Source organism: Desmodus rotundus, chromosome 1 (assembly GCF_022682495.2).
Source record: "Desmodus rotundus isolate HL8 chromosome 1, HLdesRot8A.1, whole genome shotgun sequence".
Classification (NCBI taxonomy): domain Eukaryota; kingdom Metazoa; phylum Chordata; class Mammalia; order Chiroptera; family Phyllostomidae; genus Desmodus; species Desmodus rotundus.
In genome coordinates this window covers 118,937,625-119,069,992 of record NC_071387.1, presented here as the reverse complement: position 1 = coordinate 119,069,992, position 132,368 = coordinate 118,937,625, and the positions used below count along the sequence as shown (strand labels likewise).

Here is a 132,368-nt window from a genome sequence, read left to right as displayed (position 1 = left end):
CAGTATGCGGTCTTCTGTGATTGGTGTAAGGTTCATCCATGTCATAGCATTTACCTTTTTTTTTATGTAGAAGAACATTCCACTATAAGGATGTGCCACTATCATTCATAGGCAGGTGACGTCTCTCCACTTTTTGGCTACTGTGAATAATGCTGCTACGAACAACGGTTACAAGTTTTTGTGTGAATACATGTTTTCATTCGCTTGCTAATATACCTGAGGGAAGGAACTATGCTTAACACTTTGCGGAACTTGCAAATATTTCCACACCGCCTACCCCATTTTACATTCCTACCAGCAACACACGAGGGTTTCCGTGTCCTTAAGTTCCACTGACACTTCCTGTGGTTTCGATGTTCATTTCCCTGATTGCTAATGATGCTTAACACCTTTTTGTGTGTTTCTTGGTCATTTCTATATCTCCTCTGGAGAAATGTGTAAGTCCTTTGCCCATTTTTAATTGGGTTATTTATATTATTATTGAGTTGTAAGAGTTCTTTAAATATTCTGGATGCAAATCCTTTATCATATGTATGATTTGTGAACATTTTCCCCCACTTGGTGGACTATCTTCTCACTTCTTCGATGGTGCCCTTTGAGGCGCAAAAGTTTTACATTTTGATGAAATGGACTGATCGTTTAAAAGACACAAACAACCAAGACTCACCAAGGAAAAAATAGAAAATGTGACTAATAATTTATTTGCTGAATGAGTGCATTTGTAGTTTAAAATCCTCAGAAAAAGAATTTGACAAATTCAAAGAAGGAAAAATACCGACTCTATAACAACCTCTTTCAGAAAATAGAAGAGAAGGGAACACTTCTGAACTCATTTTGAAGTAAGGATTCCCCTGCTACTGAAAGCAGATACAGACTGGAAGAAAGAATTTACAAATTGTATGTACAACCAAGGGCTTTATACAGAACATAAATAACTATCAAAACTCAACAAAGCAAAGTGACCCAATTTTTTAAACATAGGCAAAAGATTTTAACAACCGCTCCACCTAGAGAGGTGCACAGATGCCAAATCAGCACATGAAGAGATGCTTCACGTCATTAGGCCTTAGGGACGTGCAGATTACAACCAGTATGACGTTCACCTCACTGCCCTGTTAGGGTAATAACATTTTAAACTGGCAACACCAAGTGTCCGCAAGTACTGAAGCCGCTGGAGCCTTCATATGTCGGTATCGGGAATGCCGAGTGACACAGTCACTCAGTAATTCCTATGAAGTTAAGTGCACTTACCATGTAATGAACCATATAGCCCTGCAGTCCCACTCCGAGGTATTTTCCCTAGAGAAATTAAAACTTATGTTTACACACACACTCACACAGCCAAAAAAATTTGAAACCCTGTAAGTACATGGATGTTCCTAAAAGCTCTATTCATAATTGCCAACACTGGAAACAATTCAGATGTCCTTCAACAAGTGAATAAATAAACGTAAATCCAAACAATGGAAACTAGTAAATAATGAGTGAGTCATACATGCAATAATGTGGGAAGTCTCAAAAGCACTATGCTGACTGAGAGAAGTCAGTGTCGAAACGTTACATGCGTTACGATTCTCTTTATGTGGCGTTCTAGAAACGGCAAGACTCCAGGGGTGGAGGACAGATCACTGGAGGCCAGGAACTCAGGGTGGAGGAAGGATTTGACGATGGTGGGGCAGCATGAGGGGGTTTTTTGAGGGTGATAGAACTGTTCTGTATCCTCATCGTGGTGATGATTAAGTGAATCCACTAATGTGCTAAAATGCGTTGAACTATAAGCAGAAAAGTCCATTTTACTCTATGTAAATGTTTTAAGTAATAATTTTTTAAAATCTAACCAAAATAGATAACAAGCCAAGAGAAAAATTTGCAAACAACAGAGAGTTCTATAATATATAAAGTATTTCTACCAAAAAGAAAAAGTGATCATATTGGATTAAAATATATATATGCTGCCCTGGCTGATGTGGCTCAGTGGATTGAGTGCCAGGCTGTGAACCAAAGGGTCGTCAGTTCAATTCCCAGTCAGGGCACACGCCTGGGTTGCAGGCCAGGTCCCCAGTAGGGGGTGCGCAAGAAGCAACCACACATGGATGTTTCCCTCTCTTTCTCCTTCCCATCCCCTCTCTCTAAAAATAAATAAAATCTTATAAAAATAGATTTAAATATATATATACATATATATGCACTGTTTACAAGAAACCAACCAGAAATATAATGATATATGAGTAGGTAAGTTAAAAGTAAAAGGGGAAAATATGTACCACACAAACACTATTTTAAAAAAGAAAGTAAATCTGGAATGGCCTGGCTGGGGAGCTCAGTTAAGATTGTCATCCCAATATATCGAGGTTGTGGGTTCGATCCCCAGTCAGGGCACATACAAGATGCAACCAATGAATGCATAAATAAGCGGGACAGCAAATTGATTTCTTGCACGCATGTACTCTCAAATCAATAAATTTCAAAAAACTAAAAAAATTTTAAAGCTGGACTGGCTATATTTAGATTAATTAGATTGATATCAAACAAACCTGATAGCTCTGATGGACTTTTGAGCTGGGAAAATTATTAGGAATGAAGAGGGAATTACATAATGATAAGAGAGTCAACTAACCAAGTAGACATAACTATCTGAAATGTGTATGCACCTCAAAACATTGAGCCCTGACCAGAGTGGCTCAGTTGGTTGGGCATCGTCCCGGAAACCAAGAGGTCAGTGGTTCAATTCCCGGACGGGACACATGCCTGGGTTGCAGGCCAGGACCCAGGTTGGGGGCGAGCAAGAGGCAACCAATCGATGTTTCTCTGGCACATTGATGTTTCTTTCCCTCTTTTCCCCTCCCTACCTCTCTCTCTAAAAATAAATAAATAAAATCTTTAAAAAATACAAAAACAAAGTCTTCAAAAACATTGTTTTTGAAATACAAAAACTGCTAGAACTGAAAGAAAAACAGACATCATATAAGCACCAACTTTACAGCCATATAAAGTAGTACCTTTGAAGTGGGCCCCTCAGAGTTCAGCTGACAGCTGCCCCAGCCAGTGTGAGGGACCCTTGGCCAGAACTAGCCAGGATAAGCCACTCCCAAATTCCAGCCTCTCAGAAACTGTGAGACGGGGGTGTGTTGTTCTTTTAAGCCACTAAATTCTAGTATAAGTTGTTACACAGTAATAGTTCATACAGCCACCATAAAAGCTCTCTGGTTCTTTGACCACGACCTGACCCGAGAATCTAAAGCCTCAAGCTAACCCTTTTCTTGCTGGAACTCTGCAGTGCAGTCAGAAACAGCCTAACTCCCACCCTTACCATTTTCCTCATCCACCTGTTTTCATGTGGCATTATATACAATAGGCACTTCATCTCCACCAGACATGAGTGGTGACTAGAATGTCTAGTGCTATTGGAAATGTCTCTTTATGTCAGAGGATACCAGAATCCCAGCTACACTGGCAAGGTGCTCAGTCCTCAGTTCAAGGTCAAAGACGTAACCAATTAAACTTCACAATCCCATCTATGAAGTCCTATTTATCTTACCAGCTGTCTTCCTTCTGACAACAGGAAGCACTAAAGGAACCTCAGAAGATGGACAAAGGGGAAAAGGAACTTCCTTCTGTTTTTCCAGGTATTGTCTGTATTTCTCAAGCAGCAGCAAATATTTGGTCGCTGCCCCCAGCTCCTTGCAGCACACACAGCCCAGGCTGCTTGCAGCTCTCTCTTCAGAGGTCTGAGCAGCCGCCACAGCACCCCTCCCCTTGCTTCCTTGGGTCATCTGAGCACGATCCCAGGGCACCCTGTCCTTAGGGTTCTGAACATCAGCTGCATGGAGATACAACTTAGAGCTCTTAGGTCCTGGCAAACTATAAATTGTGGTTTCTGCTATCCCGACTGGTCCCTGATTGATAATAGTGCTTGGTACCAGGAGAGAGGTTGAAGTATTTGCTGGGTAAATTGATGAATAAAATAATGTATAATTGACCTCACAAGATCTAGGATGCCCAGCTGCTATCTTACTGTCCAAATTACTCATTCAATAATTAAATCATTCAACGTTTGGTGTTCTGCTTCTGCTTCTTAGACCTGTTAATTTATCTGTTAGCCCTACAAATTTAAATGAGACTGAGTCTCTACAACCCTCTGTTTGAACAAGAAATCCAATAAATGTTGACTTGTATTAAATTTTTGTAGGTAGGAAAAGAAAAAGGTGCCAATGATCCTTTTCCTGGCTTAAAAAATGAACTTTAATTATTTGTACCTTTCAGAGAGTATATACATCAGGTTAAACATCATCACAAGGGCAACAAATTATTAAATAAGACAACAGAGGCAGAGTTCTCGGGATTATTGGTTACAGTTTTCAGAGTATAGTAAAGACCCTGAAGTCTGGATGGCAGAAGACTCGTTTGAACAAACGCCTCTTCTTGGGGAAGATTATAGGTTTGCACACTCTCACATCAGACAGGGTATCTTTGTGAATCCTCTCAATGTACCACTTCGTCAGAAATAGCTCTCTGATACTCGGTGATGTCTGCATTCCTGCCGCTGTAGGACAAGTATATGAATTTTATACTTCTCTTCCTAAGCCTTTTATTAGCATTTTTAAGGATCCTCCCTTAATTCCATCAGTTAGCATTGAAAAACAGGAGAGACCTAGTGAGGCTGAAACATCAAGTATGGAAATTGAACCACCAAAGTAATGTTTAGATAAAATCTACACAAGTGAAGTGCATAAATCTTAAGTGCACGATTTGAAGAGTTGTAGTGATTGTATACGCCCACAAAACACCACACCGACAGCGGTGTCCAACCTTTTGGCATCTCTGGGCCACACTGGAAGAAGAGTTGTCTTGGGCCACACGTTAAATACACAAACACTAATGAAAATTGATGAGCCAAAAAAAAAAAGGTTTTAAGTAAATTAACGATGTTGTATTGGGCTGCATTCATAGACACCCTGGGCCACGTGCAGCTCGTGGGCCGCAGGTTGGACATCCCTGTAGACCAGCCCACAGCCGGGTACTTAGTAAGATGTAGATTTCTTTATCCTCAGGAAGTTTCCTCGGTGCTCTTCCCATGAATGCGCACCACCACCAGCTCACATGCAACCGTTGGTATGGTTTCTATCATGCTCACTGTTTCCAGTTCTTAAACTTCAGATAAATGGAACCACACAACATGGACTCTTTTACGTCTGTTCAACCTAATTCTTTCCAAGTGTGTCCACGCTGTTGAGTGAAGTTGCGTTTTACTGTTTTCATTGCTCATTGTACTCCATTATATGAATGCACTGTGCTACAATTTATACATTCTTCTGGTAATGAACATTGTAGTGTTCCCGTGTTTGGGCTAGTACACATCCAAATGCAAGTCATTGTTAGGACGTATGTTTTCATTTCTACTGAACAAATACTCAGGAGTGGAATTGCGAGGTCATACGGTAAGTGTATGTCCTTAACTTTATAAGAAACTGCCAAAGTGGGTGTACCGCTGTTCGCGTCCACCGGCAGGCTCTGAGAGTTCTAGTTGCTCCACGTGCTCAACAGCAGTAGGTGTGGTCGGTCTTTTTAAGTTTAGCCGTCGGCATCTCGTTCTGAACTTAATATGCATTTCTCTAGTGACCGATCTAAGGACCTTCTCATTTGCTTATTTGCCACCCAGATATTTTATTCGGTAAAGTATCTGTTCAAAATCTTTGCCATATCTTACTGGTTTTGTTCTCCATATTATTGAGTTGTAACAGTTTTTTTTTTAATTTTTATTTATTTATTTTAGAGAAAGGGGGAGGGAGGGAGGAAGAGAGGGAGAGAAACATTGGTGTGTGGTTGCCTCTCACACACCTCCAACTGGGGACCCAGCCCGCAACCCAGGCATGTGCCCTGACTGGGAATCGAACCAGCGACTCTCTGGTTCACAGGCTGGTGCTCAAACCACTGAACCTCACCAGTCAGGGCTGTAAGAGTTCTTTATATATTTTAGGTTCAAGTCCTTTATCAGATGTGTTTTACAAATATTTTTTTCCAGTTTGTGAGTTTTTTCATTTTTTTGAGCTGTACCTTTTGAAGACCAGAAGCTCTTAATTTTGATGAAGTCCAATTTATCAGTGTTTTTCTTTTACAATTGTGCTTTTTGTGCCCTAAGAAATATTTGTTTTATCTTAAGGTCAAGAAAGGTTTTTGCTGTGTTTTCTTCTAGGACAGTTATAGTTCGACCTTTTATGTTTAGGCCTATGATCCATTTTGACTTAGTTTTTTATTAGGTTGTAAGTTTAAAGACCAGATTCATTTTTTGGCATTTGTATAGCTAACTATTGCAGCACCACTTGGCTTTTTAAAGAGATTTGACTGTATTAGGTTTAGGTGTACAACATAATGATTTGATATATGTATATGAGGGTCTGTCCAGAAAGTTTCCAGACATGTAGTATGAAGAATAGAGATATTTATTGAAGAAGATACAAAATACAAGAAACATTGTACCCAGGACAATGACACCTCAGTCCTCCTCAAAGTAGGCACCTTGGGACCTCATATAGTTCTCCCAATCACCATCAGCTGCCCTGTTGTATATTCCTGAATCTCACTGATGGTCTGAAATCTCTTCCCTTTTAAGGGTGATTTTAGTTTTGGGACAAATCAGAGATCAGAGGGCACCAAATCTGGGCTGTAGTGGGGCTGAGTCACCGGAATGATTTATTGTTTTGCTAAAAAACTGCACGAGACATGATGCCTGAGTGAGTATGTGCTTGTAATGAAGCTGCCAATCACCAGTTGCCCATAGCTACGGCCTTCTGAATCATCCAAATAGTTTCTGTGGAGGAATGTTCAAGTTTGATGCAAAATCTGACACAATTTGTTGCTCTACTCGCTCAGTCATTTTGAATGCTACAGCCACACAATACACATGCTCACTCAATGGTGTCTACTGCCCCCACTCACTAGTACAGTGAAGTCGTCATTGTTCATGCATGCGCATTCCAGTCCACTCTCCTTGGCTGCCAGGTTACATTGATGTCATTCAAACTGTTCTTATATTAAAAATGGCTGGGCCTTTTCCAGACAGCCCTCATATACTGTGAAATAACTAGTACCATAAGTGACACTATTTGTTAAAAAAAACTATCCCTTTCCCTGTTTCTTGTACTGTGCAGCTCTATTGTGAGGGGCCTACACATTTAAGATTGCTCTCTTCTTGATGGCCTGACCCTTGTATCACCACGAAATGTTTTGCTTCACCTCTGATAAATGTAGCCGTTCCTCTTTTATTATGGGCAGTGGTTGCATCATATGTCTTTTTATATCCTTTTCCTTTCAAGTCATCTGTGTCTTTATATTTAAATTCTCTCTCTCAAAAACTGCATATTTGGTCCTGTTTTGTTCTTCATTCTTTCAAACTCTGCCTTGAATAATGTTTTGTCCACTTACAGTTAATATATAATTACTAATGTTGCAATTATTGCTCTTATCTTTCTAACCATCCATTCTCTTTGTTCTTGTGTTTTCCTCTTCTGCCTTGTTTGAATCAAGTTCATTGTTTCTTAGAATTCCATCTTATCTCCATCTTTGGCTTTTTAGTTATAACTCCTTGTATGTTTTATTGATTGCTCTAGATATTACAAAACTAGCCCTTAACCCAATTTACCTTGAATTAATGTTTACCACTTCATACATAAGACTGTTGCAAAAATGTAATTTCATTTACCTCTTCCCATGTTTGTGCATTATTATAATATATTTTACTTCTAGATAGTCTATAAACCTCACACTGTGTTGTACTTTTCACTGTAAATGACCGATTTTCTTAAATAAATTAATAGAAAATAGTCTATTTTTACCTACATAGTTGCAATTTGTGGTGTTCTTCATTGTTTCCTTTAGATACGAGTTTCCATCTGGCATCATTTCCCCTCCCACTGACAAACATCCTATTGCATGTAATCTCACAGTTCATGTCTACTAAAGACAAATTATCTCTACTTTTGTTTATCGAAAAAGTCTTTATTTTACCTTCAGTTTGAAGGCCATTTTCACTGGCTATAGAATTCTAGGCTGACAGGTTGTATTTTCAACCTTTACACATGTCTTTCTACTGTCCTCTAGCTTCCAGTGCTTCTGATTAGGTGTTAGCCATCATTCTTATTGTTCCCTTGTGTGTTGCATCTTTTTCCTCTGTCTCTTTTTATGATTTTCTCTTTACCTTTGGTGTCAACAGCTTTGCTCTGGTTTGCGTTGCTGTGATTTTCTTTGTATTTACCCAGTTTGGGCTTCTTGAAGTGGGTTTTTTTTTTTCTTAAGATTCTATTTATTTATTTTTAGAAAGAGAGGAAGCGAGGGAAAAAGAGAGAAGGAGAGAAAATCAATGTGCAAAAAACAACATCGATCAGTTACCTCTCACACCCCCAACTGGGGACCTGATTCAACCCAGGCATGTGCTTGAACCAGGAATCGAACCAGCAACCTCCCAGTTTGTAAGATGCTACCCAGCCCACTGAGCCACACTGGTCGCAGATCCTAAAGTTTTTTGAATGTATTGGTTAATGTTTTTCACCAAAGGTAGAAAGTCTGGTTTCACCTCTATTATGGCCAAGTAAGCACCTAACAAAACCTGATGTCCTAGAGATAACAACTAAATTCTAGACAGTATCTTCAAGTGGCATGAAGGCACTGGGGGGTGAACAGAGCAGGCAGATTCTGAAGGGGGGTTGAAAATTGGAAGACGGGACTGGCACAGTGTGCGTGTCCCACTTTTACAGCTTTTAGCCTGAAGTCAAGACAAAGACAGTGTCATTTAGTTAGTGTTCTGTCCAAACTAAATTTAATATATCTGGCTTGGAGAACCAGAGGACAGTATTTGGGACAAGCACAGCCAATGGAAAGTAAAGAGGTGTTGTGGAAAGAAGAGAGCCAGGGAGTCCCAGATGCTGGCACAAGTCCGCCCAAGGCTCTGGCTGACTCCTACACCGTGTCTGCAAGGGCAGATGGAAGGCCGTTTAAAAGGACTGAACTGAGATTTGAGCTGCTGCCCGAAAGACAGAGTTTGAATTTGAGTCCACCAAATTAATTTTCTGTTTCAAGAAAATCAATGCAGTTATATAAAAGAATCTAACATCTCCCCAATGTAGCATTCACAAGGTCCAGGATAAAATCCAAAAACCTCAACATATGACCAAGAAAATACAACCAACCTCAAGAGAAAAGAAAATCATCCAAGGCCCATCTTAAAATGACCCAAATGTTGACATTAACATTGTAGTATTTTATTATAAAATATCAATTATAATTATGCCAATGGAGCAAAGGAAACATTTCCACAATGAATTAAAAGATAGGAAATCTTAGCAGAGAATTAGAAACTGAAAAACAAATCGGAATTCTAGAATTCTGTCCTAGAAAAGTCTGTTCTAAAAATTTTGGTTTTTTTCTCATTAGTATAGCTCACATTTGCCTACTTCTTTAAGTGTGTTTCTCATAGTTTTTTATGTTTCGGATATTATGTATGAAAGAAGAGCGGAGACTCTTGTAATATTTTTGCTTTGTTCATGTTTTTCTCAGAGGATGCAATCCTTTTCCTCCACCAGGTTAGGGTAGAGGAAGGATCATTGCAATTCCCCCCAAAAGGCAACCGATCCGGGGGTGGTCTGCAGCTTTAATCCGATGGTGCTCACCTCTGGGTTCAGGCGGGGTTACGGAGCTCTCTCTGCCCTAAGCCCAAACCCTAACTCTCAATGCCGTCACAGAGCGGCTGAGCTTCGATCTTGTCGGGACTTGAACTCAGGAGTTGCAGTTTGGCCTTGATTAGCTTTGCTTCCCCTTTGTATTTAATTCTAGTAGTGCCATAGGGTCGGAGTGAAGCAGGGTGCAGCCAAGAGGAGGGCCCCAAGAAGGGATTTGCAATGGGGTCCAGGACTCGGGGTGTCCAGGAAATATTAGAAAAATGTATATAGGATGCCCTCACCCCTACAGGCCTGAGCCAGGGGGGATGGGACACATGGAACAGGGCCATTCAGAGCTGTTTTGGGTAGCAAGAGCTTTGTAGCTAACCCCTGGCAGTCATTTAACATATCTATAACCTTTAACTGGTTTCATGGATATGTTAAATAGCTGTGGCCCTGCTTTGAGCCAGGGAGATGGGAGTGGCTTCCACCCAAGATGGGACTGGGAAGCAACTCCCCCTGGTTACAGGGCCTGCGTGAGAGCTTGGAGATGATTGGCTTCATGCCATGGGGCCACACGTGCCCAGACTTACTATGGCAGCCCAGTGAAGCTGGAAGAATACGGGGATGCTGGCAGGTGTAGCTGACTGTAGGAGGAGTCGGAAATGGGCTGCAAAGGAAGATGGGAACTGGGATTTAAACCTAGGCCCGGCAGCCATAGGGAAGAGAGACCATGTGGCTCTGAAGGGAAGAGAGACCATGTGGCTCTGAAGTAAAGTAGAGACCATGCGGCTCTGAAGTAAAGTAGAGACCATGCGGCTCTGAAGTAAAAGAGAGACCACGCAGCTTCAAAGAGTAGGGAGGACCACAAGGTTATGGGGGAGAAAGAAGAGACCATGCAGCTCTGAAGGAAGGAGTGAACCACGAGGCTCTGAAGCAAGTAGATAGATAGAGGTCCATGTGGTTCTGAAGTGGGGAAAAGGACCACGCGGTTCTGAAGGAGAGTAAAGAGGACCACGAGGTTTTGGAGTGCTTCTTCTTGACACGCGGCTTAGGCAGCAGGAGAGACTTTGCAGCCATAGAGAAAGGGGAGAAAGGACTCTTGCTGCTGGGCCATGAGAAGGTGCCACATGGCTTCGGATTAACTGGAGATTGCAGCAGCCACACAGCTGATGGTGCTGGGAGCCTGAATCACGGACTTCTACTTCTTTTCCTGAGACACGGTACCCCGGACTGGGCACAGGGAGAGGGAAGGACTGTGCATCTGTGGGTATTCTAGAGGACTTTAGTATCTTACTGAAGACATTAGGCCATTACTCTAAGTCTGTGTAACTTTTAAATAAACAATTCCTTTCCTTTTCACCAGTCTCTGGCATTGAGAGACGTCCTTCCTCTGGCGGCGGGCATTGCGAACCTAGCAGGTGGAGGCGTGGGGGAAGGAACCTCCAGAGACAGAAAGGCGGAATCCTTTCTGTAATAATTTATCGTGAAGGAACCACCCCCACCCTCTTGCTCTGTAACAGGAGCACCGTGAAACTGTCAACTCTCTGCTTCGTAGACTCAACTCCTTGCCACACACTCTGCAACATTCCCAGAGGCAGTGGGGCCTGTAGGATTGTCAGGTTGCTCAAACCGCTTGTTTTTAAGAAAATATAATCATTAGAACATAACTTTTTCTACAACAAATTTACCTTACACATACTGTACAAGCCAACTTTTTATCCAATATAGATACTCACACATCTTTTCTTTAGTTGAAATGGTATTTGGGTAGTAAAACCAATCTCCTCTTTAAAAAAAAAAAATCAAATACTTAATGTATTTGAGCTTCATTAACAAATGAACTAACAAGCCTTAAGTTAAATAATATTTTATACATGTATTTTTGTGCAAATATAATTCACATGCCATGAAATTCCTCCTTTTACAGACAATCCAGTGGTTTTCATTACATTTACAAGGTTATGCAACCCTCACCACTATCCAGTGAGAGAACATTTTCATTGCCCCTCAAAGAATCCCACACACACTAGGAGACACTCCTCAGTCACCCCTCTCCACAGCCTCTGAGCTTTACTACATCTGGCTTCTGTCTCTAAGGAGCCTATTCTGGACATTCCATATAAATGGAATCATACAATATGTGGCCTTTCGTGTCTGGCTTCTTTCACTGAGCATGATGTTTTCAAGGTTCATCCATGTTGAATCGAGTATCAGGACTTCACTCCTTTTGATCTTTGAGTAATTTCTCACTGTACATAGATGTATAGATGGAGATATCTATGTGTGCATCATATTTCCTTTATCCATTCATGAATGAATGGGCACTTGGACTGTGCCCACCTTTTGGATATTATGAATAATGGTGCTATGAACACTTGTTACCAGTGTTTGTTTGAACATGTTTTCAACTGTCTTGGGTAGATACCTTTAGAGTGGAATTACTAGGTCATATGAGAGCTCTGTTGAACTTTTTTAAAAGATTCTATTTATTCATTTCTAGAGAGGGGGAAAGGGAAGGAGGAAGAAAGGGAGAGAGCCATCAATGTACAAAAGAAACATCTCAATCAGTTGCCTCTCACACGCCCCCAGCCAGGAACCTGGCCCACAACCCAGGCACGTTCCCTGACTGGGAATCAAACCAGCGACCTTTCAGTTTGCAGGCCAGTGCCCAGTCCACTGAGCCACACCAGCCAGGGCTCTATGTTTAACTTTCTGATAAACTGCCAAACTGTTTTCCAAACTAAGTGAGCCACTTTAAATTCCCAGCAGCAATGTATAAGGGATTTAATCTGTCAGTATCTTCACAAACACTTGTTATTGTTCATCTATTTTATTATAGACATTCTAGTGGATAGGAAGTGCTATGTCATGGTTTAATTTGCATTTCCATCATCTATAATGATGTTGGACACCTTTTCATGTGTTTGTTGACCATCTGCATATCTTCTCTGGAAAAACATACATTCGGAAGCTTTGCCCATTTTTAAATTGGACTATTAAGCTTTTTATTGATGAGTTGTAAGTTATTTACATATTCTGTATATTATATCCTCATCAGATACATAATTTGCGAATACTTTCTTCCATTCTGTAGGTTGCCTTTTTACTTTCTTGAAGCACAAGTTTTTAATTCTGATGAAGTTCAATTTGTCTATTTTTTTCCCTTTGATGCTTATGCTTCAGGTGGCATCGAAGAAGTTGTTGCCTCATCCAAGGTCAAAAGATCTACACCAATACTTTTTTCAAAGAGTTTTTTTCTTTTTGTTTATTATTCATTTACTTTTTCAAAGAATTTTATAGTTTCTCTTACATTTAGGTCCATGATTCATTTTGAGTTGATTTTTGTATAGCATATGAGGTAGAAACCCGCTTCATTTTTTTTCGCATGTAGACATCCAGTTGTCCCAGCACCATTTATTGAAGAAACTTTTTTTCTTCATTGAATGATTTTTCGTACAGTTGTCAAAAAAAATTGACCATAAATGCATGGGTTTATTTCTGAACTTTTCATTCTATTCTATTGATTAATATGTTCATCTTTATGCCCATACCAACATTCTTGATTACTGTAGCTTTGAGGTAACCTTTGAAATGGGAAAGTGTGAGCCCTTCAACTTTGTGATTCTTTTTCAAGCCTGTTTTGACTATTTGGGGTCCCTTGAATTTCCATGAATTTTAGAAACAGCTTGTCCATTTCTGGGTGGGGAGCCAGGTAGGGTTTTTATTTATTATTTATTTATTTATTTCATATCCTCACTTGAGGACATGCTCATTGCTTTTAGAGAGAGGGGAAGGAAGGAGGAGAGAGGGGGGAAAACATTGATGCGACAGAGAAACACCGATCGGGTGTCTCTCATACTCACCCCGACCAGGACCGAACCAGTAACCTAGGCATTGGGCCCTGACCGGGAATCAAACCCATGACCTTTTGGTTTATTGGATGATGCTTCAACCAACTGAGCTACACCTGCCAGGGTCAGCTGGGGACTTTAATAGAAACCGTAGATCAGTTAAGAGTATTGGAATATTGACATCTTAACAATTTTAAGTTTTCCAATCCGTGATCATGTCTTTTCATTTACTTGTCTTCTTTAACCTCTTCCAATGATATTTTATAGCTCTCAGTGTATAACTCTTGTACTTCTTTTGTTAAATGTATTCCTGAGTATTTTATTCTTTTAATGAAATTGTTTTTGCCCTGGCTGGTGAGGCTCAGTGGAGTGTCAGCCTGTGAACCGAAAGGTGGCTCGTTTGATTCCCAGTCAGAGCACTCTCTTTCTCCCTCCCTCCTCTCTCTATAAAAATAAATAAATAAAGCCTTTTGAAAAGAAAGAAATGGTTTTTTCTTAATTTCTTCTCAGATTGTTTGTTGTTAATACAAATATAATTGATTTTTATATATTAATTTTGTTTCTTGGCTGATCTCTTATTGTCTTGTGGATTTCTTAGGGTTTTCTATATGCAAGATTAAGTCATCTGCAAATAGAGTTTTACTTTTCCTGTTTCAGTCTGGGTACCTTATTTGCTTTTCTTCCCTAACTGAACCTCCAGCACAATGTTGAATACAAGTGGAGATTGGGGTGGCGAACACACAGTACAGTGTACAGGTGATGGGGTGTAGGCTGTGTACCTAAAACCTGTATCATTTTGTCAACCAGTGTCACCCAATCAATTCAGTAAGAAGGGAAAAAAGTAGTGAGAGCAGACATCCTTGTTTTATTCCTGGGCTTAGGTGGCTTTCACTGTGATGTTTCCTTCCGGGTTTTTTAGATGCCCTCCATCAAATGCAGGAAGTTTCCTTTTACCCCTCCTTGGTTGAGTGCTCTTATCATGAAAGGGTTTTGAATTTTGTCAAATGTTTTTCTGCATCTATTGAGATAATCGTGGGTTTTGTAGGCAATATTTTAATTAGAAAAAACTAATTTTCAAATAGTTTAGCATACTATTTTTGTGGTTTATGTACATATATTAACTTTCTCTTTTATAGGATACTTGACAAGTTGGTCATTTACATTAAGCACTATAAAATAAAGGCAAAAGCTAATTGCCTTTTGGCAAACTAATCCGGTCGCAACAACTGCCAGTATCAGAAAAACTATTTAGTTGTTGTAATTACGTGCCCTGAAATAGGTACATACTGCGCCGCTTTTCAGGTGGCACCTGGCCTTCGACAATTGGAAATAAGGTTTTCCCGTGGATAAAAAGCACCGCACTGCATTTAGTGGTTAATGTAAGTCCATTGCTCTAGTAATAGGAATATTATTAGAAGCATTAAGTACCTGAGATTTATGCTGGAGCTGATTTATAAGTCAAATAAAGCACAATTTCCTTTTAGAAAGAATGTGTTGTGGTCACAATCACTTCCAAATGTAATTACATTCCAATAGACTGACATATCATGCTTTAGCAATTACAGAAGTGTGACTTCTGACACATGGCAATTTCATAAGTTAGGCAAGTGGAAATGCTAAAAGATGTGAACAACTGTTCCTCCGTTTCAGCTTAGAGGGCCGCAAAATATAGGTAATAATTTTCAGTTATCGTAATCAGACTATCATACAGCATTCTAAATCACAAGGACTTGAAATACAAATCTAAAGAAGGTTGTTCCTTTGCCAAATGACAAACTTTTGGCCAATCAACGCAGTACCTTGTAAGAAAATAAAACTATGTTGGGTTTGTTGGAATCATACATCACTTTAATGATAATTTCCACTGCAGAAATACCATTGAAGTACAAATTCAAATTACTAGGTCTTTTTGCCAGAGCTTATAGCAGAGCCAGTTGTTTTATATGAATTAATATGGCTTTTAAAATTATATAGTTTCCATCTTTCAGAGTGTGTTCCTTCTCGCAAGCTGAGGAGTTGACACAGCAGGGCAACCGTGTATACAAAACGTGCTCTCTCCTCCTGCCATCGGTCCCAGCCCACTCGTGAAAAGCTTGAAAGTTCTGCTTTAAGAAGCCCAAACATGTCGATAACAAATTAATTTTTCAAATATTGGTGAGTTTCTATAAATAGGGAAACCTTCAATAAGAGGCAATCACATACATATAATAGCTCTTTTTTGTGAACCAAAATGACCCGTTCCAATTCGAATACCTTCAGTTTCTTGTTTGGCTGTAGTGGCTCGTACCCCAATATACAATGTTGAACAGAAGTAGAGATAGTGGGCAAACCTTTTCCTAATTTTAAAAGGGTGCTTTCAATATTTCTCTTTTGAAAATTATATTTATTACAGGTTTTTGGTAAATACTCTATCAGATTTTAAAAGACCCCTTCTATTCATTATTTACCAGGAGTTCATAGCATGAATAGATTTTGAAAAGTATGGAATATTTCCTTTTCATCTGTTGGGCTTCTCATATAGTTTTTCTTTTTAAAACTAATAATGTGATGAATTACATTGATTTTTTTTATGTTAATAATCTTACATTCTTGGAGCAAACCCAATTTTGCTACAATGTATTCACTTTTATATATATTGTTGGATTCTATTGGCTAAGATTCCTTTTTAATTTTTCAAAATATATTTATTGATTTCAGAGACAGAAAGAGACATTGATTGGTTGCCTCCCATACGTGCCCCAACCAGAGATCAAACCCACAACTTAGGCATGTACCCTGACTGGAAATGGAGCCCGCAACCTTTTGGCGTATGGGACGATGTTCCAACCAACTGAGCCACACAGGCTGGGGCTCAACTAAAATTTTTTTTATGATACTTACACCTGTAATTCAGAGGAGGATTGCCCTGTAATTTTTCCATTCTCCTATTGTCCTTGGTTATTTTTGGCATAAGCCTATATTAACCTCAAAGAATTTGTGGGTCCTGTTCCTTTTTTTAAATTATTTTCCTATTCTCTGAGAGTAGGTATTACACTCTTGTGCAATTACTTTTTAAAGATTTATTTATTTTTAGAGAGGGGAAGGGAGGGAGAGAAACAGCAATCAGTTGGCTATCACACACTCCCAACTGGGGACCTGGCCCACAACCCAGGCATGTACTCTGACTAGGGGTTGAACCGGCGACCTTTCAGTTCGCAGGCCATCGCTCAATCCACTGAGCCACACCAGCCAGGGTCAATTTCTTGAATGTTTAGCAGAAGTCAACTGTAAAGTTGTGAATGTTGTCATTATAGGGAGATTTAAAATACCACTCAACTTCTTTGATGATTTCCTATGTCATCTTAAGTCAGTTTTGATCATTTGCATTTTTCTAGGAAACTCACCATTTGGTGTAAGATTTATTTTTAAGCCTGGCTTCCTAGGCCTCACCCCTGAGTCAGCATAGCTTAATGGCCAGCCAAAGGTTGGTAAGAAGTTTCCCTTAAACACCTTGAGCCAGGGGCTTCCACCGTTGCCAAGAGGATCTCTGTCTGTGCTGGGGCACATGAAGTGCAGGCAGGTGACAAGTCTGCCCTTTACTTTCTGCTTCACGAGGCCTCGTGATCAGCCAGGGACCTGGAGTTGGCATCCTCTCCTGTATGCGTAAGCAGCCCTTAGTGTGTGCATTCTTTGAGATCTCCAAGAATATGTTGGAACTTTCTCGAAGATCCCTACAGCTATCTTGTGCCCTACATCTTTTTTAATAGTTGGACTGGTCTCTCATTTGTCCCAGGCAGCACTGTAGTCTCAGGTGACTGTGACATCGGCCTTTCCCAACTGTTTGCCACCCATTGATATTATTTTTGGCGTCATCCCTCACCATGCTTTTTGCAGCGCTCCAAGTCAGGTCAGCCCCAGCAGCGAGGCTGCCAGCTTTCATGGCTTCCATGGCATTTGGAGGGGAGGAGGGGGATGTGAGAGCAATTTAGAGATAAAATACCACAGATACCACTGTTATTCCCAAATTTCAGGAGTTTTTCTTGAATACATGCCTTTCAATTTGGTGTATGCCTTTAGTTAACTTCCAGAGTACTGAAATGGTTGCATTTGATAATTTTGCCAGTTTCACCGTTGCTTTTTTTGAGGTGAGGTCTTCCCTCTGTCGCTTCCCCTCTTCATTCCTCACTGCTTCTTACAGTGCTCTATGCAAAAGTTTTTCTTCATCGAGTAAATCCATTAGCAATTGTTTCAGAAAGGATCTGTGAGAGATAAATCTTTTTAAAATATCTTTTTCTTATGAGCCGGTTAAAATTATGTTTAGGATTCATAGTGTTTCTTCATCTTTGAGAATTATGACTCAGGTATTCTAGAAAATTCTTAGCCATTATATCTTCAAATACTATTTCTACCTCATTCTTTCCACCTGGAGACTCTATTAAACATATGTTGAATATTCTGATTCTATTGTCTCTGTCTCCTTTATTTCATAATTATTTTTATCATTTCATTTCTCTGGACCTCAAATCTCTCTTCCAGTTCACTAATCCTTCCTTTGACTGTGTTCAATCTGCTGTTAAATCCACCCATTGCAGGATTTATTGTGATCTTTGTTTCAGTTACTACATTTTTAACTTTTAGAAACTCTATTTAGTGCTTTATCAAGTCCTAGTAGTTTTATAGTGTTTATTTTCTTAGGGTTTAGATTTCTTATTTTATGTCTTTAATAATTTTCAACGTAGTGAATTTTTAAAAAGATTTTATTTATGTATTTTTAGAGAGAAGGGGGGAGAGGGAAAGAAACATTGATGGGAGAGAGAAACATGGATTGGTTGCCTCTTGTATGTGCCCTGACCGAGGACTGAACCCACAACCCCCGCATGTGCCCTGATCAGGAATCAAACCTGTGACCTTTCGCTTGTAGGACAACATCCAACCAACTCAGCCCCACTGGCAAGGGCAGCATAGTGAATTTTTACATTCTCTTTCAAGTTGTTTTTGTATAATCTCAACATCTAGGGGCTCTGATCGTCTTAACTGTTGTACTTTGAGTCTCACGTGTGGAAAATTATTCTCTCAAGGGCTTCAGCATTTCTGAACTGCAAATTCATCATTTATTTTTGGTTTTCATTTTATTTTGAGAATCCCTTGCAGGCTGGGGGGCACACCTTCAGGGCTCCCCAGGCCTTCATCCTCACTTTTTCTTTTTCTTCCTCGGGAGTATCTTTATTTCTGTTCATGTCTTGGCTTTCAATTTACTGAATCATTTCTAAGAAGTGATCTGGAATCCCACAGCCATGTGAAGCCAGGTCAGGGCTTTGAATGCTCAGGCTGAGGCGGGCAAGCTCATCACTTCCCTGGGAGACACATTATCTCTAGTCTATCCTTTCACTGAGAGTGTGGATTTTCAAGGATCAAGTTTTACAGGGTTCTTGGATACAATTTCCATTTTAGGTGGGCCTAGGTTGACATATATATAAAATATCCATCTCTGTATTTTATATATACACACACACGGGAGTCCTGTATTATCCTGTTATTTTTAAGTATATTTTATTGATTATGCTGTTACAATTGTCCCAATTTTTCCACATTTGCCCCCTCCACCCAGTACCTACCTTCACTCAAGCAATTCTCCCCTCAGTTCATGTCCATGGGTCATGTGTGTAAGTTCTTTGGCTTCTCCCTTTTCTATACTATTCTTTACATCCCCCTGTTTATTTTGCTCCTGCCAATTATGCTTCTTAATCCCTACACCACTCTCCCCTTTCTCCCCTTTCCCCGTCCCAGCTGATAACCCTCCAGATGATCCCCACAACTGTGATTCTGTTCCTGCTCTAGTTGTTTGCTTGATTGTTTTTGGTTTTGTTTTTGATATTCAGTTGTTGATAGTTATGAGTTTGTTGTCATGTTAATGTTCATAGTTTTGATGTTATTCTTTTTCTAAAATAAGTCCCTTTAACATTTCATGTAATAGTGGCTTAGTGATGATGAATTCCTTTAGCTTTTCCTTGCCTGGGAAGTACTTTATCTGCCCTTCTATTCTAAATGCTAGCTTTGCTGGATAGAATAATCTATCCAGCAAAGGTCCTTGCTTCTCGTCACTTTGAATACTTCTCGCCAGTTCCTTCTTGCCTGCAAAGTTTCTTTTGGGAAATCAACTGATACTTATGGGAACTCCTTTTTAGGTAATTCTCTGCTTTTCTCTTGGTGCTTTCAAGATTCTCTCTTTATCTTTAACCTTTGGCATTTTAATTATGATGTGTCTTGGTGTGGTCCTCTTTGGGTCCAACTTGTTTGGGACTCTCTGTGCTTCCTGGACTTGTATGTCTGTTTTCTTCACCAAATTAGGGAAGTTTTCTTTCATTATTTTTTCAAATAAGTTTTCAATTTCTTGCTCTTCCTCTTCTCCTTCTGGCACCCCTATGATTCAGACATTGGTATGATTCAGACATAGTTGTCCCATGGCTTCCTAAGCCTTTTGTTTTTTTGAATTCTTGTTTCTTCTTTCTGTTCTGGAAAGAATGTTTGAATGTTTACTTCTTCCTGTTGTTCCTAATTGTTGATTTGAACCCTGGCTTCCTCCCCTTCACTGTTGGTTCCCTGTAGATCTTTCTTTATTTCACTTTGTGTAAACTTCATTTCTTCTTTTATTTTGTGGCTGTACTGAATGATTTCTCTGAGCATCCTGGTCACCAGTGGCCTGAACTCTATATCTAGCAGGTTGGCTATCTCCATTTCATTTAGTTCTTTTTCTGGGGTTTTGTCTGTTCTTTCATTTGGGCCATATTTCTTTGTCTCCTTAATTTGGCAGCCTGCCTGTGTGTTTTTTCTGTGTATTAGGTGGAGCTGCTTTTACTCCCTGTCTTAGTAGCATGGCCTATGATGAAAAGGCACCTGTAAATTGTGTGGGGCAGAGCCTTAGGTAATCACCAGGGTGGGGCAACCCACTTTACTGCTTTGTGGCTCTGGGTGAGGGAAGGGGGCTCAGAGAGGGAACAACACCACTGCCTGGCTTCTGGAGGTTTATCCGGCACTCTCCCTGTTTGTAATCACTTCACCCACTTCCCATATCCAACTGGCACCTTTCTAGCTGCTGCCCTGGGGTGTGCATAGTTCTAAGACCAAGTGGGCCCTTTAAGTGGTGAAAATCCAGCAGTTCTTCCACCACCCCAACCCCCACTGGTTTTTAAAGCCAGATGTAATGGGGGTTGACCTTCCCTGTGCTGGAACCGTGGTCTGTATTGTCTGGCCTGGGGCTGGGATGGCTCGCTCCCAGGGTATCCCTCCTGATTTTTATTTACCACATGTGAATGTCAGACTGTCCATGCCACCACCACCTCTCTACCCTGTCTCCGCAACTCCACCCATCTTACCTGTCTGGATGAAAGTGGCTTCTTTAAATCCTTGGTTGTCAGACTTCCATACAGCTCAATTTTCTGATGGTTCTGGGTGTTTTTGGTTTTTGAGATCTGGTTGTAATTTTTTCTATGGTTGTGCGAGGAGGCAAAGTGTGTCTATCTATGCCTCCATCTTGACTGGAAATGCTGTATTATGCTGTTTTGTTTTCTTCTTGGCAACCAAAGTGCAGGACCTCATCTCCTGTCACTCCTGGTTACTGACTCTCCTTGACACCTAAGGGAAGACACATTATCAACTCACTGGCTGTCATCTGCAATGTTTTATCCCCTATTTCTTACTGGACTCCTGAGATTTCCCTTTCTTTCATGCAAGCTCAGCTGTGCATTTAAAATAAAATTTTTAAATTTTATCACACATTTCAAGGAGTTTTTAATAGGGGAATTTTTTGGTTATCTAGCCTGCAAAATCAGAAACATATGGGGAGGTTTTTCAGAGTATGTTTCAAAGCCCCTCTACCTCTGCCAAAATTCTGATACAGCCCCCTAAGGAGTACGCAAAGTTTGGGTGGAGTTGGGCCAGTAATTGGATGGAGGTGGGGATCATTCCTGCACAATTTGAAAAACAACACATAACTCACTTCCCTAGTGTTCTGATTCAATTCCTGGTGTTTTAGACTTTTGTGTTCCCTAATAGTGCCTAGTACAGTTTCATGACCTATAAAAGATACTGGGTAAATGTATACTGAATAGATGAATGAATGACTAATTATCAGCACATGCTTTGTGATCTGTGTAAAATAACAAGAATGCCTATTGTGCATGTCCTATATACAATCAAACTAGACAGTACCTGACACAACACAACACATAGTAACTGCTAAACAAAGGTCCATTTTTCCTTACCCTAAAACAGGGAAGAGGAGCTCACCACCACTCCAAGGGTTTGGCAGGCTCAGGTCAGACTAATTCCAGGGTGTGGACAACCTGCATTCCAGCCTCGGTCCAGGTCTCTGACAACCCTGATGGAGGTCAAGTGGGAAGCATGGGGGTTGGCCTAGTTTCCATTCTTGGATTTGGACCACAGGTGCTTGATGAATGGGCCAGTCAGCCTGGAGGACAGGCCCTAGGGGGTGTGTCAGGAATCTGTATTAGGCTCCACCTATCCATCTGTTTAAAGCTTGGCACAGAGTTATAAAGATTCAGGGACACATTCAGTTAGCACCCAGGATGGTATCTTTTGCCCCATAAAGTCTTAGCTTTCCTTCTCCATTCCCTACCCTCTCCTCCATTCTGTCCTCAGCCCTTTCCTGCCTCTGACTCTCCCCAGAGAGCTCCTCCTCCAGCACAGCTGCCTACCCAAGAGGCTCCAGCACATCCACTCGCCAGGTGTGCAGTCTGTTGCAGGAGGGCCCAGAGGCTCTTCAAAGGCCATACACCCAGACAGAGACTCTCATTTCCCCCTACTCCGTCCTCCACGATTCCATCTCCAGAGTGTCACCCTGGACTCCACCCTCCCCTTTTCTGCTGAGTCACCATATCCCCGGGGTGGAGTCCACCTCTGGGCATCTCTGCAGTCAGGCCTCTGACAGCCATCCTCTTCACCATCACCTGATGTCAGCCAGCAGCACTGCCATCTGGATTATCACACTAGCAGTGGTGGCCCCTGAGCCTAACCAGGGCCTCGGATCTACTTTGTTTGCCTCAAACAGTTGTTTGCTTTGCTTTTGTTTTTAAATGGGCCAAGACTACAACTAGAAGATTTCACATTAAAAAAAAAAAAAAGAATTCTGTCTGCCTTTGAGAAGTTTGCTGGGCCCACATACAGTTCACCCCCTTGGAGGTAACGTCAGCTGTCCCCAAGTGGCAGCTGTTCCTTTCAGAGAGGACAGACTCCTGATTAGCACAGACCCTAACCAGTCTGCCTTGCCCCTAAAGGCCATAGAGATTGAGGCTCCTGTCTCTCCAGTTCATCATCACCCTCACTGCTCCCAATGAGAGTTGACCCTGCCATTCAGCACTTGTCTAAGTCCCATAGAAGAAATCAGCCTCTTTAACCTGGCATTCAAGGCCCTTCCCCATTCTGGTACTGGCAAGAGGACCCGGCCCTAAGCAGGTCTGCCTAGAGCCGGCTCGTAGTGTGTGGGTTCTCGACTTCATGCAGGAAAGATTTCACAACACAAGTCCAGGTGATTTTTAGAGGACATGTATTAAAGCCTGGGACAGTCAAACAAGGAAGGGTCTAGGATAGAAGCAGCAGCAGGAGAGGAACTAGGTGGGGAAATGAGCCTAGGCTGGGCTGCTTCAGCTCACTAAGAAGTCAGAGAAAAGGGGGCCTTGGGGACAGGGTCAGGGGGTTAGCCCAGGATGATCTGCCACTGCAAGTCTCATGGGGTCCCTTAAGGTTTAGGAGGTGTGTGCCCCTGGGGGCAGAAGAGGAGGAGAGGGAAGGGAAAGGTTCAGGTGTGCTGCTGGGAAGGAGAGTGTGTGCCAGAACCTGTGTTTTGAGGGGTTTTAAAGGCTGGGAGTTTAGGAGAGGATCTCAAAAGAATGCTTAACAGTTTTATGCTGATGTGGCAGAATGAGACTTATCCCCTTAATTTCATCTGTCCTTGGGTGTGGTTGACACCCAATGGCCTTAACTGGATTTCTGCTATCTCCCTGAGTAGGGTGATTTAAGCTATGTACCCTCTGGTTGGGGGGAAGTGCAAACCATTTACTCTTACTGTTCTCCGTTTAGGGAAGATAGGACTTACTAGACAATGGCAAACACTTGGCCTTTCTACTTACTAGATGGCTGCAAACTGTTTGTTTAACTATCTCAGGTTCCCTATTCTGCTTGTGCTGGCTTAATCCTTCCCATGCCCTGTCTCTAGCCTCACCCCAGTCCTTTCGCTCCCCTGGAGCACCACAGCCTACTGCCTTGCAGGTCTTCTCACCTCTCCCAAATGTATCTCGTTTTCCCAAACCTTTCTTGCATGTAAGTTGGGCCTTTGATCCTCCTTAGTTTACGTAAGAAGCAATATTGTACAGAGCAATATACACAAAGTGTGTACACTCATGTCCATGTAAGAAATGTCCAAACCGGTAGAGAATTTTTATGGGTTTATTTGAGCCAAACAACATATGCCAGGGAGCAAGATTTTAAATGCTCCAGAGAATAACAGTATTGCAGTTTCTTTTATGCATTTGAAATGAAGGAGAGAAGTAAGGAAGGTTACATAAAAGTGGGAGAAAACAAGGTGGAGGATGGATTACAGGAAGTTAACAAGATTATGTGCTCTCTTGGGGGCGGTCACTCTTGAGAAGGAGGGGTGTTTCAAAGGTGTGTTAACCCAGGACACAGAAACAATGGACAGGGCTGGGTCAAGGCAACACAGCCTTTTGCAAAGAAGTGATGTGCCTGGGGCGTGACCGCCCACCATGACCTGCCCAGTTAGGAACTTAGATCAGATCAGATCACCCTGTGAGGTCGCTTTCCGTAGACCCTCTTTTTCATCCACATGAAGTATAGAGCACTATCCAATGGGCTGTCTCGGAGGAGAGATTTCCCCCAAACCTAAAGTTTGGGGAAAACTCATAGGTTAATGAGTCCCTATGCCCACCATCTACATTCAACAATAGTTTAGTTACCGTTTGCCTATGCGGGTATAGGGTTGGTTAGTTGGTTGGTTGTTTTTGCCGAACCATTTAAAATTAATTCATAAACATTGTAACATTTCACTTCCGGAGTACAGTGAATATTTTAGCATCTCCTAAAAGCACATTCCCTTCAAAACACAATACCATGATCAGAGTCAAGACAATTAACAATTAACAGTAATTCCCAGTGTATTATCTAGTCCATAGTTTCCCCAATTGTCTCAGAAAGCATTTTATAGCTGTTTCGTTGGTCACATCAAGACCCAGGCAAGGCTGGAGGGCTCCCCTGCCTGTTGTGTCATTGTGTAACCGGGCAGGATGGGGTCTGGCTGCTTGTTACCATGTATATGCATAACATGAAGATTTGTGGGGAAAGAAATAGGTTTTTGTTAATAGAGTCCCCAACCTGAGGGGGCTGGGAGCATTCCTGTTCTGAGCCCTTCTCTTCCGCAAGAAACAGAACCTCCCTTGCTCCCCAAAAGATTGCAATCCAAAGCCATGCCCAGAAGTTCCCCATTATTGTTCATCTGTCCTTTTGGAGCTTAAGCTGGCCATGCAAATAGGTCTCCATCCTCTCTGGGGTGTGCACTTGTGGGCTTCAGAGTCACCATCATCTAACAGCAGTGCTCGAGAGCTCTCTCTCTCTTTCTCTCTCTCCCCCTCCCTCCCTCCTTCTCTCTCTCTCTTTCTCTGGGTCTCGGGTGCACTGCCAGATCACTCCAGATAGTCGTGCAAGGGAAACTCCATCTGCAAAGAACTTCCCAGCTCACATCTCCATGTGCTGCTCTCTGGGCAAAACAGTGGAAGCAGTCTGGGACCTGTGTGCCATGCTGCCCTGGGTCATAGCGTCGCAAGGGCTGCTGCCCAGTGAGGCATACATCCCAGGGTGTGACCCTGCCTCCAGGAGCTGACTTCCAACCCTGTGAGGCCCAAGCCCTGAGCAACCCTGGTGTCTGCCACTCCTGCCCCTGCAGAGCCAAACAAGAGCACACGAAGCCAAAAGGCCAAGGAGCCAAGAGCTAAGAAAGTGAGCTTCTGCCCACCTCCTGTTTAAAAGTCCTCTCGCAGAATCCCATGCGCTCCAGAAGCCAATGGCAGTATCCAGCTTTTCAACCTCTGAGGGCTAACATGGGCCACTTTGCCTTGGCCCATCTTCTAGCCTCCGTGTTGCTTAGGCAGGCAGTCTCCAGTCAGGCAAGTTCTGTACAGGCTGCCTTCTGCAGAGTCACGAGCTGCTGCCCGGCTGCCTCAGGCAGTCTCCCTGCTCCTCGGCCCCTCCCTTCACGGGAAGGGCAAGCTGCTCTGGATCTTCAACTCTGCCTGGGGGTTCTCCTGCCCTCTGCCTTCTCCAGCGATTTGGCCTCACCAGTCTGTTACAGTTGCCTCCACCAATCCTTTGTCCCTTACTTAAAAAAAAAAAAAAAAAAAAAAGCAACCAGGCCAATTGTCTCATATAAAGTCCCACCTTCTTGACTTGTCACATTTCCTTGAGTTGTCATTTAACGCCTTCCTCCATCCCCTGTATTTCCTGTATCTGGGAAGAGAAGTTAATGTAAAGGCTTGACTGGGATTGTAACAGGGTGCAGCCAAGAGGAGGGCCCCCCAAATAGGGATTTGTAATGGGGTCCAGAACTCTGGTGTCCAGGAAATACTAGAAAAAATATATATAGGATGGCTTCACCCCCACAAGTCTGAGCTGGGGGAAGGGACACATGGAGCAGGGCCATTCAGAGCTGTTTTGTACAGCAACAGCTGTGCAACTAACCTCTGGCAGGTCATTTAACATGTCTATAACCTTTAACTGGTTTCATAGATACGTTAGACAGCTGTGGCCATGCTTTGAGCCAGGGACATGCGAGTGACTTCCACCCAAGATGTAACTGGGAAGCAACTCCCCCTGGTTACAGCGCCTGCGTGAGAGCTTGGAGAAGATTGGCTCCATGCCATGGGGCCACACCTGCCCGGACTTACTATGGCAGCCCAGTGAAGCTGGAAGAATAGGGAATGCTGGCAGGTGTAACTGATTGTAGGAGGAGCTGGAAATGGGGCTGCAGAGGAAGACTGGTGCTGGGATTTAAAACCAGGTGCCAGCAGCCTAACCCGGGAGAGGACCACGCGGTTTTGAGGGGGAAGGGAGAGAGGACCACGTGGCTTTGGCTGAGTAGGGACCCTGTGGCAGTGATACAGCTGATGGTGCCGGGAGCCTGAATCATGGACTTCTACTTCTTTTCCTGAGATATGGTACCCCAGACTGGGCAGAGGGAGAGGGAAGGACTGTGTGCATCTGTGGGTATTCTAAAGGACTTTAGTATTTTAATGAAGACATTAAGTCATTACTCTCTGTATAACTTTTAAATAAATAATCCCTTTCCTTTTCACCAGTCTCTGGCATTGAAAGACATCTTTCCTCTGGCGGCAGGCAAGGTGAACCTAGTAGGTGGGGGGGATCCCCCAGAGAGAAAGGGGTGGTCCTTTCCATAATAGTATATTGTTCAGCCCCCCCCCCGCCCCCCCGCCCCGTCTCTGTTCTGTAACAGGATCAGGTTAGACGATTTGACAAGAGCATCTCTGGGGTGGTGCCCTGTACATAGGGGAAAGGAATTCGATTTAGTCTCTGAGTTCAGACTGACTATCTGGACCTAACTGGTGGGCATGACAGGGGAAAAGAAAAAGCTGCGTATAGAGATCAGTGCCGCTGCATGTGGCTTGGGCTGCCTTGTGAGACTGAGCGCTCCTGGTCACTGGGGGTGTTCGGACAGCAAGCACACTCATCAGGAGTCTCTTGCGTTGGGAAGAGCGTCCGCCTCCCCTCACCCACTCCAGCGGGTACCTGGTTGTCCCAGTGACTGCACATGTTCACAGACAGCACACACTTAGGCCCTGGGCCAGTCCCAGAAAAAGAATTGAGAACTTCCGGGTGAGAAGCTCATTTAGAAAATGGCTTTCAACCTTCCTTCAGCAATGAAAATGGTTTTCTAACAATAGTTTTGCAGACCCAGAACACATAATAAGAGTCACAGTGCTTAAAGCCAGGGTGGCTTCCACCATGGCTCCGCTCCAGAACACTAAGGCACCAAAGAACATGTGTGAAAACCATCGAGTTTGGTGGCCTGAGATCCAGACACTTGTAAAAGTCTCTGCCTCTATCGCAGGCGCGGGACGTCCATTGCAGTCCTCACAGCCGCCATCACTCGGGCTCCATGTATCTGCAGCAAACGCCGACCCCTCAGGCTCTGGTGAGAGACAGCAGTGCCCACCTGCTCTTACAGAGCGCAGGAAGCGTGGCCCCGCCAGTGCCTGGCTTATGGCAGGGGCTCCATGTTGGTTAAAGCCAAATCCAAATTTCTTTTTTTTAAGATTTTATTTATTTATTTTTAGAGAGAGAGGACGGGAGGAAGGAAGAGAGGAGAGAAGCATTAATGTGTGGGAGATACATCGATTGGTTGCCTCTTGCACCCTGACCGAGGACCTGGCCTGCAACCCAGGCATGTGCCCCGACTGGGAATCAAATGGGGCGGGGGGGGGGGGGGGGGGCGCTTTTCGGTTCGCAGGCCGGCGCTCAATCCACTGAGCCACACCAGCCAGGACCCAAATTTCATTTATTCGCCTGAATTAGAAATACATCACATGGCAGAAAATTCAAAAGGTGCAAAGATTGCACTGCAGCTGTGCCCGGCAGATGCAGTGCACCCTTCCCCAGCTCCCAGCACACACTTGTCTGTAACAGGCACACACACTCTGTTCCTCTGATCCACCTTGTCATCTCAGAGGTCCCTCCATTCCAGTACATGGAAGGTTCCTCGTTCCTTTCTTTGTAACCTTTGTAAAGTGTACTACAGACACGTTAGCATGCACATGAAGGAAACGGTCGATGAATTCCCACAAAGTGAACGCACCGCACCCATGTGAACAGCACCCAGATGAAGACACAGGAGAATCCAGCCCCCCAATGCCAGCATTGAGCTACCCCAAAAGTAACCACGACTCTGACTTCTAACGCTGGAGTTTAGTTTTGCCTGCTTTTGCATTTTTTTAAATATAGACTCAGAGTATGTTCTGTTTGGCTTCTTTTACTCAACATTGCGTCTGAAATCCATGCACGTTGCGTATAGTTGTAGCTGACTCATTCTCACTTCTGTGAGTTACTCCAGTGAAGGAATGCATGACAATTTATCCATTCTACTGTCCACGGGTGTCTGGACAGGGTCTAAGGTTTAATTATAACTAATAGTACTTCTATGAACATTCTAGTCCATGTCTTTTAGTGAATGAAATTCTGTTTGTTATTTCTGATAAACAGGTACCTGTAAGTAGATGCCTCATTTGTTTTTAGGGCTGCACAGTAAACTGCTCTGTGGATGAGCCATAATTTATAGGCATTTAAATTACTTCCAACTTTCTTACTGAAATAATCTTGTATGTATGTCATTTCCCATGCGTGTGAATATAGTGAAAGTAGAATTGTTGTGTTTTAGGATTCTGTATAAAATTTGTTCCATTACTAAAATAGAACTTAAAACTACTCTTTAAATTAACCCTTTCTCCCCAGTGTTTCTAAATACAGGCATTCTTATCATTTTAGGCAACCTTTACTGTGTGACTTGATCCAAAGAATTGGATTCATTAAACATCCATTGCATTCCCTAGTAATGGAGAAATTTTTTTTAAAAGTCTCCACACATTTCCCATTGCGAAGAGCAATACTTTCCCTGGTGGGGATTATTGCTGCAACCAACACCAGAATTGCCTCACCAGAGCTCCCGAGTCACATCACACACCTGTTGGAACAGCTCCAGTGACGGAGCTCTCTCTGACTCACAAGGCAGCCCCTCCAGTTTCAGGCAGCTTTGATCACTGCTTGGCCCTTCTTACCTTTCAGCTATTATCCAAGTTCCCTTCGCTCAACATGTGGATGGTAAATCTAACCGTCTTGAGCTTCGGCTTTCTTTTTTAAGAATCCCCAGGTCATCCTCTTTTTACATATAGGACATGGTTTCCAAACCTTTCAACATACCGAGGAGGAGTATCATTTTATTTATCTAACTCTAAATTGTAGTGCTCAGAGCTGATATGCCCCCCTCGCCAGTCCAGGAGCATTCACTTTACTTGATTTGGCCTGTACTAGTTGAACTCTTACGGTCTCTCTTGATAGAAACCAACTCAAACTGGCTTAAGAAAAGCAAAACAAAACCAAAATCAAAGCCAGCAATTTGCGTAGCAGTCCCAGTTTAGCAACCCAGCAAGCGGAGTCTGTCTCCCTGCAAAGGTGCATCCATCCAGGGAAGGCTACTGATTGACCTGTTGGGTCATGTGCGCACTCCTTGGACCAATCATTGTCCCCAGGAAGATGGGTACTAGGGTTGCCGGAGCCTGGATCCTGTGTCCTGGCGTGGTGGATGCGTGAATGTGATAAACAGCGATGCTGACAAGATGAAAACCAGTCGATGTCTATCTATCACCTTAAAGATGGATGGCATCTGGTTTCTGAAAAGCAGAGCTCGTTGAATCTCAGAATGAGAGATGACTGTAAGGGTGACTACAAACTCCACATCAACACAGTTTAAAGCCAGGTCTCGCTTTTCCTGAAATAATGCTACAGGCTTTTTCAAGACTCCACTTATTTGGCAAACATGTTGCACACCCAGCTGCCGGGATGAGGGGATAAAAACGAGCACCATGTTGCCCTGGGACTGCACGGCCCACAGTGCAGTGGTGAGGCAGACGTGCTAATAGACGGTGTCGTGCCAATGCTGCGAGGAGCTCCCGGAGGAGGTGGCACTTGCAATAAGCATACAGAAGGAGCAGGTGTTTGCCTGGTGGACACGTGGGAGCAGTGAGGACAGGCAGGGAGAGGGACAGGGACATTCTGGGAGCAGTGTGTGCAAAGGCACAGATGTGAACAAGGACTTGGAGTGTCTCAGAACCACTAGGAGTCCAGCACTGTAGGAGGATGCACTGTGGCGGAGAGGCTGGGGATGGGGCTGCTAGTTAGCAGGACCAGACGGTGACTTCCAACCAAGCGTGATGATTCCTGCAGCCTGAGTCATCAAGTTCCCGTGAACGTGGGTCTCCTTGACACCTTGCAAAGGAGGCGCATTTCCACTGGTATTGCAGAGGAGGTAGGAACAGCCCAGCCTGAAACATTTGCACTGTCGACAATGTAAGAAATGTCTAAACCTGTAGGGAGTTTTTATGAACTGGAGTCATACTGAGACACATGCCTCAGTTTGAGCACATGCAAGATCTCAAATGCTCCCTTACTGGTGGTCTAAACAAGAGGCTTCCTCTGGCATTTCAGAGGTATGTTAACCTCCATGCACGAGAACAACAGACAGCTTAAAAACCTCTTACTAAAGAAGGTACAGGCCTGGGGCAGTGACTACCACCATGACCTGCCCGGCTGAGAATTTATGATCAGATCACCCTGTGAGGTTACTTTCGGTTAGAATTGTCACAGCATCCCTTTTTTGTCCACAGCGCTGATGTGTCCAATTGTCCATGACTGTATCAGGAGCCATGACTAATATTTACGCGTAAGATCCTGCCCAGGAACAAATCCCAGCTCCCATCCTTGATGCCCTCGGAAAGCTGGCAGGTGAGTTTCTTAGTAACACTGTCATCCATTCCTCTGTCAGGGGTTCAAAGTTTGAGTTTAGGGTGAGACCCCTCATTACAGCTCAGTTACATTCCCTCCTACTGTCCCAGACCCCTGTCCTCAGATGGCTGCAGTTTCGGTTTGCCCAATCATCAAACCCTTCCTTGGTGCTCTGCAGCCTGTAGAGAAAGAACAAGATCATCCCTGCCCCCCAGGCACTGTCTGGTAGGTTAAAAGAAATCCACACGGCCCTTAAGGATGCTCCACGGCAGCTGCCCTCGGGAAGAATTGGGTGGCTGGAAACCCAGGGCAGTGGGGAAGACAAACGTTTCACCATATACTCATGGACGAATTTTGAATCTTGCACATTGTGCATATAAAGCTTCCTGCAAAATAATATATGTGTGTGTGTGTGTATGTACACAATATATACATACGGATTACAATAGAATATGTGTTAGCAAGTTTTGAGAGCACAGAAGTTAGGCTTTCTAGGGGAGGTAACATTGGAGATTGGTTTTGAAAGAGAATTCAAATGTACCCATCAGGCCCTGGCTGGTGTGGCTCAGTGGATTGAGCGCCTGCCTTCGAACCAAAGGGTCACCACTTCGATTCCCAGTCAGAGCACATGACTGGGTTTCGGGCCAGGTCCCCAGTAGGGGGTACGTGAGAGGCAAACACACATTAATGTTTCTTTCCCTCTTTCGCCCTCCCTTCCCCTCTATCTAAACATAAATTAAAAAAAAAAAATTTAAAGTGTACCCATCGGGAAAGTGGGTAGGGTAACAGAAGCCTTGCTAGGAAGGGGTACAGCATGGGCAAGGTCTACAGGCTGGGAAAGCAGGATGTGTTTAAGGACTCATGAGATGTGTAAGGCTGAAAATGAGGTACCTGAGGTATACTAGGGGGCTGTATCTACTTGCAGGGGGCACCCCTGCTGGAGGGGCTCTCCAGGAAGAGTCTGAGGACAGAACAGAGGAAAAGGTAAAAAGCCAAGGTTTAAAGGGCAAATTAAGGAAAATTACAACTAAACTAGGACCATCACTCAGAACCATTAGAAATCAAGTTGAATGGAAGTCCCACAACTATGGAATTAAAGAAACCACATCCATCCACTGGGTAGGAAGGGTGGAGACATGGAATGGGCTGGTCCCACACCCATGTGCAGTGGATAAAAATTTGGAAGGGATATCTCAGGAGTGAGGAGTCCCAACCTCACACCAGACCTCCCAGCCCAGGATTTCAGTACCAGGAAGATAAGTCCCCATAACTTCTGACTGAAAAACCGGCAGGGACTGAGTCAATGGAAGAAACTTCTGGAGCCCCAAGCAGTTCCTCTTAAAGAAACTGTACATGGACTTACTCAGACCCACTCCCTCTGGGCTCCAGCACTGGGATAGCAGTTTGAAATGCACCAGTGGCAGACAGGGAGGAATGCAGGTGTCTGGTGAGAGCTGGGGAACAGCTTTCTCCCATACAACAAGGTAGCAAAGGCCACTGTTCCTTTTATTTATTTTTATTTTATTGATTATGCTCTTACAGTTGTCCCATTTTTTCTCCCCGTTTTTCCCCTCCACCTTGTACCCCACCTCCCATCAGCATCCCCCACCCCACCCCTTAGTTCATGTCCATGGATCGTACATATAAGTTCTTTGGCATCTCCATTTCCTATACTATTCTTAACCTCTCCCTGTCTATTTTGTACCTACCATTTATGCTTCTTATTCCCTGTACCTTTCCCCCCACTCTCCCCTTGCCCCCTCTCTGCTGATAACCCTCCATGTGATCTCCATTTTTCTGATTCTGTTCCTGTTCTAATTGTTTGCTTAGTTTGTTTTTGTTGTTCTTAGATTCAGTTGTTGATAATTGTGAGTTTGTTGTCATTTTACTGTTCATAGTTTTGATCTTCTTTTACTTAGATAAGTCTCTTTAATATTCCTATAGTAAGGGCTGGGTAATGATGAACTCCTTTAACTTGACCTTATCTGGGAAGCACTTTAAATGCCCTCCCATTCTAAATGATGGCTTTGCTGGATAGAGTAACCTTCGATGGAGGTCCTTGCCTTTCATGACTTTGAATACATCTTTCCAGCCCCTTCTTGCCTGCAAGGTTTCTTGTGAGAAATCAGCTGATAGTCTTATGGGAACTCCTTTGTAGGTAACTGTCTTCTTTTCTCTAGCTGCTTTTAAGATTCTCTCATCTTTAACCTTGGGTAATGTAATTGTGATATGCCTTGGTGTGTGCTTCCTTGGGTCCAACTTCTTTGGGACTCTTTGAGCTTCCTGGACTTCCTAGAAGTCTATTTCCTTTGCCAGATTAGGGAAGTTCTCCTTCATTATTTTTTCAAATAAGTTTTCAATCTCTTGCTCTTCCTCTTCTCCTTCTGGCATCCCTATAATTCAGATGTCGGAATGTTTAAAGTTGTCCCAGAGGTTCCTACAACTCTCCTCATTTTTTTGAATTCTTGTTTCTTCTTTCTGTTCTGGTTGAATGTTTATTTTTCCTTCTGCTCCAAATCATTGATTTGAGTCCTGGTTTTCTTCCCTTCACTGTTGGTTTCCTGTATATTTTTCCTTATTTCACTTACATGGCCTTCATTTCTTCCTCTATTTTGCAACCATACTCAACCATTTCTGTGAGCATCCTGATTACCAGTGTTTTGAACTCTGCATCTGATAGGTTGGCTCTCTTCATTGCTTTGTTCTATTTTTAGAGCTTTGATCTGTTCTTTCATTTGGGACATATTTTTTTTTGTCTCTGCAAGCCTATTACATTCTAAGTGGTGGAACCTTAGGTATTTCCCAGGGTGGGGCAATCCTCTTTGCTGTGTTGTGGTGCTGTATGTGGGGCAGGAGTTCAAGAGGGAACAATGCCATTTGCTCGGCTCTCAGCCAGCGTTCAGTCACTTCCTCCGCTATCAACATGCAAATTGGGCCCTTCTGGTGCTGATTCCTGGGTGGGTGGGCTTGTGTATGTTCTAGGACCCTGTGGGTCTCTCCAACAAACTCTCCTGTGAAGCTGGGAGTTTCTCCTGCCGCTGCAACCCCCACAGAGATTTTGAGGCTTTATTTCCCTGTGCTGGAACCCTGGGTTACGCAGTCTGTCTTATTCCCAAGTTGTTGCTCCCAGTTTATCTGCACACAAATGTGGGACCACCTGGTCCTCCAGCTGCTGCTTTGCCACACTTCCTCTCCACCCTGGCTGCCCATATCCACTCCTCCTACCAGTCTGAATGAATGTTTGTTCTTTAACTCCTTGGTTGTTGGACTTCCATACAGTTTGTTTTCTGGCAGTTGTGGTTATTTTTGTTTTTAAATTTGTCGTTGTCTTTCTTTTGTTTGTGCGAGGAGACAAAGTATATTTACCCACACCTCCATCTTGGCCAGAAGACCTCCCCATTGTTCCTTTTCTGAACCCTCCCCCAACACAGCCACACAGCCATCGAGGAGAGTGACACTCTGTCAACCTGGCTAACACTGTTTGCCCTGCCCTAGAGATCCCCAGAGGCTCTGCACCACCTTAACTTATGTGTCCACCAAAGTTGTTAACAGTAGCTTTTCCATATGAATGGCTGGTCTTGGCTCAGGCTTCACAACCTCCTAAATCCTCTCAAACAAGCAACAGCCAACCTCAGGGAGCCCCCCAGAACCCGTTCCTCTTGCTAACTGGCCCCAAGCCTGGCACTAGCAGCTGCCAGCCTAGTTTCACAGCTTGGCTTCAACTAGGAACCTCCAAGCCCAGCGCAAGTAGCAGCCATCTCAGATTGCTTTGTAGCTCATGCAGGGTGGCCCCGGGCAGAACACAGGTGGGGGCTGGACTTGGCCTGCACCACCCAGGGAACCCCAGTGCCTGTGCACCCAGTGGGCAGCTGCAGATCACGTAGGAGCACCACCACCCTGCCCCTGCACAGCTGATCCTCCACGGAGGGTGGAGGGTGGTGGTCAGTGGTCAGAGCCAATAATCCTTGCAACTGACTGGCCTGGGTAAATCCCTCCCATTGACCTGCAATATCAATCAAGGCTCAACTACATGAGGAGGGTGTATTCAGCCAACACGGAGGGCACACCTCAAGTACCCAGCTTGGGTGATAGGGAAGGCTGTGCCCTGTCAGGACCCTACAGGACACCTGCTACATTAGGCCACACTACCAAGACACAGAGTCACAGCAGCTCTGCCTAAAACACAGAAACAAACATGGGGAAGCTGCCAAAATGAGGAGACAAAGACATGAAAGAACATCAAAACTCCAGAAAAAGAACTACAAAATGGAGACGAGCAATCTCTCAGATGCAGAGTTCAAAACACTAGTTAGAAGGATGCTCAAGGAACTTAGTGAGGATCTCAACAGCATAAAAAAGATCCAGTCAAAAATGAAGGATACACTAATTAAAATAAAGAACAATTTACAAGGAAACAACAATAGAGTGGATGAAGCCGAGAATCAAATCAATGATTTGGAATATAAAGAAGCAAAAAACAACCAATCAGAACAAGAAGAAAAAGAATCCAAAAAAATAAAGATAGTGTAAAACAGCTTCCAGGACAACTTCAAACATTCCCATATTCACATCATAGGGGTACCAGAAGGAGAAGAGGAGCAAGAAATTGGAAATCTATTTGAAAAAATAATGAAAGAAAACTTCCCTTCTAATTTGAAGGAAATAGAAAAGCAAGTCCAGGAAGCACAGAGAGTCCCAAACAAGATGGATGCAAAGAGGCCCACTCCAAGACACATCATAATTAAAATGCCAAAGGTTAAAGATAAAGAGAGAACTTAAAAGCAGCAAGAGAAAAGCAGTTAGTTACCTACAGGGAGTTTCCCATCAGACTGTCAGCTGTTTTCTCCAAAGAAACGTTGCAGGCTAGAAGTGACTGGCAAGCGATATTCAAAGTCATGAAAAGCAGAGACCTACAGCCAAGATTGCTCTACCCAGCAAAGCTGTCATTTAGAATCAAAAGGCAGATAAAGAGCTTCCCAGACAAGGAAAAACTACAGGAGTTCATCACCACCAAACTATTATATGAAATGTTAAAGGGACTTATTTAAGAAAAAGATCAAGGGGGGAGTGGGGAGGGGACAGTGAGGAGAGGGGATTACAGGAACTACTATAAAGGACACATGGACAAAATTACGGGGGAGGGAGGGGGTTCGGCTGGGGTGGGGAGGAGGGCTGGGGAGAAAAGGCATACAACTGTAACTGAATAACAATAAAAATTTTTTAAAAAAAGATCAAAACTATGAATAAAATGGCAATAAATATGTATCTGTCAACAACTAAATCTAAAAAACAAACTAAGCAAACAAGAACAGAGACAGAATCATGGATGCAGAAAGTGTCCAGAGAGTTTTGATGGTTGCCAGATGGGAGGAGGTTTTGGGGAAATGGGTGAAGAGGTGAGGGGATTAAGAAGTACAAATTGGTAGTTGCAGAACAGACGTGGGGATAAAGTATAATATAGGAAATGGAGTAGCCAAAGAACTTATACGCATGACCCATGGACATGAACAAAGGGGTGAGGACTGCCTGAGGGAGCGGGGGGTGCTGGGTAGAGGGGGGCGAAGGGGGAAAAAGACTGGGACAACTGTAATAGCATAATCAATAAAATATAATTTTAAAAAATAAAGGGCAAAATAGGCCATCAGAGTCCCGACTCCTCATGACCACTCGAGTCCCTGGTCCTTCACAAGTCTGTGCCATGCCTCAAGCAGCCAGAGGTGAGGCCTAACACTATCCCTGACATACTCCCCTACGGCCTGTCCTCCAGGCTGACTGACCAAATTCATCAAGCACTGGTGGGTCCAAATCCACAGAATGGAATCTAGGCCAACCTATATACTTCCCACTTGACCTCCACCAAGGGCGTCAGAGACCTGGACCGACCAAGGTTGGAATGTAGGTTGTCCACGCCCTGGAATTAGTCTGACCTGAGACTGCCAAGCCTCCTTCTTCTCTAAGGCTTCACTGTCTTATATGGGAGCCACTAACCATGGATGGCTATTTAAATTTCAATGTCAATTAATTAAAGTGAAATAAAATTTAAAAATCAGTTCCTGAGCCACATTTCAAGTATGAAATAACTCAGGTATTTCTGACTTTGCAAATTAAGTAACCTAAATATTTTCTCATCACATACTCTTTAAAATGACCAATGAAACAAAACAGAATTTATTTAAAGTGCACAGCTCAGTTCCCACGAAAGGAAGAGAAACAAGTGGGACTGACCCTGGCAGATGACAGCTAACGAGCTCACCCTGGGTCTGCCTTGGGCTGAGGGTGGAGTGAGCAGCAGGGACTTATGCTTAAAGACCATGTGGGGCAGGACACAGCCTTGGGATACACCTAAGGTCAGAGTGGACTTGAGATCTCTGCATAAAGCTGGACCCTTGTAAAGCCACACTCTCAGGGAAAGGGCAAACTCGAGAAAACGTGCCCATCTACAAGGAGGTGACAAGCAAGCTTGTCTGTTTCGGGGTGAGAACCCAAAACTCCCAACCCAGCATGATATGGTTTGGGATGTCAATTTACTTCCAGCCGATACACTGCGCCCAGTCCAGTGATACCTGGGGGGCATGAGCAAAAGGGGAAAAGCCCTGAAGCCATGCCCCCAGGATCTAAGGTTGCAACAGATTGTATCCAAGGTTAAAAAAGAATTAAGACCCAGCCACCCTAAGGATGAGCTCACAATCCTCTAGGATTGAAACTCAGGAGACACAACAAACAGGTGATCTCCAGACTACACAACAATCTGCAAGAGAACACATAATGTCTTCAAAGTGACTGTAGAGTGTTTGCCTTCGGAAGGAGGAGTGACTGGGAGGCATTAGAGAGGCTTTTGGGGGCAGGGGACTGGAATGTTCTCTGTCCTGACCCAGGTGCTGGTTACAAGGGTTTGTTTAGTCCTTGAAAACTGAGTGAGGTATACACCTATAATTTGTATGCTTTTCAGGATGTATATTGTAAATCAATAATATGATTTAATAAATGATCAAAGAAAAAATATTAGGATCAGAATTGTACAGAATAAGACTTTATATGGGGCAGGTTTATAGAAGAGCCAGATAAAACTTTTAAAAATGAAAAGTGCACTCAATGAAACAAAGTTTTAAAAAGGAAATGTTACTTATCAGGTAAAATGTATCTGAAATGAAAATGAGTGAACTGGGAGACGTATTCGAGGAACACACTATCTGTGCCCAGAACGCACAAAGAGCTAAAAAGAGGAAAAACACAGGAGTTAGGAAACGTAGAGGAGAGAATAACAAAGTATGGCACACATCTGACAGGAGTCCACCAGGAGAATGAAATAATGGGGCAAAGACAATATTCAAAGGGAAAACAATTAATAAATTTCCAGAATTGACAGGACACAAGAAGCACAGATCCTCCTGTGCTTACAAACACAAGTCCACATTTAGAACCACCACAGTGAAAGTGCAGAATAAAGGCAAAAGGCAAAAATGTTTAAAGCTACCATAGGAAAAAAAAGCTAATTATTTCACAAGATTGACAATAGGAACCATAGCAACAACAGAAGATAAAAAAGACAACAGAATAACATCATCAAGTTTTATGGGATAGTAATTCTCAGCTGTAAACTCTATACCCAGCTTAATTATCCTTCAATAATAAAAAGTAAAAAAAAAAATTTCAGAAAAGACTGAATTTATCTCTCATAAAACTTTTCTAAAGAATAGTATGTATTCCAGGAAGAACTGGAATTCAGAATGAAGGGGTAGGTTGCAAGAAGTGAAGATAACGAAGACATTAGGATGTATGTGGATAAATCTCATAAGCATGGACTTTTAAAAAGCCTAATTTTAGTGTTAAAATACTGGAAATCAATAACTTGTAAGATGTTGTATTTGCTTTTTCAGGTCTGTGATAAGAAACTGCCACAAACTGGGTGGCCTAAAACAGAAATTTATTCTCTCACAGTTCTGGAGGCCCGAAATCAAGGTGCCACCAGTGTGGCTTCCTTCTGGAGGTTCTGAGGGAGAAGCCATTCCATCCATGCCTCTCTTCTATCTTCTGGCAGCTGCTGGCACTCCTTGGCTTCTAGCTGCATCGTGACCATTTCTGCCTCCATCTTTACATATCTTTTGGGGCCACTATTCAATTTACCACAGGTGGCAAGAGAGTAATTCAAAGAGTTTTAGGGTCCTTGTTTTGTTTGGGATTAATTTTAGACTTTTTAAATCAAATATGCATGCTGCAAATTAAAAAACAACTTCTAAATTCTAAAATATTTGAAACAGAATTATAAGGAAAGCTGGGGAAAGAATAAAAATTTTGATCAATTTAATGGAAGATAAAATCATAGAAAGGCAATCAAAGCAAAGCAAAGTATACAGAAAGCACAAGACAGGGTGATGTAAATAACCCAATTGTATCAGTAATCACAATAAAGGAAAATGGACTAGTCAATTGAAGGGTAAACATAATCTGACCATTTGCTATTAATTACAGTTTAACCACATGCTATTCTTAAGAAGCTCACCTAAAAATATAAAGATTCAGCCCTGGCTGGTGTGACTCAATGGATTGAGCAACAGGCTGCAAACCAAAGGGTCAATGGTTCGGTTCCCAGTCAGGGCACAAGCCTGGGTTGCCAGCCAGGTCCCCAGTAGGGGGTGTATGAGAGGCAACCACACACTGATGCTTCTCTCCCTCTCTTTCTCCCACTCTCCCCTCTGTCTAAAAATAAATAAATAAAATCTTTTAAAAAAATAAAAATATAAAGATTCAAGAAGGCTAAATGTAAAGTGGTAAGGAAAAACTAAACTAGGCAAAAGGAAGCTGAAGCTGTTGAGCATGTGTGACATATCTAGACTTTAAAGCAAAAACAAAAAAACACTAACAGGAATAAAGAGCCTCACTATATAATGTTGAAAGGATCGGTTGACCAAAATAAAGTAATTCAAACTTGTATGCATGTAACAACATAGTCTCCAAATGTACAATGCAAAAATTACAGAATTACAAAGATAAATGGACAAACCGACAGGCATAGTGAAAGATTTTAATATACTTCTCCCACTAAGTGAGAACTAGATTAAACAAAAATTATTGTGACATAGATTTAAACTACCTTCCTAAAACTCCAGAATCAATTATTAGAGAATATACATGGAACAATTTAAAAAACTGACCACCTAAGTCAGAAACAAGCCTTAATAAACACCAAAACATTAATATCATACATACCATATTATCTGACCATAATATAATAAAAGAGAAATCAATGACAGAAAGCATAGTCAGGTCCCCATACAGTTGAAACTTTAAAATAGACTCTGAGTATTTACTGATCAAAGAAGAAATGAACACATTAAACTTGTAGGATGTGGCCATAGGAGTACTTAGGGGAATTTTGTTGGGTCTTCGTCCAACACTGTTTGTTGATTTGAGAGACACCAATTGGTTGCGTCCAGTACTCCTGCCCAACCTTGGAGATCAAACCCGCACCCCAGGTATATGGCGTGACTGGGGATTGAACCCCAAACCTTTTGGTGTACAGGACAACGCCCCAACCAAGTCACCCAGCCAGGGCCCACCCTGTATTTTTTTGATGACTATCTATGATGGGGGGACTCAAAAGTTGGAAAAATTTTAGTTTTAGGTAATAGCTAATAAGCTTAGTAATCAACATATGTAAAAAGCTATTGTTTCATCAACTGAAAGTGTGACCCACCCTGACTCAGGAGACCATAAGCAGTTCCACCTTTGTGTCCCAGCAGGACTGCAAGCAAAGAAGATGGTATCTGAGCCATTGTTGTGCTCCAGGGTGAGACGTCCACTGCCCAGGACACAGATGAAAGAATGCTGCAGTTTTTTATCTGATTACCTTTTCTCCTGAATTCCAAACCCCTTACCTACACTTTTCTTCTCCTTATAAAAAGGATAGGTTTAAAATGAAATTTAAGATGGTCTATTAGTGTACAAACCCACCGTCTTCTCCTATCGCCGACCATCTGAACAAAGCGCCCCTAAAGATTCAATCCCCCGTCTCTACTTACTGGGTCTGGTAGGAAACAGCAAGAACGCTGGCTTTTTCGGTTTCATCTAGAATTCCATTATATGGTGTATCATAATCTAACTAGTCTCCCGTCAAAGATCATTTGGTGGTTCCAGACTTCAGCTGTTACAAATAATGCAGTGAATTGGTTTCTACAAATGAAATTAGAGTCAAAAGGTTTTTTAGCTTTTGTTTTTGATAGGTGTTTCCAAATTGCTGTCTATAAATATATAGTGTCCAACAGTGGGTGGGAGTGCTATTCACCCACACCATCACCTTCACAATGAATCATCTAAGCTTTGCCAAGCTGATATAATGAATGAGGTTGGGTACTCCATATATATTTTCCTTTTTTTTCAACTGTCTATTCCTTTTGACCACTTTTTAAATTACTGGATGGTCTTAAATTCTTTTTAGGAGGTTTTTATATAATAGAGAAATTAGCCATTTTTTCTGTGATATATTACAATGTTCATACCATCAGAGACTACCAAAGCGAGATACACCAACTCTTGCAAATTCAATGACAACCTACACTCTAATCTCATCCCCCACCCCTACCCCAACTCCAATACACAGGCCTCGATCAGCCCCTGGAAAGCGAATCTATCTGTATTCCCATCGCCTCACAAGCTCAGATCTGACCCCATTCTCACCCCTTCAAGGCCCTTCGCCCCTGTGCATTCTCAGCGAGTGCCCGGCTCTGGAGTCTCAAACTGGAGGAGGTGGCCTTTGGTGTTAGCCGGAAACCCCTTGGCCCGTTAGAGGGTTTCGGAGTGGGGCCAAGGTGAGCAGGATTCCGGGTCCTGCCAGTTCTGGTGTACGAAAAGCTAAGCGAAAGCAGAAAGCACTGCGGGCCTAGCGCAGGGTCTAAGGTCTGCACGGCGAGCAGCGCTCAAAGAGTGCGGATGGAGCCACCGGAAGTCCTCGCGGGAGGCAGGCTCGCGCCACGGGCGGGGCAGGGGCAAGAAGCGGCTGCTGGTGAAGCCGCAGGGTTAGCACACAATGGGCGGGGGCGCGAGGCCAGACGCCGAGCAGACACGCCGCGGCAACACGTGGGCCGCAGAGCTCGCCCGGCCGAAAGCAGCCCGTCGGCCCAGGCAGGGCGCGGCGCGGCGTACGTGCGCGCGCGCGCGCGTGCGTGCATGCAATTTGCGATCAGGCGTCGCTGCGGACAGCCCCGGCAGCGGGGAGGGGGGAGTTATATTGCGGGGTCCTTCCTCGCTCACCCTGGTTCCTCTCGGAGCGGAGACGGCAAATGGCGGACTTCGATACCTACGACGATCGGGCCTACAGCAGCTTCGGCGGCGGCAGAGGGTGAGGCGGCGGTGCACGGACTTTAGCCGGGAGCGGGGGACGGGCGGAGTCGGGGACCCCAGGGTGGCGGCCTCCCCGTTCTGAACCCAGGGCGGCGAGAGGTAGGGTCTGGGCTGGGTCGGCAGAGGCCTGGAAGAGGCTCCTGGAGGGCTGGGGCCTGGAAATGGCGCGCTCGGGGAGGGGGCAGTTAGGCTACTGGGGTCTTGATCGCAGGGCGGATCCCTGGCTCTGCCGAAGACGACGTTTCGTCTTCCCCCTTTCTCAGCCTCAGAGCCAGGCGGTAGCAGCACTGAGCGCCCGGGAAGACGAGCTCCCGCTTCCAACCCCATCCCCCAGTATGGCAGACCCAGCATGGGTCTCTGCTGCAGCCTGGGGTCGGGGCCACGGCCTGCCCCGCTTGGGTTGGGGCCTGGCCCCCGCTTCGACCCTCCTGTTTGCTTGCGCAGCAGGCGCCCTGACCGTTTTCGCCGGGAGGCCAGCCGACTGGGTAAGGTCGGGAGGCCGGGAGAGGGACGATCCACTTCCCCTAAGTGTGAGGCAGGGATTTGGTAACTGGAGCCCGGGAATGGTCCGGTTTACGTCGGAAGTGGGGAGACCAACCAAAACAAATACATCAGAACGGTTTTTATTTCTTGGGCTAGAGTGCTTTATTGACAAGGTGCTAATTCCGGCCATATACAGACTGTATATAATTGAGGTGCCCTGTTTAAAAGAAAGGTCTTTGACTAGTGAATAGAAAGCTTATGGTGTTTAGTTCCAAGAATCCGCACTGGATTACTTTTTTTTAATACAAGTTACCTCATACAGAATTTAGAAGATAGGCCATAAACATCTTGCTATTTGTCAAGGACACACTTGGCCTTTGTGTGCTTTTACGAAAAGATTAGTTTCCCAGGATAACACCACAATAGTACCTACTGAGGTGTCCAGTCTCCTGGGTTTCAGTCCCAAAAGTATCTTTGTTAGGTGAAGAATGATCTTTTAATTCCTTGGCTTGGGAATGGCTCAGAGGCTTGTTTGGGTTTGGGAGTGTACCCAATATCATTCATGACGCTATAACATGGAAGTGGAGCCACCTGTTATTTCAAAGAATATTTTATTTGCTAATAAAAAAGAAATAGATGTCGGATGACATGTGAAATAATGTTGCCTCTGGGGTAGGTTTCTAGACATCGGATTTGTACTTGAAGTTTAATAACTAGGATTTTTTTCTCTCCATTCATTTAGAAGTACCCAGTGAACCTACTCTTAAAACAGAGCAGTTCAGTGTAAGGCAGACCCAAGGGTTTTTAGTTGGTTTGGGACTGCTATAAGTCGTATCCTGAGCCTGGGGATTTTTTTAAAATTCCTCCTTTTCACAGATTTGCCAGCTTTTCTGGTGACTTGAGGTGTTCAAGTTAGACTTTCAGTGGATGTCAGTTTTGACAGTTGGAGTGACTTGAAGTGATCAGAAGTAAAATTCTCTTAGCATACCATTTCAGATATCAGAATACAAATGAAAATGTTAGCCATTTGCTCATATGTACTCCAAAAACTGGTAGGAGAGAACAGTAGCTAGCGCTCTATATCATCTAAGCTTCCTAATAAAAAGTCCCTTTACTGTTAAACTTATCTACACCTGACCTTGAAATTTTCCATTTAACTTCTTATTCGTGTAAAAGTAAATAGGAAATATGGCTCAGGTTCTTTAAAACCTGTGGGTGAATTTGTGTGTTCATTCAGATAGTGTCTGGAGTGGGTCCGGAAACTTCGCAGCGGACCAGACTTGCCGTGTTGTGGTCTGTGCCGAAGCTTTCCTTTTCCCAAGAGTCGGTTATTTTATGTTACTGTGATCTCTGGCACTTAGCAAGGTGGTAGAATAGTTGACTGGATACTTTTTAAGATAATTTTAATTGTTATTTGAAGTATATTCACACCAAAATGTCTTGGTGCTATTTGCTTATGTTCGAGTACAATGCTTAAGCATCATAGAAGGTTATACCACCTATAGAAAGCCAGTCTCATGTTGCTTTGTTTGGTATTCTTGTAAGTAAGGCGCCTTCCCTCTAGCCTAAAACACCTTAGCTAGATAAGATGCCTCAACTCTAAACCACTTGGGTCACAGGTGAGAAGAATTCAAGTTTGAAATGTACAGTCGTAATCTAAAAACTTGGTTTTTATAATTACACATTCCCCATAAGGTTGTTGTATAGCCAAATGTAATAAACCAGTTCTGTTGTAGGGAAGCAGTGCTGAACTGCTTTATTTTCCCAGCCTATAGAGGCGTGGCCCCAGCAACCAAGGAGAGAACCAGAGACCACACTGTTGCTCAGAAAGGAAGACAAAACAAAATTCCAAATTATCAAGAGTTCATTGTACCAGAACTTGAATGTATTTTGTTATCATTTGCTAAATTGTTCTGAGGTTCCAGTTTTTTGTTTGCCATTGTCGATAAAGTGGAGAGTAATGCTGATGTTACATCCTTGACTGCAATAAAGCCTTTTGAGTGTTTAACCTAAAACCATCAATCCTGAAAATTGGGTTGGAACTTGGAGTTAGTGAGAATTGAGGTTGCTGCCCCGGCCAGCGTGGCTCGGTTGGAGCATCGTCGACCAGTAGACCAAAAGGTTGCGGGTTCAATTCCAGGTCAGGATGCAAATGCAGGTTGCAGGTTCAGTCCCCAGGAGGGGCACGTACAAGAAAGCAATGTTTCTCTGTCTCTGCTCCCCGCACCCCCACCCCAGTTCCCGTCTCTCAAAAGCAATGAAAATGTCCTAGGGTGCGGATTAAAGAATTGAGGTTGCTGGAGTGGTACCTGCTAAAAATTGATTAAACTTCCAAATTAAAGTATTCTTTATCTGTTTCCAATTAAGGGGGTTAGAATTCTAAACTTTTGAGTCTTGTAGGACATAAGCCTGGCATATCTGTCTAAATTTTTAAGCATACTTTAACTTAAAACTGGAAGGAAAGCAGTGTATAATAACAGTAGCTATTTTCACTGACAGCAGGATCTGTAAAGGTACTGAAACACTTATTTTAAAATGCTGTTTACCTTTGAATTGGCAAGTTGTTTGGGTTTATTGTCATCCTTCTCTTCACTCCCCAGTCTCCCAGTGCTTGATTCCAAATCACCCTCTGTGGAAAGTGTTACAATCACAAATACTTGGTTTTATCAAGAAGTTATCTGGGAGACAGTTCAGGCAAAAGCCCTGGCTTCAGAGTCAGGGAGACCAGAGCTTGCATGTCAGTTCAGCCATGTATTAGCTGTGTGATGTGGAGCAAGGTCCTTCGCCTCTCTGAGCCTCATTTCCCCCACATGTGAGATGGAAACTTCTCTGTGGGGCTGTAGGGAATATTAAATGAGATATATCTAAAGTGCACAGCACAGTATCTAGTACATAGAAATGCTTAGTTATTGGTAGCTATTGGTTTATCATTTTTTAATTCTTAAAATATTTCCTTCGTGGTTAGTAGAGGGGGGGAAGTTTTTGTTTAACTGGCTCTATTTTTAAATCCAAGTAAGAGAAATCTGTTCATAAGTATTATAAAATGAGCACTAAGTAATTCGTTCTTTGAAATTATTGGTTTGTTACAGAATTTATGGTTGAAATGTTTAATATAAAGGCCTCTGGGATTTCTCAAAAGTTTCTTAGCATGTTTTTTAAATTCATATTTCCGTTGGAAATTAACAGTATTCTGGGAAGACCTGACATAATTTTAGTCTTCCCAGAAGTTTAGAACATCCAAAGCAGAATGTTTGCGGGGGGGGGGGGGGGGGGGGGCGGTCAGTCCAAAATCAGATTCCATCTTCCAGTTTTCAGCTTCCCCTGAGAAACTGAGTTGGGCTAGAGAGCCTGCCCTGCCTCTTGTCCTTTTCATCAAAGTCAGCTTTTAAAATTGCGTGTTCTTTCAAGTTTTCCCCATGTCACAGTTTCTGGGTTTCTTTTGGATGGGTCCTTTGGATGTATTCCAACACGTGGATACTCCATTGAAAATATGACACCTCCAGTTGAGCGTTTTACTCCAGTATAGAGTAGATGGAGATGTTCTGGTCTCCCTTGTTCTGCACACATTCTTCTGTGATGAATCGGTTGCATTTTTGGAGTCTTTTGAATATCTGGCTTAATAGAAAACAGCCGGTTTCTCATACCTGCTTCTGAGATAGGTTTTGGTTGGCATAGGTACATGAACAAAGGTACATGCCGTACCCTCTAGCCTTACACAGATAAGTAGTTAGAAAAGGGAGTATTTTAATAGCCCTTTCAGGTAATTGTGGATATTCTTATTTGCTATTGTATTATACCAAAACTCAACAAGTGGTAGTTTACATAAGGTTAGTTGCAGTGTATAATCTGAAACTTCATCGATAGACTTTTCATACTGTTACATTAAAATCCTTCAGTCTGTCTTAATATTTTGAATGACATGACACACAGTGGTCATTTGGGAGATACCAATAGACTGAGTTATGCAGCTCTTCCAAATATTGACACATTTCATTACATAGTATCAAAAATCATGTTTATTTACTATCACTGTTAATTTCATCTGAAAAATTTCAGGTATTGGGAGTCCGTCAAGCTTACATTGATGAATACAACTTTCGTAAAATTCTTTTTTTTTTTTTTTTTGGCTTGAAAGCCTGCATTTTATCATTGGCTACAGATACTGTTATAGTTGTTTGTGACAGGCTCGCTTTATTTGTTTATTTTGTTTGGGGGGGGGGAATAATCGATCTGTGGTTCCACCTGTTTGTGCATTTTCATTGGTTGCTCTCTGTATGTGCCCTGAGCAGGGCGTGAACCTGCAACCCCAGCATATGGGGATGATGCTCTAACCAGCTGAGCTACCTGGCCGAGACCAGGCTGACTTCAAGAATGTCTGCCAAATATCCAAATCTGAATGAGCCCTTCGTCAGTTCTCTCAGGTAAAAACGTGGTTTCATAAAAAGAATGGCTAGTTCACCTTGTAACTCATGTACATGAGGGCTTTTCCTGGAGATAACCATTGTACTTCTGTAAGCAGCAGAAATGCTTTGTTCCCCATTTCATAACATTCGATATAAAAAATGTCACAATTTAATAAAATTAATAATTTTTACTGCTTTATTAAGGACATTCTTTATTGAACCTGGCTCCCTCCCTCCCTCCCCCCCCCTTTAAATACTGCAAGTGAGCCATGAGTAGTAATTCAGTTTGGTGCTTTAACCGGTGTGACTCAGTTGGTTGGCCGTCATCCTGCAAAGCAAAAAGTCACTGGTTCAATTCCAGGTGTGGCTGTGTGCCTGGGTTGCAGGTTCCATCCTTGGTCAGAGCGCATACAAAAGGCAACTGATCGCTGTTTCTCTTGTGGATATTTCTCTCCCTCTCTTTCTTCTTCCCTTCCTCCTCTAAAATAAAAAAGTAAATAAATTAAATAACCTTTAAAAATGACTACAGTATCACATGAAAACTTAATGCAACAGATCACTAAATATTTAGATTTCTCTGATAGCTTCTGTTTTAAAAAGATTTTATTTATTTATTAGAGAGGGGGGAAGAGAGTGAGAAACAGACGGAAAGAAACATGCATCTTGTACACGCCTCCACCCGGCACCGAACCTGCAACCCTTGGCTCTGAAGGACGAGGCCCAACCAACCGAGCCACACTGACCAGGGCTTAGCTCATATAGTTTGATGTGCAGCTGATTTATTGGGGTCAGGACCAGACAGGATTTGTACATTGCATTTGATTTTTCTGCCTTCCAAATATCTTAATTGGTAGGTTCCTCTAGTTTTCTTGGCTATTTGTTTGTAAAGGGGGAATGTATAGCTTTTTTCCAGGTACTTTTAATACATAAAATTCTTGTAATTATGTGTGAAGTAAGTATAAATTAAAATAAATTCGATATTGGCATACATAATTATTAGTGTTAAGTATTCATTTTAATACTTTTTTTTTATACAAGTAACTTGGATTTTTGGTTTTTCAAATGTTACATGAAGAAAAGGCCCTGCAATAAGCTAAGGTTGCAGGTTTGATCCCCAGTCGGGGCATGTACAAGAGTCAACTAATGCATGCATGAATGAGTGGAACAACAAATCGATGTCTCTCTCTCCCTCCAGTTACCTCTTCCCTCTCAGATCCATAAATAAAAATTTTTAAAAAGAAAGGCTCTCTTACTGAATGCCTTTGAACTCTAGATTTTAAATGGTAGTCTTTCTATAGCATTTTGTAGTTATCTAAATAAAAATTTTTAAATACAAATTGTAGTGTAATTTATTTGTTGATCATATGAAATACAACATTGAATGAAAAACTGAAGTTTCATTTAAAATTAATTGGAGCTGGTTTGTAGAATGTCAAAGCAAATAATAAGCATTCTAATTTAGGGAGAAAAGAATTCTTGGCCTATAAAGTTCAGAACTAATCCATAGAAATAGTTTACACTGTAGCTCTGACACAAGTGTTTTTTTGTGGCAGTATTCTCTGAGGGCCAGTAAATAGATCTGAGATTTAAGATTTCATTTCCTTTGGAAAATCTGGGACTTTTGGATTGAGTAACTCATATGAAGTAAATTGATAACTCATTTATTTGCTTTCATTAATGTGTGGGAATACAAAGCTTTAATATATGATAATAGATGCCTTTTGCCTAGTAAGAAAATTCCCTAAAAGAGCATGTAAATGAGAAGCCCCCTGGTGTTCAGTGTTCATCTAAATTAAAACAAGGCCTACAGGCTGCCTGCTGTGTCCTGTTGGTAGATGATGGAATTAATTTATTGGGTCGTGAGGCGCATTTTTGAAGATGAAATACAGATACACACTAACTCAGTATATTTTACTGAGCTTTTATTTGTATTGTTAATGTGCAGGCGTGTAGGTATGTGTGCATTAAGTCGTGATGTAAAATGTATTTGTCGGTGTTGGTCACAGCCAAAAAGTTTTTTGAAAAACACTTAAGTGTAGCTAATCGGGGATGTCATCTAAATACATGGAACCCCACCCTGGCTGGTGTGGCTCAGTGGATTGAGTGCTAGTTTGTGAACCAAAAGGTCACCAGTTCAATTCCCAGTCAGGGCACATGCCTGGGTTGCAGGTTGGGTCCCTGGTTGCAGGTGTGAGAGAGGCAACTAATCACTGTTTCTCTGCCTCTGTTTCTCCACCTCTGTTTCTCCCTCCCTTCCCCTCTCTCTACAAATAAATAAATAAAACATAGGAAGAAAATTAAATTAAAATAAATAAATATGTGGAACCCTCTGGTGTATTCAAAATTTTTTTTTCTGAGTAAGAATACCCATGTTGGTGAGAGAAGTTATTTGCAATGCTAAAACAGTTGTTAGGCCTGTGACTTCATTGCTTCCACCTTTGGGACGTATCAGATAATACAAAGTCCTGGAGATAAAGCAGTGTGTACAAGACTGAATTCCTGCCTTAGAACTACCTTGCATTTTCCTGCAAGGCTTTTTCTTGTCATACAGATGGGATTAAATTATTAGAATCTCATTCACAGCAGAAAAGAGCTCCTTGAAATAGGGTATATTGAAGAATTCACCACAGATACTGCCCTGCCCCCGGTGCTTACCAGAAACTTCCAGAGGCTTCCATGCACATTCTGTAGTAAATGACAGTTGTCAAGATGAAGGGATTTAATTTTGAGTGCTGATTAAAGGCCTTGGAAAATGAATATACTTAGAGGAAGATCTGCTTGGAAGTAAAGTACCTTAATCCAAGTTGCGTTGAGCTAGTTTTTTAAAAAGCTGCAACTAAAATCCACGTGGCGTCGTTGATGGGATCTTGGAACAGAAAAAAAGGACACTAGGTAAAAACTAAAGAAATCTGAATAAACTGAACCTTAGTTAATGTATCAACGTTGGTTCAGTGATTAGAACTAGTATATGTTACTAATGGAAGATAATCGTGGGTAGTATAAATGAAATAAGGGCTGGGCTTTTGAGAGCTTAACCTTGTTTTGATTATTATCTAGGAACTGGGTTACACATTTTGACCATTCTTTTTTTTTTCTTTTAAGCATACTCACTGGGTTGTTTCTGCTTCCTTGTATTTTACTCTTCTAACGACAGTCTTACTGTGATTTTATGTAGGATCTACATGCCAGACGATGATTACTAATAAGTGTTTCTGGGTGTCACATGAAGGAGCAGGGTTGTTGATCAGCGCTAAGGAAACTATCTGGTTATCACCTAGAGGTAAAAATGGTCCAAATACCAAAGAGGGGTTAATAGTTCTTGGTTTCTTAGCATTGGTCTTGAAGTTTTAAGCTTGGCAGCAACGGTGCTTAATTAGTTAGTATATAGTTAGTATAATTAGTATACAGTTAGTTTCTAATGCACCTAGAAATCTTTAGAATTTTTTTTCCCAGAAGTTAGTGTATGTCCTTCATTTTTCATTAACTTTTATAAATACTTTGGAAGTAAGTGTTAAGCATTTAATTTTTTCCTTTATAAGATTTATTTGTTTTTGGAGACGGGGGGGAGGGAGAGAGAAAAAGAGAGAGAGAAACATCGATCAGTTGCTTCTCACACTCGCCCAGATGGGGGACTGAACTTGAAACCCAGGCATGTGCCCTGACTGGGAATCACCTGGCACTCCGCGGAACGACACCCAGCCACCTGAGCCACACCAGCCAGGGCCCAGCCTAGTAATTTCTACTCTTTATATTTTTTCTTATGGTCGCTCTATTTTTTCTTATGGTCGCCCTTCAGCCTCCTTTCACTCCTACATATCTTTGCTTATTCACACGTTGCCATCTTGTTAAGAGTTCAGTGCTCTCTCTGTCCACTCTCTGGAAAGTAGAGTCCAAGTCCCTGTTGTTCCACTCTTCAGTGACAGCTGTCATTGCTGTCTCCTGAATCTTCTGCAGTCCTTTGCTTGGGACGGGGTTTCCTCTTCCCGGATGCCTGGACACCCCCCTCGGTTGAATTATAAGCTCCATGAGGGCAGAAGCTTAGGTTTAGGTTTGTTACACTGCACTCTATACTTCATGGACATTTAAGATATTTAGTTGATGGGAGTGAAGAGAAGTGATTTGTCTGTAAAGTGTTTTGGTCAAAGTTGGATTTTGTAATTCTGGAGGTGCAATTTATTACCTTAACCATCACATGTATTTTGTTTTTAAGATTTTATTTATTTATTTTTAAAAATGGGGGAGGGAGGGAGAAAAACATCAGGACTGATGTGGGAGAGAAACATCAGGATCGGCTGCCTCTCACATACCCTCCACTGGTGGCCTGGCCCGCTACCCAGGCTTGTGCGCTGGCTGGGAATCTAACCTACAACCGTTTGGGTTGCCAGACAGTGCCCAAGCAACTGAGCCACACTGGTCAGGAGAGTCACATGTTTTAAAAAGCAATGAACTGTCCCCCAAGGGACGGTAGGAAGGGATAATGAGCAGGGAGGATGGTTGCTCAGTAGTGTGACGGTGTGGCCTGGGAGTTTGCCGCACAGACCTTCGGGGGTCCGTTCTGAATGGGGAGGAGGGCCTGCCTGGGCCTGCCGCTTCCGTCATCTGTTTTCTGGTTTACACACATCCGCTGCTGGTGGTGCAGCCCCCTGCTGCTGCAGGGGCAGTGCGACCTCCCGCGGGTCAGTCTTCCTCTGACACGCAGGAGTTTCGTTAAACTTTTATAAAGCCATCAGTATTTATGAAGTGTTTTTATGGTCAGTTTTAAACTTCTTTCAAAAATAAAGAATTAAAATATAACAGACAAGGAAACTTGAGGTACAGAGGTGATTTGGAAGATGCCCTACACCAAACTAAGGTCTCGAGTGAGTCTTTTCTGTGTTGTTTTTAACCTGTTTTAGGAAGTGCTTTCATGTAATACAGCTTGTTTGTTTAGTTAATGACCCCCTCTAAACTTGCATTAGCTCACAGAATTTTCTGACACTGGGTTTTCCTATTTGGTCGATAACAGAATGTGTATTTCGTTACGTGTATGTGCACTCGTGGGGATCTGTCACTCGGGTGCTGGCACACTAGGTGCTTCGTAAATGCTAGAGCGGGTGAGTCGAAGCCTCCCCAGATGGCTCCACTTGGGCTGCCCTGCAGGGTCTCGGCGCACTGCTCAGTGAAAAGCCTCAAAGTGCTTAAACCCTGTAAAACTGGCTGCGGCAGGTAGGGTATTATTTAGGCGGGCGTCAGTAATTCTTGGAAGTGGTTAGAGCAGCAGTTTTCAGCCTTTTATCTCGTGACACACATGAACTAATTACCGAAATTCTGCACACCAAAAAGTAGATTTTTTGCTGATCTCATAAAAAATAGGTATTTTTAAACTATTTTTAAAAACATTTTATTTATTTATTTATTTTGCGGGTGGGGGGAGAGAAACACTGATGTGCACGAGAGATACATCAATCGGTTGTCTCTCATTCCCCCAGCTGGGGACCTGGCCTGCCCCACAGGCATGTGCCCTGACTGGGAATCAACCAGCGACCCTTCGGTTCGCAGGCTGGCACTCAGTCCACTGAGCCACACCAGCCACGACTAAAATATTTATTTTTAGAGAGAGGGAAGGGAGAGAGAAAGAGAGAGAGAGACATCTATTGGTTGTGTCTTGTGCGCAGCCCAGCCTGGAACCCAATCCACTGGCCAGGAATTGAAGCAGCAACCTTTTCTTTGCAGAATGACGCCCAGTCAACTGAGCCACACTGGTCAGGGCAAAAATAGGAATAATTTTGATTCATTCACACCTGGGTGGCTGTTGTTTTGTGGGCGGTGGCCTTTTGGGGGGGGGTAGACAACCTGAGTGATAAAGAGGTTGGTGTCCCTGACTAAATAGTCAGATATTGCATGCTTTAAAAATCCTTGAGGCACACCAGTTGAAAATCATCGGTCTGGAGTGTTAAGCCACTGATGGTTTTGTGATACTAGGGTGAAATGAGCAAATTGTTGGATTTGGGTTATTTCACCTGTTTCCACATCTCTAGCTCTTAAAATACCGCTTTCCTGAAATGGGGTTCTTCTGTCTTCCCAAAGCTGGATTTTTAGCCAATTACACTCTCATTGGTGCCCCCTCATCTTACTACCCATTCACCTAGGCAGTGGCAGTCCTTACGAAAGCTCTCCTGGTTCCCTGTACTCAGAGGTCATCTGACCCCGTCTCTTCAGTTCTACATGGAACACCCTCCATGAGTTCTCATGTATACATTTAATATGCCCTTCAGCAAGCCTTCCTACCTCCATTTCCTGATGCATCACTCACACACATGGAATTTATCATCTCTTTATCTTCCCCTTTACCTTAAATTTTTAAAAACCATTGTGGATTTTTGGTTTTTGCATATGTTGTACAACAGGTCCTCAAACGACTTCATTTCATTCAACACAGTTTCTTAACAACAACGTGATGCTATAGGAACTTAACTCTTGGTTTATATTCATTAGCCTACGGTAAAATTGGCTTTGGTGTGTGTTGTTTTGCTTAAAGTCACAGACTCTATCAATAATAGAATAATTTACTATATATGTGCACACGTGCATAGACATACACACATGTGCACACAGGTATTTGTGGTTTATGGGTGCTACTCAGTTGTGAGCTGCTTGAAGGCCAGGGACTGTTTTCCATCAAGATATTTAATGAATGTTGCGTGAATTAATTTAAAGTGTTTATTATTATTCATTCTCCACTTTGACATTTTTTTTGTGTATGCTTATATATATGTATATATTCAGTATCCAGTTCTGAAGAGTATCTTACTGAGAATCGTTTAGGTTTTATGGTTATTGAGATAGTAATAGTTGTGTACTATCAGTAGTGTTACAAATGCAAAAACGAGTCACATTTGCTAAGCTTTAGATAGGGGGAAGTGGGATACAATTCACTTACAAACCTGTTTTTCTGGTGTTCTTACAACAGAATGCAGAATAATACTTAATACTTCCTATTGGGAAGTAGCAGAATTCTGAGTCATTAAACTTAAATTTTTTTACCCTCTAAGTATTACACTGTGGCTTGGTTCTTCTGCTTCAGAAAAATCTGCTTAAAGAATGATATTTAGCCCTGGCCAGGTAGCTCAGTTGATTTGAGCGTTATCCCCATACACCACAGTTATGGGTTCAATCCCCAGTCGGGACACATGCAAGAATCCACCAATGAGTGCATAAATAAGTGGGAAACAAATTGATGTTTCTCTCTCTTCCCCTTTGCCTCCCTCTCCAAAATCAGTAAGTAAAAATATTTTTTTAAAGAATGATATTTATTACCAAATATTTACCTGGAATTTATCTCAAGGAAGGTGTGGAATTTCTTTCATGATATTTCTAGCAATCTGTGGCGATCAGGTTGCTTTCCAAGACTAATACTCATATTTCCCCTGCAAAAAGGATGACTTTGAGCAGATCTTTGTTGTGATAAGATTTCATTTATTTTAAATATTTCTTTTAAAAGAAACAATACCTCCCTTTTTCATTTTTTCTCTCCAGTGTTCTGCAAACATTTTATTTTGAAAATTTTTCAAATCTACAGTAAAGTTGAAGGAATGACACAATGGGCTCTGATAGATTTTTAACAAGTTTCACATTTGTTTTATGTGTGTGTGTATACACACACACACACACACACACACACACACACACACATGCTTATATGTCTTTCATGCCTAACTCTTTGAAAATACAGTAAATAGCCCTGGCTGGTGTGGCTCAGTGGATTGAGCACAGGCCTCCAAACCAAAGGGTTGCCAGTTCGATTCCCAGTCAGGGCACATGCCTGGGTTGTGGGCCAGGTCCCCAGGGGCGGGGGGGGGGGGGCAGGGGGCACATGAGAGGCAACCACACGTTGATGTTTCTCTCCCTCCCTCCTTCCCTCCCCTCTCTCTAAAAATAAATAAATAAAATCTTTTTTAACAAAAAAGAAAGAAAATGCAGCAAATGTTGCCTGTCTCGACACTTCACCCCTGACTACATTAAGTCTCTTGAGAACAGGGCATTCTATTGACTGCGATGCCAGTTGTCACTCATAAGAAATTTAACATTGATACAAAAATCATTATGTGCCATATTCAAATTTCTCCATCTGCTTTTTCTTTTAAAGCTGTTTATTTCAGGATCCAAACACCACACATACCATTGGGGGCACTTTTATCTTTTTTTTTAAGATTTATTTATTTAAGAGGGAAGAGAAGGAGAGAAACATGGATCAGTGCCTCTCAAATGACCCCCCAACTGGGGACCCGGCCCACAACCCAGGCATGTGCCCTGACTGGGAATCGAACCTGTGACCTTTTGGTTCACAGGCCCAATGCTCAATGGACTGTGCCACACCAGCCAGCTCCATAGCATTGGTTTTCATATTTCATTATGAGACTCTGCCTTTTTTGTCTTTCCTGACTCACATATTTGAAGAATCTGCACCAATATAGAAGGCATATAATATAATGAAAGCTTGTTCCATTATTAGTGGTACCAAGTTCAATTACCTGGTTAAGGCGGTGACTGCCAGGTTTTTGCATTTGAGAAAGAACTTTTTTCTCCCCTGAGATTAATAATCAATGGGGTGATGATTTAAGACTGTGTGAATGAATACCTTGTTCCCAAAAAAACAGTTTATCAGTGGTTTTGGCATCTGTCTATGGGCCTGGCCTAAATCGGTTCCTGCTAACCACATCGCACAGTAGTGATGATTCCTTCAACATTTATTAGCTAACATTCTTATTGATGTAAAGAATAGCTCCCCTTCCCATTCATTCATTCATTCATTCATTGAAATAGAAGTTTTTAGAGCACTTTTAGATTGACGGCCAAACTAAACAGAACTGACAGAGTCCTGTATATGCCCTGCCCTTGGCACGTGCACGGCCTCCCCTGCTGGCAGAGTAGTGGCAGTTTGCTGCAGTCAGTGAGCCTGTGCGTTGAAAACGTCATTATCACCCAGAGTCCAGTCACATTCGGGTTCACTCTTGGTGGTGTACGTTCTTTGGGCTTGGGCAGATGGTCCCACTTACTCATCTGTAAAACATTTTTAACCTCAGGTTGTAGGTGGCAGTGAATACTACTCGTTACTCTGTACATACATATTGTCGGTTAGGCAGTATGTGAAGCACCTTATATTTGTTATTAATAATTCAGGGTCTTAATTAATGTTAACCTAACTTCACAAATAAATAAATGTTTAGAGAAAGTGAGCTTATTAAAGATCATATGGCTAGTAAGTAGCAGAGCTGGGATTTAAACTGATACCTCTGCAAATTAGTAGTGATGAAGCATAATCAAGGTCCTGCCTTTGCCACTTTTTAGCTCTGTAACCAAGGACAAGTACACCACTCTTGTTACATCTGAGGAAGTGGCATTGAGGTTTAAATGGATGAGTAATAGGCACCACGTATGAGTATTTGAGAGCCCAGTGAAGTATTGCATGGGGGATGGGGAGTAGTACATACATAGTACTTGCTACACGAAATCTAGAATTTCTATAGTGTTATTATCCATAACCAGATTAATAGCAAGAAAACAGTTGTACTGTTAATACATTAAACTTTGGCAGCTTCAGTATTTCCTCCTGAGTTCAACACAGTGATTCTGGACAGTCAGTTGATGTATGCATTAGTAGTATTGAGTGCGCGGGAAGCACTTGTTCAGGTTTTAGGAAGTAAACACTTTGCAGATGCTGATTCTAAGTGAATATGAGAGAACCATTAGGAGCACATGTTAAATTGGGATTTGATTTTTCAGAGAAATGTATGTTTACATAGAGTCTATGATTCTGTAGACATTTCTGTCACTAAAAAGCAGGCACCTTTTTCATAAAATGATATTTAGAATACTCATAATTTCCAGGTAAAGATACGATACATCAAGGAGGAGTGTTTCACCTGGGTGCTGTAGCTAGCTGGGAGGCATTTTTATTATTCCTGATCTGGGACTGGAACCCATGGGCAGACTTGAATTCTGTCTGTTTCATTTCCTAGGTCCCGCGGCAGTGCTGGTGGCCATGGTTCCCGTAGCCAGAAGGAGCTGCCCACAGAGCCCCCCTACACAGCATACGTAGGAAATCTCCCTTTTAATACAGTTCAGGGCGACATAGATGCTATCTTTAAGGATCTCAGCATAAGGAGTGTACGGCTAGTCCGAGACAAAGACACAGACAAATTCAAAGGTGAGTTTGGGGGACGCTCTTACTGTACATTATTGTAAAGGGGGAGGTCTCAACCAGAATGTGTTAGTGAACTAGAGGGCTTTAATTATGAGTGTTTTAAAGGTTTGCTTAGGGTCCAAGTATTCAATCTAAAATAAACATAGCACTTTAACTCATAGGCCCTCAGTTCTCCTTAGGGGGAAATGTTTTACCCATCGTCTAGAAGCATATGGCACATACCCAAGTAAACCTGCTGTTTGCCTGACTTACAGAGCAGTCCTTGTGTGGCAGTGAAGGAGTTAACGTGGAGAGCAGGGACTAGATGTGAGCATACAAATCTGAGGACTTTTCAAGTATATTTCACCTTAGCCAATTCGTGCTTTTTTTCTTGGTAGTTTTCCTATAATTCAGTTATTCATTATAAAATCCAAAAGATAACCTAATAAGTTATCGCTATACATTTGTGACTTCAGAGTATGTGTTTGGGAGAGGGTTGGCTCAAAATTCAGATAGTGTCTGTAGATTAGCATCTTCAGGGCACTTGAGCAGAGGAGGAGTGAGCAGGAAGAGTCGAATGACATCATCCTCTAGCTCTCGAGGTTGCCTGAGGGGAAGTAAGCCCAGCAGTGAAGTGTGTCCTGCAGGGCGCAAGGTGTTGTCATCTGAGTGGTTCTGTGTGTAGTGGCGTTTTTTTATCTTTTTGACAGCTTTTGACTTTAGAACCTGAAGCCTTGTTATCAAGTGGTCAAACAATACAAACAAATATATTGACTAAACTTGTGTAAGTTCCACCCAGTTTGCTTGCTAACAAACATTAGGAATTCACATTTAGGGTCCAAACGTGTAGATGAAGCCATTTCGGCCGAGTGAGTAGCAGCAGCGGTTTTAGACTTTGTTTCGTAGAGGATCGTCTTCAGTTTCAGCAGCTCCAGGGTGTCAGATGTGTGGCTGGGCTGTGTTGTCTCTTTGAACTTCAGAGTGGTTTTCTCAGTTCCTCTCAACATTAAGTCCACGTAGGGAATAAGGTGGGGGTGGGGAGAGCAGGGGACATTGTCCAGCCAAGCCCTGCATTTTTTGTGTAAGTACTTACTGAGCAGGTGGTGAACAGGAAAAGCTTGGAGCCAGGCCTTCGAAGCACTTGCAGTGTCGTGGGCTTTGGAAGTAACGTATAATCATCACATAGGATGAGGACACTCGGGCAGGAGTGGGGTGTACATGTGCGGTGTGAATATATTGGGGCAAGGAGAGCACTCAACCCAGATGTAGGCTCTGGGGACACGCGGGCAAGAGTGTTGCACATACGGGGAAATGCTCATCAGAGGTTTTCATACCAACTGCCTGCATGGTGGTAGGTACTCAGCCTCTCCTTCAGAGCATGTCGTTACTGACTTTGAAATCTGTCCTAAAACCCCAGTTAAATTATATAAAAGTCATTCAGAAATCAGAACCGACAACTCTGCAGTGATCCAAGAAAGGTTTTAATATTATGGTTAAAACACAGAAGAAAGCTTTATAAAAACACAGCTGCTATTTTAACGCCTGTTTTGTTGGTGCTTTCTGATAAAATATAACTGAGGGGGAGGAATGCCAATCAAGTCCTACTTACTGAAATTCAGGATCTACTTACTAGTCTGCAGGCATCTAGATGCAGCGAAAGTGCAGTTCCGATGTGGGCAGATTGTGCAAATAGGGACACCTCCCCCCCCCCCCCCCCCCCCCCCGTATTTGTGACCCTGACTTCTCAAGGAAATGGAGTCCGTTCTCTCTTACAGGATTCTGCTATGTAGAGTTTGACGAGGTGGACTCCCTTAAGGAAGCCTTGACATACGATGGTGCAGTAAGTATGTTCACGTTTTCTCTGTCATGTTAGTAGTTGGGCTTTTTTCTTGCAAATACTGATGCTGTTTTCCCTTGTCATTAGCTGTTGGGTGATCGGTCACTTCGTGTGGACATTGCAGAAGGCAGAAAACAAGATAAAGGTGGCTTTGGATTCAGGAAAGGTGGACCAGATGACAGAGGTGATTGGTTCTTCTAAAACTGAACATAAAACGTACTGGTTGCAACTCCGGAAGGTCACTGCTAGAACTCTTGTCTTGTAGGTGCGATAGGTTTTTGCGAGCTTTTTACAAAAATAAAGTCTTAGAGTGGATGATGCTTCTGCAAGCCTGGGGTTGTTTTTATTTTTCCTGTTGGCAGCAAAACCTCTAATTTTGTTGAACTTCCCATCCCATGAGTTATATATCACCCCAGTGAATTTTTCCATGTTTGTGCAGCAGGGTAATGATCCAACCTCAACTTTACTCTTTTTTGTGTATCCTCAGGAATGGGTGGCTCTCGAGAATCTAGAGGTGGATGGGAGTCCCGGGATGACTTCAATTCCGGTATCAGTATTTAAAGTATCGCCACTTAACCTTTTTCAATGGCCTTGGTGCTGTTGTACATTTCCTGTGAGTAGCCGGCCTGGCTGGACTACTACTTTAGTTTCTCTGACGAGTGAAACTTTCCCGAAAGGTGCCCAGGCGTGCAGCAATTTTTTCTCAGGGTCTCGCCCAAAGAAACTCCTTGGGGCTCTTATGTGTGCGGCGCACATAGAAATACAGTTACTTCTAGAGATAGTATGGAGGTTCTAGAAACGTAGAAAACCCCTTGCAACTGTGGTTTCTGGTGGCTCCCTCTGAGACGGTAAGTCTGGTGACCTGTCTCTTCCCCGAGAGGTGAGGAACTCATCCCTTCATGCTGGGTGCCACCCGCTCTGCCTTCGCGTTTCTCACCGGCCAAGGCAGGCAAGTAGGTGCTTCCTTGGCTCAAATCAAGAGGCCAGTTTGCCCTCTGCTTTGAAAGATCTCTTAAACATTTCTTCATCTTAGTTACTTATTTTTTTTTAAGTCATATATGTAGTAAACCTGTCAGTTACAACAGAAAGGTAGGAAATTTTTGAAAGGGTTTTCTTTCCTATGAACTTGAGGTTATTTCTGTAATCTCCAATGTATGAGAACATCAGCACACCCACCCTGTCACCTTATCCCCATCAAAACAAAACTCCGTATAAAGTAATGGGTAAGTATGGTGAAACTGGTGCAGAATGTCTCATGAGTCTTAAAAAGTTTTAAAATTTATTTCCAGTACTGCTTTAGCTAAACAGATGACAGTTTATATCTGTTGAATAATTTAATTTTTAAAGTCCTATAGCCAGTCAGAAATGAGCTTATTCATAAAAGTACAGTATAATCCAATAAACCTGTAATTTTATGTATAAGCTAGTCTCTGATTGCAACATGCAACAAATGTCTTCTCAAGGCCAGTCGAGGTACAGCAGTTAGTGGCTTACTAAGCAGTGGCCTTTGACCTGTCAGTTGTGCGTTCCCTGGTAGTTTGGGAATAGCACAGTGAGCTCACAGCTCTGGAACTGTGGGAGTTAAGTAACTAATGCCTTTCTGCTGTTGACTTAGCTTGCGCTTTTACTCTGAAGCAGAGACGTACCGTGAACACAGCCAGACGATGCCTTGCCACCCACAGCTTCACTGTGGGCTGCAGTGTTCTGGGGAAGTGCCCACGTGGCAGGGTAGCGCCTGCGCGTGTACGTCGTTCATGAAAATGGGTCTTCTTTACTCTTTAGAAGAATGATGCTATTTTTTAATGGTACATGCTTGTAAAAAAATATCAAGCCTTATTAAAGAGCAAGTAAAAATTTAAAAGTTCCACCACTAGAAATAGCCAGTGTGTTAAACTAAACTTTGTAAAGGAAACTCAGAAGATTCTTATGAATAGTGTACCTCCTAGAAATCTCATCAGATTGATTAAAAGATACTTGTTAATACTAGCCTTGCTTTTCTCCCATAATCTTCCCACCGCTCTCACCGTATTTTGAAACGAAGCTGTTAGCGGTGATGTGCGCGGTTTTCCCTGCTGTGCGTGTCTCACCGTGTGGCCCGTAGCAGTTGTGCTTTTCTGCCTTGTCGGTGTGGGTGTGAGCTGATGGGTTTCTGCTGAACTGGCAGCTAAAATTACTTAGATCTCATCTGGAGAAAGTAATTTGCATACTCAATGGAAAGGTCCACATCACAGTTTGGATTGGTTTGGGGAATGTCAGGTTCAAAGACTGAAGAATCTTACACTTGACTGGACTATATGCATCCCAGTGTGTTTTCCCTCAAAGCAGTGTTCCTGTTTGGTCTAAATCCTTTTAGAATTGTCTTTATTGCTTGTTTTATTAGAATTGGTATCGTTCAACTCAGTCTCTGGACTGGGTTTTTAAATAACTTGATATATTTCCAAAATCCTTGCCACCCGTAAAGAACAGGAGAAGTACCACCACTGCAGATGGAGTGGACCCTCCATCTGTGCAGTAGTCAGGTTCTGTAGAGTCACTGAGAGCACCGAATTAGCAAATGCTGACCCACTGCTCCCAGGGAAATCACACGGTCAGGGTCCTTCAAGCCTCTGATCACTGCGTTTTGTCAGCCAAACTGTCAGCACGAACTTGCCTTATGTGTGCCTTACCTGTTTAAAGATGCCTTGTTTAATATGCATGGTTGATTCGTTAACGTTGAACTCAAAGCCAACAGCATTGTAACTCTTCCCTGAATGAAGCTTATCAAATGTATACTTTCCCCCTAAGTCACTTCACAGCTTTCTTGTGCTTAGGGAATACTACAAGTTCTTCAGTACTGTTCAGGGGCCATTTTAAAAAGAAATCACCAACACAAAAAAAATACAAGAGCAAAAAAAAAAAAACCCCAGCACTAGACAGATCGTAAAAAGGGTCCCTTTACATTATGAGCTGAAACAAGGCAGAGTTTGCCTTAGCTGAGAGCAGGCGCGTCAGGCAACCCAGTCAGTAACTGCTCGGGGCATATCTGCACGGCAGAAAAAGCACCAAAAGTGTTGATTTGGGGCTTACAAGTAAATTTTAGCAAGTGGGTAGAATTTGTAAAAATGAAATCTTTGAATAATGGGAATAACTCTAGAAGAAGAATATGCCTCTGTCTCAGCTCTCAAAGACACATTTCTACAAAGCTTTGGGCATTGGCACCATTCTTAGAGTGAGAAAAAGTCAGCTTTGGGAGCATGAACAAATTTGTTTAATTACAATCTTATTTCCTATATTTTTACTGGAACTTTAATTTTAGTAGGCTATATTGCTAAGAGGTTACTTAGCTTAAACCCCCATAACTGAAGGACTTTCTCTTAAATACAAAACTAAAGCCTAAGCTTCTCAAAGTCAATTGAGAAAATACTCTTTATTCTACACACTGATGACAGTTGTGACTTCTAATTTTTAGAGAGAGGGGAAAGGAGGGAGAAAGAGTGAAAGAGACATCGATGTGCCAGAGACACATGGATTGGTTGCCTCTCACATGCCCCCTACTGGAGACCTGGCCTACAGGCTTGTGCCCTGACCAGGAATTGAACCTGCAACCTTCTGGTTCACGGGCCAGCTCTCAATCCACTGAACTACACCAGCCAGGGTGTAACTTACTCTTTTTTTTTTTTCCTTCTAATATATTTATTGATTATGCTATTACAGTTGTCCCATTTCCCCCCCCCCCACTCCACTCCATCCTGCCCACCCCCTCCCTCCCACATTGCCCCCCTATAGTTCATGTCCATGGGTCATACTTATAAGTTCTTTGGCTTCTACATTTCCTACACTATTCTTACCCTCCCCCTGTCTATTTTCACCTATCATCTATGCTACTTATTCTCTGTACCTTTCCCCCCCTCTCCCCCTCCCACTCCCCTATTGACAACCCTCCATGTGATCTCCATCTCTATGGTTCTGTTCCTGTTCTAGTTGTTTGCCTAGTTTGCTCTTGTTTTTGTTTTATGTGTGGTCGTTAATAACTGTGAGTTTGCTGTCATTTTTACTGTTCTATTTTTTATCTTTTTTTTAGGTAACTCCCTTTAACATTTCATATAATAAGGGCTTGGTGATGATGAACTTCTTTAACTTGACCTTATCTGAGAAGCAGTTTATCTTCCCTTCCATTCTAAATGATAGCTTTGCTGGATACAGTAATCTTGGATGTAGGTCCTTGCGTTTAAGCTTGGGTAATGTAATTATGATGTGCCTTGGTGTGTTCCTCCTTGGGTCCAGCTTCTTTGGGACTCTCTGAGCTTCCTGGACTTCCTGGAAGTCTATGTCCTTTGCCAGATCAGGGAAGTTCTCCTTCATTATTTGTTCAAATAAGTTTTCAACTTTTTGTTCTTCCTCTTCTCCTTCTGGCACCCCTATAATTCGGATGTTGGAACGTTTCAAGATGTCCTGGAGGTTCCTAAGCCTCTCCTCACTTTTCCGAATTCTTGTTTCTTCATTCTTTTCTGGTTGGATGTTTCTTTCTTCCTTCTGGTCCACACCATTGATTTGAGTCCCAGTTTCCTTCTTATCACTATTGGTTCCCTGTACATTTTCCTTTGTTTCTCTTAGCATAGGCTTCATTTTTTCATCCGGTTTTCAAACAGGTTCAACCAATTCTGTGAGCGTCTTGATAACCAGTGTTTTGAACTGTGCGTCCGATAGGTTGGCTATCTCTTCCTCGCTTAGTTGTATTTTTTCTGGAGCTTTGAAGTGTTCTGTCATTTTGGCCTTTTTTTGTTTGTCTTGGCGCGTCTGTTACTTTAAGGGGCGGAGCCTTAGGTGTTCACCGGGGCGGGGTAATGCTGGTCGCTGCCCTGTGAAGCTGTACGTGGGGGAGGGGTCGAGTGGGAGCAATGGCGCCCGCTCCACTCTCCTCCGGATTTCAATTTTTCACTCCGCTGCCCACAATCAAATTGGGCCCCTCTGGTGCTGGTTCTCGAGTGAGTGGGCTTGTGCACACTCTAGGCCCCTGTGGGTCTCTCCAACGACCTCTCCTGTGAGGCTGGGAGTCTCTCCTGCTGCCGCCCCAACCCCCACGGGCCTTTTCAATCAGAGGTTTGAGGCTTTATTTCCCTGAGCTGGAGCCCTGGGTTGCGTGGTCTGCTTCGCTCCCTGTCGTTTGTCTAGTTTATCTGTGCGCGAATGTGGGGCTGCGGGGTGCTACCCACTGCTCTGCCTGCCCCGTTCTCTGCCACTCTGAGTCCGGCCCTCTCGGTTTATCTGCGCGAGTGTGGGGCCGCAGGGTCTGCTAGTGGTCAGACTGCCTGCCCCGTTTGTCCCACACTCCGCCAGTCTCGGTCCTGCCACTGCCACGCGAGTCCTCTCCGCCCCGGTGCCCGTCTCCGCCCCTCCTACCGGTCTGAATGAATGTTTATTTTTTATTTCCTTGGTGTCGGGCTTCCTTGCCGTTCGATTTTCTGTCATTTCTGGTTGTGCGAGGAGGCACAGTGTGTCTACCTACGCTGCCATCTTGGTTCTCCCGGTTACTTACTCTTAACACTTATAAATGGAGATGCATTTTACTTCTGTTGGTAATTGTTTTAGCAGATACACAAATGAATGGAGAAAACCCCATTGCAACCAGAGGAGGTGAGAGAAGGTTGGGTGTGCGGTGCTCCGCTCCCCTCAGCATGCCCCCCCAGGGAGTGGGCCTAACCCGGATCACTGCTTTGTTTGCCACGCAGGTGCTTTGCTTTTAGAGTGATCCACGCTGAACCCGGCAGGAACAGGGAAAGTGGGGAGTGTCACCCAGAGGTGACTTTGAGTTTTTATTTTGTCTTTGCATCTAGTTTTTTCTTGTGATTTTTGCATTCTAAATTGTAACTTCTAAGTTTCAGGTTTATCTTCTTAATAACTATATAGATTTATAATAGAAAACAATAAAATGTGCTTTGAGGATTTTCATGTTGTTTTAAACCATATTGAAATAGAGCCTCATACTGTTTCCCACTTTTACTGCAAGCTAAGAATTTAAGCAGCTTATTTTATTTTTCTCTGCTAAGATTCTTTTTTATTTTAAAAATCTGTTAGCATTGAAATTACCAAGCAGATTCACATTTGGACTCATTTTCAATGCACTATATTTGGGAAGAACTTCAGATGCTGGACAAACGAAAGAACTTAACGTTTTTTAAGTCAGAAACAACCTACTCAAGATAATATAACCCACTTCGAGACAGTTTAAAAAGTAATTCAGTGTCATCTTTTTTCTTCAGGTTTCAGGGACGACTTCTTAGGTGGCAGGGGAGGGAGTCGTCCAGGTGACCGGCGAACGGGCCCTCCAATGGGGAGTCGTTTCAGAGATGGCCCTCCCCTTCGAGGGTCCAACATGGATTTCAGAGAACCAACAGAAGGTATGGTGACAACTTGCAAATGGAGGGTACCTTTTCATAATACCTTCTTAGGCCGTGGACACTACCCTTAGTCTTAAATAATAAGTTTACTTTTATTAATGTATCTAGGGATGGAGCAGTTTTTCCAGGCTGTTAATTTTTAGAAATTGGGCTGGGCTGTAGGGATCGGCATCAGTTTGGTCATTTTGCCCAGTGGGGAATGGGAACCATTCTTTAAAAACCTTGTTTTTCCCCCCAGAGGAAAGAGCACAGAGACCACGGCTCCAGCTTAAACCTCGAACAGTTGCAACGCCCCTCAATCAAGTAGCCAATCCCAACTCTGCTATCTTCGGTGGAGCCCGGCCCAGAGAGGAAGTTGTTCACAAGGAGCAAGAATGAGCTCTCGGTTGGGAGGGAATGGGGTGTAGGGGCAGTTAGAGCGAGAACGCAGCCTGGCTAGCCCCCTGGACTGGCAGTCCTACAGTTACCATTCCTGCGCCTGACCTTTGTCCTCCTTTCTTACAAAGGAAACAGAGCTTGTGAGTGCATGTCAGCAGTTAACAAGTGGTTTTTAGTACATTCTTGGCTTTGCTGTATCTAGTGCCTGTTTCGTGCGTTCTTTTTTTTTCCTGCCACTCCTTCCCCCATTTTCCTTGTGTCTTTTTTCCTTCTTGCTCCTTGTTTCCTTCCAGCACATGAGTTTCTCTAGAGGGACAAAGGCAGCCACGGTGTGGGAGGTCTTTGGGTATAGGTGCTGCTTCATTTTTCTCCTTTGCTTTCTCTTCTTTCTTTAAACACACTGGCCAGACTCCAGTCACTTCCTTTGATTTCCTCAGTGCTTCTGACCTGCATGTTGAGTTCTGTATTTCTGTGGCTTCCCCCCCCCCAAAAAAAAAGGGTCACAAGGTGGATATATCTTCTTTTTATTCAGCCTTGATCAACATACAGATTTTGAGGCACCTTGTTTTCGAATTCCTTCCATCCCTATTTATAGGTAGTCCTGTCTCTGTTGCCCCCTCTCCCAATGGATTACTAGAGCAGAATATATTTGGCTCAAATTCCAAACAGTGAACCCTAAAGGGTGATGGGAAATGTCAGTAGGGAGTTTACATGGGAGATCAGTGAATGCACTACCGTGTCCACACATTTATTACTGCTTTTCAGCACTGTCCGAACTGGTCCCCTCCTTCACCAGCTGCGTCAGAGGCTCCTCTGGCTGCTGGATGTAGTGAACTGCCTGCTGCTGGTTTCCTTTCTGCTGGGCACAGGTGCTTTGGGGGACAGGGACTCACGGTTGGGGGTGAGGGTGGTGGCAGTAAAGCTGTGCTGGGCTAACTTTATAGTGTAGACATTGCTTTTTCCAAATCCCCATTATCTGTGTGTTCTGCGTCTGTCCCTTGCGTTTATCTGTTCCCTAGTATAACAATAAGATATTGTGCTTCCCACCATCCCTTAATTTTATAATGAAAATGGGCCTAGAATCTGGCACTTTACTGTTTCACTTGATGAATTGAGAATTTTACTATGCAGCGCTATCAAGAACCTTAAAATAATTGGTAGGTGGCTATAAGTTGCTGGGTCTCATCTTTGGGACAAAGTTTATTGTTCCCACATACCATGTCCACAGGGCTAGGGGCTAGGCAGTAGCTTTTGAGCTTGAACACCCATGTGTGGACAAATTAAATTCCTTAGCACCTGGGTCCCAGCTGTTCCATTCGAAGCAGTTCGGGGGCAGCCAGCAGCTGGAGCCCTAGAAAAAAGAGACCCCCACTGGCATGACTGGAGGGCTGGGGGGTCCTGACCCACGCAGCGCAGTATGCTCAGACAGGAGTTCGTCACTAGCTGGCATCCTTGGCTCCTCTTACTCTGTCCTTCTTACGAGGTCTCAGCAATTTACAGAACTCTCCCTTCTCTCCTTCCACCTGTCATCTTTGCCTCTGGAATAAGAACCATTTGTGTAACACCAGTGCTTAACTTAAGAAAGACATGCATTATGTGGTTGTAATCAAACCTGATGCTTTCAGACGACCTACTTATATCTTCAATGTGGAAAAGACTAAGAACAAAACAAATTCATCTAAACTTCTGGGCAATCCAGTTGACTTTTAAATGTAAGAATGGAATTCCAAACACTTAACACATTCAACTATATGACAGAAAGTAAATCTATGGATATGGTATTTTGTGAATGATCTTTTAAATAAAAGAAAACCTTACGTAATATTTAATGCTTGTCTTTATTTTTGAGTTACTTTCACCCTCATGAAATGAGCAATTTTAAATTTGGAAGGCAGTATCCAAATTTATTAGAGTACTGCAACTTAAGTGAGAAAAGCATCTTTTTGGTTTCAGAATTAGTGAGATTATCTTAAAAGGAATTAGTGATGATTAAAAATGAGATGCCAACCTTCTTCCCCTTCATTGCCTAAAAATGTAATTTTCCTAACACAGAGAAACTATATAATGGTGTGGCTGTAGTTTTTGGTTGGACAAAGAGACTTTTTTCCCCAATACGGAAGAAATCAAATATTTGTGCAACATGCACCTGCTTTTTTAACTGCTTGTTTTTAGAAGAAATTCTGGGTACTCTTCATGACAGCGCTGGGTGCTACTCCGTGGCACGTAGATCATGTTTGGGGGGCACTCACTGCTGTGTAGTTTGGTGGTTTTATGACTCGGCACGGTACAGCGCTTTGAGCTGTTTGGGGCTGGCCCGGCTGGCACAGGAGAGAGGTGGTGGAGGACCTGGCACCATGCAGAATTCCCCTCCTTGAGGTGGGAGCCTTGATTACAGCTTGATCTAAAGAAATAAGCTTGGGGAGGAAGTGCATGAGTGACCATTTACTTCAACTTCTCCCCAGCCAAGAGCACAGAGGAGAGAGGGCTTGATACCTACTGGTATTTTCTTCAAGGGGGAGACTCCCTGAGACCGAAAATCCTCTGCCCTAAGTCGAGTTGGGACTTGGTCTGGGGTGGGGGGGGCGGATTTCCAGTGGCCAGAGGCTTGAAATCCAACTCTGTGAGGCTTCTTTCTGAAGGTCCTTTTAGATGGCGTCTTTGAAGGGCCTGTGGAATGTTCAGATCCTTGTAGCAGCCCGCCAGGTTCCCAGGAATTCAGAGGGAATTACCATTGAAAGGAAACTGCGGTGCAGCTGTCTCTCTGCCTCCCCTCCCGTGCTGCTCTGACTTCACAAGGTGGCGTCTCACAAGCACCCGTGGCCTTGGTGTGTAATACTGAACATTGCAGAAAGTGTTTTAGTATCTGCCTCCCGTCCATAAGTAACTGAATTAGAGGAGGGTGCGTCTTTCCCCAAAGCAGCACCTAAATAAATAGGGTCATTTTCATAAACATTTTTACCTACTGTGTGAATGGTCCAGAGACGAGTTTAAGACAGTTTATGCTTGATTTCTCTCTACTATTGAGCTGGCTTCAGAGAAAATTTAATGAAGTTACAAATGAGGCCCCTTTAGTATTAATAAGGGGCTCGGGTTTCTAAGAATGTTCTTACCTCCAATCCATTTTGCCAGAGGCCAGATTGCTTCTCTAGGTCCTAGGAAAGGAATTGTTTCCATGGCAGACTTCCAGAAGCCTGGCTTTCCTGTCAGGACTCAGGTCCTGTTCCTTCAGGGAAGACTTAAAAGGAGGAATTCGGAAGGCGGTATTGGGTAAAGGAGGAAGGTGTTGGACTTTCAACTTGCGGTTTTTAGGGAATAGCCGGGTTTTCTCAAAGAAGGAGATTACTTGGTGGAGGTTAAGTCTAGAACGAGAGAGCTAATTACCTGCTACGGAAAGCCACTCGAGCTTGAGACTCACTAGAAACAGCATTTCTTTGCAGTGTGCTCTGCAGCCTCCAGAGACTTCGGGGCCTGTTTTGGTTTTCAAACAGCCTTAGGATCTGCTTTTTTCTCAAGTTGTACTTCACATACATTTTTGTTCTTCCCCCTCAGTCCCCTTCTCCAATTCCAAATGGCTGTTGAGGTCACGCAGGGTCACTGCCTCTGGGACAAGGTTCACTCTGGAATGTCCACTGCAGTAGGACCTGACAGGGCCCAGTGTCGTCCATGGGGCTCCTGGATCTGCTGGAGACAGGGGGGAGGCGGCCCATTTTCTGCTCAGCCACTTCTCGCCACTGCCCAGTGGGACCTCTCACCTGTGCTCTTACAGGAAGTCGGGAGGGGAGAAGGATGGGGTGTCACACCTCAGATTTCCTAAAGGATCTTTGGGACAAGACAGCCATCCGTGGTGTGTGTGGCAGGCCGCTGTCACCTGGCCTACCCTAACATCTGCACAGAGGGCAGGCCGCTTGCTCAGCTGGGCTCCTCACGTTTCAGAGTGGCCTGGCCGTGGGGGCCCTTTTTCTGTGAGGAGCTTCACTGCATCTTCTGTGTTTTCTTGGCCAATGTTTTACAACGTGGAGATGATCGAGTTACCTTCTTGTTTCTGTGAGGTTAACAGGCGTATAAACATACCCAGTATCTTAAAGTCTAACTTCGGCAATTTTTTTGTCATGAAAAATGAATCAAAATAATGAAGACTACATATTTAAGTATAACTTCCTAATCTCCCCCCACCTGTAACCACCCTCTAACTGTAAAATATTAAATATACAAATGAAAAAGCAGACTATTTCCTGGCAGCAGACTCTTTGGTATTCAGTTTGGACAGCAGACAAAATGTGTTTCCTGTACCTGGTCTCTGTTCCCTGTGGGAGACCAGGTAAAATGTTAAAATCATTACTGACCTACAACCTTAATCTTTCTAAATGGGATTAGGAGGGAGGGGGATCAGAGCAGCTTTGTAGGTAGCCCAGTTTCCGTTAAAGTACTTTATCAAAACAAAAAGGGAAAAGATGCATTATAAACTAAAAAAAAAAAAAAAAAAAGATGAAGGATATATAAAGAATTCCTGCAAGGTGGTAAAACAACTAAGCAAAATACAGTAAAGGGTGTTTCATAGAATAGGAAATAGGGCAGAAAAATGGTGTTCAGTCTCATTAACAAACAAGGAATTGTAAATCAAGACTAAAGAAATAAAGTGCTATTTCACACCTATTCAAACGGGACACCTGAATAACCAGTACTGGAGAGTGTGGGGCTTGTGTCTCACACGTGAAAGTGTCAAGTGAGTGTAGCGACTGGAGTGAACTTGAAAACTGAATGTCCGCACACTCCATGCCTGGTGGTTCCCCTCCCAGCTACATATCCGAAAGCCTGTATTCAGATGATAGGATGTACAGAAGTCTAAAGGAATGAACTACCACCACTCACAACAATGTGGATGGGTCACGGTGATGGTAATAGAAAGTCCCAAATGCTTACAGACAGCATGATGCTTTTTAAAACTTTAAAAACAACAAAATATTTTGAAAAGCAGGTAGGTTGAGGCAGAACAATGGAATATTCTAGGTTCCACTGAGGAGTGAGTTAATGAGCAGAGAGAAATGTTATACGTGGCTGGGCATGACGGGTGGGAGTAATGCCCATTTGTCCCTCGAGAGGTGGGGGTGGCAGGCAGACAACTTCACAGTGGGTTCCAGGGGCTTCTAGAATGTATGCCCTTCTCAAGATGCGTGTTTCCTGAAGAAAACCCATAGGTTCCTATTAGCCTTTGAAGGATACGTGACCCCAGGAGATTCTCATCCTTGGAACTGTTTATGGAGTTCTTCGAGCCGTTGCCTTACTTACTACCTAGGCGTTCTGCTGCTGTAACAAGTGTGTGCACAACTTAACCAGCTGTGAGCTGAAAAGTCAGCTAGGCCCTGGCTGGTGCGGCTCAGTGGATTGAGTGCCAGCCTGCGAACCAAAGGGTTATCGGTTCAATTCCCAATTAGGGCACATGCCTGGGTTGCAGGTCGGGTCCCCAGTGAGGGGTGCATGAGAGGCAAACACATATTAGTGTTTCTCTCCCTCTTTCTCCCCTTCCCCTTTCTTTAAAGTTTTTTTTAAAAAGCCAAATAACCCTTTTTGGAGTGATAAAAAAGTTTTGGAAATAGTTATGGTTGTACAACATTGTGAGTATAATTAATGCTACTGCATTGCACACTTAAAATGGTTAAAATGGTAAATTTTATGTTATATATAATGTGATATAGCCAAGCCCATTGAATTGTAAAAATAAAAATAAACTAAGTGCACTAGAATTTATACAACAGGACATAAACCATCTAGTTTTTTAAAGCTCATTTTCTAATTCACAAGTGAATGGTTTTTTCTTTAAGATTTTATTTATTTTTATTTTTAGAAGGGAAGGGAGGGAGAAAGGGAGAGAAACATCAGTGTGCGGTTGCCTCTCGCACACCCCCTACTTGGGGACCTGGCCCACAACCCAGGCATGTGCCCTGACTGGGGATCAAACCAGCAACCCTTTGGCTTGGCAAGCTGGCATTCAATCCATTGAGCCACACCAGCCAGGGCCACAAGTGAATGGTTTATAAATAAAATAGAACTTGGAAAGAGTTGAGAAGTGCCTAGAAAGGGGGGCAAGGTCCACTCAGTTCCAAAAAAGGTCTTTGGGTTGACAGGCCCCTGTTTTTAAAGGTGGAAAGTGGGCTCAGAGAGGGTCCAAGAGGGCTCCTGGTCACACCTGGTGGTTGGGCCTGGAGACCACCAGCTGTCCGAGGTTGCTTCTCCAGCACCTCCCGTTGCTAAGGCCCAGACAGACTGGGAATGCAGAACACAAGTCCGTTCCCATTATGTGTGTTGGAGTTGCTCACCGTCTCTGCAGGCAGGAAGCCCCTGGGAGGCATGTGGTCCAGGGATAGGCGGAAACCTACGCAGGCTCGTCCCAGTTGTGTGAGGAGGGTCAAGGCAGGCAGCGGAGAGAGGAGGGCTGTTGGCTTTCACCCACTGATGTCCCTGTACTCGGGTGGTGGAAAGACAATGCGCTTTGGATGCTTTGGATGCTTTGGAGGCCTGGGTTCAAATTCAGTTAGCATCCATGGTGTTCTTGCCTGTGTAAGAAAGTAACATAAATGTAGCCTCACCCCCATGAAATAAGGGAGTGTGGTAGCGATGGTGATTGCACTGTCACAGGTTTGGGAGTCAGATGAGGTTGGTTTTAGTTCTAGTCCCACCATGGACAGGGATGGGGACAAGGTGCTGACAAGGTGCTGAGGGTCCATGGGATCTCCCAGAACAAGCTCTAGTCCCTGCACCACCCCTCTCCTCCACAGGGTGTCAGCAGCGGGCCCAGTCCACCCTTGGTTCCTGTTTCGTTTGCGACTCAGCCTCCAGTCTGAATTTGGCCCCTCGCCATCTCTGGCTGGGCCCTGGCTGCAGTTTTTGGCCATCTCCCTGACCCCACCCTGGGTCCACAGACACATCCTGTCCCAGGCCTAGATCTGGGGAGACCAGGCTCTGAAGTGCTACATTGAGGGGATGTCAGGGGACCCTCGGGGGCTTCCCTGGGATCTCCGGCAGTTGGATGCCACTAACAGTTCCATGGCCTTGGACAAGCTACTAATGACCAGCAGCATGAACACTGGAGCGTGCTCGCCATTACCAATCTCTCCCAGTGAGCGGGTGCCCTCCAGACCTCCCATCACGCATCTCACAGCTGAGCGAAGGGCTGGTGCGGGGGCGGCAGCCATCAGCGCGGGGCGGTGCCCTCAGCCCGCTCTGCGCCTCCATGAGCCCCATCTGGAAAATGGGGGTGATGGCACGTGGCTCCCAGGACTAGAGGGGTAGTGATTGTCTTTCCTTCTGTCCCTCAGCGTGGCTGCCTGTCTTGCTCCCCCTAGTGCCTGTGGCTGTCTGTCCCTCTGTCAGCTGTCCTTGTCTCCAGCCCCCTATGCCCCGCGTTCTCTGCGCGTGTACTGCCTGCCTCATTCCTGGGGCTCTCGCTCTCCGAGTACCTGGCTCTGGCTCTGTGTCTCTGACAGCCTGTGGGTCTCTCTGTGTCTCCCTCTGTCTTCCTGTGTCTCCGTCTCGCTGAGCCTGAGTCTCTTGGTTGACCCCAGGCCCAGTCTCTGCCTGTCCCTCTCCGTCCCTCTCTGTGTGTCTGTGAAAGAGAAGCTGTGTGCTTCTCTTTCTCATTCTTACCCTGCCCGTTTCTCTTCTTCTCTGTCTCTCGCTCTCAGATTCCCTGTCTCTGGGTTTCTGTGTGTATGTGTGTGTTTTCAGTGTTGGTGTGTATTTGTGGGTTCCTTAGTGTGTGTTTCTCCTGTTGCCTGTGTGTGTGTCCCAGTGAGTGTTCCCATTGCATTCCTTCTCCCTGCCCTGTGTGTGTGTCTCACCCTCCGTGTGACGTGTGTGTGTATGTGTGCGCACCCATGTCCTCCTGCTCTCTGCATCTGTTTGTCTCATTCTCTCCCTCTCAGTCCCTCTCTCGCGCGCGTGTGCGCATGCGTGTGTATCCGTCTCTGCTCACAGCGGAGCCTGTCCGGCAGGGCAGCGGATGTGAGCGATGATTCAGGGGCTGACAGGAAGCCTGCCGCCTTGCCTGCTGCCCACAAGTGTCAGTGGCATTGGTGTCGGCTCCGGCAGGTGTGTGGGCTCAGGATGAGGTGGCAGCAGTGAAGAGCCCCCAACTCTCAGGTAAGCCTTTCCTAGGAGTGCCTGGAGCCTGACCCTGAGGGCAGGGGTCCTGAGTCTGCTCCCAGACCCCCGACACCCCATGGGGGTTGGGGTGGCCTCGCTGGCCCGGCAGGAGCACTTGGCGGCCCACTGGATAGAGTGGGAAGACATCAGGACACCCGGCACCCCCTCCTGGGGCCCCAGTCCTACCCTGGCGGCCCTGACAAGGGAGCCTTCACCCTGGACCCTGCGGCACTCACAAGGGCAGCCTGTTTCTGGGGCTTCGGCCACTTTTTGGCCCTCACCTTCCCCAGCCCAGCCGGCAGTCCTAGAAAGCCCCAGCATGGCCCCATCACTTCCAGAGACAGGTGAGGGGCCAGGACAGTGGCTCCCCAGTCCATGCCCATGAGCCGAGGTTTCTTTATCTGTAAAATGGAACAGTAACACCCCAGACACGGGGCTGTGGGAGAGTGGGTGAGACTGTACAGGCAAGCATGCCCAGGTCCTGCCCCAGGCCAGATGGAAGCATCTGTCCTGTCGCTCCCACTCAGTCCCCAGCCGGACCTGCCAGCTCTCTGCTGGGGTACTGAGAGGCAGGAGGCCCTGAGGAGCTCCTTGTGCCCAGCTCTGTCAACAGATGGCCCCGACCTTCACCAGTCCCCCACTTCTGCCCTGGGCCCGGGCTGCCCAGGCCCTGTGGAGTCACTGAGCATTGAGCACCTCCAGTAGAAGCATCTCACCCGGTCTCATCTGAAGGCCAAGGTTATTTGGGAAAACGAAACAGACCCCAGAGCAGAGTCCAGTGACTAAAGCCTTCCCGGGGCTCACACTGGGACCTCTCACTCCACCCCCACCCCCAGCCTGTCCTGCAGCCCTAGTGGGCCTCAGTTTCCCCATCGACAGCATGATGAGTGCTGGGAGAGTGGGCAGTACCACCTCCAAGGGCCTTTCCAGGCGGTAGATTTGGACCCGAGGCCCAAGCCACCCAGCCCCGAGGGCTTTCCCACAGCCAACTTGTTGCAACCTTGTTCATATGAAAACTGCCCACTTCCCCTTGTGCTATTTTGGCCTGCAGAGCCACGGGCGGTGGCAGCCTCCCTCCCTACCCCACCCAGCCCTGCTTGGCTTCTTGGGGCCTCCTGGAGCCGTTGGGTCTGCCTCTCCTGGGGCCTATCCTCCTCTCCCTCCTCCCTCACCCCACCCCTCCTGATCGCAGAACATGGGTGGAAAGCCACAAGAGAGGGCGGATTTATTCAGTGTGGCAGGGAGGGCACAGGATTTTTCCTCAGATTGGCCCCTTTAAAATTTTTTTTCATTATTATTGAAAATGTAAGAAAAGGGTGAAGGAGTGTGGCCTTTGGAAAGCGCCTGCCCTGGGTTTTGATCCCCGCTCCGTGACTGGCCAGCTGTGTGGTCTCGGACAGGGTACTTACCTCTCTGGGCCTGCTGTCTCCGCGCAGGCTGCGGGTGTCTGCGACAACTGACTGAGCGGGGGAGGCGAGGCCGCGCTCCCCTCCCGTCCCAGCCCCGCTCAGGGTCCCAGCTCAAAGCCCACATGAGGCAATGGGGGAGGCTCAGCCTGCCTGTCTGGGAACCAGGCAGGAAGCCTCCAGACAGTGATGCCACACTGCTCGCTGCAGGCCGCCCAGCCAGCTCTGTCCCCGCCAACAGGCTACAGCTTCCCCTGCCCCTTCCACTGGGTCCGTGATGGTGGCCAGTCACGGTGGTCACGGCCAACCATGCCCTGCACTGCCCTGGCACCTCAGGTGCATCATCTCGATGCCAGGCCCCATGTGACAAACCCACGGGAAGAGTGTCATTGTTTCCCCTATTTAACAAAAGGGGTAACCAAAGGCCTGTGACTCTAGGATTCAATTTTTTTTTCCCCCAGACAGAATTTGCATTCTTGTGCTCCTCTCCCACACCTGCCCCTGTGCCAGATGGGTGGAGATGGCCAGGCTGGGGCCGCCCCTGAGTGTGCTGTTCACCTCGGGAAGCAACAGGGCTCTCCCATGGTAGGGTCCTCTGGGGCAGAGGGCCCAGGGCTCTGAGAGCCAGGTGGAGAGTGTAAACTTGTTTCTGGGGTCTTATGCAGCCCCTGGGGATAGCCGGTGGTGGGTTCCCATCCCAGTTCCCGCAGGGGGCATGTGTACGACCCACCCCAGGTGTCTCCTTTGGGGACAGAGTCACTGAACCAAAGGGCAAAGTTGTCAAGGGTCAGGAGCCTGAAGGAGCTGTCCCAACCAGCCAGCTGGAGATAAGGTTTCTCTTCAGGAAGCCCCGGTCGTGAGCCTGACTGGACATGATGACCCCCATGTCACAGATGAGAAAACTGAGGCCAAGAAATGAGATGCTGTGGCACAAGCAGGATTTGACCCTGCAGTCCTCCCTCTAAGGCCGGTGTTCCCCACTTCAAACAGCCCGAGATGGACGTGGGCCGTGCCTGGGGGCTTGGTAGGGAGTCTGCCCTAGGGCGGCCACGCGAGGCAGAGCGAGGAGCGCAGGCAGGGCCCAGCCTCTGCGAGGAGGGGCGCGGGTCTCCCCCCACACATCTTGCCTGATGGGGTCAGTCTTTCTCCGCACATGGAGGCTGCCTCACCACGAGATTTGGGAATTCTCATGTTCCCACTGACTCACTTGGAGTTTTGGGGAAGGAGAGGTGGCTTCTCTGTGACAGGTAGGTCCCTGACCAGTGCTCCGCGCTGCCTGGAGATCCCTTGTCATCTTAGCCAGAGAGATTTGGGAAGCTCAAAGAGGTGAGGGGACAGCCAGGTGCACACAGGCCTCAGGCAAGTCTGAAGCAGGAGGTGGGCAGTGCAAAGTTCATCTTCTCCCCAAGCTTCACCTTCCCCAGCTGTAAAGTGGGGAGAAGCCCTCCTCCCAGGTGCCTGATGCAGGGGGCACAGGTGTGCACAGAGTGGATGCTCAGTGTATGCCCCTTAGGGCATGGCCCTCTCAGAGACCCCCTGCTGCCCTCAGCTGCGTCCCGGCTATTTTGAGGGGCTGAGTCTCTTTATATTTCAATGATTCTCCTTGGAAGCCCCCTCCAAAGGGCTGTACTTGCCTTAATTGGCCCGAGGGTGATTGTAATCACCAAGGCCTGACAATTACAGTGTCCCGAGGCCGTGGCCTGGACCAGCCACTAAGACAACAGTCAGCAGTGAGGGATTCAGGGCCTCCATGCCCTTCGGCCTCTCTCCTCTGGCCCCACATCCCACCACCAGCCACCATGGGAAGCAAGCTCCCTCTGCCCGGAGCGTGCTTCTTCCATGCTCTCAAGCCCACCTCCTCCAAGGAGCCTTTCTTGATCTCCTGCCTCCCAGCTCCCAGTGTTTAATGAATGGAAATCCCACTCCCGGCTTCCCCAGGAGACCATGGATGGAGTGGAGAAGTGCCCTAGGTTGGGTGAGGGCTGCTGGGAGCTCCCATCCAGGAGGGTCCACAGACTCTGAGTCTGGGGAGTAAAGCTGGATTTACAGGAGGGAGGGGATGCTGTGGGCAAAGCCAGAGTTGGGGTCTAGGGGCTGGAACTTGAACCCTGTCTTTCTACTCAGCATCTCCGAGATGTCTGGCCTCAGTGTCTATCTGTGGAAGGGAGCAGCCCCCCCTCCAAGGGCGGTTGTGCGGGGGGACTGAGGGCATCTGCAGGGATGCACACACACATGGTGCTGTCTGGTGGGCCCCAGAGCCTTCCAGCACTTATCAGGGTGCTGGCCTGGGAGGCCAAGAGTGCGGGCCTGGGGTCAGACGGAGGAACAGGTCTGGTCCTGACCTGGTCCTCCAGCAGAGTAGGAAGGGGGCACTCCCACAGCCTAAGCTCAGCTGTGGGGTTGTCAGGGGACTTCAGGGGGTAGAACCCAGTGTGGGGCTGGGCCGGTTCCTGGAGGGGCAGCCCTGCTGCCCTCCCACCTGACTCATGGGGGGCCCCACTTTGTAGCGCCGCAGGAAAAGTGGCCGGAGCAGACATGAGTGCAGAGACTGAGCTGCTGTGGCCCGGGGCGGCCCTCCTGCTGCTGCTGGGGGCGGCGGCCGGCCTGTGTGTGCGCTGCTCCCGCTCAGGTAAAGGTGGGGTTAGGACTGGGTGGGGGAAGTCGGTCATGGGCACAATGGAGAGGAAGATGGTGCACCCAGAAACCCTCCCAGGCCCAGACCTGACTGTGGTTGGAAGGAGCAGTCGGATGGGCCTCACAGGACTGGGATGACCCTGGCAGACTGGCCCCACACCGCGCCTGAACACAGTGGGCCTGGCTCACTGTGAGGCTTTGGTTTGGCAGGATGGAGAGTGTGTCTGGGGCGGGGGTGTTGCTCTGGACAAGGTGGGGAGGCTGAGTGGCCTGGGCGGCCACCTTCTCCACATTCTGCTCCCCTAAATAAACAGGGAGAAATGCCCTGTCAGTGTCAGGGGCCCACAGAGATTGGCAGGCCCCATGTCCTATCCTAGGCCTGCACGGGGCACAGGGGCGGCAGGAGGAGGGGGGCCTTGGATCTCAGTGCCACTCCGGCTCTGGACCCTTGCAAATCTGGTCCCGTTCTTGCAGGTGTGAAGCGGTCTGAGAAAATCTGTGAGCAGAGGAATCTGTGAGTGCCTCAGTGTCCCCAGCCCAGTGGCTTCATGTGCCTTGCCTTGTGTGGGGCATCCCCTCAGGCATCCCTGTGTGCTGTCCCTCTCCCCTTCATCCACATGTCCTCCATGCTGGGCTCTGCTGGATCCTGAACAGTCAGGGAGGGAGAGGGGGCCACCCAGGGGTTGTCTGGGCCCTGGCCTAGCCTGGTCAGCAAGGGCTTCAGGAGGAGAGGATGCCACTCTCCAGCTGGCCCAAGAGCATCTCCAAAGATGCTCCCTGTGAACCCAGCCCAGAGCAGCCCAGGGGCTGGTGGGCAGGGGTGGGGCAGGGGGAGGGACAGGGGAATCCTGCCCTCTGGTGCAATGGGCGGTTGAGCGTGGGTTAGAGACTGGGTGAAATGTGAGCTGTGTCTGTGTCTCCCCTGGAAAATGCAAAAGGAGCTCAGGGGAGGATGTGGGCCTGACTCTGGGTGATTAAGGAAGGCCCGAGGTCAAGGCCGTAGAGGAGGTGGGGAAGAGTTTAAGAGAGAAAGAGGCAAAGGGGACATTCCAGAGAGACAACAGTGTGGGCAGTCGCTGACATAGGACCATGCTGGACAGTCTTCCAGGGATGAGGTGGCAGGTACCGTGTACACCTTGGTCCTGGGAGTGATGAGCTGAATGAGCCCTTGACTGTGGGGAGAGGCCTTGGCCTTTGTTCTAAGGGCCAAGGCAACAACAGAAGAGCTCAAAGCAGGGGCTTATGTGCAGCAGGAAAGGGGGATGTGGGGTACGGATGAAATAGGGTTAGTGACCATTTCCTGCAGTGTGGCGGGACTCAGTAATGGAGTTCCAGGCACTTTGAGGGCCTGTTTTCCACTCCATGAGTCCTGGGAGGGTCAGTCGTGCTGAACACTGCAGACCAGGGGGCGCCCAAGAACTCCCCCAGGTGTGGGGGCAGTGGCCATTGGTGTCCTTACTTTGAATAGGAACATGACCCATGGAGGGCCTGCAGGACCGCTGAGGCCTGCGTGTGCACATGTGCACAGGCCTGCACGCCTACTCGCACCCACATGCTTCCTGCACGCTTGCTCATGCATGTACTTCTCACACATGCAGCACTGTGTGCACACCCGGGGGCTACTCATATACAAACACGCACACACACCCTTTTCTCATTTCCTTCTGCAACTGAAAAACCACAATGAGATTTGAAAATAGAATTTTCCCATCCAGGCCCATGCCTGGGGCCAGGACTGGATCTTTCTAGGCATCTGGCTACTTAGCCGGCTGTCTAGATTGCCAGCCCACTACCTCCACCAAGGTAGGCTGGGCTTCTCTGGTGCCCCTCCACTCTCCTGCCCCGAGGCACAGCTCGGCAGTATCTCCCTCTCCCCTCCCCCCTCAGTCCCTGCCCACTCAAGGCCCCAGATTGACCTTAGAATGGTAGACTAAACCTCCTCATGTAGGGAATGGGAAAGTGGGGCCAGGGTTGGGGGAGGAGGGAAGGAAGCTCGGGTTCTCCCCACCGCAGCCCTGCCAGCCTGTGTGTGTGCCAGACCCAGCTCCTACACCGCTTCCTCTGGGAAGCCATGCCTGACTCCTGTGGGTTTAGAGCACCCTTCCTAAATCGGATCACCCTGACCCCCAGCACCCCCAGAGCTTCTGGAAGGCTGGGCCAGATACCCAAATTAGTCCAGGGGAGGAACCCCAAATGCTCTTACAAGTAGCTAATCTGCTCCACTATCCTTACTTGTCGCATCCATTCTCAAGGGCACTTCATGGTCCAAAATGGCAGCTAGGGCTCCAGCCCTCATCTCTGCATTTCAGGCAGTAGTAAGAATGAAGGACAAGGACAATAAGGCTGTACCCCAGTTGCCAGTGACTCCTTTCAGGAGCTTTCCTGGAACTCCCAGCAACATTGGCTTGCATTTCAAAGACCAGAGCTTAATCACTTGGTCAAACTTAGGTGCAAGAGAAGCTGGGAAATACAGTCTCTTAAGAGAGGGGCATGCTGCTGGCTAAACAAAAGTCAGGGTTGTGTTTCAAAGGAAGAGGGGACCCTGGGCAATGGCTGGATACCTGGCTGTGTCTGCTAACCTAGAAGCAGACCCACCAGTCACTTGGGAATAAATGGTGTGTTTGAGGGATGCGCTCTCTTAGGAACGTTCAACACTCCCGGAGTGGGAGGTGCGGGGGTGGGGGGGAGCCTCCTTGCTGCTCCTGGTTGAAGTCACTGCTGGGTTCCTGAGCAGTCGCCCAACCCTCACACCCCAGACTCTCAGGGTTGCCTTTCCAGACCCTCTGACATCCCTGGGGTTCTTGGGTAAACCCTGTTGAGAGATGGGCCTCTCTGGCAGCTGGCTCCAGCCCAGGGCCATGTGAAAAGGGAGGGCACCAGGGGGCAGGGCTGTAGCCCTGAGACCTAGAGGGGTGACACTTCCTCCTCACTCTTGCCCTGGTGTGCCCCTCCTCTCTGTCCCTTGTCCCTGTCTATCCATCTCTCCTGTCTCTCTGTCCCTTGGGCTGCAGGAGCCCAGGCCCTAGCTCATCACAGCCCCATGTGTTTCCAGGCAAGAGGACCAACAGAACTTCACAGTGGCCCGGACCTATTCCTGTGAGTCCCCAGACAGAAGGGTTGGGGGTTCCTATCAAAGTCCTTCTGTCTATCACCCTGAGGTTGTGGCCTGGTCTGATGGGGTGAGGGGCTACACTGGCAAGCTGGCCTGAGGTCCAGCCAACACCTCCTGTCCTTCGCAGTGGCCAGGCCCCTGATGGACACGACCTCCAACATGACATCAGCACGGTAGGGATGAGCTGCTTGTCCTGGGCCCAGAAAAGTCGCAGCCCCCAGGGGAGGCAATGAGGAGGACTGGGGTCCCCCCCGGCTGAGCCCAGGCCAGGACCTTACTCCCCGCTCAGGCCTCAGGGTTGCATGGCTGGATTCCAGAACCCCACCATGAGGCTGGGGGGCTGTGGCCTTCCAATCAGCCCCCCAAACCCTAGGGCAATTCCTTGCCCCTGGTCCCCTCCTCAGTCCCTACCTCCCTTCTCCTGCAGGAAGGACAAGCTGCTGCATTTCTCCCCCAGCTTCGAGGGTGAGTGAGCCTCAGACACAGGAGTGGGGCAGGGCTGAGGGGGGACTGAGACAGATACTGTGCAGAGGTGCAGGGGTGGCGTGAGTAGGGGGCAGAGGGGCCGGGCCTGACAGGGAGGCCTTTGCAGAGGAGACACACAGCCAGGCTGGGAGTCATAAAGGGCTTGGCCTAGTGGGGGAGGGGACAGAGAATAGGTACAAAGGTGGGAAGAAGGTAGGAAGCCCTTGGCCCTTCTTCCAGGTTCTGAGTCCCCAAGGTACCAGAACTTCAGAAAAGGTAGGTGGGCTCCAGAGATGTGGGGGCTGCGGTGGGGGCTGCAGTGGGGCCACCTCCTGGAGCTCAGGCCTAATTCTGTTGCTCCTGCAGGAAGCAGACTGGGATCAGATGCAGTCTACACGTGAGTGGCCTTCTCCCAGCCCTGGCCCCTCCTCCCACACCCACCCACCACTGCCCTGAGCTTCCTTATTTGTGAAGGAAGGTCCAGCCGCCAGCTCAGCCCCAGACAGGCTCTCCACAGCACCGGTTCCCTTCAGGTGTTCTTGTGGAGGTGGGGATGGTGACAGGAACATGGTCCTGCTCTGGGGACTAGCTGTGTCGGGGGGATTCATCCTGTGTCACCCAGTCAGAGGCAAGTGACAGGGGACCCTGGAGCCCCAGAGAGGAAGGATGCTCAGATGTCTCACAGATGGGCAAACTGAGGCCCAGGGAAGATAGAGACTTGCCTAGTGTCACATGGCAAGGGGACTAGTGCCGGGCTGCCAACCCCTCAGCCTCAGGGGGGTTGGGGGGACAAGGAAGTGGGATGGAGGGAGCAGGGGACACCCTGGCCCAGCCCCCAGGGGCCCCTTGGGGAGTGGCGGCTGGAGCAGCCCTTGCCTCAATGCGCCCCTGGGAAGCCCCACCCCAACCACGGGGCTGCCCAGCAACTGGTGCGGTGTTCGTGTTTTCTGCCAGAGACCCCATCACCATTGGCTGTTACACCTGGGAGCAGTTCCAGAAGCCCCAGGAAGGTGAGGCAGAGGGAGAAGAGGGGGTAGGGAGGAGGAGCATGGGAGCTCAGCTTGCTGGTGGGACCAGAGGCGTTTAAGAGGGCTCAGAGGAGGAGACTTGGCCTGCATTTGGATGGATTGGGGAGGAGAGGGAAGATGAGGGCATTGGCGCCAGGGGCAGGAGGCCAGGTACAGAGGAAGGAAGGGATGCGTGGGAATCTGAGGCCACAGGAGTGAGGGAGCAATGGAGGGCTCCAGGGACAGGAGGAAAGCTGGGCCCCTTGTCATCCAGGCCTAATTCAGGGCTGGGCACATAGGGGACCTTGGAGGAAAGCCCTGGATGGGGCAGATTTGCTGAAGGCTGCTGAGCACCGCAGGCTCTGAGGGTGCTGGAACTCCAGGCTCTTAACACCTTTGCTTTATAGAAAGAGAAACAGGACTGAGGGCAGGTAATGCCCGCTGGGAGATTCGCAGGCCCGGGCTCCTGCCTGGGCCCTGCTTGGGTGGCGGGTGGTGAGATGCCCTGGTGGGCAGGGAGTGGGGTTCTCTTCTTCCCCTCTGCCACTTCCAAATTGGGGTGGGACCCGCATTTCTCAGAGCCCTTTTGATGTAGATGGACCTGGGTGGGGCAGTGGTTAGAGCTCAGTTTTCCCATTGGAGGTGGGGGGCGATGCCGGGGTGTCAGGCTCTGGCGTGCCACACCTAGCCCAAGACCCTGGGCAAAGGCTCCCGGCCCAACCAGCTCTGCCTAAAGGGTTCAGCTTCCAGATAAGCTTAGACCTAGTTCCTGTCTCCTGGGCCCCCAAGGACTCTCCGTGCCCCTCACTGCCTGATAGGGATGGGCCTCCCTCCATCCAGCTATCTGTCTTGGGCCTGAATGCAACCCTGTCCCCTAACTAACCTTCCCCTCCCCAGTGCATTTGGGGGTAACCCTGGAGGACAGAGAAGGAGCCTGGGGTGGCAGCTGCTCAGTCAGGCCAGTGTCCATTTAGAAGCTTGTCCAGGAAAATGTTTGAGGCCCCTGGGGGACCCAGAGGTCTGGGGACTTGTCAGGACAAGTCATCTGCCAAAAGAGTGCTGGGTGGAGGGAGGGAGGAAGAGCCAGGCTTGATGGACAGGTGTCACCATAACCAAAGTCCTCACCCCTCTCCCCAGCAGATGACGATGATGCTAATTCCTATGAGAATGTGCTCATCTGCAAGCAGAAGCAGCCCAACTCAGGTGAGGCTGCCGGCCTGGAGCTGAGCAGGAGCTGGTGAGATCTGAGGTCCTCACGGCTCAAAGGCATTGCCCACCTTGCAGTCTGAAAGTTCACCGATACCTCTAGCCCTCGGTCAAGCACTGCGTCACGTCCCAGGAGAAGGCCCAATCATCCTGGATCTCAGTGGAAATGCTCTATGGGGATCCCTTCCTCCCCCGTGGGGCTGCCCACAAGGGCGTAGCATGCCTCTCTGAAGGGGCCGTGGCACCGCGAGAGCCTGAGGACTAGCCATGGCTCCCACCCACGGCCCCTCTCCTGGTTTCTCTCCCCGCAGATGATGAGGGGTCTGAGGATTACCAGAACTCAGCTTCCATCCAGCAGTGGCGGGAGTCCAGAAGGGTCGTGGGTATGTGGCCCGAGAGCAGGGGGTCCTGAGCCATCAACTGCAGCAAGCCTGGAGGGATGGGAGGAAGGGCGGTGGGAGTTGGGGGGCTAGCTTGGGAGGACCAGGCCAGGGTGGACTCCCCTGCAGCCAGTTCAGCTAATTTCAAGTGAAGCCTTCAGCCCATCAGCGGCTTCTTTGGCCTTGAACCATGCCAGGACGCCACTCAACAGCCTGGCCCCGGAGGTGGGGTCCTTGTCCTGGGCGGCCCATTCAGCTGTATAGATAGAGTCCCACTTATTCTGCTTCCCGGGCAGGTCAAATCTGGCAAATCCCAGAACTGGGACAGACACACCATCTGGAGTAGCCTTTTCCTTCCGGCTGTTTTGTGGCATCTGGGGTTTTGAGTCCCGGGTGGGTGCGCTGGCTCAGGGAGCGTGTCTGGGTGTGTCCATGTGAACCACCTGAGGTTCACCTGCTGGTCCACAGAGAAAGTCCGGAGAGGAGCACCTCCTTGCCCTGCAGGAAGCCCAGACGAAGACGAGGAAGAGCCCGATTATGTGAATGGGGACGTGGAGGCCGCAGAAGCCTAGGGCAGACCTGAGAGGAGGTACAGCTGCCCTGGTGCAGGGTGGTGGCCTCGCTGGCCAGAGGGGCCCCTTTCCAGGGGAGATGACAGCTTGGGCTGGAGGAGCCACAGTGGTGGCCAAGAGGCAGCGCCCATGGGTGCTGGAATGGGGTGGCTCTGCAGGGTGCTGTGCCTCCTAAACAGTCCCTGCCCACCCTGTCCCCACATCCCGTGGCAGGCTTGGTGGGGTGACAGGTTTATGGCCGGCACGAGGGGCTCATCCTGTGGGGTTGTTAGATAGGGAAGGCTGGTGAGTGGTTGGGTAAAGGTGGGCTCTGGGTGGGTCCCTGCAAACTTGGGGGAGTCACTTAACCTCCCCGGACTTATTTCCTTATTTGCAAAATGGAGCTAATAGGACCTGTGTCTTAGACAAGACACTCACATAAAGTGTGAGCTCAGCAGGACTTGGCCAGTGCTGGACTCAGGGCCAGGGGCCAGGACTGGGAGACGATAGTGCTGCCAACAACAGTGGCTGAACTGTGGTAAGCGGTCAGTTTGCCGCCAGCATGGTGCCAAGCGCTCAGACACACCATCCCTTGCCACCCCAAGGGCATCTAGCACTGAGTCATCTGCCCTACGCCACACTTAGAATCAGTGGAGGAGGGGACGTTGGAGAGGCAGGATCCACCCCAGGGCCATTGAAGGCTGTCCGAAGTCCCTATTGGAGGAACATGTGCAGTCCTCTCAGTGGGTGGTGGGCCTGAGCTGGTCAGGAGCCAGCCACGGGAGTCTGAGCCAAGTGCAGAGAAGCCCACCGCTCGTTCCTCCGCCCAACATTTACCACACCTGCCGGGGGCAAGCCCTGCCTCTGGTGTCAGGGGCGCAGTGATGAACACAATGCATGACATGCCTGGCATTGCGGTGGGAGAAACAGGTACCGTGAGGTAAGAGATGGGACATGCCAGGTGGTGATAAGTCCTTTGGAGACACCATGGCAGGGGAGACACAGGGAGTGAGGTGGGGGTTAAGCAGGGAGGCCCCCTCCTCACCCTGCTGGGGTAGGACCCCCGGATGAGGAGGGTAGAGGAGGAAAGGAGGTGGAGGCCAATCCTGTAGGGCCAGCATCTGTGTTTTTTTCTGAGATTTGGGGGCGAGGAGCAGGGACAGGGGAAGGTTTGAAACAGAGACCTGATATTTCTAGAGGATCACTGGCTACTGAGTAGGGGAATGAATATAGCCAGCCCTGTGAATCCTTGGATTCAACCAACCTCAGCTGGAAAATATTCTGGGGAAAACAAAAACAATACCTCAGAAAGTTCCAAAAAGCAAAATTTGAATTTGCTGAGCACTACACTGAATCCCCACAACTGGTGTGTAAGTATACATACCCTCCTGTAGCCAAATGCAAACACACCATTTAACATTAGGGACTTCGGCATCCCCGGGTTTGGGTGTCTGGTGGGGTGGGGTGCACAATCCCGGAACCAAACCCGAGGATACCAAGGGACGACTACACGCAGGGGGCCAGCAGCGGGGAGACCGGGAAGACAGCGGGAGGTGGGTACTGAATGTTGTGTGGAGTCAGCAGGCATCCATGGGTGTGGGTACAGGGTGGAGGAGTCGAAGAGGATTGCAGGTTGGTGTGAGCAATAAGAGGATGTCTCTGTTGCCCACTAACGTCTGGGAGGCTACGTTACAGGCAGAGCAGGTTTTGTGGGCAGGTCCAGTTTAGTTCTGAGCCTGTTAATTGGAGAGACCCATGCAGGGGGCATCTGCACGTGGAGAAGGGTCAAAGTCAGGCCAGAGAGGGACACTGAAGACAGGTCAGAATAACCCAGGCCTTGGTTATTACAGACCAAAGGGCAGTCGGGATTTCAAAGGGAAAGCAGAAGCTCCTGGAAGCACTCAGTTTGACAGGCAGGCTCTCTCCTCAGCCCAGCTGTGGGTGTGCAGCTGAATGCTGGCCATCGCTGTGCATCCCTCTCATCGACCCAGTTGCTCCCTTGCCAAGGGGACAAAGGGCTAGCCAAGCAAACCTTTTCCTTTTAGCCAGCCATTTTCATCTTCACTGAAGGGGCCCAGGAACCCAAAGCTCACAGGAATATCGACTGTCTCCCAATGACTGCTTCTCCAGAGCTGCTCGACTTCTGGACCCCAACGGTTACTCATGGGAGCTGCACCGTGTCCCAAGGACCACGCTCTGGCCAAGCGGAGCCGGCCTGGTGCTGGGGGCAGTGCAGCTCCCGCCGTAATTGGAAGCCCCGCAGTAAGGGCAAGTCGCATCTCCGTCCCGTCTAAAACACGCAATCTGGTGTTTGTGTTCTTTTCTGCTTCGGATTTGGATCCCAAGTTGCTTACCCATGTCAGTTGCTGGGACTTTTTTGTGATCAATAAGTTTGTACAATTAATTTATATAGATGGAGCCATATTTAGTATTCTACATTCCGGGGTAGATTTGGTCTATCTTGTCTCCTGTAAGCATTACATGTACTAACTTCAGCAGACACTCGGGGGGGACCCTGGGGCTTTCTTTGGGCCTCAGTGAACTGAGGAAGAGATGAGGTTCCAGAGTCCGCACACCCCTCCTGTGGACAAAGCGCATCAGTCCTGCAGAAGGGGCAGGCAGGGTGCGGCGGAGGCGCCCCTCGGTTGCCCTGAACCCGCTGCTCCAGGGCTGGCCTTGGTCAGTGGACTGGGCAGCATGACTGTCTCTCGGCAAGGGCAGGGGCCCAGCGGGACCTTGAGTCAGAAGAGACAGGCGGGAAAATGCCTCCTCCAATCACGACTTTTTCAATAAACCTTTCTAGTTTAAAAGCAGTAATTCCCAGTGTCTGCTTTCCAATTCCTGTAAAACCAAGGGATCAATCAGCCTCGTTTCATAGAACGGGTCCTGCGGCCGAGAGAGAGAGAGAGAGAGAGAGAGAGAGAGAGAGTCAGAGTCTGGGAGCAGGGGCCCCGAGCAAGCTCCTTCCAGGATGCCACATCAATTCTTTCCATGAGAAATTACTGCCACAAATTAAGAAAAAATATTTAGACCACTGTGGCCACCTCACACCCTGAAGCCCTGACCTCACAAGCTCAGATGTCAACTTAGGCCTGAGCAGGGGAAGCGGGGAGGGCGGGGGGGTGGGGGGGACACGCCACAGGAGGAGTCCCTCCGTGGTTGCAGGTGTGCAAACCCTTAAGTCTCTCTGGGCCCCTCACCCGCAAAACTGGGCACAATCATTTCTGCACCTCACAGGGATCCCGAAGCTCCAGACAAAAACAAGACTGAGAAAGAACACATATTTTGTAAGACTTCACCTTGCAGTTTTTGAGGACCTTATAATTTCCCTCTTAAAAGAAACTCAAACCTAAAGAGCCAGCCATCTCAGAGCCCTCTCTGTGTCCCTATCCAACAATAGGGTCTGGGCAAGTGGCTGAGCCGGCCCTCGAGGGACAGCACTTCTGGCAGGGCCTTCCCCTTGCCAGCAGAGGTTCGGGCTAGAGCACCAGAGCCGCTGCAGACCAGGCCTGGGCGAGGAGGAAGGCAGGCAGGCCGCCCAGCAGGCCCAGCACCGTGTGCAGCAGGGCGCACATGGCCGCACACTGCGGCCCTTTGACCGGGAGCCCACAGGGCAGGAGCCAGCCTGTCCCACAAGCACTTTCTGTCAAAGCATTTCACAAGACCACTAGTCACAGTAGCTGAGTCACTCCCGCCCCAACCAGCTTGACACCACCACCACTAGAAAATGACGCCTGGGGTTTGCCTCTGAACAACCCCAGAGCGGGCTGGGGTGCTGGGGTGCAGAGGAGACAAGGGTGGCCATGTGCTGGTATAACGTCAAGATGGATGATGAATGTGTGAAGGTTCACTGTATCATTCTCTTTTATGTACAATCGGCATTTTTCATAATAAAAAAACGAAAAAAATAGTACCTTGCCAAGAAGAAGAAATCCTACAAGTTAATATAAAATTCACTGAGAAATTCTAAAGCACCAAGTACTGCACAGAAAAAGCGACGTGGCGGGAGTTTCTCTACAGTCAGTCCTGCCGCATGTGGAACTGTCCTCCGGTTTCTAGAACTCAGACTGGCTCGAGCAGTCTACTACCTAAAGCACCTTTTCTACTTGCCACAGGCGAGGGGCACACACAGAGACAGGAAGCTGGCTTTCTTTGCGGCCGAGCGTTGCCACATTATTGCTGACGTTACTGTACGGTTTTATTAGCTAAAATGCCAACATATGCCCAGACTGGGAGCCGTGCCCTGGCGGTTCTCTGGGGCCTTTCCCGCCACCAGGTTCCTCAGCCGGAGGCCGAACGCAAACACTCCCGCAGCTGCGTGGGAGCACCAGGAAGGCCGTGACGCGCTAAAGAAAGGCGAGTTCCACTGAGGTCCGGGCAGCATTTTCTTCCAAAGCAGAAGCCTGGGACCATTGTCCTTCAGGGACTCTCATAACCCAAGCAATGAGTTCTCCACTCTAACTGGCCACCGGGGCCATTGTCTTCTGACACAGCCGGGCCAGCAGCCCTGACATCTGCAGAAGGGAGTTCACACCTTCTGCTATCTTCATATGAGTGTATCCAATTTCCTGAAAAACAAATCGAATTTAAATCTGGTTAAGTGAGGGAGGAATTTATTTTTTTTAATCTGTACTAATGGTTTACTCAAAATTGATGCAATGAACTCAAACTCCAACTAGAAAATGAACTCTAAGTTGTCATAGATTATGTTTAACTAAAGTTCAATTTATTTCCTAAAAGGATGTTGACATTTCTTTATAAAATACTGTTAATATAAAGAAAAAGTCAATATTAAAATATTTATAATACATATGTATTATAAAAGATTTGCATCCAGAATACATAAAGAACTCTCAAAACTCTTACTAGGTTAATAAGAAAACAACCCAATTAAAAACCAGGTAGATCTGAACAGGTGCTTCATCAAAGAAGATTTTGAACGGCAAATAAGCACATGAAAACATGCTTGACATCATTAGTGGCTGGGAAGTGCAAATTAAAGCCATGAGCTACTACTACACACCTATTCGGGTGACTTTAAAAAACCAGCTGGGCGTCCCGAGGGCTGGCTGGGATGTGCATCCGATCAGATGCCCACACACGGCTGGTAGGATGCGAAATGCTACAGCCACTTTGGAAGGCAGTTTGGTAGTTTCTTATAAAGTTACACTTACCATTTGACCAAACGATCTCACCTCCATAGAGTGGAACACTACTCAGCAATAAAAAGGAATGACCTACTGATATTCTCACCAAAACCATGAATAAATCCAAAATGCATTTAGCTAAGTGAAAAAAGCCACACTCAAAAGACTCTGTTTTTGCTTGATTCCATTTGGATGGCGTCCTGGAAGATTCTGCCCGCAAAGGAACAATAGATCGGCGGTTTCCATGTGCTGGAGGGAGGAGCTCACTACGGAGGGGCACATCAGTTTGGGGGTTAGAGTTGTATGTACAGGACTGAATGCCCTAAGAGGCCAAATTTTACTCTATGTAAATTATACTTCAATTAACCTGACCTTAAAGATAAGTAAACAAACCTCTAATGAGGAGAGTCATCCTAAGGAAGAGCAGGGCACTGACGGGCTTAAGCAAACTCCCAGCGCCCAGGACAAGCAGCCACCCGCCTCCATCGTAGTTGGGGACACTCACTGAGCATCTTTGTGGTGCCCGGATGTGAGTAAACCAAAGAAAACCACAGTGTCCCACATTCTCGAGGAGACAGGCCTGGCTATATATTCTCACTGACCTTAATGAACTCCAGTTTCAAGTATTCTGCCATTTGGAAGGTTTTGCACACTCGAAAAATGTTGCCAATGATGTCTTCTGGTGAATAGCCCAGATGCCACAGGTGGGCGAGAATCTAGACAAAAGAGGACGTCTGTAAACAGCAAGGATACTCGGGGGAAATGAGTTTAAAGCCACCCCAGCCTTGGGCCTGTCACACTGCTAGGAGCAGACAGATCATCCTACGAGACCCAAGAGATCCTGAGAATCAGCTGAACACCTTGGAGCCGTGGGCCACGCCCTGCATACCACATGGGGATAATGTAACTGGTTTTCCCAGCAGACAGAAAGATAACATTGCAGACGTTTCAAGACGTATGACAAGGTCTGCTGCCCTCCCTGAGGCTCTTGAACGCTTCAGTCATCCCAGAGCAGAAAGAGCGGAATCCTGTATCTACTACGCTTTCCCTAGCTACGAGTCCCAGCGCGCCGTCTGCAGGAGCAGCCCTCAGCACGCCCTGACGAGGGCAGAGATTACAGCACTGGTCTCAGCCTCTGCCTTCTCGACCCCCAGTCCACCCCATCTGGACCACAGGGTCTGGAGTCAGTTATTTTTGCCTTTGCTCGGGCACGTCCGGGTAAATTCAGGGTGCGGGGAAGCTCTGGGCACCTAAACCTGAAGGCTTCCTTCAGGCCCACTCAGTGACCTAGTCCTGGTGCCTGGGTCTCTGCCCCAGTCTCCCCATCTTGCACTCCACTTTCATGTTAGGTCTAGCCCTGCCCTCAACTCAGTCAACTTCTAGCCTAATCTAACGGGAACAGGGAAACCGCTGTGCTCTGACCAATGGCCTCAGATCACACCACTGCCACCCATGTGATTTGAGGGTCACTTGAACCCCAAAGGTGCCCACCGGAACCTGCTCACAGGACCAGACTCTGTAATTAGGTCAGAAACCTCCTGGGCTCTCCTCTTCTGGCCGACTGGGGACTGCTGGGCCCCAGGATGCCCACTCCCACGTTCCTCAGGAGGGTGGAGGGGAAGTCTCCCCTTAACAGAGACAGACAGATGGCTTCACTGCAAAGTAAGGAGTTGGGCTGGTCCTTCCTCACGTGTTAGGTGCAGAGAATTTAACTATAGTACAAAGACATGACTGAATTCCAGGTCTACCACTTTTAAATAGTGTGATACATACAGAAAAGGGAATTTAGCCTCTACCACGGTTTTCTCATCGGCAGGGAGTATGTAGCATCATTTTAAGAACGAAGGGGAGCCCCTCAGCCCTGCTCAAGAAGAGAAAGGTCCCTCGGAATCGGAGGTGGGGCGGGAAGGAAGCAGACCTTGTAAGCTCCGTCGATATCGGCGTTCACACAGTGCTGGATCATCTCCTTCACCAGCAGGGGGTGCGGCTCGTCGCAGACCTGACCAAACCAAAAAGAAGCGGCTGAGGACCGCCGGAGGAGGACCCCTGACACACCAACTTCTGGACAATTTACGTAATCAACTTTTCTACTTGTTTTTCATCAAATTCTCTAATGAACAGAAGCAGGTTGGGAAAAGCCGCTCACCACCAAACAAGGTACCAAGTAAAAAGAATATGATGTCGACCTATGCAGTGAAAAGAGCTTCCAACACCATGTTACCAATTTCTCCAACAGAAAATGAATCAACAAGGGCCACTGAAGCATCTCGGGGACAGCTTCAGAGCCACTGTAAGCCACATCTCAGACCACCCGGCTGATCACTTGCTCAGAACCACTTAGAACCCACTTAAGACTTAGGAGATCTTTTGGGCCGGTCTCCCACCGGAACCGCAATTGGCTTTCCCAGGACAGGGTCCCCCAGCCTCAGCGTGACCCGCAGAGCCGCCAGGTGAGTGCTGGGGCAGCCCTCCCAGAGACCAAAGGCTGCCTCCGCCACTGGCCTCAGACCCCAGCCTCCAGTGCAGCATCAACATTTAAATCTAAGTGAAAGCCTCCTGATGTCTCAAGACAGTGCCTACAGCTACCCTTGGCCTGCTCCCCCCAGTTCAATTAACTGCCCTCCGAAGTCCTGGTTTCCAGGGCCCTCAATGCCGTGCTCCAGGAGGACACGAGACCCTAACTGTCACTACCAGGGACTAAGCAAATTCCCCTCAGTGTCCTTGAGTATATACATCACTGCCAGGGTCTAAGCAGAGGCTTTTAGCACAGCTTTCTTCACCCAAACCCCTGGTGAGGAGGAGCTACAGACGGAACACATGGACAGCCCTGCCCAATTCTCACCCCCATATAAGGGGAAAATCAGACACCAGGCTATTGGAGGTGGCAATCAGTTTTCAAAAGTATTCCCAAAAGAAAAATCCTCTGCCAATGTGGGAGAGGGAGACTCTTTTGGCTGGACTTTGAAGAGATGTGATACGCCCCGTAGGCACCAGAAGTGCTGAGGGGAAGTCAGAGCTGCTGAGGGGAAGGCGCAGTGCTCTGCCCTGTGCTCCCTCCTGGCCTCGAGCAGCTGGGTGGTCTCGGCCAGGCCACCTGAGCCTGCTTCCTTAGCTGCAAAATGCTGATGAGAACCTCTGTGCGCAGGGCTGCTGTGAGGCTCAGAGCACGCCGAGGAAAGCGTCCAGCACTTGCATTTGTCTCTGGTAGCATCCCGAAGTCCCTCCAACTCTTCAGTGTGGGGAGGAAAGTGGACAGACTGGAGCCGGGCAAGCTCCCCGCCCGCCCAGGGCAAGCCCCGGCACAGCGGTGATACTGAGTCTGTCCCCTTCCGGCCAGGATCGTCCCACCTCCACTCCATGGGCCCCCGCGGATAAACACTGGTTTTGCATGCTGTGATGCCCATGCCAGTCCTGTACCTTGAACACATTCTCGCTGTTGATGAAGCCGAATCCCGAGAAAGTAGACTGCAAATTGTTCAACGCCTGTTGAGGAACAACAGCACATTGAGGCTGGTATTCAACCTCGGCCCTTCCCATCACTCCTAGCTGAACGCTCTCCTGGCAAGCCTGCTCTCAATCAGCCCAAGGCCCTCATGCTCCTCCCTCTGGCTGTGCTGGGCCCTGTGCTGCTGTCACTTCCCCCTTCCCCCTAAAACAAGGGGCACGGCACACACAGGAGGTCTGCGTCTCGGTGGCCGCGACTGCACACACCTGCCTCATGTCTCCCTGGGCGGTGAAGATGATGGCTTCCAGACCATCGTCAGTGTGCTGCACCTTCTCCTTCTCGATCACCGTCAGTAACCTCGCAAGGATCTGGGCGTCGGTCAGCTTTGTGTAGCGGAGCACTGCGCACCGGGACTGAATGGGCTCTGAATGAGACAGGACAAGTGTGAGGCCCCCCCAGGCAAGGATGGCGTCAGCCTGCTGGTTCTTTAGTTACTGGGATGAAACTGCACAGCCCACACAGCCCAGCCACGCTGGCGCCACTCTACCCAGCAGGCGCTCACCAGTGACTGACTGTTTGGGACTAAATTTCAAAATATCAACCAATAAGCAACAAGAGAGGCCTCAGACAGCACTGCCTGGGACGACCTTGGCTGGGCATGGCTTCCAGAAGGGAAAGATCCTCCAACACAGAGACCTCCACATGCCACAGCCCGCAGGTGAGCCAGTGGCAGCCCAGGCGGACCCAAGATTACCCCGTGTCTGCTGAACATCGGGGCCCTTCTGGGGAGGTCACAGCCCAGCCAGTTGGGTAAGCACAAGACACCTGTGTGGCTTCTTTAAAGATCCACAGGAGATTCTGACCGCAGCCAGGGCTGAGAACCACTAGACAGACAACTGCAGAATTCTGGAAGCTGTGCTTGACCTCTGGTTTGGACTATGACAATAGCTTCTCCAAGCCCCAATTTGGTCTCTCTGCTGCCACAATGGCCTGCCTCAAACTGTTTTGATCTGTCACCTCTTCCTGCTAAGGCAAGTCCTCCAACAGCCCCCCAAAACACAGTACAGTTCACCTCTCACCCTTGTATGTAAAATCTTCTGCAGACCTCACCTGTCTCTACTCTCCTAACTCTGTGCCTGGTACCTTGTCTCTCCTGGAACAAACAGCTCTTGCACCTCCTGGAGGGCTCTTGCCGCCTAGTTCCTTCCCACTTAAACCCCAACCATCATCAAAAGCTCCTCTCAAACCCCCTCCTCATGCAGCCGGCCTGGATCTCCCCAACCTGCAGCAACCTCCCCTCCTGCATTCACACTTTTCAAGGAACATATTCCTGTTAGTTTATTTGCATTAAAGAAACCAGTTAGCACCCCAGGTTTGGAGGATGTAGTGGATAAATATTATGATGAGGCCCTGGCTCCTCAGAGCCTAGGTTTGTCAGGATGGAGGAGATGGGAACAAGAACATTACAACACGGTAACACAGGGCCTTGGCAGAAGTTTCTCAGAACAGCTTTGGGAACCCTGACCACAGGGCGTGATCAACTCAGCCTGATAGAGCTTCTCAGTGGAGAAGCTGGGTTTTGGGGGACGAGGCTTTTAGTCTGGAAAGGCAGAAGGAATAGCACATTCAAATTCAAGAGTGTAGACAGGGCCCAGGGGGTTGGGGAAGGACGAGACTGCCCTGTGTGGGGTGAAAGGAGATGAGGCTGCAGGCACAGGACTCTGTGTGCTGGCCTGGGGCGGGCTGGGAGGTGCAGGCATGGCTGTGTGGGCAACGGGAGGCCACTAGAGGGTTAAGCAGGGGAGTGGCAGGGTCATATGTGCTGAGATGACCCTGGCAGCCTGCTTAGGTGGAAGAGAAGCTGGGTGAACACTGCACCAGGGAAGGGGAGAGACAGCGAGGCCAGACCTGGAGTGAGCGGAAGAGGGTAGGGGTTTGTGACACTGGGGAGGATTTGATTTGGGGCGGGGCCAGCTGTGGTGTGAGAGGAGAGAAGAGGACCCGGGTGGGCCGCAGCCTGCTGTGCAGGGAGCCCCTCTCCTATCCATGCACGAGCTCCTGCAGGGCCAGGATGGAGCCTCACATAGACCTGTGGCCTCTGCTGTGCCTTGTGCAGAGTAGATACTGTGTACCTATCCACCGAGTGCATAAGACTTCTCAAAAAGTCGCTTTCCTAAGAGTTATTAGTCCATCTCAACTTATTTGAAAGCCGGAAGCCTCACAACCGAAACTTATTTGCATGTTTGGCTTATTAGCAAAGATGAGAAAGATCAATTTGAAACTGGAGTCCATATTTTAAAGCAATTAATATTCCAACTACACTGTAAGTTTCCTGTAGTAAATTTTTATCTTTTGAGAAGTCCCCAAACTGAATTCCCAGAATTTAACTACATGTGCGAATAAGGCAGCCGTGGCCTTCCTCAAAGGAAGTAAGCCTCTCTCTTAACTGAATGGCTCCAGGAACCGAAGTGAGACCCAGCTACTGAGTTTCAAAAATCAAGTCTGCAGCAATTTGATCGCCAACCATTTCCTCTAATGCTAGAAAGACATTCCTATAGAGATTTCATTTATGTTTGCTATATCCTTTTAAAAACTAAAAATAATCCAAGACCTGTATCACAGAAATTACTTTCATAAAGAGGAAGGGCCAGAGCTTTCTCCCGCAAGTGCAGGTTCAAATCACTGTAACTCATTAACACACAGCCCTGTGCAATGTGTATGGGGCGGGGTCTCTAAGTACAACACCTCCCCCGCCCTCACAGATTTCTCTCACCACTGGCTAAGGAGACAAACCACATGGATATCTGTCAGTCCAGAACTTTTAGTACAGTTCCCTCCACCACGCTGTTGATGTCTTGAAGGCAGAGAACGTTTCTCATTAAACTTTGTATGTTCTGCACTAGCGGTACCAACACCTCCTGAGAACAAAGTGAATGCTTGTTGAGTGAATGGCTGAATAAATGATGAACAAATAATGACCATTTAGAAAAAGTAGCAGGGCATAAAGGACTCCTGCTAACTTGAGGAGCCCGCCACCTTTGTGAGGGTGTCACAGTTGGCGACCGGCTTGTCTGCGGCAGCGCGCAATGGCCTGGGTGGAGTACGGGCAGTCAGCGAGCTGAGCTCACGCAGGCAGGGGTCTAGCATGGGGGACATGAAGCAAGGACAGCGGGACAAGCAACTGTGAGAAAGGGTGGCACAGAGAGAGCAAGCTGGACTGTGCCTGTAGTCTTTATCAGAAAGGGAAGGATGTGAAACCACCAGGAAGTTGAGACACAGAGACAGGAGGGCTCAAAGCAGTGAGAAGACAGATTGATGAGAGGGAGGGAGCGAAGGAACTGGCAGGACAAATGCCAGGTCAGAGAGAGGACTCAGAGGTGAGGTCTCACATGTGAGGCAATTCCCGGTAATGAGCAAGCCCAGTGTGCAGACACAGTGCGTGCCAAGCACCCAGACACACAGAAAGTGCAAGAACATGTCTGGAGAGGGGCAGTGACTATGACACTGCACAGGATGTCAAAATGTCACATGTGCCTGCGATGGTGCAAGAGTCGGAAAGATGTAGGGTTCCAATCCCAGCTTCCACTTGCTGTGTAACTCTGGGCAAATTGCTCAACCTCTCTGAGCTCCAGTTTCCTCATCTCTAATGTGGAACTAATAATACCTCTGCAAATAACTATATAAGATTAAAGGAAAAAGATGAGGTACAGTATAGTGCTCAGCTCATGACAGGCAATCAAAAAGTCCCTACTCTTCTGCTGCTAAAGAGCCCAATGAGCACCAGGTGGACCCTGAGCTGCCCAGAGCTGCCCCTCACCTATGATTTTATCCGAAGCATTACAAGCAAGAGCAAAGCGAGTCGTTTTGGAGTAGATTTCCATGGTTCTCCTCAAGGCTTGCTGGGCTCCATCAGTCATGCTGAGAAGAGAAACATTAAGAGTGCAGTTTGCAACCACAACCCGGGGCCCACTGGACACAAACCCTCCCCACAGAGCCTGGGAACCGGACCTCCTGACTGAGCATGCTCAGCCTGTCCTCAGGACCCCGGCACGGTCTCAGGCAGACAGGCTGCACACAGGCACAGAGCAGGCGCTCTGCAGCCGGCTGCCTGGGCCCACCTCGCAGCTCCTGCCTCTGCCAGCTTTGGGACCACAGGCAAGTGGTCTGAGCCCCAGTGACATCACCTATAAGGAGATAATGATCCTGCCTACTTCGGAGGGTTGTGATGACCATTAAATGAGGTGATAACCTGTACAGGGTTGAGCAGAGTGCCTGGGATAACGTAAATGCTTACATATAATTGCTCGATAAATGCTAGCTATCATTGCTATAATGTTACAGTAAAATAGGGTAAGGTGCATCGTACTATAATATGGCAATTATAAACTAGGTTCCAAACAAGATGATAATGATGTAGAACACTGCTTTTTATGTTAAAAGGAAAAACCAGAATACAAAAATTATATGTATTATGATCTCAAATATGTAAAAATGCATAATGTAGAAATAGAAAATAAAGCACGATATGAACATTTTCTATATTTTCTTCAAAGAATGAGTTACTTTTTTTTTTAAATGTCATTGGCTGTACAACATTATGAATATCCTAAATGTTACTGAATTATAAGCCAACATGGTTAAAATGGTAAATTTTATATTATGTGTATTTCACAATTAAAAAATAACATTTAAATAATTCACAGCAGTGATGCTGGAACAAACACATCAACTGACTGTCTTAGCCAACTGGTTGTAAGTTATTAATTAAGACAGGTTTAGGGCTCAGGCCGCCTATTAAATTGCTTTTGAAGATAAGCGAATACACCACAAAAGTGCCAAGGTCAGAGCTTTTTCTCTGGATTTAATGAAGCCCGGTAACAGATTTAGAGATCAAGGTCAAAATGTCTGGCAAAGCACTCTACCTGTCTGCTTCGTCCAGGATGATGATCTTGTGCCGTCCTCTGGGGAGGGTGACTTTCTGCTGGGCGAACATTTTGATTTTGTTCCTCACAACGTCAATGCCCCTGAAACAAGGAGCCAGCACTGCGCTCGCCTTCTGAGACCAACCCGTTACCTCCGCGGGAACTTCCCACCCACGCACGTTGTCGTGAACCCAGCTCTGGTTTTCGAGTTTCCTTTTCGAGAAATTCTGTTTACAGAACTATTTATTTCAGTGGGGCACTGGAATTTCATCACTTTTATTCCCTCTTGAAGGTCTTCAGAAGAACAAAAAAAAATTTACTTACTACTTAAAATCTAATAAACTCATTTTGTAATTACCTATGGGTCCATTGAATCATTTTATAATCAGATATATTTTAAGGTTTTAACGACCTTATTCTTCCTGTATCTTGAAACTGTTCAGTTTTTATCATCCTATTAATTATTCCACCAATACTCATCAATTATTCCCAACCATACTGAAAATAACTAAAATAATTTTTTTAAAAACAAAAGAATGATGAAATTGCCTACAAGAATAATACAATATTAGGGGGAGGAAATGCTATTATTATCATCTCATCCTTCATTTTTTTAAGATTAAAAAATATATTTTATTGATTTATTTTTAAAGACAGGGGAAGGGACAGAGAAAGAGAAACATCGATGTGTGAGGGAAACATCAATCGATTGCCTCTCTTACGCCCCCAACTGGGGACCTGGCCCACAACCCAGGCGTGTGCCCAGACTGGGAACCCAACCAGCGACCTTTCCCTTTGTGGGACGACACTCAAATCAACCGAGCCACACCAGCCAGGGCTCATCCCTTATTTTTTATTGTGTAGCTTGACGTACCGCGTTGCTTGTCTTTCTAGAAGACATAAAAGCTCCGATACATTGTCTTTGCTCTTTTTTTAAAGATTTCATGGACCAAAACTTTAAAAAAATCAAAACTTTTCATTTTCCATCTACAGTGTCAAAGAGAAAAAAACCGACAGAGGAAGATCTTTCATAATTATTGGACAAATCAGAAAATGGCTGCAAAGGAGCAAAACGCTCTCTAGATTCTCATGGTGGTGAAACCGATCGTGGAAGCACATTTCAGACTTTCCTCAGACGCCAAAATCCTAGGTGAATTTTCTCAAATTTAAGAGTCAAGGAGTGTGCTCACTTTGGCAGCACATACACAAAAACCGGACTGAGCAGGGAACATCACCACGGCCCCTGCAGAAGGATCACGTGCAAGTTCGTGAACCGTTCTGTGTTTTGAACTCAGTGCAGCACAGGGAGTAGCGTCAGTAATACTGAACAACCGTGCGGGGTCACGTGGGCAGTAGCCTCGCGGAGGCGATCGCTTCCCCAGGTACACAGAGGTTGAATAACTATACTGTGCACCTGAAACTAACATAATATTGTATAGTAACTGTTATTTTAATAAAAATAAATTTTAAAAAAGAATCAAGGAGTGAACTATGTTTCTAAGACAAAAACTAAATATATTTTCATGCAGTTGGTCTCTCAACAGGAAGGACATGGTTCCTCAATACCCTACGACAAGAACCTGGACCTCTGGTTTTGATACAAGAGCACGTGTCAGTTCTCTTTCATCGTCTGTGATGTTCGCGCACTAACGCTCACAGGCTGCAGCGTGTAAGTGATCAAAAGCTGAAGGCGGGTCTGTACACAAAGGTGACTGGAAGGAAACAGGTACAGAAATGGAAAGAAAGCCATTGTGTTGATCATTTAAATAGGTGTTTATAAATCTAAAACTGAAAATATTTGCAACTATGGGCCATTCTTTCTTCAAGAAAATTCTAAGCCACCAAAGATTTCAAAAATAGTGAGTTTGATGATGCAAGTGTGAGAAGAACAAGCGATAAGGATAAAAACCAGATTTGACATCCTGGCTGATATGGCTCACTCGGTTGGAGCGTTGGCCCAACCATGAACCAAAAGGTCCAGGGTTTGATTCTCAGTTAGGGTACATGCCTAGGTTGCAGGTTCCATCCCCAATCGGGGTGTGTGCGAGAGGCAGCCAATCGATGTTTCTCTCTCACATTGATGTATATCTCTCCCTTCTCCTTTTCTCTCTCCCTCCCTTTCCCTCTCACTAAAAACAACACACACACATACACACAATTAATAAGCATGTCCTCTGGTGAGAATTAAAAAAAAAAAAAAAAAATCAGCCCTGGCTGGTGTGGCTCAGTGGATTGTGCCGGCCTGCAAACCAAAGGGTCGCCGGTTCAATCCCCAGTTGGGGCACATGCCTGGGTTGCAGGTCAGGTCCCCCCCCCCCGGTGGGGGATGTGTGAGAGGCAACCACACATTGATGTTTCCCTCCCTCCCTTTCTCCCTCCCTTCCCCTCTCTCTAAAAATGAATGAAATCTTTAAAAAAAGAGATAGGCTGCACGACAATGTGAATATACTTAATACCACTGAACTGTGCACTTAAAAATGAGGAAGATGGTAAATTTTATATGTATTTTACCACTATTAAAAATAGTATTTTAAATTTCCATTAAAAAAGTAAGCCATCAAGTCAAGTGCCTATGATGCCACCCTGACAAGCAAGAGATTCCCATCCACTCTCACTGGGCGGGATTGAGGGAAAGTACAAAGCTGGCCAGGCAAGCTCCATGGACAACACAGCACGGGGAAAAGGCTGTTTCTATAACAATTCAAAATGTACAACGCTTGCTGCCCTTCAGTCCTAACTCCCAGGTGTACCTGTCATTTGAGGCATTGAGCTCCAAAACGGCATCCTTGAGAGCGGAACCCAGAAGGGCTCGTGCCAAACACAGGATGCTAGTAGTTTTGCCAGTCCCTGGGGGGCCCTAGGAAAGAGACCTCCAGTAAGTGCCTCAAGCCAACAGAATGAACTTAACACAGCTCCTGATTTACTGTTCGCCACTTTTCTGCATTCACCTCCCCCTCGAACCCTCAACCCCAGCCCACAGAACACACTAAATCAATATAGCAACCAACCCACAGGCCTCCTGACCAACTTGGGTGACATGTTTCCCTTCGCAGAGGGGAATATAAGGGCTCTGGGGGTACAGGCTTCTCTGAGGAGGAAGCTCTGTGCACAAGACTCACTTCAGGAGGAAGTGAAAATGAGGCTTCACGACACCCAGCAGGGCTGCTAGGACTGAGTACTTACAGCAATGATGATATTGGGCACATTCCCTTCTCGTGCAAAGACCTGAAGGAAGAAATGCTCGTCACAACTGGTTAACCTGTAGAGGGTAAGGGGCCGAGCCTCCCCAGCCACGCAGGCCCGTGCCGTTAACATGGCTACAGATTTCTCCACGTGGACACCCCATGGAGCTCTCACCTCAGCATATTCAGAACTGAATTCAAACCTGAGGCCTCACCTGCACTTCCCCTTCCATGGACTGTCAATGCCAATCCCGTCACCCAAGCCAGGAGCCTGGAGTCCCTGTCACCCTTGATCGGGCCTTCCTCCTCACCCCACGCAGCACCTTCATTACAAAGGCTTAGTCGTCCTTGTCTCCTGGCCTCTCATCTTGCCTCGCTCCAATCCGCTTCCCGTGCTGCAACCACAGCCCGTGTTGTCAAACGCACGTCTGACTGAACAGTTTATCTGACTGAGGGCCTCGGGCAACTCCTCACTGCTCTCATCATGAAACCCAAACTGCCTTCCTTCCTCATTTGTTTATTTTTATTGAATTCACTGGGGTGACACTGCTTAATAAAATTATATGGGTTTACATGTATAATTCTATAGTCAATCATCTGTATATTGTATTGTGTGTTCACCACCCCAAGGCAGGTCTCCTTCCATCACCACTTACCTCCCCCTTACCCTCTTCTACCCGCCCCCCTTGCCCTCTGGCAATCAGCATGCTGCTGTCTGTGTCTATGAGGGGTTTTTTTCCCTTAATCCCTTCACCTTTATGATTTCACTCATATGTAGAATCTAATGAACAAAATAAACCAACAAACAAAATAGAAACAGACCCACAGATAGAGAACAGACTGACAGCTGTCGGGGAGCAGGCTGAGGGGTTGTGAGGCTGGGTGAAAAAAGTGAAGGGAGCTGGGGATTTTCTAATGTAAATTAAGGGGTGTGCTAGACCGGCTTCATGAAGCCCACGCTCTTAAACATGGCTCATGAGGCCCTGTCCGCCGTACCAGGTCATTTCTCACACACCCCAATAAGTGCACTCTACAGCCTTGTTACCAGTGGGGCTTATGGACCAGCAGCATCAGCATCTCCTGGGAGCTTGTTAGAAATGCAGAACCTGGCCCCTCTCCAGAACTGCACCAGAATCTGCATTTTAACAAGATGCCCAACCAATTCCAATGCCCGTTTATGTCTGGAAATCAGTACTCCAATCAGATGGCACTCCCCCATCCAAGACAATCCAAGCTTTCTCACCTCAGGGCCTTTGCACATGCTATTCCTGCCACCTCTTCTCTCTCCACCCCTTCCCTCCAAGTCTGGCTAACTCCCACCCTACCTTTGGTATCACTTCTTCCACTTGGGAATGAAGAGACTGTGAAGTTAACTCCTCCCTGAACTTTCCCCACATGCTCCCACAGAACCCTGTACCTCCTCTGGCAGAGCGCTTACCATGTTGCTTGCTGACTTTAATGCTGCCCCATTAGACTAACGATCTTACCCGGGCAAGAATTGTGTCTATTTTGTTCACCATTATATCAATAGTTCCTAACACCACCCCATATCTGGCCTGGAGAACATACTCAAATATTTGTAAAATAAGGAGATATCTTGTTAGCTAATAAATTCTAAGCCCCAATTACTACAGAGACTGTCTTTGTCATGTCTCAAATAGTTGGGCTTTTAGATTCGGCCTAAAGACCTCTAGAGCTAGCAATTCAAAGCTTGCTGTTCTACTGCTAAACACTTCTATCTGTCCATTTTGAAGCCACCTGCCTTGTCACATCGTCCCTCTAGTCAAGGGTTGGTAAACTACGGTGAAAGGGGCATGGGCGGATTAGGGGTAATCCACCCCGAGGCCTGTGTTTATAGCCCCATAGCTAAGAATGACTTCCACATTTTTACAGGATTGTTTAAAAAATAAACAAAGAGCCCTGCCTGGTATGGCTCACTGGATTGAGTGCAAGCCTGTGAACCCAAAGGTTCTATTCCTGGGCTCTATTCCCTGTCAGGGCACATGCCTGGGTTGCAGGCCGGGTCCCCGATTGGGGGCAAGAGGCAGCCAACTGAGGTTTCTCTCACACATTGATGTTCCTCTCCCTGTTTCTCTCTCCCTTCCCCACTCTCTAAAAATAAATAAATACAACCTTAAAAAAAAATCACCTACCTCCAGCCTGCTTACGGTATCTTCATTCCCGACAATTTCATTCAACTTTACTGGTCTATATTTCTCAACCCTGTTTGTAAGAAAATGTATAAAGATGTTGACACAGCCATTTTCCTGCTACAGAAAAGAAAGCAGTAAGGGTAGCAATCCTGAGAGCTTTGTCAGATGGTATACGTTCAATAAAAATACACCAAATGGCTGCAGGTTTTAAATTTAAGGGGGTGCCGAAATGTCATTTGAAAAGTTAAGTGTATGAGAATTACACACCAGAGGCTTCAAACCCACCACAGCAAAAACAAAAACAAAAACAAAAAAACTGTTGGTGCTGGAGAAGGACCGGAGCAGGCCATCTGGACCAATGTGGCGCTGTGCGGAAACAGTCTGCCCATCGCAAAAGAGGTCCAGCACACATAGCACTGACATCATTTTACCTGACAGACATAGGTGCAGCCAAGCCCCCTTCTCACCCCTTACCTGCCAGTTTCTGCAGACTTAGCGAGGTGCACAACAGGGCTGGCTAGACAGAAACCATAGGCCTATCCTGTGACCCTACTGAAGTGGACAGGCTAGTGGCTTAGTCAGACCAATACTTCTCTTTTGCAAGCTATGCTATGCGAGAAAATGATTTTCTTCAGCAAGAATAGAAGTGAAAATAGATTTGCAACGATTTGACCATCAGGACTCCCTCTGTCCTTTACAATGCTTCCTGATGTTCAATATTATGCTGGTTGTGCTCCAGAAGCAGCTGCGTGCAAAGCTTTTTTGTCACATACTACAGGAAAGAAAAAGACAGGTCTCCTCCAAGACTAGCATATAGAGCATGCTGGTTCCTACTCATTTATTCTTCATACTCAGCCCCTTCCAGCTGCCAGCCACTGTGAAAGGAGTTAGAGATCACAAGGGGAGGGAGGAAAGCAACGATCCAGAGATAAACAAGACATGGTTATTGCTTTCCCAAAGGCAGGGAGATAGAGCTTAGCAAGTCCTACTGCAGTGCTAAACTTGTTATAGAAGCCAAGGGCTGTGGAAGCCCAGAGGAGGGAGAAAATCACTACCTGGGAATGTTAGGAGCTGAAATCTGAGCTGGATTTTGAATGAGGCAAAGATGCTCCTCTTTCAGGGCTGTCATAGATGCTCCATCTATGTGTCTTACTCCCTGAGTCCAGGTCTTTGCTCGAATGTTATCTTATCAAAGGCCTTCCCTGAACACCACAGCAATTTACTCCACAGCACTTGTCACCATCAAATATACTATATAGCTACTTGTTTATTTTTTTTTACTATCTTTATCAAATGTAAGCTCCATGACAGCAGTTTATTTTGTATACTCAAGCATCCTAAGCATGTATTGTTGTGCATGAAAAATGTAATGTTAGTGTGGCTCAGTGGATTGAGTGCTGAACTGCGAACCGAAAGGTCAACGGTTCAATTCCCAGTCAGGACACATGCCTGGGTTGCAGGCCAGGTCCCAAGTTGGGGATGTGCAAGAGGCAACCAATTGATGTATCTCTCACACACTGATGTTTCTCTCCCTCCCTCCCTCCCTTCCCCTCTCTCTAAAAATAAATTTAAGAAATTTACATATATATATATATTCAGCTACATATATAATTTTAAGCTTTCTGGTAGCCACATCAAAAAAGGTAAAAAGAAAGAAAACAGATAAAGTTAATTTTACTAATATAATCTATTGAATCTAACATATTCAAAATATTGTCATTCTCAATGTGTAATCAATATAAAAGTTACTTAGTTTTTCTTAATACTAAGTCCTCAAAATCCAGGTGTATATTCTACATTTATAGCCCATCTCAGTTTGGACTAACCCCATTTGCAGGGCTCAACAGACTCCCGTGGCTAGCGGCTGGGGGTCTGCATGGCACAGCTGTAAATATTCCAGTAAGCTGCACGGCGCTCCATTTAGGTTATCTGCCGTCATCCAGAAGAGGGGTGGGCTAGAGGGATGGGAATACAGAGTGTACACCATTACAGGGTGTGAAACCATTTCCATGAGCCATGGAGAGTTCTGAGAGGTGCTCTCAGGGTGTGGGACCAAGCAGAGCGCCTACACCATACCTGTGCCAGGAGCAGGTGACTTCCAAAAGTCACCATTTCCTCCCAGCTACCTACGATGCTGCTGTTTAAAGCGAGCCAGCCACAGAAAGGAGGCGGGTGCCTTCTGCACACAACCCATAGTCCCGAACCTGCATTTGACGCTTCCCGCCAAGTGGCCATCAGAGTCGCCCTTGGCCTAGCGCAGAGTGGGTGGTCATAGGGGGTTGCTAAGACCACAGTTCGCAATGTTCTGACCGACACTCCGCTTCCAGAGGTCAGGCCACTCTAGACCGCAGGTGGGCTCAGCGACCCACGTCCCTCACCCTTTCCAAATAATAATCTCTTAAACGCCACCCTGGAGCCTGCTGCTTCGCTCAGATGTCCCCCGAACTAACTCCGGGCCCCCCGGTTCGCCCGGGACACGACCCGCCTCTTGCCCACCTACGCTTCCAGAGCACCCATTATTTATGGCCTGGGCCCTCACCACGGCAGCTCGTAGTGGCCTGCGCTGCCGGGGGCCTTGCTAGGGGCCGGATCCTGGGCCCCGGAATCGGCCGCGTCACTGCTGTTCTCCTGCACCTCCATTCTCCCGCCGCCTCTTCCCGCCGCCCGAGGCCCCGCCCCATGACGCCATCACGCGAGCCCCGCCCCCGGGGACGCGAGGGTCAGCGGATGCCAGAGGAAGCCTTGTAGCCGCCCCTTCCTGCGCCTGCGCAGAGAGCACTGGCCTGGCGCGTTGCCAGTTGCTAGAGGCCACGGTTGCTATGGGAAACCTGACCGCTGCCTGGGAGAACGAGGAAGGCGAAATCTGACTACGTAGCCTTCCGAGAAGGCAGGTCGCTCCGAGAAGGCAGGTCGCACTCGGAAGGGACGTTCGGCGGTTTTCGTCCTGGTGTGACTTGCGGGGAGGCACTCTCCGCGCTGCCGGTGGAACAGCTGCGCCAAGGTGGGGCCGCGCGCTGAGTCAGGTCTGGCGGGAAAGGAGCAGGGGTCTGCGGATAGTCCGTACAAATGCACGACCCGCGGCGGAAACAGACAAGGACTGACGTCCAGCGGTGCTGAGTGGCAGAAAGCCGACGTCTGAAACCTGCTGGTGCCCAGTTTTCCCGATTGCTCAGAATGTTCCAGTGCAATACCAGCTCCTATTGGGTGGGCTCCTGCGTGCACCCTGGAACTTGACGTTTATTATCAGGGAATTCTCACAATGCTGCAAGATGGGAATTACTCCCATTTTGCAGAGGAGGCAATTGTCCCTCTGTAAGATGTGACTCAATTTCATTTCCGACAAATAGGTACCTCATATTCACAAGTGATTTGAACATTCTTTTTGGCTTTTCTACCTGTTTTACTAATCTTTCCTCCCATAGCGCAAATGTTATAGTAATAATGAAAAATAAATAAAAGTATAAATAATGATTGTCATTTACTATTACCTGAAATCCCGTGGTGGTAGATAAGGGGCCAGGAGAAAGCAAAGGAGAGAAATCTGTGGGATTGGGTGAGAAGGCAAGATAAAGAAACACATATTTCTTTTACATTCGTGGGTACAGGATGGTTAGTAATGAACTTTTACAGCACACAGAGGTGATATTGGGGCAACAAGATGACAATGAGGGGTTCTGTGGTCTCATGCTCTCATGCCAGCAATTGTGCCTTGAGGAGTCTGGAAAAGAAAATTACTCTGACATTTCGAAGGTATGCAATCTTAGATGAAAAAGACAGTAGACAGGCTCAGTCAAGGTAAAGACTGATCTGTTTCAAGGAAGCTTACAGGCCTTGACATGACTACCCACTGTGACCCTCGTTTAGTTAGGGATGTTTATGTTTGTTAAGGCCTGTAATGCAGGCTTCCCTGAACTTGTCGGGCTTAGTATGTGGCCCCTTTTTTATTCACAATATATAACAGGTAGATGATCTTATCTTCTAGGTGATTGGTCGTTCAAATAAATATGGGCTTCAGAATCTATATTGTAGGTGATTGTTTTTCTATTTTTATCCTTATCTTTTTAGTTTTCCTTCCCCCGAAAAGCCCTGCCCGTGATGGAAATTCATTGGGGAAGACAGTGTTGCCGTATGTATTTTTCAGGTGTAAATTCTGTGCTTCATCTTTCCAACCTGCATGTTTAGCTCCTTGAGGACGTGGTACCTGCCGCTAATTCCTGGTTCTTCCCTTGCACATAGCAGGCATGGAGCTGATGTCTGCAGACTGCTCGTTCCAGTTATGCTGCCCGGCCAGCAAGGCCCCAGCAGCAGGCACAATTCACAATTGTGTTCTGTGTGATGGGACGAGAACATGTGCTTTCTCATTCTTTTCAAATTATTGCCAATTGGCAGAAACCTCAAATGACTCAAATACTGAAGCAGTTTGTTTTAGTGATGGTAATTAGAGTTTCCAGGTTCAGAACTTACTCAGTGTTTTTCTTCTTTTATATAATTTGGAAAAAGTGCTTGAGGTTGGCTGGCTCTCTTCTGTTACCCTTAGAACTAATGGATCCACCTTGCATATTTTTAATTCATTAATTTTTATATTGATTTTAGAGAGGGGGAGGAAAGGAGAAGAGAGAAACATTGATTTGTTGTCCCACTTATTAACACATTCATTGGTTGATTCTTGTATGTGCCCTCACTGGGGATCAAACAACCTTGGCCAATCAGGACAATGCTCTCACCAACGGTGCTACCTGGCCAGGGCCACTTTTGCCTATTTTTAACATCACTATTCACAGGTCCTTTATTTCTCTGAAGGAGAAAATGTAGATTTTTCTTGAAATAATAAACTCCTGAAATGTCTCTTTGTGGTTCTCCCTTGGGATTGTTTCCACATGCTAATAATGTTCATATTTTCCTTAGAGTCAGCTATGACACCTGCACACCTCCTACCCCATATACTGGATGTTTGTGATTAGAAACTGAACATTGTTGCCCTGGCTGGTGTGGCTCAGTGGATTGAGCTTGGGTCTGCGAACCAAAGGGTCACCGGTTCGATTCCCAGTCAAGACATGTGCCTGGGTAGTGGGCCAGGTCGCCGGTGGGGGGCGCATGAGAGGCAACCACACATTGATGTTTCTCTCCCTCTCTTTCTCCCTCCCTTCTCCTCTCTCTAAAAATAAATAAATAAATGAAATCTTAAAAAAAAAAGAACCTAAATATTGTCAATAAAAGTAGAAAACAGTGCACAATTCTTTCTTCTTTCATGATTCTTTTCCAAAAAACCCTTCTCTACAAGAGACTTGTTGGCACTCCCAGCACTCTGCTGTCACTACTGTGCCTGGAATGCCAGGAGGATCAGAGGAGGTGACCTTTGGGACAGAGCTGCACTATCAGGACATTTTTATTGTCCCTAGACTGAGCCTTCTGTGACTTGCTGGACTTGGGCCCAGAAAGAGCTAAGAGCTTAAGAATTCCAGCCCTCCCCTAGGGCCACACAGCATCCTCCAGGGCCACACAGCACTCCTAGGGCCACACCGCAGGCAGGGAGTGTTGGAACCATGGGTTTTTGTGAAAGAGCAAAGATAAGCCAAAGTTAATTCCGACTCTTCCCACCAAACAAGCCTGTGAAATCCCAGGATACTGAAGTCACTACTAGGCTAAGCTTCCATATTATTTTCCTTACAAGAGGGCAATTAGCTATACAAAAGAGGAAAGACTAGAAAGGAGATAAAATTGAAAACAAAGTCCTTTACTTAAAGCCTGAGCCTTCCAATCAAATTATCGCATGGGACAGGCAGCAAATCTTGGATAAAATGACACCTTGACTTTTACCAGTAGATTATAGCCCACTTGCCCTGTTGCTGGATGGAGTTGAAAATCCGGTGGCATCTCAAAACCAGGACTACTGGCTACTCCTGCTTCCCACCCACCCATTGGCCCAGAATGTTGAACCTGCTGGATACTGTTTGCCTTGTTTACACTGAATTTTTCAAAGTTCACTTGTTTTCCAGTGGATTTCTTTATTAATTTTAGCTATTGTTTTAAGATGGTGATACTATTACTGAAATAATTGTTTTCTCTCATACACTGTAATGTTCCATCACTATTAGAATTTTTCTGACATTCTTATTAGCATTGTCAACATTAAAAGGCTCATTACGTAGTGAAAAAGCATATTTCCTAAATATATCTATAGTATAAAACTTTGTCATTTGAGTAACATGTGTCCTTGTGAATCGTTTTGAATAGGTTTGTAGAATTTGGAAGCTGGTAACCATTTAGCCTGACTCTTGGTGTCTGTCTTTAACAGATACTGATTGAGTGCCGACAGCCACTGTGACAGACACAGGATGTACAAACAGGGCAAGCTGCTGGCCCTCAAGTAGCTTATAGACACCAAGCAGCCAAACGTACATTTACTTCGTTACAATTATGATGTGTTAGAAAGGCACTGAATGATGGTTAGGAAATCAGCAGTGGGGTTCCACCCCACCCGGGGGATCAGAAAGTGCTTTGCTGGGGACGGGCATTTGATGCAAGATCTGAGATCTGAACACCTGTTGGCTTTGCCTGGAAGGCACCTCCTAACACCCTCCCGGTCTCTCGCTGCTCTCTTCCCTATCGCCAAGTTTATTTCTTTACTGCACTCATCCACAATCTGTACTTACCTGGGCTTAATGCCTTGTTTATTGTCCGCACCTCCAGAACGGCAGCTCTTGGAGAAAGGGAGCGAACGCTGTCCGGGTCACCATGATGCCCTGTTGCCTGTGCGGCTGGCCCAGCGTAGCTGCGCCCTGTGTCCTGAAGTGGGGACTGGCTGGCCGGCTGGCGGTGAGAGGGGAGCAGCAGTGGTCAGATCAGTTCTGGACGAGCGGGGCGGGGTTGGAGAGAGATGAGTCCAGGGTAGCACAAGAGCAACGAGCCCCTGGAGGAGGCTGGGCAAAAGCTACCTGACCAGTTTACACTGGCAAGTGGTCTGGAGGGAGGCAAGGGTGCGTGTGGGGTCTGGCGTGTAGGAGTGTTTGTTCTTGTTTTAGGATCTTTTAATCTCTAAGTTTTAAATTGTAAAACATGTCAAGCATACTGAAAATAATATCACCATTCACGTGCTCACTGTCAAGACGGCTATTAAAATTTTGCCTCCATTTTAAAAAAAAATAAAACATGGATACTGCTACAGCTCTCCACTGTGTTCTTTTCTCTTTTCTTTAACCACTCCCTCTTTACGGAAGAGGAAACTGAGGCACAAAGAGGTTCCCAGTGTCTCTTGGCGAATAGGGGAAGACCGACTCTAGACCAGGTGGTCTGAACTCAGGGCCTATATGTTTTATATACTTTAATTCTTTGATAAGACTTAGATTATCTGTTAACATGCTGTGTTATCGTTTGGTGGGTGTGGTGGATTTTAAAAATGTCCATAAATTGAATCATTCTATGAATAACTTCCAATTTGTTTTGTTTTTCACTTAACATGATGTTTTTGAGGTTTATCCAATCAGTATATTTCACCTTATAGAATGCAAAATTGTCTCTTTTGTTCACTGCCTGGCATAGAGTAGGTGCTCGATAAAAACTTGCTGAAAGGATTCATTTGTTTTCTGCCATAGAGTACGCCACTGTGTTTCTGAGACGGTTTCCCTAGAGTAGATGCCTAGAAAGAGAACTGTCGGGTCCCAGGTGAGGGTATCTCCAGTTTAACAAGGATCATGAAAATGACTTTCTGTAGAAGGTCTCCAGACAAACCCTCACAGAATCCTCAAGGTCAGGGTTGCAGGCCAGGCCCCCAGTTGGGGACGTGTGAGAGGCAACCTATCAATGTTTCTCTCCCTGTCTTTCTCACTCCCTTCCCCTCTCTCTAAAAGTAAATAAAATCGTTTAAAAAAATAATTTGAAATGCTTATGAGAACTTGGCATATTAGTGTCTAGCAGGGGAAATGTATCATTCTATCAATAATTTAAATGTAAGATTGAATTAAGTTTAAAAAGTGATTTTAGATTGAAATTTACTAAATTTATAAATAGTATTAGGATGTTTAAAAGAAGCTGAGATTCAACATATCACAAGTTTAATTTATTAGTTTTATAAGATATATTTAAGTACTTGGAAAGTTTGGCATAAAACTGAGATACTTAAAAAGAAAATCAAATATATTAAATCTATAAGTGTAATTTAAAATGTTTAGGAGAATTTAATTATATTATGTCTAAAAAGACCTTTCAAAGTGACTGTCAAAATTTGCCAGACTTATAAGAAGACAAAGAAGATTTGTAAAGTGAACTTGAAAGTTTGAGGAAGAATGAGGTTTTTTAAATTTGTAACTTTCATAATGCAAAACAAAAATTTCAAAGTAACTTTCCAAATACACTTTCCAATGCACAGAAGTTGTCTCAGGGTGCACCAGAAAACCACATTCCCGCAGGGCCGGTGCTGTTCTACCATAGAATCCTACCAGCAGTATCAGGAGGTAATTTTTTAAAGTGCCATTCAATGGTCAAGTACTATTATTTTTTTTAAGATTATATTAATTTTTTGATATTTTATTTATTTATTTTTAGAGAGGGGAAGAGGGAGAGAAACAAACATCAATGTGTGGTTGCCTCTTGCACGCCCCCTACTGGGGACCTGGTTAGCAACCCAGGCATGTGCCCTGACTGGGAATTGAACCAGTGACCCTTTGGTTTGCAGGCTGGCACTCAATCTGCTGAGCTACACCAGCCAGGGTGATTTGATTTATTTTTAGAGAGAGGGGATGGGAGGGAGAAAGAGAGGGAGAGAAGCATGGACGTGCCAGAGAAACATGAATCTTTGCCTCTCTCACGCCCCCAGTCGGGGGACCTGACCCACAACCCAGGCATGTGCCCTGAACCTCTGACCGGGAATCAAACTGGAGACCTTCCAGTTGGCAGGACGACACCCAATCCACTGAGCCACACCCATCAGGGCTCAAGTACTATTATTACAGATGAGAAAACTGAGGGCTGCTGAGATTCAATGAGGCCCATGGGACTCAGCTCACAGCTGCTACCTCAGGCCTGCTCCTTCCACCTTGGACAGCTGCCTCTCAGCCTGCCGACCTGGCCTCCGCTCGTGTCTGGGGCTGGTGACAGTCTTCAGGCCCTGCCGAGGGTCAGTGATAGTAACTAACAAGTGGCCCAGGTAAAAGGGCTTTATGCTTTTCCTCAAAACCCCTCTGCGAGGTTGTTATTACCTCCATTACAGATCTGGAAACTGAGGCACATGGTACCCCACATTTTTCCGTGAGTAGAGGATGGAGCCTGAGTTCAACCTAGAAGTCCTCCTCTGAGCCTGTGATCCTCCCATGTCTGAGCAGCTGTTCTCACGTCTGCCTCTCTGAGGACATTTGGCCCATCCAGGAGCTTCCTGGGGGCCTTGGTGCCCTGGGGTTAAGGTCACTGTCCACAGAGGAGGCACATCTGCCACCTGAAACATCCCCCTCCATGCCTGTCTCTGCCTCTCTGAGCCTCTCCCTGAATCCGGTGTGTGTCTCCGAGTGTGTGAGTGTCTCTCCCTTTAATGAGTTCACGGGGTGACACCCAGCTGGACTGTCTCCACAGGCACCCATCCCAGAGAGGGCTGCCCTTTCGACAAGGAGAGGCTCTGCCATAGAGTCTGGATGTGACTCTTGCACGGTCGGCCCACAGAGGACCAGCCACGTGCGAGCGCTGTTTGGGGAGCACTGTTCAGGCCATGGTGTGAGACGCAAACGTCAGTTGGACAACAAGTTCTCGGTGTGAGAATCCTGGCAGGTGTTCAGATGTCCCACACACCTGAAGAACACACGGAGGGAAGGGTCCCTTGCAGCTGGTGTGGCCCAGGCTCTACAGGGAAGGGACCTGTGAGCTCGGCCTTAAAAGGAAGCACACCACAAGTTTAAATTCGGTGCCCTTGAGCCAATGGGCCTAAGAGGACTCTTGTCTTTTAAATTTCTACACCTCTCAGCAGTAAAGTTCTGGTCCTGTCCCCCTACACCTCTATTTTGAGGGGCTGAGAAGATGTCTATGAAATACACCGAGACACATCTTTTAAAAGACATTTATTTTTTCTCACAAGCTGGCATTTTAGAGTGGGTGAGGCTGACGATTTCAAGGAGAGCCTGCCCAGCTTTAAGCAAATCCTGAATAGTGATACTTTAATAACCCTTCCAGAGAACAAGCTATTCTACATAGAGACATGTTCTGGGTAAGTGCCCTCTGTATGCAAAGGTTTTCATTTTAACTGTTCTGTTAAATTTTAACAATTGGGAAACTGAAAACTGCTTAACACACTTCCTGACCCCCTTAAAAACAAGGGTACAGGGTTTTCCCTGATGCTTTAGGGCCTTTACCACCAAGGCCGAGTGATTTGTGTGCTGTGACGTGGGGGTGACCCCAGACTACGGGCGTGCGGGGGACCGTTTGCCCCTGCACTCTAGAGCAAGGGTCATTAGACTGCTGGAGTCTTTACTTCTAATTTTGTTCTGTTTGTTTATTCATCCGAGCTCTCCCTGCTTCCTGGTCTCAGTCAACATGTCTGCCCTGGCCTCCATGTGGCCCCTTCTAAATCTGCTGAGGGATGGGGACCAGAGCACCAAGCTCCTTCCTGCTACGTCCAGTCATTACTCCATCAACAGCATATGGAGCTGGGAGTGCCTGTTCTTCTTTGTTTTCCAATCTGGTGTGTGTGTGTGTATGGTCTGTCCAGAAGGTATCCAGCCATGTACTATGAAAAATACAGACATTTACTGAAGAAGATACAAGATACAGGAAGCACTGTACATGGGACAATGATGGCTCAGTCCCCTTCAAAGCAGGCTCCTTGGGACCTCACACAGTTCTCCCAGTGTCTCTTCCACTGTTCAAAACACTGCAAAATCCTTTGTTGAAATCGCCATCAGCTGCCCCATCATATTTTCCTGAATCTCATCCACGGTCTGAAATCTCTTCCCTTTCAAAGGTGATTTTAGTTTTGGGAAAAGCCAGAAGTCACAGAAGTCACATCGTGTCAAATCTGGGTTGTAGTGGGGCTGAGTCACCTGGGTGATTTGATGTTTCGCCAAAAAACTCTTCCTGAGACATGATGCGTGAGCGGTGTACATTCTTTTACCGAGAATTTGCCTCTAGAAACTTGTATTACAGAAGTGTTTACACGTGTGCACAAAGACATCTGTACTAGGATGCTCATTGCAGCCAGTTAGGAAGGGAGAAAGCAGGAAATGATAAGACATGTCCATCACTACTGGAATGGGTAGGTAAATTCCCACGAGGTATGATGATATATTCATACTACATGGTCAGTAAAATATGAAGGCCATCTACGTACACTGATTTTTGTGGGGGAAAAAAGTCGCAGAAAAAAAAGTCTAATGTATCTAAAAAGAAACTATAACTCTGTCTGCAGCCACAAATGTTAGTTGTGCCTCCCTCCGGGGAGGACAGTGGTGTGGAGGGAGTGTGGGTAAAGGGGGCAAGGTACACTTCCTCTCACGGTTCACTCATGCATTTGTTAGTTTTAGTCTTCTGCAGTAAGAGTTACTTGTGAACTAGTTGTATCCTAAAAACTTTTGCCACTTCAGGTGTAGTCCAGGGACCAGCAGCATCAGCTTCAGCTGGGAGCAGGTTAGAAATGCAGAGCCTCAGGTGGCCCCTGTCAGGCTCTCCAGCCTGGCTACACAGAATCACCTACAGTTTTACCCGAATGCTGAGTCCCGGGCACACTGCAGAGGTTCTGATGTAGTAGGTCTGGGGGCCTGAGCACACACCAGGGCTGAACCTGTGCTCCAAGACATCCCATAAATGCAGGAACAGCAGTGTGTGTGGTGGTCTGGGCACTTCCAGAAGGAATGTGAAGGCCAAGGCAGGCCCTCTAGGCTGTTGAGGGTCCTTTTTTTTTTGCTTCCTTTTGAGCTCTCTGTTTCATGGGATATTTGTATTGCTAAATCATGGAGCCCACTTTAAGCTAAGAAGTCTTATATGTACTGAAAAAAATCAACATGTTCACACAGGATCATTTAGGGGTTGATTAACTGCACTTAAAAAAACTCACCTAAGCAGTCTGACATTTCTTTCTACAGCAGTCTCCTCAGGACATCATTTCTCAGCGTGAGGTTGTGCCTGCCATTTCCATACCACCTCCACTGCAAAGGGAGTAGTTCGGCTGGGTCCAATCTGGCCGGCTGGTGCTCCAATTTGGGGGGTGTACTTTATGTTTTTCCTAATCTCAGCAGTAGCCAAGCGTGGTCTCATTATCTGAATAGTGTCAAGAACATAGTCAACAAAGCTTAGTCCCAGCGTGCCCGCTCAGACACAGACGTGCTCACCACATTCTTTGGGAATGCTGGAGAGGGTGTCATTTCCAAGAAGGTTATGTCTCACAGAAATGTTTTCCTCATACCTGAGGCTGGTGGGTGCAGGGTGTAACTTTGAAAATCCTCTTTATCCTGTGAGATTCCACCAAGACCGCCACTTACCATGTTCCAGGCATTATCCTAAGTGCACACGCTTGCAAAAAATGAACAACGAATGCACAGTGGGTGTAAGGCACTGAAAGAGGGCGGTCTGACTTCCACGGTGCAGACGCACAGCAGTGAGGGGTTCCATCTGGGAGTGATGGTGAGTCAAAGACGGCCACAGCCACAGGCAGTAAATAAACTACAGCTTCACCCATCTGTCCACCCATCCATCCATCCATCCATTTAGCCATTCAATTATTCAACAAGTATTTACTTAGTGAACAGGACTGGAGAATCTGGGCCCTATCTGAGTGCGCGATAAGGAGGAAGGGCCTCAGCTCAGCATTGCACGTGCTAACACAGAAATCTCAGACAGTGGGGAGGAGGAATACTTCAAGCCCAGATTTGGAGGGGAAGCACCAGGGACAGTTTCTTGGAGGAAGTGACACCCACACCAGGCCAGGTAACTATAGCTGAGCAAGAGTTATTGCCCCATGGGAGCCCAAGAGGAGGGGAGGCCTGATTTGGAAGGGAAGCATCAGGGACAGTTTCTCAGAGGAAGTGACACCCACGCCAGGTCAGGTAACTATAGCTGAGCAAGAGTTATTGTCCCATGGGAGCTCAAGAGGTGCCGAGGCCCGAGTTCCAGGAAAGGGCGCCGTCCATGCAAACATCTGGAGAGGGTCTTAGAGACCAGTGGAAGCCCAAAGAGGAAAATTCACACCAGGTGGAACAACTGGAATAAGCAAAGGGACAGCACCACGAGAAGGTACAATTTGGGGAACGGTAAGGGACTCCACAAAGCACAAGGGGTGCTTTCTGGTACTTCTGCAAGTGCCTGAAAACCAGTCCTCAGTCTCAAGCTGAGGACGGGTCCCCGTAATAAGGAAAATGGGATGCGGCACAAGGTGAAGCAACATCCCCACTCACGTGGAGGGAACCAGGTCTCCAAACCAGGTCTCCAATCAGGGGTACAGCCTGCACAAGCCTCCAACCCCCACCTATAGAAGAGATGGAGGTGGGCGGGTCCAAGCAAGCATTGTCCTGGAGGTCCCCACTTCGGACAGTCCCTGCTCGAATACCACCTCCCCACCACCACCCGCAAATATTTACATCCTGTTTATGCTGAGGCCTCCCAGGGCCTCAATTTTCATGAATAAAATATGAGTCTAGGCCGAGCCAAGAAGGGAAGAAACCCCACCAGCTGGTAGGGACTGGAAGCTGTTTAGTGTTTCGGTTGCTGTTGCCGCCCGTGTGGAATTTGGGAAGATTTGAACTGATTTCGCCAAGGGCCTGGGCAGGAGACTTGACATTTTCTATTCTACCTGGGGGCTCCTAGAACTAAACTTCTTGCAGTACACATTCCCTGAACTTTACTCATAGGGCTGTTTCCTGAGAGACTCAGACTTTCACTTTTTGTCCTTCTGAAATGTTGTCAATAGTAAAGGCAGAGCAATTCAAAGCCAGAGAGAGGGGATGTTTAGAAATAATCAAGAACAACGCCTCGTGTTAAGGATGAGAAAACTAGGCTCAGAGGGCAAGGGGCTTTCCCAGGGCCACTCAGCTAATCAGTGACCATTGGTCAGAGTTCCGTCACCTGGTCCTATGTTCTTTGCACTACATCATACTTCCTGCAAGTACACAAGTTTTAAATTAATAGTCTGTATTTTTCAGAACAGTTTTATATTTACAGAAAACTAAGCAGATAGAACAGAGAGTTCCCATATAACTCCCTTTACAGGCACATGGCTTCCCCCGTTATTAACATCTTGCGTTAATGCACCAACAGTGATACATTATTGTTATTAACTAAAGCCCAGCCCTGGCTGGTGTGGCTAAGTGGATTGAGCGCAGGTCTGTGAATCTAAAGCCCATAGTTTACATTACGGTTCGCTCTCTATGTTCATTAGTTTTATGGGGTTTTATAATGTCATGAATCTACCATTACAGTGTCACACAGAATAGTTTCACTGTCCTAAAAGTCACCCGTGTTCCACCCATTCAATCCTCCTCCCCGCCGCTGGCAACCACTGATCTTTTTACTGTTTTGAAAGCTTGGCCTTTTCCAGAATGTCGCAGAGTTGGATTCATACAGTGTGCAGTCTCTTCAGACTGGCTTCTTTCACTTGGCAACATACGTCACATATATGTATATTTTAAGTGCCCATAGAAGCGTCTGCCTGAGTAACAGAGATCTTATGGGTTAGTTGAATATTGCACATTCTTTGTCCAAGCTGTGCCCCTTCCAAAGCTGTGGAAATTCTTGGAAAACTACACAGAATTCTCCCTTAATTTTAATTAGAGGAGGATTCAGGATGGTGCCTGGAGTCTCTTCTTTGAGTTTCAGAGTGTTTTCTCCCTTGCCTTTCTAATACCTTCTGTTAATTCTTTTTTCAATGTGAACTCTTCTCATGAATTTTTACCTCTCACTTTGCCTTGTCCTCTGTTTGGACTACTCTACAAAACCTCGATCGGGAGGAGGTTAGGGAAAAGTTCCGTCTCCTTGGCCGTTGAGTGTTGTTCCTATGCCAGGCTCTGTGCTGGAGAAGCCATTTACTGTGACATTCTATTTAATCTCCATAAGTCTATAGTGAAGAAATTCTTTCTATTTTTGTATGCAGTGAAGAATTGAGTGAGGCCCTGAGTGATTTGTCAAAAATCAGATAGCCAGCAAGTGCCTCGGGGGGGATTTGAACCCAGGTCACTGGGCCAAACCAGGGCTCTGCACCTCCACTGCTTCCTTGGGCAGTCCTTAATTCAAAACTTCATTCAGATAAAAGTGTCCCAAATTTCCCTCATTTTCAGAGTGGGATGAATGTCAGTAATCTGAAGAAATACTTTTTATGGGAAAGAAAGTTTTGGTTTGAAAACTGCTGATGGAAAACAAAACAGGAAGTCAAGCATCCAGTTTACTTAAATGAACCATCTGGGAATCTTCTAGGTTAGGTCCTGCCATAGGCCTGGCTGTGCGAGTGTCATCATCCACCGCCCCCCCCCCCAACCCCCGGGGCTCAGGGAGAGGGGCTGGAGGCTGCAAATAGCCCTGGGCCAGGTCTGCCTCCCATGGGGACGGGAGTCGGGGTGGTCAGAAGGCAACTTCTGGGCTGAAGCTGGGAGTGTGAAAGAGAGGAGCAAGGATGGCAAAAGCACAGGATGCCACCTCACTAATGGGAAGCAGTGTGGGTGTGTGGGTGAGGGGGGGCACAGACATCAGGGCTGGGGAGGATGAATCAACCTCAGAGTCATTTGGAAAGCCTGCCTGGCTGGCCCTGGGGCAGCCCTTACAGTGCACTATAGTCATTTCCTCCCAGCAATCCCTTCCCTGTGAGCACATAATTATTTGCCCCTGCATAGTACTTCCAGCATTCCAGGTGTTTTTTGAAAAGTCCTAAAGAAAATGTTATCTCAGAGAGGGAAACCGAGGCACAGAGCAGTGAAGGGTGATGTCCAAGGTCACACAGAGAATAAGCAGCAGGACCAGAATCCTAATGGGGGCTGATGGTCCCCCGAGGCTGCATCACCCAGCCCGAAAGCCTCTGTGTTTGGAAAGACACTCCCATGTTTTTCCAGAAAGTCCACCCGGACCTGGGCCTGAGGTGTCATCTCATCTCCTACCTGAGGCAAAAAGTGGGAAACAGGGACGAGGGGTCCCACGTGTTTGTGGCCTCAGTCTGGTCGGGTGGTAGGAAGGAGCTGCCATGGGATGCGGACTTCCTAGGGAAACAAGATTCATAGACACCTTTTTTTAAAAAAGATTTTATTTATTTATCTTTAGAAAGAGGGGAAGGGAGAGAGAAAGAGAGGGAGAATAACATCGATCAGTTGCCTCTTGCACACACCTCAGCCTGGGACTGAACCACAATCCAGGCGTTTGCCCTGACCAGGAATAGAATGGTGACTTTTCACTTTGTGGGATGACGCCCAACCGACTGAGCCACACAGGTCAGGGTGGATTCATGGATGCTTTCCCAGCCCTGGACTCCTTGGGCTGGTGCGCCAAGGCTGAAAAGCTGGTAGGGCCCACAGGGTACCTCCCCACCCCAGCCCACCTCTGGCAGCTGCTACAGGAAGGCTGATCCATCCAGCTAGAAGACAAATGGGCATGTCCACACTGTAACAGCCAGCCAGACCATAACCCAGGTGGAAGGAAAGTCTAGGTGAGGTTGGCAGGGACCCTCATCTTCCTCTTAGGTGTGTTGTTGCTGCTGGCAGGACCAGGGAGGTGAGAGAGACCAGGCCCGAAGGGCACCTTGTTGGTCTGCTACACCAGGCCCACTGTCAGGGCCCAAGGTGGGCAACAGCCCAGGCACCTCACTTGGATGCAGGTCTGAAGTGGCTGAGATGAGTTCCACAGTTGACAGGCCACGCGTCCACAGGCAGCCATTCAGGTTGGAGGAGCCCATCCAAGGGGAGGGGCTTCCCTTAACACCCCCACCCCTCTGTTTCTAGACAGCTGTTCCTTTTCCCGAGGCCTGCTGTGAGCTTCTTGCAACTCAAGATCTACAGGAAATGGACCTTAGTCTCCCGTTTCATAAAATGAGGGAACTTGGTCAAAATGTTCCGGTATCCCATAACATTCCAAAATACTGTGATTTTGTGTCATTTATACATTTGTTATTTAAAACAAGTACTAAGTTTACTCAGTTACTTTCCCTGGAAACTTGGATTAAAAATACATCTATATTTTAAGTACATAACCAGAGCTCATGTACCAATGTTCTGAAATTACCTCACAAAAGAAAGAACATCTTGTGAAGTGAAGTAACTTAGTTTTATCTGGAAGAAAAAAGTGGCTGAAGAGTCTTGGCACCCTGGAGCCTGGCCTGGTGGCCTGTAGCTGGCCTGGTTTGCGAGCTGGGCACTGACTGGGTGACTTCCGGTAGCGTTTGTAGAACTGTCACTGATTTCTCTGTCTTTACTTTTCTTGTTTCGTTGTTGTTGCAATCAAGATTCAATTATTTAGACAAAATAAACATAAGCATCACATATTTATTTTATCAACTATTTAAAAATATGTAACATTAGCTCTGGCTGGTGTTTCTCAGTGGATTGAGTGCCGGCCTGCGAACCAAAGGGTTGATGCCAGTTCGATTCCCAGTCAGGGCACAAGCCGGGGTTTTGTTCCGGCCAGGTCCCCAGTAGGGGGCGTGCAAGAGGTAACCACACATCAATGTTTCTCTCCCTCCCTTTCTCTCTTCCCTCCCCTCTAAAAATGGGGAAAAATAAATGAATAAAATGGTGTAAAAATAAATGAATAAAATATTTAGAAAGAAAATGTGTAACATTAATCTGCATGGCAATTAGATCTTTGTTTTATGACAGTTTCCCCAGGAAATTTTCTTCAAGAAAAGAATTGGCCCTGTAAGGGGGTGGGCCTTCAGTGTGGGGGTCCATCTGTGGTTTCTTTTGAACAAAGAGCCGTGTTGCTAAAAAGTAAATTGAAAATCTCTGATTTAAACAAGATCCCAAAGACTTAAACTGTGACCAAAAAAAAGACAATAAATTTTACTATATTCATACTGGGAACTTCTGCCCATTCACAGACATACAATAAAGCTGAATGACAAGCCACTAACTGGGAGAGGTCTTGGCAATTCTTTAAACTGATGAAGGAATAACATCTAAGATATGTACATAATCCTACACATGATGAAGAGAGAGGTCAACCCACCCGGCAGCAGACAGACAAATGCCCGGATCACTATTGCACAGAAGAGGAGACTTTCGACAGGTGCCTTGTGTGTAGTCTGGTTTGGGTTGCTTTTTTGCTTTCTTTTTGTTTTTTTACAATAACCAGACCAGCAAAACTGAAAAGGCCTGACAATACGCAGTGCTATTATGGATACTGGACTGAGAGGACTTGTATTCTGCTGTGAAAACATAAATTGGTACAAACAGTTGGGAAAACAATTCAACAGTGTCGTGTAAACGTGACTCTGTCACTTCCCTCCTCGCTGTGCACCCGAGAGACACCTAGGCAATGGACCCCACGAGTTTTGCAAAAACAACAAAACTCAACGGGACCCCACACTGGAAACAACAGGAGACGAGTATGTTGAGGGACGGGACACAATGGGACACTCCGTGGCCAACCTCATCTGCGTGGCTGAGCCCCAAACGTCAAGTTCCAGCACAAGAGAAGTCACAGAACACCTACCGCGCACTTCCATCTGCACGTGGTGGAAAGCACGCACCATGAACACAGCCTCCTTGAGGTGTGTGTCCACAGGAAGAGACGCCGAGCAAAGGGAGGAAAAACACAGCCACGAAAGCAAGTACCTTCGGGGAGGGGAGGGGATGGGAAGGTGCGTGTGGGGGATTCAAGGTCCTGGTAAAGTTTTATTTCTTAAGCCAGATTTTCTTTTTAAATCCTCACCCCAGGATATTCTAATTACTATTTTAGAGAGAGAGGGAGGGAGGGAGAGAGTAGCATGGATGTGAGAGAGAAACATTGATCGGTTGCCTCTTGTACGTGCTGTGGCTGGGGATAGAATCCGCGGCCTAGGTAGTTGCCCTGACCAGCAATTGAACCCACAGCCTTTCAGTGTTCAGGGTGATGCTCCAGCTAACTGAACCACCCGGCCAGGGCTTAAGCCAGATGTTCTTAACATAGGCACTCATTTTATTATCTTTCAGCCATGTCTACAAATGCGCTTTATATGTGTGATATTTTATAATCAAAGCCAAAAGCAACTTATTACCTAGCTCCCCCATCTACGAACCAAGGGCAAGGATAGTGGGTGCAGAAAACTGCCCAGAGTCACACGGTGGTTCCACTCTCAGCCCTGTCTTGATGTAGAGACCCCCATCCTGCCCTCGCCTTGGCCTATAGACTCCCCCACTACAGGGAAACTCCCTGTGTGTCTCCTTACTCGCAGACATAATTCGCTTCTGATACCAGATATGTGGACTTCCCACACCAAGCAATTCTCTGCGATATAGGACACCGACTGGGTGTCCTATAATTTCATTCAGTCCTGACACTATCTACCTGGAGTTAGGGCAGACCCCACAGCTCAATGAGGGCTCAGTTCCACAGGATGAGTGCCCCCCACCACCACCCCCGCCCTCCACAGGCGCCACTCACAGTCCAGGCTGTCACCTGTGCTTCTGCTGGGTGGGCTGGTAGACAATACCCTCTTGATTTGTGCAGGCCCTCTGACTTCCTCTGGGGCCTCTGGGACTTCAGTTCCCAGGGTTGAGTGGGAGGCTGCAGTTGCAGAGCGGAAAGGGAGCCTGAGGGGTGGGGGGCTGGAGGGTGGGTGCTGTGGGACCAGGGCCCCATTGCGTACTTCCCTGCACGTGGCTCGAGCACTCTCAGCTGTGTAGGGCACCAGCCCTGGAACCTTGTGGGGAGGGCTGGGGGAGAGCTGACTGACAGAGAAAAAGGAGAGTGGTAGTATAATGGGGAAACTGAGGCACATAGCAATTGCATGTCTTCAAAGGGTCCCATGGAAGGTTTGTGCAGAGGTTGCTTTCAGCTCCCAGGCTGGGGGAGGAGAGGAACCAGCTCACGGATGACATTCACAGACACCCTGCCTCCTGCCAAAGACAAAAAGGTTCATTTTGGTCCCTTCCGTCTCACTCCCTTGCTCTAAAGCCTTGACCAGAACTGCCCGCTCTGGACTAACATCTTGGCTTCTGCTCCATGTCCAACCAACAGGAAAAGACAGGTGCAGCAATGCTTGGTGCAGAAACAGTCCCACTGCCCTAAGCTGCCTGGTACACTTTCTAGCCCCACAGCTGAGACTCAGACGTGGCCCCACGCGCCCTCGCCATGCTTCCATCAGAACGCCCGGCTCTGGACTGAGTCTGCCTGTCCTTGTGTGTGGAGGTGCGGCCCGTCGTTCGCATTTGGCAGACTAGGAGCTGGAGGCTGGGACCTGAGTCCCTCATCCAGGGTCACGTGCCTGGTACATCACGTGTATCAAAAGCAGCTCAAGGTCCACAGGTCTGTGGCTTCCCGAGCCTGTGCCTCTTTCTTCCACCACGTACCCTTCCCAGAGCTGCTCTTCCAAGATGAAGGGTGCATCGGCATCATTGCAACTGCAGCTCCAGAGGGACGCCCTCTGGGTGTGGCTGAGCCATTCTCCTAGTCCCTGTCCACAGGGCCACTCCTTCACCCCCTCCTCCCCCACTGCCCTGCTGCTCTAACCTGTCGCCTTACTGTCCCTGCATGGCCTAGGGAGCCAGGTTTCAGGTCTAAAACTCATGCCCCTCCCCTGCCTAGAGCCCTTCAGGGCTCCCACTGGCCTTAGAAAAAAGCCCAACTCCACAGCCCAGCCACAGGAAGCCCTCTCTGACAGGAGCCTGCTGCCCCTCGGCCTTCGTCTCAGCTCTGTTCCCTTGCTCTCTGGTGGCCCGGGTTCTTCAAGGTCCCTCACGACAGCACCTTTGGGCTGCTCCCTGTGCCTGCCACGCACTTATCCTTCAAGACACATCTGGGCTGTCCCCTTCTCCGGGAAGCTGCCCTTGGTCCCACACATCAAGAATGAGATGTGGCCCAGAGCACCCTGCGGGTAATGCCATCAGAGCTCTTGTGCCTTTAGACTGTGTATATCTGTGTATCTGTGTTTTCAAAGTAATTTTGTAGCCATACACTGAGCAGAAAAGGAGCTGAAGGATTTAAAGGCAGTAGAAGGGATTCTGTTGCTAGGACACCAGCCGTTTGAACATGAGCTCTAACTTTTGTGTAGTATACACACGTGGACCACATTTGCGGGATGAAGGGGCAGTTTATGAACAAAGAAGCTGCAGGGGTCAGCCGCAGAAACAGGAGGCTGTGATTTTCAAGAGGGCTGCTAGCTTTCCTAATGGTGGTTTGTCTAATGGCACTTTATCTTTCCTGCTGAAAAGCAACAGGAATTGGACAAATTAGCTCCGAGCTTCTCTCCAAACATCTGGCTCACAGACAGCCAAGGCTCTGGGGGCCCCAGAAGGTGTGCGTGGCGGGGGATGGAAGGGTGTGTGGGCTGGTCCAAGAAAAGCCAAACAAAGCAGTGCAGTTCTCTCAGGAATCCAAGGTGGCTGGGAGCAGCAGGAGGGGCGGGGATCGGGGCTGGGACAGTCACTGCCCTGGCTGGGAAGCCGGAGCGGGCCTTCTTAGGGTGCTGGTTCCCAAACATCCCAAGAGCAGCTGCCAACCTTGACCAAGGGTTTCTCCTTCAGCGGCAAAGCGAACAAAACAAGAGGTTTTTTGTTTGTTTGTTTTTTCAGAAAGCCAGATTTACTTAGTTTAAAGGGTTGGCCTGTATTCCAAAATTATGGTCCTTCCTTTATCTGGCGCTAAAACATCCTTCCCTGTAGGAAATGATGGCGATAGCATGGTTATTTCTTCCAGTGTCTTTTCGTGGTAAAATTAGTCACCTTCTGTCGGTCTCTAATTTTTGTGTTTTTTTGGGGGGTGATGGATGATTTGTGTGACTTCTCAGAAGGGCCCAAAAGACCCAAAAGAAGTGTCCCCTTCCACCTGGGCTGCAGAGAAAGTGCAGCCTTGTGAGGGGCGGGCAGCCTCGGAAGTGCCAGGGGCCAGTGGGCAACGTCCTGGGGAGAAGAACACTGGCAGTGTCCCTTGCAAAAGGCTCACAGAGCACAGAGCAAACAGGCCTCCAGGTGCCTGGCGCCACACACAGACGTGCAAACTTGGGGATGTGGAGGGAGAAGGGATAAATGAGGAATGCAGCGGTGAAGGGAGGCCTTGAGGTTGCAAAGCGAGGGACTGAGAAGAGCTCCACAGCCAGCACCTTCTAGAGACTTCCCTTGGCAAAAGGAGGCTGGGCGCCTGCGGTGCAGCTCAGCACCCAAGGGGGAAGGAACCCCAGGGGGAGTGGAGGCCATGAACACCTGAGGTCCCTTCCCTGACAGGTGAATGTCCACCCCGGCAGCACAGGCCTTAACATGTGTCCACTCCATTGTTAGTGGTGCGGGTGTTGTCCACCCTCAGAGAGGGTGGTCTCTTCCCTTCACTTCCCTCATTTCCAGGGCCCCCAGTTGAAGAAGCCCATTCAGGAGTCACTCAGAAAGAAGCAGTTCACCTTATTGGGTCTCAGCTGAGGCTTTGTGCCGCCTGGACTATTGCAGGTGCCCGCCCCCCCACCCCCCGCTGCTGCCCTGTTCAGTTCAGAGCCACTGCTTCATCTCACAGGCAGGGAGGTAGGGACTGAAACACCAGCTGGGGCCCCAGGAGGCCCGGGTTCACACACCCCTTACCTGCTGTGTGAACTCCGGCGAGTTGCAGACCTGCATCTGTAGGTGGAGTGGGTAATGACCCTGCTCATGGGGTGTCCTGGGCATTATGTGAGTTGGCAGAATCTGAGGTGCTTAGCGCCACGCCTGGCACAGAGTAAACAGTAAACACAGCTCCAGCAGGGACTCCACATGCATTTGGGGAACTGGCACTCCGCACCCCGTGCCTCCTCTCGGTTTGGCTCTCTGTAGGCCCTGTGGAGGAGGAGGGTTCCGTGGTACCTGCCCGTGGCCGTAAAGCTGCTGAGTGGCAGAGCTCAAGCTGGAGTTCCAGGGGGTGGCTCCCTGTTGTCTTTTTGTGGTCAGGGAAGAGCCCGGCTCTGAAGCCCAGTGTCCTGGCTAACCTTGCTCTCACAAGCTGTGTGACCTCGAGCGTGTCTCTTGACCTCTCTGTGACTTGATTTCCTCTTCACTAAAGCTGCATCATAATCACACCAGCTTTAGCGTAGTTGGCGAGGATCACGTGAGTTAACACTGAGAAACTGGATATATGTAAACAGACAACAGCCAGACCATGTACAAAAAAGACCTGACCCAGTCTCTGCAGCCTCCAGTCCAGGAAGCCAAGGGACAACCCCAGAGGGCCAGGACTTGATCAAGAAATGCCAGCTTTCCGAGTTTTTGCTTCCTCTCCCAACTCAGGACCAACTGGACAACAACTAATATGCTCCCCTCACCGATCCCCGCGTCCAGCTCCCCACGCCTACAGCCGCCCCCATCAAGACAAACCGGCGCCTTCCCTCGTGTCCACTCTGAAGCTTTCCCAGCCCTGCCAGCCGAGACTCTCCGCCATGCACAGAGTTGGTGTCCACTCCCTTTCTACCACAAGCTCTGATTAAACTGCCTTCGCTTGCTCTCATCTGGGAGGTCCTCATTTCCGCAACTCATACAAAGTTCTTAGCTTGAAACCTACCCTGTAATAAGCTCGCTTAGAAATGACAGCTTTCCTTCACTCAACACCCTTCATGAAATGCAGGAGGCTGCATGGAAAAAAGCCCCTAGGGCCTTGGAAATCCCCAACAGGAAGCGCCCATACCCCCCCCCCCCCCCCCCCCCAGTAGCAGACACCTTTTGTGGCTGCTGGTCTCCCTCCATCAGAGGCGGCTTCCTCTCCGGGGAAGCAAGAGCTGAACTCGGGCTAAGCCCACGTGTTTGAAAGGGGTGTGGCCTCAGAGTGTTGGCCTCAGCTGATATTTCCATGGTGATACCACGCCTAGCCCCAGGGTACTGACAATATCCAATCATTTTTTTGTGTTTGCAACAGAAAAGGATTTGGGTTTAAATTTCTTTTTCTTTTTTCTGCATCTAAGAAGTTTTTTTTCCTTTCCATTTTCTTTATCCCTTTGACTTTTCACCCAGCCCCCAAATCCCCTCCTCTCTAATAGCTGTCAATCTGTTCTTTGTATCTATGAGTCTGTTTTTATTTTGTTTGTTAGCTTATTTTGTTCATTGGATTCCACATATGAGTAAAATCATATGGTACTTGTCTTTCTCTGACTGGGGTTATCTCACTTAGTATAAGACTTTCTAGGTCCATCCATGCCGGCACAAAAGGTAAGATCTTCTTCTTTACAGCTGAGTTGTAGTTCATTGTGTGAATGTACCACAGCTTTTTTATCCACTCATCTACAGATGGGCACTTGGGCTGCTTCCAGATCTTGGCGATTGTAAGTAACACTGCAGTGAACACAGCGCATATACTCTTTCAAATGTTTTGGGTTTCTTTGGATAAATTCCCAGTAGTGGAATCACTGGGTCATATGGTAGTTCTATTTTTAATCTTTTGAAGTATCTCCATACTGGTTTTTAAAAATATTTTATTTATTTTTATAGAGAGAGGAAAGAAAGGAGAAAGGGGAGAGAAACATCGATGTGTGAGAGAAATGTCAATTAGTTGCCTCTTGCACACCCCAGCTGGATGTGTGTCCAGTCTGCAGCCCAGGTATGTGCCTTGACTGGGAATCGAACCAGCAACCTTTTGGTCTGCAGGATGGCACTTAGTCCACTGAACCACACCAGGCAGGGTTCCATACTGTTTTCCACAGTGGCTGCACCTATCTGCATTCCCACCAACAGTGTACTAGGGTTCCCTTTTCTTCACCTCCTTGCCAACACTTGTTAGTTGATTTAGTGATGATAGCCATTCTGACAGGTGTGAGGCGATATCTCCTTGTGGTTTTCATTTGTATCTCTCTGGTGATTAGTGACACTGAGCAATTTTTCAGTTGTCTATTGGCCATCTGTATGTCTTCTTAGGAGAAGTGTCTATTCAGGTACTTTGCCCATTTTTTTAAAAAAGATTTTATTTATTTATTTTTAGAGAGGGGGAAGGGAGGGAGAAAGGGGGAGAGAAACATCAGTGTGCGAGAGATATATCGATCCGTTGCCTTTCTCACACCCCGCATTTGGGGACCTGGTGCAACCCAGACGTGTGCCCTGACTGGGAATCAAATTGGCAACCTTTTGGTTCGCAGGCCAGCGCTCAATTCACTGAGCCACAGCAGCCGGGGCACTTTGCCCATTTTTAATTGGATCGTTTGTTTTTTTAGTGCTGAGTTCTATAAGTTATTTATACATTTTGGACATTAACCCTTTATCAGATGTATCCTTGGTGAACACGTTCTCCCATTCAGTGGGTTGTCTTTTCATTTTGTTGATGGTGCCCTTTGCTGGGCAAAAACTGCTTAGTTTAATGTAGCCCCACTTGTTCATTTCTTCTTTTGTTCCCCTTGCCTAAGGAGATATAACAGAAAAAATATTGCTACAGCAATGTTCAAGATTTTACTGCCTATGTTTTCTTCTAGGATTTTTATGGTTTCAGGTCTTACATTTACTTTTAATTCATTTGGAGGTTATTCTTGTGTATGAAGTAAAAAAGATGATCTAATTTTGTTTTTCCCGTGTATCTGTACAATTTCCCCAACATTATTTATTGAATACACTATCTTGACCCCATTGTATGTTTTGTCTCCTGTGTCAAATATTAATTGACTGTAAAGGCAGGGGTTTAGTTTGGGCTCTGTATTCTGTTCCCTTGATCTACGTGTCTGTTTTTACGCCGGTGCCATGCTGTTTTGGTTGCTATGACCTTGTACTATAGTTTCATATCAGGTAGCATAGGAAACTTTGTTCTTTTTTCTCAGGATTGCTTTGGCTATTCAGGGTCTTTTGTGGTTCCATATAAATTTTTGGAGTATTTGTTCTGGTTCTGTGAAATATGTCATTAGTATCTTGATAGGAATTGTGTTGATTTTATAGGATGTTTTGGGTAGTATGGACATTTTAATGATGTTAATTCTTCCCATCCATGAACATGGTATAAGCTTCTACCGATTTGTATCTTCTTCAATTTCTCTCTTCAGTGTCTTATAACTTTTCCAAGAACAGGTTTTTTACATCCTTGGTTAAATTTATTCCTAGGTATTTTCTTTTTTGATGTGATTGTAAATGGGATTGTTTTCTTGATTTCCCTTTGACTGTTCACTATTGGTGTGTAAAATGCAACTGATTTCTGGATATTTATTTTGTATCCTGCTACTTTACTGAATTTATTTATCAGTTCCAGTAGTTTTCTGGTTGAATCTTTAGTGTCCTCTATAAAAATTTCTTTTGTTAGTTCTAAAAGTAACACATGCTTGTTTGGGAGAATGCAGAAAAGGGCAGGAAAAAATCCCATGGGTCTCCCCTCCCCAAGGCCATCATGGTGACCAGTTTTTCCTGTTCTACGACATCTACAATTTTTTGATGTCCTATTTTCATTTGACGTAAATGCAAGAGTGTTTCCCATTCCTTATAAACAGTGATTCAGAAACTATAAAATATTCCAGCATGTATTGGTCCTAACAAATGAGACAATAAAAAGCATACCCGAGGGGCAGCAACCTGAAGGGCAGCAACCTGAAGGGCAGCCGGACCTTGTCTGTGGCTGTCCCAGGGAAGGGCTCTGAGACCTCCGCCCTGGTCCCCAATTATTCCTGATATGCTCTTCCCACAACTCCCCCCTCCCCCTTGTGGGGTGGCTGGTCATGGCCAGTGTCAGCAAGAAAATGGTCAAATCAGCACTTTCTGTGGAGACAAAAGGCTGTGAGAGGTCTGCTGGGAGAGTCCTGCTCCCCCCCACTCCTGTTCCCAAGCCTGGTGCCTGGGGCATCATGCCCAGCTCCACCTTCCACGTCTACACCTTTTGTTAAGCAGAAAACCCAAATTGAACCTGCAGTAAGATAGAAGCCTAAAGTTCCTCACCTGCAAGCCTAACAGCCAAGGGCAATTGACCTCCTCGGGGATGAGTCGAGTATTTTCGGCCTTGCCCCCCCAGTCCAGGTGAGGAGAAGTTAGTGCTCTGCCGGAACTGGGAGTTGTTGGTGAGGGCAGGGAGCAGGGGGCCTTCCACCCACCTTCTGAAGGTAGATGGAAGGGGTTGGCCGAACCTACTGGTGCAGGTGAGCTCAGGTGCATCACAGCAGGGTCTGTGTGTCCTGAAACCCCTGCCTCGCTGTAGACCTCAGTTTCCCCACCTGCGCAAGGAGGGGCTGGGGTGCAATGATGGTTTAATTTCTAATAAGGAACCTTCTTAGTCCCTCCCTGACGGGTGATATCCTGGGAACTTTGGCCACTTTCCTGGTTCCAGAAGCCTCAGGTGTCAAAGAAAGGGGGGGTGCCTCGGGGTGGGGGACAGACACCATTTGGTCTGGGTCAGAAACCCACATCTGGGCAGATCACTCTGTCAGCTACAGCACACCTGCCCTGTTTTTTCTCAGCACTCTCTCTTGCCCTAGAACCCGGCTGTACAGACCAGGGGGTGCTCCAAGGGGTCTGTGAACCGTCTGAACTGTTCGCAAAACTGTCTGTGTGTCTGTGTGCAAGCATATCCTGTGTTTCTGGGGAGAGTCACCATGGATTTCCATCTCAAAGGAGCCCCGAAAACCTGACCTAGACTGGTCTCTCCCTTGGTTTCCTCTGTTGCTCCCTCACCCTTAGAGTGTCCCAGCCCCCCAGCTCTAGCTTAGACCCCCACAGCCTTCCAGCGGGTCTCTCATGGTCTCAGCCCACCCCCATGACCTGCCAGGAGAACTTTCAGAATGGCCTCTGACCAGGCCTCCCCTGCTTCCCATCGTCAGGACCCCCACGGCCTTTGCAGCCTCCACTAATTTCCAGGGAGGGAGGAGTGGCCAACAGGAAAAGCCCTGCTCTTCACTCTGTGCTTCTTCCTCCCTGTGAGGGAAAAGTCCGTCAGAAATCTCCCTCTCACAGGGGAGAATCCAAGCTCCTCGTATGCAAAGTCATTTTTATGACCTTGCTGTCTTGACAACAACCCTAAAAGCAGTCTAACACTAGCCCCATTTTATAGATGGGGAAACAGAGGCCGGGAGAGTCTTGCCCATAGGCTGGAGGTGATGGAGCTGTGTTATTACCACTGCCTGATGCCTTGGATCTTATTTCTTCATACTTGGACCACTCGTCCCAGCCACGTGGAACACTTTGCTCTCTGGTTCCTGAACACAGCCCTTTCTACCTCGAATCCCCTTTCTGTCCATTGGGTTGACACCTCCACCAGAAGCTTGCCCTCCTCTGGGCTCACTCTGCACCCTCCTCCTCACCTGGTCTCCAGGTCTGGTGCCCCTCCCCCGCTGAGGACCTTCTCAGGGCTGGCCCATGCCCAGCTTCATCATTGTACCATTACATATTTGCTGAACTGAAGCGAAACACTATCTCTAATTTATAGGTGGGGAAACTGAGTTCCAGAGGTTAACTCATTTCTCAAAGATTATGGATACCAGGGCAGTGGAAGGATGGTTGGTGGCCACTTAGCAAATTCATTCATTCAACAAGTGTCATTGAATGTCTGCCCTTGGCCAGGGTCTGTGCCAGGTACCTTAAGGGATGTGAAC

At 46.6% G+C, this 132,368-nt stretch overlaps 3 protein-coding genes and 1 long non-coding RNA gene across 10 annotated transcripts; 2 read left to right on the top strand and 2 right to left on the bottom strand.

Annotated features, from left to right (window-relative positions):
- Nucleotides 1-18,987: 18,987 nt before the first annotated feature.
- Nucleotides 18,988-42,219, bottom strand: LOC123480867 (uncharacterized). The gene is made up of 4 exons (XR_006657002.3): nt 41,750-42,219; nt 41,095-41,245; nt 20,857-21,115; nt 18,988-19,995 (listed from the first exon to the last, which is right to left on the bottom strand). It is a non-coding gene; the product is annotated as an uncharacterized lncRNA (long non-coding RNA).
- A 33-nt stretch (nt 42,220-42,252) lies between these two features.
- EIF4H (eukaryotic translation initiation factor 4H) lies at nt 42,253-67,876 on the top strand. Of its 2 annotated transcripts, XM_024571380.3 has the most exons (7): nt 42,253-42,410; nt 57,297-57,484; nt 59,236-59,300; nt 59,385-59,481; nt 59,785-59,844; nt 65,537-65,674; nt 65,913-67,876. In XM_024571380.3, the coding sequence occupies exons 1-7, from the start codon at nt 42,352-42,354 to the stop codon at nt 66,050-66,052; spliced, it is 747 nt and encodes a 248-aa protein (XP_024427148.1). In that variant the 5' UTR covers nt 42,253-42,351; the 3' UTR covers nt 66,053-67,876. The 2 variants fall into 2 exon arrangements, with proteins under 2 accessions (XP_024427148.1, XP_053786001.1); XM_053930026.2 differs by lacking the exon at nt 59,785-59,844 and having other exon boundaries at nt 42,329-42,410.
- Nucleotides 67,877-74,030: 6,154 nt separating this feature from the next.
- Nucleotides 74,031-87,893, top strand: LAT2 (linker for activation of T cells family member 2). 4 transcript variants are annotated; one of them, XM_024571310.4, is made up of 13 exons: nt 74,031-74,188; nt 78,105-78,226; nt 78,706-78,745; nt 81,284-81,327; nt 81,471-81,516; nt 81,771-81,808; nt 82,049-82,084; nt 82,175-82,205; nt 82,763-82,818; nt 83,953-84,018; nt 84,333-84,404; nt 84,870-84,990; nt 86,998-87,893. In XM_024571310.4, the coding sequence occupies exons 2-12, from the start codon at nt 78,133-78,135 to the stop codon at nt 84,971-84,973; spliced, it is 627 nt and encodes a 208-aa protein (XP_024427078.2). In that variant the 5' UTR covers nt 74,031-74,188; nt 78,105-78,132; the 3' UTR covers nt 84,974-84,990; nt 86,998-87,893. The 4 variants fall into 4 exon arrangements, with proteins under 4 accessions (XP_024427078.2, XP_045060567.2, XP_045060568.2 ...); XM_045204632.3 differs by having other exon boundaries at nt 83,956-84,018; nt 86,998-87,892; XM_045204633.3 differs by lacking the exon at nt 82,049-82,084 and having other exon boundaries at nt 86,998-87,889.
- Nucleotides 87,894-88,837: 944 nt separating this feature from the next.
- Nucleotides 88,838-106,472, bottom strand: RFC2 (replication factor C subunit 2). 3 transcript variants are annotated; one of them, XM_024571634.4, is made up of 11 exons: nt 104,127-104,242; nt 103,802-103,880; nt 101,650-101,691; nt 101,217-101,323; nt 98,467-98,568; nt 97,362-97,462; nt 93,811-93,968; nt 93,517-93,582; nt 92,018-92,098; nt 90,702-90,815; nt 88,838-89,520 (listed from the first exon to the last, which is right to left on the bottom strand). In XM_024571634.4, exons 1-11 carry the CDS (start codon nt 104,225-104,227, stop codon nt 89,410-89,412), a joined length of 1,062 nt encoding a protein of 353 aa, XP_024427402.1. In that variant the 5' UTR covers nt 104,228-104,242; the 3' UTR covers nt 88,838-89,409. The 3 variants fall into 3 exon arrangements, with proteins under 3 accessions (XP_024427402.1, XP_045060509.1, XP_024427400.1); XM_045204574.3 differs by lacking the exon at nt 104,127-104,242 and adding an exon at nt 106,298-106,435 and having other exon boundaries at nt 88,839-89,520; nt 103,802-103,871; XM_024571632.4 differs by lacking the exon at nt 104,127-104,242 and adding an exon at nt 106,341-106,472 and having other exon boundaries at nt 88,854-89,520; nt 103,802-103,871.
- Nucleotides 106,473-132,368: the final 25,896 nt, after the last annotated feature.

Excerpts from the sequence above, each read along its gene's own strand:
- EIF4H (XM_024571380.3), top strand. The coding sequence starts at position 42,352 with ATGGCGGACTTCGATACCTACGACGATCGGGCCTACAGCAGCTTCGGC. Across the intron at positions 59,482-59,784 it reads AGGTGGACCAGATGACAGAG|GAATGGGTGGCTCTCGAGAA; the intron begins GTGATTGGTTCT and ends GTGTATCCTCAG. Across the intron at positions 59,845-65,536 it reads CCGGGATGACTTCAATTCCG|GTTTCAGGGACGACTTCTTA; the intron begins GTATCAGTATTT and ends TTTTTTCTTCAG.
- LAT2 (XM_024571310.4), top strand. The coding sequence starts at position 78,133 with ATGAGTGCAGAGACTGAGCTGCTGTGGCCCGGGGCGGCCCTCCTGCTG. Across the intron at positions 81,809-82,048 it reads TTTCTCCCCCAGCTTCGAGG|GTTCTGAGTCCCCAAGGTAC; the intron begins GTGAGTGAGCCT and ends CCCTTCTTCCAG. Across the intron at positions 82,206-82,762 it reads GGATCAGATGCAGTCTACAC|AGACCCCATCACCATTGGCT; the intron begins GTGAGTGGCCTT and ends GTTTTCTGCCAG.
- RFC2 (XM_024571634.4), bottom strand. The coding sequence starts at position 104,227 with ATGATGTCAGTGCTATGTGTGCTGGACCTCTTTTGCGATGGGCAGACT. Across the intron at positions 92,099-93,516 it reads ACAGCGAGAATGTGTTCAAG|GTCTGCGACGAGCCGCACCC; the intron begins GTACAGGACTGG and ends TGGTTTGGTCAG. Across the intron at positions 90,816-92,017 it reads ATATCGACGGAGCTTACAAG|ATTCTCGCCCACCTGTGGCA; the intron begins GTCTGCTTCCTT and ends TCTTTTGTCTAG.